Source organism: Hordeum vulgare, chromosome 5H (genome assembly GCF_904849725.1).
Source record: "Hordeum vulgare subsp. vulgare chromosome 5H, MorexV3_pseudomolecules_assembly, whole genome shotgun sequence".
Taxonomy (NCBI): Eukaryota; Viridiplantae; Streptophyta; class Magnoliopsida; order Poales; family Poaceae; genus Hordeum; species Hordeum vulgare.
Window position 1 is genome coordinate 188,685,005 of NC_058522.1, and position 144,179 is coordinate 188,829,183.

The window sequence follows — 144,179 nt, forward strand, 5'->3', positions numbered from 1 at the left end:
TGATATGGCCAATGACGTGATGTGATATATTGGATGTGTGAGATGATCATGTTGTAATAGTTAATATCGACTTGCACGTTGATGGTACAAAAACCGGCAGGAGCCATAGGGTTGTCTTTAAACTAATGTTTGTGTTTGCAGATGCGTTTACTATATTGCTAGGACGTAGCTTTAGTAGTAATAGCATAATTAGCCCGACAACCCCGATGGCGACACGTTGATGGAAATCATGATGATGGAGATCATGGTGTGGCGCCAGTGACAAGAAGATCGTGCCGGTGCTTTGGTGATGGAGATCAAGAAGCACAAGATGATGGCCATATCATGTCACTTATGAATTGCATGTGATGTTAAATCCTTTTATGCACCTTATTTTTCTTAGAATGATGGTAGCATTATAAGGTGATCTCTCACTAAAATTTCAAGACGAAATTGTGTTCTCCCCGATCGTGCACCGTTGGTACAGTTCGTCATTTTGAGTCACCACGTGATGATCGGGTGTGATAGACTCAACGTTCACATACAACAGGTGCAAAACAGTTGCACATGTAGACCACTCAGGTAAAGCTTGACGAGCCTAGTATGTGCAAACATGGCCTTGGAACACATGAGACCGAAAGGTCGATCATGAATCGTATAGTTGATATGATTAGCCTAGAGATGCTTACCACTGAAACTATTCTCAACTCACGTGATGATCGGACTTGAGTTAGTGAATTTGGATCATGAACCACTCAAATGACTAGAGAGATGTACTTTTTGAGTGGGAGTTTAGGAAATAATTTGATTAGTTAAACTCTAATTATCTTGAACATAGTCTAAGTCCACTTTGAAAATATTTGTGTTGTAGATCAATGGCTCACGCGAAAGTCACCCTGAATTTTATTACGTTCCTAGAGAACACTAAGTTGAAAGATGATGGAAGCAACTTTGTAGACTGGGCTCGTAATCTTAAGTTGCTCCTACAAGCTGGGAAGAAGGTTAATGTCCTTAATGATGCGCTAGGAGATGAACCACCCGCCGCGGCTGACCTAGATGTTAAGAACGCGTGGTTAGCATGCAAGGAGGACTACCCAGTAGTTGAATGTGCAATTTTGTATGGCTTAGAACCGGGACTTCAACGTTGCTTTTAGCGTCATGGAGCATTTGAGATGTTCCAGGAGTTGAAGTTTATCTTTCAGAAGAACGCCCGGATCGAGAGGTATGAGACCTCCGATAAATTCTATGCTTGCAAGATGGAGGAGAATTCGTCTGTCAATGAACATGTGCTCAAAATGTCTGGGTACTCAAACCGTCTAGCTAGAGGCTATCACTGACAGAATTCTTCCATCACTGACACCAAGCTACAAGAGCTTTGTGTTGAACTATAACATGCAAGGGATGAACAAGTCACCCAGCAAGTTATTCGCGATGCTGAAAGTTGCAGAGTTAGAACTCCGTAAAGAGCATCAAGTGTTGATGGTGAATAAGACCACTAGTTTCAAGAGAAACAACAAAGGAAAGAAGGGTAATTCCAAGAAGAGCGGCAAGTCTGTTTCCAATCTGACGAAGAAACCCAAAGTTGCACCTAAGCCTGAAATGGAGTGTTATTATTGCAAGGGTCTGGGTCACTGGAAGCGCAACTGCCCCAAGTATCTGGCTTGATAAGAAGGCGGCCAAGGAAAAATCAGGTATATTGGATAAACATGTTATTGATGTGTACTTAACCAGCTCTCGCAGTAGTGTCTGGGTATTCGATACCGGTTCTATTGCTCATATTTGCAACTCGAAACAGGAACTGCGGAATAAACGAAGACTGGCGAAAGATGAAGTGACGATGCGCGTGGGAGATGGTTCCAAGGTTGATGCAATCGCCGTCAGCATAGTTTCACTTTAGTTACCATCAGGATTAGTTATGAACTTAAATAATTGTTATTTAGTGCCTGTGTTAAGCATGAACATTATATCTGGATCTTGTTTATTGCGAGACGGTTACTCGTTTAAGTCAGAGAATAATGGTTGTTCTATTTCTATGAGTAATATCTTTTATGGTCATGCACCCAATGTGAGAGGATTGTTCATATTGAATATTGATAGCGATGATACACATATACATAACATTGAGACCAAAAGAGTTAGAGTTAACAATGATAGCGCCATGTTTTTATGTCACTGCCGCTTAGGTCATATTGGTGTAAAGCGCATGAAGGAACTCCATACCGATGGACTTTTGGAGTCACTTGACTTTGATTCACTTGACACGTGCTAACCATGCCTCATGGGCAAGATGACTAAGTCTCTGTTCTCCGGAACAATGGAGCATGCAAGTGACTTGTTGGAAATCATACATACCGATGTGTGCGGTCCGATGAGTGTGGAGGCGCGCGGTGGATATCGTTATTTTCTCACCTTCACTGATGATTTGAGTAGATATGGTTATATCTACTTTATGAAGCACAAGTCTGAAACATTTGAGAAGTTCAAGCAATTTCAGAGTGAAGTTCGTAAAAAGAAGATCAAGTTCCTATGATCTGATCGTGGGGGTGAATATCTGATTTTCGAGTTTGGTGCTCACTTAAGAAAATGTGGAATTGTTTCACAGTTTACACTGCCTGGAACACCATAGCGTAATGGTGTGTCCGAATGTCGTAATCGTACTTTATTAGAGATGGTGCGATCTATGATGTCTCTTACCGAGTTGCCGTTATTGTTTTGGGGTTATGCATTAGAGACATGTACATTCACTTTAAATAGGGCACCACCAAAATCCGTAGTGAGGACACCATACGAACTGTGGTATGGCAAATGACCAAAGTTATCGTTTCTTAAAGTTTGGCGATGTGATGCTTATGTCAAAAAGCTTCAGCCTGAAAAGCAGGAACCCAAAGTGGAAAAGTGTGTTTTCATAGGTTACCCAAAAGAGACAGTTGGGGATACCTTCTATCTCAAATCCGAGGGAAAGTGTTTGTTGCTAAAAACGGAGCTTTTCTTGAGAAGGAGTTTCTCTGAAAAGAATTGAGTGGGAGGAAGATAGAACTTGATGAGGTTCTCGAACCTCTAATCCCTCTAGATGGTGGCGCAGGGCAAGGGGAAACCCCTGTTGCTGCGGCGCCGGTTGAGGAGGAAGTTGATGATGATGATCATGAAACTTCGGATCAAGTTCCTATCGGACCTCGCAGGTCGAAAACATCACGTACTGCTCCTGAGTGGTCCGATAATCTTGTCTTATCAATTATGTTGTTAGACAACAATGAGCCTGCGGATTATGAAGAAGGAATGGTGGGCCCGGATTCCAACAAATGGCTGGAGGCCATGAAGTCCGAGATAGAATCTATGTACGAGAACAAAGTGTGGAATTTGGAAGCACTACTTGAAGGCCGCAAGGCTATTCAGAACAAATGGATCTTTAAGAAGAAGATGTACGCAGACGGTAATGTGACCGTTTATAAAGCTCGACTTATGGCGAAGGGTTTTTCACAAGTTCAAGGAATTGACTACGATGAGACTTTCTCACCGGTAGCAATGCTTAAGTCTGTCCAAATCATGTTAGCAATAGGTGCCTTTTACGATTATGAAATCTGACAGATGGATGTCAAAACGGCGTTCCTTAATGGTTTTCTTAAGGAAGAGTTGTATATGATGCAACCCAAAGGTTTTGTCGATCCAAAGAATGCTAACAAAGTATGCAAGCTCCAGCGATCCATTTTTGGACTGGTGCAAGCATTTCGGAGTTGGAATAAACACTTTGATGAGGTGATCAGAACATTTGGGTTTATACAAGTCGTTGGAGAATCTTGTATTTACAAGAAGGTGAGTGGGAGCTCTGTGGCATTTCTAATATTATATGTGGATGACATATTGCTGATTGGAAACAACGTGGAGATTTTGGACAGCATAAAGGCTTACGTGAATAAAAGTTTCTCTATGAAGGACCTAGGAGAAGCTGCTTACATTCTAGGCATTAAGATCTATAGGGATAGATCGAAACGCCTGATAGGACTTTCACAAAGTACATACCTTGATAAAGTATTGAAGAAGTTCAAAATGGATCAGTCCAAGAAAGGGTTCTTGCAAGTATTACAAGGTATAAAATTGAGTAAGACTGAGTGCCCAACAACTACGGAAAATAGAGAACAAATGAGTTCCGTACCCTACGCTTCAGCCGTAGGTTCTATCATGTATGCAATGATGTTCACTAGACCAGACGTCAGCTTGGCCATAAGTATGGCACGCAGGTTTCAGAGTAATCTAGGAGTGAATCACTGGACGACAGTCAAGAATATTCTGAAGTACCTGAAAAGGCTTAAGGAAATGTTTCGCGTTTATGGAGGTGACAAAGAGCTCGTCATAAATGGTTACGTCGACGCAAGTTTTGACACCGATCCGGATGACTCTAAGTCGCAAACCGGATACATATTTATTCTTAATGGGGGTGCGGTAAGCTGGTGCATTTCCAAGCAGAGCGTCGTAGCAGATTCTACATGTGAAGCGGAGTACATGGCTTCCTTGGAGGCAACAAAGGAGGGTCTCTGGATGAAGCAGTTCATGACAGATCTCGGAGTTGTCCCGAGCACACTAGAACCATTAACTCTGTTATGTGACAACACTGGTGCCATTTCCTTAGCAAAGGAACCAAGGTTTGACAAGAAGACCACACACATCAAATGACGCTTCAACCTCATCTGCGACTACATCGAAGGAGAGGACGTGAATATTTGCAAAGTGCACACGTATCTAAATGTAGCAGACCCACTGACTAAACCTCTTCCACGGGCAAAACATGATCAACACCAGAACTGTATGGGTTTTCGATTTATTACAATGTAAATCGCATGGCGATGAGAGGACTAGATTATTGACTCTAGTGCAAGTGGGAGACTGTTGGAAATACGCCCTAGAGGCAATGATAAATAGTTATTATCATATTTCATGTTTAAATATAATTGTTTATTATCCATGCTATAATTGTATTGAATAAAAACATAGATACATGTGTGGATACATAGACCAAACAATGTCCCTAGGAAGCCTCTAGTTGGCAAGCCAGTTGATCAACGATAGTCAAGGTTTTCTGACTATGTGCAAGTGTTGTCACTTGATAACTGGATCACATCATTAGGAGAATCATGTGATGGACTAGACCCAAACTATGAACGTAGCATATTGATCGGGTCGTTTTATTGCTATTGTTTTCGGCGTGTCAAGTATTTCTTCCTATGACCATGAGATCATATAACTCACTGTCACCGGAGGAATACCTTGTGTGCATCAAATGTCACAACGTAACTGGGTGACTATAAAGGTGTTCTACAGGTATCTCCGAAGGTGTCCGTTGACTTAGTATAGATCAAGACTGGGATTTGTCACTTCGTGTGATGGAGAGGTATCTCGGGGCCCACTCGGTAATACAACATCACAGACAAGCCTTGCAAGCAATGTGACTAAGTCTAAGTCACGGGATCTTGTATTACGGAACGAGTAAAGAGACTTGCCGGTAACGAGATTGAAATAGGTATGCGGATACCGACGATCAAATCTCGGGCAAGTAACATACCGAAGGACAAAGGGAATGACATACATGATTATATGAATCCTTGACACTGAGGTTCAACCGATAAGATCTTCAGAGTATATGTAGGATCCAATATGGGCATCCAGGTCCCGCTATTGGATATTGACTGAGGATTGCCTCGGGGCATGTCTACATAGTTCTTGAACCCGCAGGGTCTGCACACTAAAGGTTTGATGATGTTTTAGTATAGTTGAGTTATATGTGTGGTTACTGAATGTTGTTCGGAGTCTCGTATGAGATCACATACGTCATGAGAGTTTTCGGAATGGTATGAAAACAAATATTGATATATAGGATGGGTTCATTTCGTTACAGGAAGTTTTTCAGGAATTACCGGGATTGTACCGGGAGTGACGAATGGGTTCTGGAAGTTCACGAGGAGGGGGGCAACCCACCCGGGGGAAGCCCAATGACCTTAGGGGTGGCGCACCAGCCCTTAGTGGGCTGGTGAGACAGCCCAAGAGGGCCTTGGCGCCAAGAGAAGAAAACCAAAGAAAGAGAAAAAGTGGAGATGGGAAGGAAGAGAAGGACTCCACTTTCCAATCCTAATTGGAGTAGGATCCCTCCTCCTCGTCCTAGCCGGCGCACCCTTGAGGTCTTGGCCCTCAAGGAAAGCCTCCTCCCCTCCCTCCTATATATAGTGGTGATTTAGGGCTGATTTGAGACAACTTTTGCCACGTGCAACTCAGATCTAGACACCATAGTTTTACCTCTAGATCGTATTTCTGCGGAGCTCGGGCGGAGCCCTCCAGGAGTAGATCGTCACCACCGTCGGAGCGCCGTCACACTGCCGGAGAACTCATCTACCTCTCCGTCTTTCTTGCTGGATCAAGAAGGCCGAGATCATCGTCGAGTTGTACTTGTGCTGAACACAGAGGTGCCGTCCGTTCGGCGCTAGATTGGAATGGATCGTGTGATGGATCGCGGGACGGTTCGTGGGGCTGAACTAGGGACATGAAGACATTCCACTACATCAACCGTGTTTCTTAACACTTCTTGTTGTGCGATCTACAAGGGTACGTAGATCCAAATCTACTCTCGTAGATGGACATTGAAAGGATCGATATGGTTGGCTAGAGGGGGGGGGGGTGAATAGACAACGACCACTTTTTAATTAATCTTAACAAGTTAAGGTAAACACTATACGGGTTCACAAATAATATGACAAAGAGGTGACCCCTATAGAGTCTATCAACAAGACCTATTAAGACAAGTAAGATATTGTCACAAGGAAAAGCAAATACAAAGTAAAGGTTAGAGATAACCACAAGTGGAACCGATGGAGACGAGGATGTGTTACCGAAGTTCCTTCCCTTTGACAGGAAGTACGTCTCCGTTGGAGCGCTGTGGAGGCACAATGCTCCCCAAAAAGCCACTAAGGCCACCGTATTCTCCTCACGCCCTCGCACGATGCAAGGTACCGTGATTCCACTATAGGTGCCCTTGAAGGCGGCGACCGAACCTTTACAAACAAGGTTGGGGCAACTCCACACAAAGCTTGGAGGCTCCCAACAAGACCACGAAGCTTCACCACAATGGAATATGGCTTCGAGGTGACCTCAACCGTCTAGGATGCTCAAACACCCAAGAGTAACAAGATCCGCAAGGGATAGGTGGGGGAATCAACTTTTCTCTTGGTGGAAGTGTGGATCTAGGCCTTCTCAACCAATCCCTAAAGAATCAACAAGTTTGATTGGCTAGGGAGAGAGATCGGGCACTTTTAAGCTTGTGGAGCAACAATGGAGCTTAGAGAGGTAAGAGATAGAGTTCCTCAGCTAGAAGAACCCTTTATATAGTGGGGGGAAAATTCAGACCATTTTCCCACTCTCTGCCCGAGATCCAGCGGTACTACCGCTGAGAAGGAGCGGTACTACCGCTGCGTGGCGGTACTACCGCTGCGTGCAGCGGTACTACTGCTGGGGCTTCCAGCGGTACTACCGCTGGCACCAGCGGTACTACCGTTGGGGCTTCCAGCGGTACTACCGCTGAAACCAGCGGTACTACCGCTGGCCCTTGGTAGTGCATAAACACTACTACCCCCGGGAAAGTCTTCGCACAAGGGTCCGTCCACGAACTACCGCTAGGTAGGTGGAACAGGGCACCTGGAGCGGTACTACCGCTGACTAGGGGCGGTACTACCGCTTGCCAGCGGTACTAACGCTGACCAGGGGCGGTACTACCGCTGGCTAGCGGTACTACCGCTGGGACCAGCGGTACTACCGCTGGGGACCATTTTGCCGAGACGCAGAGAACAAACCGGCGAGGGCCGCTCCAAGGATAAAGGAAAGGGAGAAAATGGAGGTGTGCGTGTGCAAAGATAGATTCCACCCAAACCTTTCCACTACGGATCCCCTCTTAATAGTACGGCTTTCCTATGACTCAAATGAGAGAATCTAGGATAGCGCCGTGCTTCCGTTCCCGAAGAGAGGAGTCGTGTTGTCTTGTGCCGTTGACGAATGTTGCCTGAAACCTTGACACACACGATTAGTCCTGTACGGTACTGTCATCAATCACCAAAATTACTTAGGCATAAATTATGCCTCAACAATCTCCCCCTTTTTGGTGGATTGATGAAAATACCGGATTTGCATGGTAATAATATGAGAATAAAAAAATAGAGATATATGACATATGACTCACAACATATGATGGAAATAAATCTAATCTCACATAGGAAAGATCATGTCTCACACACGATAGCAAACAAAGCAAACCAAGTTCAAAGCAAATCAGCAAAGCAATGCAAAGCTCGAATGAAATCAAATCCCTAGACTCTCTCCCCCTTTGGCACAAGACACCAAAAAGGGGGCACACCTAATGCCACAGGTAGCTACTCCTCGTCTTCAGGATCACCAGACTCGTCGGTCCCCTCCTGATCAGTCTCCTCCTCCTCTTGCGCCTCATCACCCGACCACTGGTACCCCTGAGCCTGCATCCAGGTGGCCTCAGGCGTGATGTCGTCCTCTGAGCCACTGGAGATGTCCACATCCAAGGTCCTGAGAACACGCTTATGCCTCTGGCGGCTCTGCTTCTCAGCCACGTGTGACTGATACTGACCCTTGGCCTGCATACAGAAGAGAGTCTTCATCTTGTCCTGCAACTTGATAGCCCAAGATGGCATGGCAGACGAGCGGGACTGAGAGGCAGGTCCTCTACCAGCAGCGGCCTCTGTATCTGTGTCCATGTGCTGAGAAGATGAAGATGGGTTGGCCCACTTGTCCTTGACGCGCAGCTTGATTGGGTCATGCACAATGTAGTCAAACTGTGCGTAGAGCACCTCATCCGGAAACGCCTGTTGCCACTTATGGCAGATGTATGCAAACAGGTAAGGCCCGTAGATAGGGACCTTACAGTTGATGATGCAGTTCCATAGTTCTGTGAACATCACATCTGCAATATCCAGTTGAGCAGACTCCATAGACATAGCCTCCTCACACAGTAACAACATCTCAGCCAAGGAGCCATGGACCTCATCGAAGTTACCACTCCGAGGGAAGAGGGTGTTCCGAAAGATGCGGTGCATGATGTCCAGGTGCTTGGGAAGCACCCCCTTCCTCAGATACAGTGTCTGCAGTCTGTCCTTTGCGAGGCCCTTATCAGTGGGGGCTGGAGCGTGAGGACGCAGCCCAAGAGGGGTGTCAGCACCCTGAAAATCAACGTGCAGGAACTGCATGAACTCTGTCCAGGAACCAGTCATCTTCTGTGGCCCAGTCATCCATATCATGGAGCGCTGTTCATCAGGGGAGAAGTGAACCGTGACATAGAACTGAGCAACTGCCGTGGGGTCAAAATCCGTCTTGAAGGAGATGATGTTTTTGAGGCCCATCTTGTCAATCAAAGCAAGGGCATCACCAAAGTACTCTGTGTGCCGCTGAAGGTGTGCCAGATCAATCCACTGGACAGAGACATAGTTCTTCTTGAAGTTTGCAATGATATCTCGATATATCCTGCAATGGTCCTTAACCCAGACATTTTCAACACCATCGATCTTCTCCCTCTCCTGCAGATAGTGGTTCTTGGTGCGAAATTGCAGAAAATCCTTGGGAGACATTGTGCGGATATTCACCCTCTTGTCCTTGTGAGCGACCTTCTTAAAGGACTTCTTCTTAGGGGGAGACCAGACGTGGCAGACCCCTCGGGCGCCTCTGTGTTGCGAAACTGTTTGGATGCCGTGTCCCGTGGGGGGTTCGAACGGCGAGCAGAGCCACCTGTGACACAGACCACAAAGCGAAAAAGAGGCGACACGAAAAGTCAAGGCAATGGATCTTGAAAGTGCAGAAAAACAAAGAAAACATGCATTGCTAAGCCCAAAGAGAAAAACACCGTGAATGCTCCTAGCGGTAGTACCGCCACACCTGGCGGTAGTACCGCCAGTCCTGGCGGTAGTACCGCTGGGAGTCCTGGTGGTAGTACCGCTGGGGGTCATAGCGGTAGTACCGCTACCCCCTGGCGGTAGTACCGCTGGGGGTCACAGCGGTAGTACCGCTACCCCCTGGCGGTAGTACCGCTGGGGGTTTGACTTTCAGATCTAGACATGTAAAACTCGTATTCTAGGGCATGGACTGAATATAAACATTAATACGTATACATCTGCCCTATTGTCAAGAGGAACACATCGTAACACGAGGTATAAACATGCATAGGCAAGAGAGAGCACGTTTTAGATCTAATCAAAAAGTTAAAATATTCGATCTAAGACGATGAAACCCTATACCATGGCAGTAATCATAACAACAAGTCATTGGATCAACAAGATGAATGCAATCCCCAATGCTCCTAACCCTAGAACACGAAGAACAACCAAATAGAAGAGGGGAGGAGTTTTTGTTACCGGGATTCATGGCTTTGGAGGAGGAAGAAGAGGTGAATCAGTCCTTCCACACCAACGGGAAGAAGGAGCTCCTCCAAGAAAGATCCAAACAGCGGATTTTCGGGGTAGGGGAGGGAGGAGCCGCCAGGAAGAAGAAACAGATTGAAAATCGGGCTCCCCCTCCCTTTATATAGCCCAAGGGGTACGGACAGCGGTAGTACCGCTGGGGTGCAGCGGTAGTACCGCTGACCTGGCGGTAGTACCGCTGGAGGGCAGCGGTAGTACCGCTGGGGTCCTGGCGGTAGTACCGCTCCCCCTCGAAACCCTAGAAATATTCCAGCCGCCCGAGTTAGATTTTGAGCTCTGGTAGTAGTACCGCTACCACTGGCGGTAGTACCGCTGTGGTCCTGGCGGTAGTACCGCTACCCCTGGCGGTAGTACCGCTGGGGTCCTGGCGGTAGTACCGCTGGGGTCCTGGCGGTAGTACCGCTACCCTGGCGGTAGTACCGCTGCAAATGTCGCAGCGCGGCTTTAAGAAAAGAGAGGGACTTGGGCATATGACAAGTGAGTAAGAAGGGATGACTTCCAAGAAAATGTACTGACTTGTCATTGTATATCCTCTCCTTTATACGCACGAGAGGATGGAGGGGCGGTGGCCGTGGCCACCTATTTTGAGACAATGGTATGACACCGCGAAGAATTATCCTTGGGTTCATGACCAATGCTCGTCTTTGAAGCACAAGTACCATTTGACAATGGCTAAAGTGAAAGACTAGATTGATTTACGCATAATAGGGGGAGGGAGAGTTTATTGAGAGAACAACACTCCCCCTATGTCCATGCCTACATCTAGACCAAGATGGAATGTGAAGTGAGGTGCAATATGCCTAGTTTCAATCCACATTACTTGAATCAATGATATTTAGCTCATGCCTTAACTCCCGGAACCTTGCTTCATCAAGTGGCTTGGTGAAAATATCTGCAAGTTGCTCTTCAGTGTGAATGAAGTGAACCTCAATATCACCTAGCTTGATATGTTCACGGATGAAGTGATGACGAATATCAATATGTTTGGTTTTGCTATGTTGCACTGGGTTGAGGGAAATCTTGATGGCGCTTTGATTGTCACATAGAAGAGGCACTTTGTCACAAGTGACACCATAATCCTTTAAAGTTTGCCTCATCCATAGCAATTGTGCACAACAACTTGCAGCTGCCACATACTCAGCTTCGGTGGATGATAAGGAGACACAGTTCTGCTTCTTTGAAGACCAACTTACCAAAGAGCGACCAAGGAATTGGCACCCTCCTGATGTTGACTTCCTCTCCACACAATCTCCAGCCCAATCTGAGTCAGAATAGCCAACTAGATTGAAGTTTGCTCCTTTGGGATACCAGAGGCCAAAGTTTGGGGTATGAGCCAAATATCGAAAGATTCGTTTGACAGCCATGTAATGACTTTCTTTTGGTGCGGATTGAAACCGTGCACATATCCCTACACTCAACATAATATCCGGTCTAGATGCACAAAGGTAAAGGAGGGATCCAATCATGGAGCGGTATACCTTTTGATCCACTGCTTTACCATTGGGATCACTGTCAAGCTTGCATCTGGTTGGCATGGGAAACTTGACCGGTTTGACATCTTCGAGCTCGAACCGTTTGAGCATGTCTTGAGTGTACTTGGCTTGTTTGATGAATGTCCCTTCTAGACCTTGTTTAATCTCGAATCCGAGGAAAAACTTCAACTCTCCCATCATGGACATCTCAAACTTCTCAGTCATTAGCACAGCAAATTCTTCATTGAATGAAATGTTAGGAGAGCCAAAGATAATATCATCAACATATAGTTGGCATATGAACAAATCCCCTTTAACCCTCTTAGTAAAAAGAGTGGGATCAATCTTCCCAATTTCAAACCCACGATCTTGTAACAACTCAGTAAGGTACTCATACCACGCGCGTGGGGCTTGTTTAAGACCATAGAGTGCCTTATTGAGTTTGTACACATGATTGGGGAGCTTGGGATGTTCGAATCCCGGGGGTTGTTTGACATATACCAACTCATTTAAAGGACCATTAAGAAATGCACTTTTCACATCCATTTGCTGTAATTTGAAGTTATGATGAGAAGCAAAAGCAAGTAGCATGCGAATAGATTCTAGACGAGCGACAGGGGCAAAGGTTTCACCGTAGTCGATACCCTCGACTTGGGAGTAGCCTTGAGCCACCAATCTTGCCTTGTTTCGAATCACAATTCCATTTGCATCTTGCTTGTTCTTGAATATCCATTTGGTCCCGATGACATTATGTTCCTTCGTTGGTCGTGGCACTAGATCCCATACTTGGTTGCGCTCGAAGTTGTTAAGTTCTTCGTGCATGGCCATAAGCCAATCCTCATCATCGAGCGCTTCGTGTACCTGTTGAGGTTCACAATACGAGACAAATGCGTGATGCTCACAATAATTCCAAAGATGTTGACGGGTAGATACTCCCCTTTTTAAACTACCAAGAACATTCTTCATAAGATGTGACTTGGCTTTCAGCTTGTTCGCATTCTTGGCTGCTCGACGCTCCAAGAGTTCTTCATTAGATAACAGGGGAGCATCGACTTGTATCTTTTGTTTGCCCTTGCGTATTGAGCCGGTTGTTGCATCTCCAGAAGGGAATTGTGAGACAGTCTCCTGATCACTTTGTCCTTCGACTTGAGCAGGTTCACTAGTTTGATCTTGTATTAGTGGTTGCTCTTGATCTTGATCTCGTGTTGGTTCAAGGTCTTGGTGTAGTGCTTGAGTGGGCATATCACCATTGTTAGGCAATTGATCTTGACCGAGAGCTTGATCAACTTGTTGAGAGTCTTCTCTTTGTTCATCGGAAGCGTGTGGGGCTTGTGGGGGTGATGGCTCCACTTGAGTAGAGCATTGTCCTTCTCCTTCGGCCATAAGGGGTTCCTCAATGGGGAGTATTTGACCAATCCCCATTCTTCTTATGGCTTCGGGAGGAATTTCATCACCTATATCACAAAGACCACTTTGCTCCACTTGGGAGCCATTATTTTCGTCAAACTCCATGTTACACGTCTCCTCAATTAGTCCGGTGGACTTGTTAAGGACACGGTAAGCATGAGAGTTTGTAGCATAACCAACAAAGATACCCTCATGTGCTCTAGAGTCAAATTTAGCTAACCGAGCTCCCTTTTTAAGAATGAAACACTTACAACCGAATACTCGGAAGTACTTGAGATTGGGTTTTTTTCCAGTTAGAATCTCATACGGAGTCTTGTTCAAGCCTTTGCGGATGTAGAGCCGATTGGACGCATGACATGCTGTGTTGATGGCCTCTGCCCAGAAGTTGTATGGAGATTTGAATTCTGCCATCATTGTTCTTGCAGCGTCTATCAAGGTCCGGTTCTTCCTTTCTGCCACGCCATTTTGCTGAGGGGTATATGGTGCAGAATATTGGTGCTTTATTCCCTCATCACCTAGAAACTCACCTAGGGTATAGTTCTTGAACTCGGTGCCGTTTTCACTCCTAATCATCAAGATTTTTGATTCATGTTGACGTTGCGCTTCATTGGCAAAGTTGATGACCGTTTGTTGAGTTTCACTCTTCCTTTTGAAGAAATATACCCAGGTATATCTTGAGTAATCGTCAACAATGACTAAGCAATACTTTCTGCCTCCAAGACTATCAAATGTTGGAGGACCAAACAGATCCATGTGAAGAAGTTCCAATGGCCTCTTAGTGTAGATAAGAGTTATTGGACGATGAGCAGTTTCATGAATCTTTCCTTCAATGCAAGCACTGCAAACACGATCTTTAGCAAAGCTCACATTTGTTAGTCCACGAACATGGTCCCCTGTCAGAAGACTTTGCAAAGACCTCATATTGACATGAGCTAAACGGCGATGCCAAAGCCAGCCCACGTCAACTTTAGCCATTAGACATGTCGCAGTCTTAGTGGGTCGCTTTGAAAAGTTTACCACATAGAGACCATTTTCGACATGTCCAACATAGGCTACTTTAAGAGTCTTGCTCCTTAGGAGGACCACAGTGTCAATATTAAAGAATGTGGAAAAACCCATGATTGCAAGTTGACGAACGGAAAGTAAATTGTAGGCAAGAGACTCAACAAGCATGACCTTCTCAATAGACAAATCTTGAGAGACGACCACCTTACCAAATCCCAATACCTTTGACGAGGATGCATCAGCGAATTGGACATGGGTGGGCATAGATGGAGAAGGGTGCACATCCACCACTAAGTCCTTGCTTCCGGTCATATGATTTGTTGCTCCACTATCGAGCAACCATGACACCCCACCGGAAGCAAACTCCTGCAATAGATCAAGGCTTGGTTTTAGGTACCCATTTTTAATGGGTCCTTTCATGTTAGAGACAAGGGTCTTAGGAACCCAGATAGCCCATTCAATATCTTCATCGTAGGAACCAATAAATCTGGCATAAACATGCCCATCACTAGCACAACATAACACATAAGAGGAATTGAGTTTGCCGGCTGTGTTAGTAGGAGCGACTTTGCCCTTCTTGAGGTTCCCATGGTCCACCTTGTTCCTGTTCACCTTCTGAGTCCCCTCACCCTCCTTGACAAAGATGTCCATGAGGGTGAGAGATCGTTTGCTCTTGTTCTTTCTTTTACCTTTTGACTTGGAGGTAAGTCCAATTCCTTCCTTTCCTACAACACCCTTTTGAGTGCTCAAGAGATCGTTCAGACTCTTCTCACCTTGTCTGCATGACACAAGGCCCTTCTCAAGTTTCTCCTTTAACTTGGCATTTTCTTCCACAAGATGAACATGCTCACAACAAGGGTTAGTTGCACAAGTATTACCAATTAGCACAAAGGGAGGACAAGTAGAGATCTCCTTGGTAAGCTTTGCTTGGAGTTGATCATGAGACTCTTTCAGAGCGAAATGAGCACCTTTCAAGGCTTTGTGGGCCTTGTCAAGTATGTCAAACTCTTCTTTGAGTCTGTCACGGCCAACCTCAAGAGCATACTTTTCAGATTTAAGCATGCGAGTAAGAACAACATCATGATCCAGTTTCTTTTGCATTTTAGTGCAGTCATCGTTATATGACTCCCCAAGAGCCAAATGAAGAGTGCGCTCTTCTTCTAGAGTACTAGATAATTCGGCAATTTCATCGGCATAGTCACGACTATGTCCATGAAGCTCGGAGATGGTCTCCTCATGAGACTCAATAAGGTCAATGGCCTCACCCAGTTGTTCCAAGAGAGCAACAAAATGCTTCTTGGTTTGTCCCTTAATAGTGCATAGAAACTTATCAAGATCATGCTCATTAAGTTCTCCAACATCACTATCTTCTACACAATTTAACAATGAAGGAGCAGAAGTAATGTTGGTCTTAATGATAGAAGTTACCTGATTGGTACCTTTTGCCATGAGGCACTTGGTGATGTGGTTCTCGTTGGGGGCGTTGAAGAGAGACACCTTCTGGGAAGGGGTAGTGGCTATAGCAACAGTTGCCGTTGCCACTGTATCATCATCATCATCATCATCAGAAGGATACTCCTCCAGGGCCACCATTCCTTTTGGGTGAGGTTTCTTCACAAAGTTGTTCTTGATTGGAAATGATTTGGTTTTGTCTTTGCGAATGAGCTTGCCTCCATTGTCTTCTCTCTTCTCATATGGACATTCTGCCACGAAGTGACTCACGTTGCCACAGTTATAACATGTCCTTACTCGCTGTTTGGGTTTGAAACCACTTGAGTTGTTCTTGTTGAAGGTTGGTCTTGAGTTCCTTTTATTTCCCCAGAATTGCCTTGATGCAAGAGCCATGTGCTCATGATAGGCATACTTTGTGTCTTCCGGGCAGCTCTCCTCTTCCTCATCTTCTTCTTCTTCTTCAAGCATTACTCTTGCTTTCAACGCAAGTTTGGGTGAAGTGGTTTTTGATCGGACACGAGCAAGTGCATTGTCGGCTGTTTCGTTCATGATTTACATTGCAATGAACTCATCCAACACTTCACTGGAAGACAAAGAGTGAAAGTCTGGCCGCTGACGAATGACAGATGACATGGCTTTGTTGAAAGGCATGATGGCTTTGAGAAACTTGCGTTTGACCCAAGTGTCATCCACATCCTTACTTCCATGATCCTTTAGTGCCACAGCAATAGTAGTCACCCTCCGATAGAGATCACGAGGGTCCTCTTCTTCCTTCATCACAAACTCATCGGCCTGATCAAGTATCACTTCATAGTTGGATCGTTGAATACTTGAGCTTCCCTTATACAACACCATAATATGCTCCCAACAATCCTTGGCCAATGTGAAGGGACGTAAGTGGGGAAGATCTTCAGGTGGCACAGCAGACTGAAGGATAAACAGCGCAGAGTGATTATATTGATTGTCTGCATCTTCTCTTGGAGTGAGGTTGCTTGGGTCATGGGGGTAATATCCTTGCTCGATAATTCTCCACAAGTTTGTTGAGCTGTGATTCAAATGAGACTTAATAGAGAATACCCAGTTAGCAAAGTCACCTTTCACAAGTTTAGGAGGAGGACCAACAGGATTAAGACGAGGTGCGAGAACGGGTCCTCCATACGTCTTGGGAGGTGGAACAGAGGCATGTGTTCCAGTCCCATCCTTTTCGTGAGGTGAAGCAGGTTGCATACCTTTAGCCGCTTCCTTAGAGGAGTTGGCCTCCGAATCGGAAATGGTGGGTTTAACCACTAAAGCCGGTTCGGGTGAAATTTTAAGACCATCAATTAATTCCTTAAGCATGGTTTTGACTTCGCTCGTCAAGGACGTCTTGAGGGCTGCCATAGCCGTATTCAAGTCGTCCCTTGTGACCGAAGTCAAGTCCATGCCCTCGGGTTGCCCATGGTTCACTTCCTCTTCGCCTTCCATACTCTTCGGGTGGTTAAACCCTTAATAAAGAGACCTGGCTCTGATACCAATTGAAAGGATCGATATGGTTGGCTAGAGGGGGGGGGGAATAGACAACGACCACTTTTTAATTAATCTTAACAAGTTAAGGTAAACACCATACAGGTTCACAAATAATATGACAAAGAGGTGACCCCTATAGAGTCTATCAACAAGACCTATTAAGACAAGTAAGATATTGTCACAAGGAAAAGCAAATACAAAGTAAAGGTTAGAGATAACCACAAGTGGAACCGATGGAGACGAGGATGTGTTACCGAAGTTCCTTCCCTTTGACAGGAAGTACGTCTCCGTTGGAGCGGTGTGGAGGCACAATGCTCCCCAAAAAGCCACTAAGGCCACCGTATTCTCCTCACGCCCTCGCACGATGCAAGGTACTGTGATTCCACTATAGGTGCCCTTGAAGGCGGCGACCGAACCTTTACAAACAAGGTTGGGGCAACTCCACACAAAGCTTGGAGGCTCCCAACAAGACCATGAAGCTTCACTACAATGGAATATGGCTTCGAGGTGACCTCAACCGTCTAGGATGCTCAAACACCCAAGAGTAACAAGATCCGCAAGGGATAGGTGGGGGAATCAACTTTTCTCTTGGTGGAAGTGTGGATCTAGGCCTTCTCAACCAATCCCTAAAGAATCAACAAGTTTGATTGGCTAGGGAGAGAGATCGGGCACTTTTAAGCTTGTGGAGCAACAATGGAGCTTAGAGAGGTAAGAGATAGTGTTCCGCAGCTAGAAGAACCCTTTATATAGTGGGGGGAAAATTCAGACCGTTTTCCCACTCTCTGCCCGAGATCCAGCGGTACTACCGCTGAGAAGGAGCGGTACTACCGCTGCGTGGCGGTACTACCGCTGCGTGCATCGGTACTACTGCTGGGGCTTCCAGCGGTACTACCGCTGGCACCAGCGGTACTACCGCTGGGGCTTCCAGCGGTACTACCGCTGAAACCAGCGGTACTACCGCTGGCCCTTGGTAGTGCATAAACACTACTACCCCCGGGAAAGTCTTCGCACAAGGGTCCGTCCACGAACTACCGCTAGGTAGGTGGAACAGGGCACCTGGAGCGGTACTACCGCTGACTAGGGGCCGTACTACCGCTGGCCAGCGGTACTAACGCTGGGGCCAGCGGTACTACCGCTGGGGACCATTTTGCCGAGACGCAGAGAACAAACCGGCGAGGGCCGCTCCAAGGATAAAGGAAAGGGAGAAAATAGAGGTGTGCGTGTGCAAAGATAGATTCCACCCAAACCTTTCCACTACGGATCCCCTCTTAATAGTACGGCTTTCCTATGACTCAAATGAGAGAATCTAGGATAGCGCCGTGCTTCCGTTCCCGAAGAGAGGAGTCGTGTTGTCTTGTGCCGTTGACGAATGTTGCCTGAAACCTTGACACACACGATTAGTCCTGTAAAGTACTGTCATCAATCACCAAAATTACTTAGGCATAAATTATGCCTCAACAGACATCACCATGATAGGTCTTCGTGTGCGTAGGAAATTTTTTGTTTCCCATGCAACGTTCCCCAACAGTTTCGTCAAAAATTTCCGAGGAACCTGCAAACGCTCGATGACCATCGTTGACCTACAACACTGCGTCCAACGCCCGGATGAGTCATCCCATCATTGGACGCGGCGGGTTGCAGAAGTCATCCATTCATCAGATGGCATCTCAGCGGCTCAAGCAGTGCTAATTCTGGAGAAAAGTTGTCATTACAAGCCTTTGGTGCTAAAGCTTGGGCGACTCAAGCGTAAGGTGCAGGACATGGGCGAGCTGATGGACACCTTGACCAGGTACGCCGAGTCAGACGACACTAAAGATCCCGGGGAAGATGACGACAAGGTTAGCACCTCCAGGTGAGGCGAGCCATCAACAGGCCACTCCCAATTCCAGGGGCGGGGCAACCAGAACCACACGGGACAAAGTAAATGGAGACATCAGTAAGGTGTCACAGACTTCGTCGCTAATACAAATGCTGGCAATGGGAACCAGCACCATAAGAAAAGGGGTTTCAGCGGGAAGAAACCACGCAACTATCACGAGATGCTCAAAGGCCCCTACCCACAGCAGGCCACCGCTGAAGGGCCGTCTACCCACTCTTGGGAGGATTGCTATGAGATGAAGGAATTCCGAGCTGAGGCGCTCAAGAAAGGTCAAGGAGGAGACCAAGGCGGGTGACAAGAATAGTTCGGCACGCCCGGGTCCCACCGAAGCCCGTTTGGTGGGTTCCCTAACCCGGGCACGCAGGGGGGTCACAGTCTAATCCCGGGCAGTACCAGGTTCACAATCAACAGCGGTACAACACGCAGGGCGTGTTTCAGCAACCGCCCCCGCAAGGTGATCCCCAGCGGTAGGATGACAATGGCGGCTGTCAGAATAATCGTAAGCAGTTGAACATCGGGAAATATCACGTGTTCACCACCAGCACTTGCAAACGGGACCAAAAGGTGAAACACAGAACTTTTAGCGTGGTTGAGCCGACAATCCCTAGGTACCTCAATTGGTCTGAAAACCCATTATCTGGAGTAGGGAAGATCACCCGCCCTGAGTTGATAATCCCAACGACTTGGCTTTGCTCGTGGCTCCCCAAGTCGGAGGTACACCCTTTCCAAAGTCCTTATGGATGGCGGTAGTAGCATTAACATCCTATATTTCGATACCTTTCGGCAGACGAATTTCTCAAAAAAAGACTTGATGCCATCTTCCACGGTCTTCCACGGTATTGTTCCGGGTAAGTCGTCATACCCTATAGGACGAATCAAACTGAACGTAGATTTTGGCACGGAGTCTAATTACAGGAGCGAGTCCCTCATGTTTGAGGTGGTCAAGATCAAGAGCCCTTACCACGCGTTGTTCGGCAGACCGGCTTACGCTCGGTTCATGGCCTGCCATTGTTACATTTACCTCAAGATCAAAATGCCTGGCCCTAAGGGGACTATTACAATCAATGGGGACATGAAAATAGCCCAAGAATGCGAGGAAGGAGACGCGGCTTATGCTGAGTAGGCTTGCGCGGCCGAGGAGCTCAAGTTTCACCAAGCCAATGTTGACCCGGCAGATATGACACCGCTCAAGAGACCCACAATCGACTCAAAGCCGCCCCTCAAGTTTAAACCAACAAATGACACGAAGGTGATAGACTTCATGCCTCGCGACTCAACCAACCAGTTTACCATTGGGACGGGTCTGGATCCCAAATAGGAAAGCGCGCTCATCGAATTCATCCGTGAGAATCAGGACATCTTCGCATGGAAACCTTCAGACATGCCAGGTGTGCTGAGAGAATTCACTGAGCACCATCTTAAAATCTCCCTAAAATAAAGCCGGTTCAGTACTATCTTCGCCAGTTTAACGAAGAATTGCGTAAGGCAATTGGAGAGGAAGTCGCCCGGCTTTTGGCCGCCGGGTTCATCATTGAGGTTTTCCATCCTGAATGGTTGGCTAACCCAGTCTTGGTGCTCAAGAAGAATGGCACCTTCCGCATGTGCATAGACTACAATGACCTCAACATGGCCTGCCCAACAGATCCCTTCGCCCTTCCCCGCATTGATCAAATCATTGAATCTACAGCGGGTTGCGAGCGGTTGTGTTTTTTGGATGCTTACTCAGGATACCGCCAGATCAAGATGGTTGTGGCGGACCAGGAGAAAACATCCTTCATAACCCCTTTGGAGCCTTTTGTTACGTGTCCATGTCGTTCGGGCTCAAGAGCTTGCGGGCGACTTATTAACGTTGAATCCAGAATTGCGTGCACAGCCAGATCGGACGCAATGTTCACGCCTACGTTGACGATATCGTAGTCAGGTCCCAGAAGAAGGAATCACTTTTGGAGGACCTCAGGGAGACTTTTAACAATTTGCGTGTGTACCAGATGAGACTTAACCCTACGAAGTGTGTTTTTGGTGTTCCCGCAGGGAAGTTATTGGGTTTTCTGGTGTCAGAGCGAGGCATTGAAGCTAACATAGACAAAATTGAAGCGATCACTTCGCTAGGCAAGCTGGCCAATATCAATCAAGTTCAGCGCATGACAGGTCGTATCGTGGCTCTAATCGTTTCATAAGTCGCCTCTAAGTGAAAGCCGTCCCTCTTTATCAGCTGCTCAAGAAAACTGACCGTTTTGTTTGGACGGATGAAGCCAACGAAGCCTTCGAAGCCCTGAAGCAACAACTAGCTAAGACACCTATATTGGCTGCTCCAATAGACAAGGAGCCTATGCTCTTGTATATCGCGGCCAATTCTAAAGCAGTAAGTGTGGGAGTGGTCGTCGAGCACAAAGAAGAAGAGAAGGAATACCCGGTTCAACGACGAGTATACTTTATCAGCGAAGTCCTAACCCTATCCAAACAACGCTACCCACATTGGCAGAAGCTGGTCTTTTGGGTGTTTATGGCGAGTCGGAAGTTGAAACACTACTTTCAAGATCATCATATCACGATGGTTAGTTCTGCTCCCCTCTATGATATTATACAGAATCGAGAAGCGACTGGACGGATTGCTAAGTCGGCCATTGAGTTAGGACATCACCATGTGCGATATACCCCTCGTACAGTCATTAAGTCTCAAGCACTAGTGGATTTCATCAACGATTGAACCGAGATGCAGATTCCAAAAGACATACGTGATCACACATACTGGACCATCCATTTTGACGGGTCTAGGCAGCTGGAAGGCTTGGGGGCTGGCGTGGTGTCGACTTCACCTCAAGGTGTCAAGTTTTGCTATGTCCTTCGACTCATGTTCCCATGTACCAACAATGCGGAGGAATATGAAGCTCTCCTCCATGGGTTGCGACTCGCTAAAGAGATGAATCTCAGCCGAGTCAGATGTTTGTGCGACTTAGATCTATTAGCACAACAAGTTTCTGGCACGTGGGATTCCAGAGATCCCTTAATGCCGGCTTATAGGAGAGCCGTGTCGGACGTGGCGGGTCATTTTCATGGCTATCAAGTGGATCACATTGATCGTCGACTCAATGAGGCGGAGGATGCTCTTTCACGCCTCGTTCACAGTGTAAGCCGGTTCCCCCTAATGTATTTTTGGATGTATTTCATAACGCAGCAGTAAGGCTGCCTTCAGAGGAAGACTTAACGGTTCCTGATCCCGAGTCTCAACTTGTGGCGGCTCTCCGTGCTACCCCGGATTGGGTAATCCCCTACGTGGCGTATCTGGCACGAGGCGAGTTACCTACTGATGAGTTGTTAGCCCGCCAGATCGTCCGTTGATGCAAGTCCATGGTCATACATAATGGCGAGTTGCACAAGTGAAGCAATTCCAGAGTATTTCAAAGGTGTGTCTCTTCTGAGGAAGGATGTGCGATTCTTAATGAGATTCATGCAGGCGACTTTGGTCATCATGCCGAGTCATGCTCCCTCATATCCAAAGCCTTTAGGCATGGGTTTTACTGGTTGACGACTCATGCGGATTTCGAGTATATAGTTCGACGATGTGATGGTTGCCAAAAATTTGGGCGTCACAAGCATGTGCCGACTTAGGAATTACGAATGATCCTGATCACATGGCCATTTGTGGTCTGGGGGATGGACATGGTTGGTCCTTTCAAAGTGTCTTCCAATAGAAAGACTCACCTGTTGGTGGCGGTTGATAAGTTTAGCAAGTGGGTTGAAGCAGAGCCGGTTAGTAGCTGTGATGCAGACACGGCCGTTAAGTTCCTGAAGAACTTGATTTTCCACTTCGGGTATCCTCATAGTATCATTACTGATAATGGTACTAACTTATCAAAAGGCGCTATGCAAGAGTTTTGTGCAAGGGAGCGCATCCGGCTCAACGTTTCTGCAGTTGCACATCCTTAGTCCAATGGACATGTAGAGAGGGCGAATCAAGAAATACTGCGAGGAATCAAGCCCCGGCTTATGGTACCTCTGGAACGTACCCCGGGATGTTGGGTTGACGAACTGCCTTCAGTTTTATGGAGCATTAGAACCACCCCAAATCGATCTACGGGGTTTACTCCCTTTTTCCTGGTCTACGGGGCAGAGGCAGTATTGCCAAGTGACATCACACACGATTCACCACGAGTCGCTTCTTATGTGGAACAAGACAACGAGTTAGCACGTCAAGATTCATTGGAAGCCTTGGAGGAGGAGCGTGATTTGGCCATGTTGCGATCGGCGATTTATCAACAAGACTTGCGACGCTATAATAGCTGCCAAGTCAAGAGCCGAGCTTTTCAAGAAGGCGACTTAGTGCTCCGGTTGATTCAAGATCATACTGGTATGCATAAGCTATCCCCTCCATGGGAAGGACCGTACGTCATCAGCAAGCATCTCCACAATGGTTCATATTACTTGCTGGATCTTCACCCGCATAGGCCAACGACAGAGGTTGAGACAACTTGCCCTTGGAACATCGCCCACTTGCGACCATACTATACTTAGAGCCACCGGCTCCTTATCTATGTTTACAATTTCGAATTTGTAATCCTTTATTTTATTTATAAATCAACAAAGCCGGCGCCCACGAACTTCGGGGTCCTTTGCCGATTCAGCTTCTTGAAAGCATGAGTCTTTATTGTTCTACAAGTCGTCCAAGCATGGACACTATCAGCATCAAAGAGCATAAGTCGCCACATCACGCTTATTTCAAACCTGGATGTTGATACGCCAAAGAGGTCCAAGTTGCCACGTTGCACGGTTCAAACATGGGCACCTTATATGGTTTTGAGAGTTAAGCTGGCTTACTTGGGGGCTACTAGCTCCCAAGTCGTTTTGTAGTAAGAGCGTATACGCTTTGGCAATCCTATATCTGGCTTTTCCCTAATCATAGGTCACTTGGGAGCTTCCACTCACTGAGTTCAGCCTGAATTCCATCTTGGCTAGGAAAAAATTAACACATTACAATGGTTATACTGGACTGTGCGTTTGACGACTCGCCCTATGGTCCCATGTACTCTTGGCGAGGCAATCCACTTCTTAGACCCTGAACTTGCCTTGGTTAAAACATGAAAGGTACCGGCGAAAGTTGACACATGGAAAATAGACAAACCATGGGTTCACTGAACCTGCTTCACTAAAGCTTGACTTGCGCGTGATCAGCCAGTCTAAAAAATTAATGGCTGTTGCAAAAGCCTTCTTGGGTAGCACTAGAGTTTTGCAAACTCGTCCTATCCCGTCGTAACTCATCGAGCTGACGAACTTTATGACTATCTTTGTGGCATCGCCCAAATGTTTCATAAAATCTCTATAACCCGCTGCGACTCACTGAGCCGGCTTATTGTTTATAACTCGCCGCGACTCACTGAGCCGGCTTATTTATTTCTCTGATAAACAGGGCAAAGGACATTTTGTAAAGATATGACAAAGCATTTCGAAAGGCGATTCATATTAATGAAAGCTGCAAATTCCAAACACAAATCGCAAGGTACGGTTATCATACTGTTTTCGTGAAGCCTAAGACTATTACATGGCTCACCAGGCCATACTAGGCATCATATCCCGGTCAGAAAGGGATCAAAATATTTTTGGAGAATCGATCTCATGATAAGTCAGTTCAAGCCGCCTCCGGTTCACCCTACCTTGAGCTTTCGCCGTCTTCGATCTGTAAGTCGCCCAGTTTCCAATTGCAATTGGTCAAGGCGACGAACTCGTCTTCTTCACTCAAGATGGCGTACAGATCAACGTCAAAGTCAAAGGGATTCTTACGGCGTCGTGGAGTCAGGCTGGTGATTTCATATGAAGGAGGAGTCACCTTTCTGTTGCTTTCAACATAAGCCGCCTGGTATTTGCCTAAGTCCAGGCTGGGTACTAGTTGAGTCACCACGGAGCGAGAATCTTTCACGCAACAATGGTAGTCCTCCTCGGTGAACTCCGACGCATCATCTTTTAACTCTGGAAAGCCAGAAGCCACTTCCTCCATGTTAAGTTCAGGAACATAGGCCAGACACCGGCTTAGGATGCTCATTGCTCCTTTACGGGCGGCTGACCTTTTTAATTCTTCTACCTGAGGCGGCAACATTGACAGACAACCCAACATGTGCTTAATGGATTTTATGGGCTCCCTGTTTCCCATCACGGCCTTCATATTCATCATACCTCCCATGTATAACTGCTCCGTGAAAGTATAAATCGCCTTTAGCTTTAGAATGCAGTCATTCTGCAGGGTGGCGGCTCGCGGACCTACGAAGGACAAAATGAGATAATTACCTTTTGGAATATGCTTTGCAGCTCTTTTCAGATGAAGGGAGTTGACCCTTACCAAAGATAGATTGAGTCATGTTAGAGATATGATGTTTTAAGCCCGCGAGTTCTTGAAGAGCGGCTTTTAGCTTTTCTTCGGCTTGTTCCGCTCACTTCATGATGGCGGCTTGCTCAGCATGGGCTTTCTCTTCAAACTTCTGGTGTTCAGCTTTCATCTTCTCCATATCAGCAAGGGCCTGGCGATATTTCTCTTCAGACTTAGCTCGAGCATCCTGCTGTTCGGCTAAGCTTTCTTTTAAACCAGCCAAGGTTGAGTCGGCCCGAGTCCGCGATTCCTGCAAAATAAAATTTGGGGAAGCAAGTTTCAGGACTATTGCAAGCAACATCCCTGACACTTGGTGGCTAATGTATGATTCTTTTCAAGTCATACCTTCATTCAAGACCCGGCTCATCATTCAAAAGATGACCCGGCCCTTTGGGGCTACTGGTTGAAGAAATTTTATATTCAAAAGATCCGACTCATCTTTCAAAAGATGACCCGGCCCTTGGGGGCTACATGTTGCAGAAATTTTATATTCAAAAAGACCCAGCTCAACTTTCAAAAGATGACCCGGCCCTTGGCGGCTACAGGTTGAAGAAATTTTATATTCAAAAGACCCGACTTATCTTTCAAAAGATGACCCGGCCCTTGGTGGCTACATGTTGAAGAAATTTTATATTCAAAAGACCCGGCTCATCTTTCAAAAGATGACCCGGCCCTTGATGGCTACAGGTTGAAGAAATTTTATATTCAAAGACCTGGCTCATCTTTCAAAAGATGACCGGACCCTTGGGGGCTAGAGGTTGCACAAAGTTTTATATTTAAAGTCCTGACTCATCTTTTGAAAGATGACACGACCCTTGGGGGCTGCACATTGCTGGAATGATGCAGAAGTATGATTCATCATGGATGACCCTCCCTTTTAAAGGTCTAATGGTAGGATACGTTCACCAAAATAAAAATGTCATACCTCATGTTTCACTCGCATCAACTTGGCCAGGCTTTTCTCCATCTCTCGGCTTGCTTCCAAGAGTCTCACAAAACCGGAGTATAATTCTTCAAACTCCAATTTTTCATAATGGGGAAGCTTTAGCTTGGTGATATCCTTCTCTTATGTTTGGGCATCTTTTGGCGTATGCCTGGTTAACACCATAGTTGCAGGCTTAGAGTAACCAGTACCAGTAACAATGACTGCATCTGGATCTTCAGGCGTCTTAGCTGGACTGGGCGGGTTAACATTTTCAATTTCATCCTTTTGAGAGCTTGGAGGTTCAACCCAGATATCAGGAATATCCTCAAAGGTATCGCCTTGGAGTTCGGCTGGATCTTTTGAAGCCTCTGGGATGGACATTTTAGCCACTTTGGGGGCTGAAGATGAGTCGCATGTCTTCCTTTTCTTTGCTTGTGCTTTGGGAAACAAAGGTACCAATGTTGAAACAAAGGACATTGATGATTGAAAGAATGTGTTAGTAAAGAAACTTACCCCTGAACACGAATCATCCGAGGGAGAGTCGACATTGCTGAGTCGCCAGACGAAGGAGGTGAAACCTAATGAATAAGAATTCAAGGATTGAATAAGTTGTGAAAACATCTTACACAAGAAGGAAAAGGTACTGATAAAGATATACCTCGCTTTGCCATTTTCGACTAGTTGCTCTTTCCGGTAAACCGAACACCAGGTCTCCCGAATGGCTTTGAGTATGGCATTTAGGTGTGTAACTCGCCTTCTTCAAAAGGAAATTGGGGTCCAGATGAGCATCCGAGTGAGACATGGGAACTTTATTACAAAATCGCCTGGACGGATTGGGGAGGGAAGATGTTGAGTCGGAAGAAATGGAAATTACCTCAACATCTTCATCCTGGCTCTCATAGTCATCATCCTATAAACAACATGCAGTAAAGCATATGTACAAGTCAAAATGGAGCAATAGAAACGAGGAATTTTACCTCCGACTGCTCTTCAACAGCACGAGACTCGCCAATGATAGATGACTCTTTGGCTGCAGCTTTGCCTTTTCTCTTCTTCTTCTTCTTCTTCGTCTTGGAGGGAGGTTTGGTTGTCTTCTTGACGATAGTCTTGGTTCTCCGTGTCCAGAACGCCGAACCCCTCTGATTAATTATGGTGGGAGGTTCTGGACTAGAAATATAAACGCGTATATGAAAGAATTACGTTTTGGAGCCGGGTTGTTTACCTCTGGAGCCGGGTTGGTGATGCAAAAAGGTTTGAGCGCAATTTGGGAGATATTTTCAATAGGCTCGCCACATAGAATTTGTATGATATTGACAATGTCTTCTTCTGAGAGCCTCACATTGAAATAACATTGGGGGTGGTTCAAGTCGCCATCATACTCACACATCAAACCATTCCGGCGGCTTAAGGGTAGAATCCTCCATTCTACCCAACAGCTGATCAAGTCGATGCCGGTAAGACCGTTGGTGGTAAGGCCCCTCAGCTTTCCAAATATAGGAACGAGTGTGGCTTCTTCTTCTTCAGTAAACTTCTCAGGCAACTCAAAGTCCATAGGTAGGCAATCCTCCCTGAAGCCCAGCAAAGGTTTCTCGTTGGGTGGAGAAGTGTCGCGTCAGTAAAACCAAGACTTTGCCCAGCCTTTGGGATGACTAGGCAAAGTGACTGTCGGAAACCCGCATTCACGGCGCCGCTGAATGTTGACTCCCCCCAGTTCTAAGCTAGGTCCATGGGCAAATTCTGTTTGGCGGTTCAGATAGAAAAATTTCCAGAACAATAGCACGGTGGGCTCGATTTGCAGACAAGCTTCACAGAAAACATGAAACTGGCAAAGATTACTCATGGAATTTGGTCCCAAGTCTTGAGGATGAAGTTGGAAGAAATGCAGGGCATCTCTAAAAAACTTTGAGCCACGCGGCTTGAAACCTCACTCCAAGTGATCAGCAAACACGACTACCTCTCCTTCGGCGGGTTGGGCAATTGTTTCTCCGAAGGCAGTTCGCCACCAAATAACTTCCTTGGGATCTATATTACCCGTTTTTACAAAATTGTCAAGATAGGCATCATTGAATTTTGTTGGCAGCCAGTTGCATTTCGAGATAGTACTCATAACTACATAAGGAAAAGAGTAGGGCGGGTTGTCAGGAACTGCGGAATGGCAACTTGCCGGCTAAATAATCTAAGGTTTATCTACAGGGGTATTACAACTCGCCAGCCAAAATGATCTACGGTGTATCTACAGGGATATTCTAATTCGCCATGGCAAAAGGAGGCGAGTTATGGTTCAAAAAATGGTTTTCCTTAGGGAAATTCCTGATCGGAAGACAAACATGTTTCTAATGATAATTGATAATTTACGGATCTATGGACGTTTTCCAAATGAGGGGAAATAAACGACGGCCGAAGGATTGAACACGCCATGGAACGCCCAACAACACTATGAAAAATGGCGTGTATATCTGTGAACTACAGACTGATAGGGAACACAACAGGAACTACTGTAACTAACATTTCGCATGTGGGTCTACAATACCGCATCCAAATGGACTAAAAAGTAAGGGGAACTGGTGTTCAGGGAGTTTTGATGCTGACCTAAGAAGTGCGAAGGTTTGGATCTACTCCTAATGGGGGAGGAGATTTACCTGAAAGAAGAAGGAGTTGCCGGGCGGGGATTGAAGAAGACCCGCGACGGTGGCCACGCCCTGGACTGGCTCGAGTAGCTGCTGGACGGCGACGACCTGTGACGGAGCTTCAGGGGTGACGGGATGGTCGAGGTTCGGCTGGAGAAGACGATGCGGTTGAAATAAAGGAGTGGGGGTAGGTGGCGTTGATTTCCCACTCCCCCGTGGCTATTTAAAAGCCCAAGGTAAGACAACAAATGGCAGGCGCGGGAATCGAGGTGACACATTAAAACCTGGAGATGATGGCGCCTAAATTTTCGGGATGATAAGATAAGGACGGGAAAAGATTTGTTGGGGATAATGTCATCGGAACTCCTAGAATATTGGAGAAGGTGACGTCGTCAACAAATGACCTGGCGACTTAAGGAAATTGAGTAAGCTGGCGGCTTATCATTCACTAAAGGAAAAATGGGAGTGAGATGAGTCACCAACAAGAGGAGAGAACATTTGTTGGCATGAATAAATTGAAGTCAAACTGGGGCCTAATGTTTGGGATATTACCTGCTGTATGACCCGCCCTAATGGGTCGGGTCAGGTAAGTGGCGACTCATACATACGTGATCAACATAAGCCTTGGTTTGGGCCTGGGGCGTGTTGGGAGATCTTGTAAGAAGGCCTCCAGGGCCCATGAGACGGATGGCGGTTCAAGAAGGACAAAGAAGATAAGCTGCCAAGGAGTCTTCCTTGGCTTGAGGTACACGGCGACATAGAGATAAGGAAGGCCACGATTTGTAACGTGGCCAGGACTTTGTAAATCCTGGGGCCTCGACCTGTATATAAAGGCGAGTCTCTGGGACAAATAGATCAAGTTAGATATCATCGAGAGCTAGGTCAGGCGAGTTACTCCCACCTTGTAATCGAATCCACCATCAATATACACAAGCAGGACGTAGGCTTTTACCTCCACACGAGGGGCCGAACCTGGGTAAATCTGAGTCTCGCTTCCGCTCACTCCCTTTGAGTCGCCACCAAGGTGTGATGGATCCTTCACTAAGTCCTTTCACGAGGACATCCGTCGTGACAAAACCATGACAATTGGTGACAGGGCAATATACTCCCTTGTTCTATGTGATTTTGGTTTAACCACCTGGAGTTTTAGTTATGTCGACCGCACGTATGATCAAGATTACTGCAGGATGTCCTACCTTCGAGGGAAAGGACTTCCTCTACTGGAAGACCAAGATGCAAATGCATCTTCAAGCAATTGACAATGATCTTTGGTATATTGTGGAAAATGGCATTCCAACCATCGTTGCTACTATCTCTGCCGGTGATGTGAAGAAGTTCCTGCAACTTGACTCGCAAGCGAAGAATATAATTTGTGGTCACCTGAGGAAAGGTCAGTATGGCAGAGTTAGTGCTTTGGGCATAGCTAAGCTTATCTCGGATAGGCCGCCCAAAGTCAATGAGGGAGTCTCAACACAGCGTGATGCTCGTGCCGTTGTTCTTCGCAATCTCTTTAATTGTTTCAAGAGGCTTGATAATGAAAGCTGACAAGATACCTTTGATCGCCTCACTGACATCTCAAATGAATTGCAAGCTCTGGGAGCTAGAGACATCACTGACCATGAAATTTTGAAGAAACTGCTACGATCTCTTGATCCATTATTTGACACACTAGTTTTGATGATCCAATAACAAAGAGACTACAAGATGCTTGATCCTGCTGATATAGTTGGGAGACTCAATACTCATGAATTCCAACAAGAAGAAAATAAAGATCTGTATGGAGCAAGCTATTCAAGACCTCGTGCACAGAAGGCTAAGGCTGTTTCCTCATCTGAAGAAGAAGATTCGGATTGCAGTCTTGGTGACCCTGAAGAACATGGACGCGAACTTGCAATGCTCGTGAGGAAATTCCAAAAGTTGACAAAGCGCGGCCAGTTCGGAAAATCTTCAAGAAAAGATATGAGGAAATTAGAATCTTCATCTGAAGACTACAAGAAAAGAACCTGCCACAAATGTAAGAAATCTGGTCTCTACATTACTGACTGTCCTCGCTCGGTGAAAGAATCAAAGAAGAAGAAATACAAGGATGAAAGTGTCGATGACTCGAAGAAAAATAAGAAATCTTCATAATCATCATCTTCAAAGTCCTCATCGCACAAGAAGACCAATTTCATAAAGGCTCGGGCACTCACTGGCAAGGAAATGGATTCTGAAGAAGAATCTAAGGAATGTGATGAAGAGGAAGGTTCCGAAGTGGAGTCAGAATGTGGTGTGGCAAGCCTTGCACTTGCTACCACATTCATCATGAAGTCGATCTTCAACCTTGAAGAAAATGACAACGCCAACTATACTGATGAATATGCTGATGACTTCGCTCCAACCTATTGCTTCATGGCAAAAGGTTCAAAGGTACCAAACCACACTTCCTCCTCTAATTCTAGTGACTGTGAACCTGATGATTCTCAAAAACCTAGTTACTATAAAGTTGCCAACATTGCCACTAAGCAACAAAGTGTTATTGAAAAGCTTCAGAAACTCCTAGACAAAAGCGATGATCTATTGAATGATGAAATGAATCGTACTCAAGTCCTCACTAAAGACGTTCAAAGTCTTCAGTCTAGATTTGATAGTCTTCAGGATCTCCTTTGGCACACTCTTGACTGATCATGAGAAACTTTCCTATGAATTTCTTCAAAGGAAGCTTGATCTTGAGAAGTTAAGAATGTCTCATGATGATCTTTGATTGGAAAATGATTCATTGCTTGCTCAACAGATGAGTACCGCTCAGGTAGAATTCATTCCATCGTGTCCGAAATGCATCGAGCGTGAAACTGCTAATTCTTCACCCGAATCATCAAATGCTTCTATTGCTACAAATTCTTCAACTGTTACCATGGTATCAAATTCTTCACTTGAGGAAACCACAAATGCTACTTACAAAAATGCAGGATTGAAGGAATTGTATGTGACATGCATATACAAAAGTCTCAAAGGGCATCGAACCCTTTGCGATGTGCTCAAAAAGAAGTTTCTGAACACGAACCCGAGGAAAGAGGGCATTGCCTTTGAGAGCAAATTGAATGTTGATGGATCATACTTCAAACCTCAGAAGTACCCCAAAACCTCATGGGTTGCTGCTAAAGGTCCTCCCATTGACCATCTACTCTAACAAGCTTTGCATGTGAAATGTCCTATTCCTTTGATGAGTCATTTGACTCCAACTACAAACTGTTCAAAAATCAATCTGGTGAAGTATTTGCTCGATATGTTGGAACTAGCTGCAGGAATGGACCTCCCATGAGGAAAATCTGGGTCCCCAAAAGTTGCGTGGAAAATATTCAGGTGAATGTCCTCATAACTTCACGAGTGAAGAACCAGAACCCAGATCAAATTCCTCAGGTGGACCAAAGTCTTCACGAGGATCAAATTCCCAAAATGGTCAAATTATGCTCGTACTCGCACTAATGCTTCTGATATGCGGGGAAACTACAAGGGACATGAATATGAGCATTATTCCTCAAATCATTATGTTCATAAGTCCTGAAAGAATTTCTCTGCCTATACATTTGAGTATTCTAACTTTCCTACTGTGAAAAGAAGTGCATTAGCTTCAATGCCTCCATTCTCATATGGTGCTCGCAGGATGACGAACTCTTAACCACCCCTTCATATGTGGCTGGTGAAGAAATCAAACTAATCACTTCTCTCGGTCAGGTCTCCAAATGAAAGTCATCATCTGGAGAATTTGCTAGAGACCTGAGTAAATTGCTTGATTGGACATTTCACACATCCTTAAATATACCGTTTATGATGAAATTCTTGTCTGATGAAATTGATATCATATTCTTCAAGTCTGGAGCATATGAGATGGTAGGCTATAATAATTCATGTACATGATGAAAAACCCAAGAATACAGAGTGGGTTCTTGATAGTGGTTGCACAAATCACATGACTGGTGATAAAAGCTTATTGATGCATATACCACGGACTCCATCACCACTAAAGCAAATCACTTATGCTCATAAAGGTAAAAGCAAGGTATTGGGACTTGGTAAAGTGGATATCTCTAAGGATCGGCACATGGACAGAGTCATGCTTGTCGAATCCTTTGGGTTTAATCTCATGTGAGTCTCAATGCTTTGTGATCTTGATATGATTGTCATCTTTGGAAAATATAGATTTGTAGTCATAATGGAATCTGACAAATCCAAAGTCTTCGAAGGCTTTAGGAGAGGAGACTTGTACAATGTTGATTTTTCCTCACGTCCTCAACCAGCCACATGTTTACTAGCAAGACTCAGAAGGCTGGTTATGGCATCGACGACTTGGTCATTGAGGCATAAGGAATTTGCAAACACTGGCCACGAAGAAGCATGTCATTGGCATCGAATCTGTCAAATTCCTCAAGGACCATCTCTGCAGTGCTTGTGAGTCTAGAAAAATGACCAGATCCAAACACCCCTCGAAGACTATCATGACTACTACTCGTCCATTTGAATTGCTTCACATGGATCTCTTTGGACCTACTCATTATGATACTCTAACCAATGCAGCATCCCTATATGGCTTTGTCAACGTTGTTGATTATTCACGATATACATGGGTGCATATCATTCTGTATAAAACTGAAGTGCAGGAAGTCATCAAACGATTTTCCTCGAGGGCCTCGACGAACTTGGCGTCAAGATCAAACACATCAGGAGTGATAATGAGACATAATTCAAAAATACTGGTCTTGATGATTATCTTGATGAACTTAGTATTACTCAGAAATTGTCTGTTACTTATACTCCTCAACAGAATGGCGTCGTTGAACGCAAGAACAGGACTCTGGATAAAATGACATGGACTATGCTTGAAGAATATCTGACTCCTCGTTGCTTTTGGCCTGAGGCAATCAACACTGCTTGCCAAATCATCAACAGGGTATATCTTCACAAATTCCTCAAGAAAACCTCATATGAACTCCTCACTGACAAGAAACTCAATGTAAGTTATTTCAAAGTCTTCTGTGCAAGATGCTGGATTAGAGATCCTCACCATAGCTCAAAGTTTGCACCTAAAGCACATGAGGGTTTTATGCGTGGTTACGGAAAGGACTAGCATACCTACATAGTCTTCAACACATATCACAACAAGGTTGTTGAATCTATAGATGTGCGGTTCGATGAAATTAATGGCTCGCAAAGAGAGCAACTGCCTCGTGTGCCAAATAAATTGACTCCTAAGGAAGCTATTAAGCACAAAGCTACTGAAGATATCATTCCTACTAAGGAACAACCCCTTGTTGAAGAAGCCGTCCCCAACACTGATGAAACTCAAGCAGTTGCACCTGAGGAAAATGCTACAGATCAAATTCCTCGGCCTAACCAAAGTCTTCAACCATCTCATCCAAGGATTGCAAATGAAGTGCTACTTGACAAAATCCTCGATGACATCAATGCGCCAGGTACTCTCAATCGCTCAAAAGCTTGACATTTAGTTAACTTTTGTGGGCATTCCTATTTTATGTCTATCACAGAACCCTGAAAAGTTGTTGAAGCCTTCATGGAACTTGAGTGGATTCAAACCATGCAAGATGAAATTCTCCAGTTCAAGCTAAATGATGTACGGGAACTCGTCAAAATACCAGTCCTCGCAAACACAATATCATCGTCACCAAGTGGATCTACCGAAACAAGCAAGATGAGGATGGTCAAGTTGTGAGGAACAAGGCACGACTTGTAGCCCAAGGCTACACATAGGTTGAAGGAATTGACTTCGATGAAACTTTTGCACCTATTGCTAGACTTGAAGCTATTTGAATATTACTTGCTTATGCTTACCATCAAAATATTACTCTATATCAAACGGATGTGAAAAGTGCATTCCTCAATGGTAAGCTTGAGGAAGAAGTATATGTTGCCCAGCCCCTAGGTTTTGAAGACCCGAAGCATCCTAACAAAGTCTTCAGACTCAAAAAGGCACTCTATGGCCTCAAGAAAGCCCCTCGTGCATGGTATGATACATTGAAGGAATTCCTCATGAAGAAAGGCTTCAAACCCGGTTCACTTGGTCCTACTCTTTTCATGAAATCCTATGACAATGAACTATTTGTGTGCCAAATATATGTCGACGACATTATTTTTGGTTGTACTGACAAACTTTACAGTGATTAATTTGCCTACATGATGGGTGAAGAATATCAAATGTCCATGATGGGGGAGCTGCAATTCTTCTTAGGTCTTCAAATTCGTCAACAATGCAATGGCATCTTGATATCTCAAGAGAAATACCTCAAGGATGTTCTGAGGAAATTCGACATGCATGAATGCAAAGGCATCAAGATACCTATGCCTACCAACGGCCACCTCTGCACTGATGAAAATGGTATAGATCTCGATCAACAAGTATATCATTCTATGATTGGCTCTTTGTTGTACCTATGTGCATCTAGGCTAGACATTATGCATAGTGTTTGCATGTGTGCACGTTTTCAAGCAAAACCAAAGGAATCACACCATAAGGCTGTGAAACATATTCTTAGGTATCTAGCTCACACACCAACACTAGGATTATGGAACCCCAAGGCCTCAAATCTTCACCTCGTTGGATATTTCGATTCTAATTATGCTAGTGACCGTGTGGATCGCAAGTCAACATCAGGCACATGTCATTTCCTTGGACGATCCTTAGTCTGCTGGTCCTCAAAGAAGCAAAACTTTGTATCACTCTCCACCGCTGAAGTTGAATACATTGCTGCTGGATCTTGTTGTGCTCAACTGCTATGCCTGAAGGAAACCCTCAGAGATTATGGCACCAACATGAAGAATGTGCCCCTTTACTCTACAATGAGAGTTTAATCAAGATCACCTACAACCTAGTACAACATTTGAAGACCAAGCACATCCAGATTCATCATCATTTTCTTCGTGATCGTGTACTCAAGGGCAATATAATCATTGACCATGTAAAGACTGATGGCTAGCTAACAGACATCTTCACAAAGGCCTTGGATGAGAGAAGGTTGTGCAGGTTGCGGTGTGAGCTAAATATCCTAGAGTCTTCAAATGTTTTGTAAACATGCACACATCCTAACACTTATGCAAAATTGATGACTTAGATGTGCAACACATGAAGTAACATTTCTTCAATCAATGAGAATATCACTCTAAGTGTGAAGAAATTAATGAAGAATTTGATTCTCAGGGCCCTACGACAATTGTACGCGGTGCCTGAAACCATCATTCTTATAATGTGGGTTAGGCCACCACCAAACTTTGAAATTCTTCAACCTGGAAATTCTTCAAAGTTGAAATTCTTCAAATCTCAGACTTTTCACAAATTCCTCAAAATTTTCAAAGTCTTCAAAATTTTGAAATTCTTCAAAACTTTCTGTGATGATCTTCTTTGACCATATATTATATATTTAGCCTTCAATGTCCTCAACGGCATTCACTTATTGATAAGTCTTCAATTTGGTATTTCTTCTAAGTGAATCTGATCGGACCCATCTCCCCTCTATGCTAAGCTCAACCCAGTCTATTCTCAATTCTTCATATGCGTTCTATTTGACACCCGTTCAAAGTCCTCACTGAATCCTTGTCAGCTGAAGACTTCAAAACAAACTCCTCAAAATTCAAAAAATATATATTTTAATGTTACCACTATAACTGCACCCACTACTCATGATAGGATAACCACGATCTCCACCACTTCAATCGTGGGTAGCACGTGTCATGCGGAGACGAAAGGGCAAGGGCAGTTTCGTCCAAAGTTTTTGCTTCAGATCGTTTGGACCTGAGCTATAAACAGTCCCTCACCCCCTTCAGTCAAAAACTCTTATCTCCCTCTCGAATCCTCCGCTCGAGCTCAAAACCTAGCGCCGCCGCTAGCATCCTCGTCGCGGGTGAGGAACAAGTTCACTGCCTCAACCTCGCCGTCGTCGGACTCACACCAACTACGGATTATCTTCCTCCACTGCTGTCATAGATGTCTTCGGTCGCCAATTTAGGATACTGAAGATCTGAACCGAAGAACTTCTATTTTTCACTTTCCTGGTTCATAGAGTTCTTCATACAAGGTATTAAAAAATCCTATTTTACTGTCCCTATTGATCCAATTATTTTATCTGGATTCGTCAAATCATTTTTCCTCAGAAAATCTCTGCTGTGCACACCCATGTCTAGAACACTAGATGAATTTTACTAAGCCCCTAAATTCTTCACTAGATTCCTCAATTGTGTAAATTTTTGAATCTGCACAACTCTGGAACCCAAGATCAGAATGCTTAGAGCATCTCCAACAACCTTTGTATATTTGCACTCACTTGGTATTTTACAAATCTTGTCCAAAAAACCTTCTCCAACAGCCTTTGTATAATTGGTCCCCCGCCAAATTCTTTTACAAAGCTTGCTTTATTTGCACCCACACTTTGCATATTTGCCAAGCCAAAGGCCACTTTGTAAAGTTTTAGCAAGCCTCACTTTGTCTCAATGACACGTGGGGTCCGTGTACTAGTGTGTGTGCTGCGCGTGTGCCGTGTGTGTGCACGTGTGTACGTGTACGTTTTTTGTGTGTGTACGTGTACGCGTGTGCGGCATGTGTACGTGTTTGTGTACGTGTGTGTACATGTGTGTACTGCATGTGTACATGTGTGTGTTGCATGTGAACGTGTGTGTGTGCTCCATGTGTGTAAGTGTACGTGTATGTGCATGTGTACATGGACGCGAGTTGTGCTAGTATACATATACATGTATGTATGCTTGTGTGCAATGTGTCTATGACAAACTGTCCCCACATGTCATTGTGTGTTCTGTGAAAATATAGCAATCCAATATACAAAGCCTATCAAAGAAAAAACATGTTGGCTTTGTAAACCTTCTCTCTCCTCTTGCCACAATAAATTTTAGCAATCCAATATACAAAGGCTGTTGGAGATGCTCTTAGTCAAATTCCTCAACACACTGGTCAAATTCCTCAACTTAAGTAATTTTTCAATTTCCTCAAATCTGAGAATGCATATGACCTCTCCAAATTCTTCACACCTATACTCTGTTCACAGGTACAAAATGTCAGCTCATGAATCACTAGGTTCTCATCAAGTTAACTCATTTGTAGCATTTGTCGAAGAAACATTACCCGTGTCCTCAGATTCCTCAAGAATACAAATTCCTCACCAAAAACCTCAGTTTAAGAAAATGGCGGAAGAGAGAAAACAGAAAGGTGGCAAGAAAGTTGAACAGAACACTGCTTTTGAAATCCCAAAGGAGATATATGCTGAATACTCCACGCCTGATGAAGAAATTCATGGAAAAGAGACCATGGCAAAATGCAAGACCAGGCTTCAAAAGTTTGAATACAGATGGGCATAGGAGTGGAAGGAATACAGGTATGTCACTCCAAAGTATGCCAAGAAGTTTGCCCTCAAACCTCCTTGCAAAAGATTGCCATTGGGAGACCAACAAACTGCACATCCCTCCAGTGTAGCCACAATTGAAGACTATCCTGATTAAAAATACAAGTATTTTTCTAAGCTCTAGAAAAAGGAAAAAGTTGTTGTAACACAGTTTAATGAGGATTCTGCTACTGCAGCTGCTGCTGCCACTTCTTCTGCTACTTAGGCTTCTGCTATAGAACAACCTCAGAAGAAGGTCCTGATGAAGAAACCAGGTCTCAAGACAAAACCCTCAACAACACTGTCAAAAGAGCAAACTCTTCAGAAAGAAGCAACAACGGCTGCCAATTCCTCAACTGCAGCAAAGTCTTCACCTCCTTTGCAGTCACAGCTCAGGCGACATCAAACAGAAAATCCAAATTCTTCAGTACCATCTGCCTTAGGTTCAGTTCTCAAATCTTCACCTGACATACTGAAGACAAAGATGACTGCTGGAAGAGGAACAAGACCAAGCCCCAGCAAGGTTGACAACATTCTTTCTCCATTATAAGGAAGTGATGAATATGATGATGAAACTATTCAAGACATCATCAGAAACAAGCAAGAAAGGGTTGCACAAGCTACTAGCAACACCATTCCTCTCGCACTGGATCCGAAACTGGTGCTGAATTTCATCGACCTTTGGTATGAGGATCCAAACACACCAATTGATGACTTGAAACTTACACCTGGACTCAATCACATGGTTACCTCATTCATCAATGAAGCAAAATGGAAGGATCAGCAAGCCAAACAAGCTCGTGCTGCAAAGGTTAAAAGGGAGAAGTACTTGAAGCAAAACATCCTTAACCTGACGCCTGAGAAACTAGTTTCTACCCGGGCTGAGCTGAAAACCCTCACTGACACAAACACAAGTCTTCATGCAGACCGAAAGGGTGTCAAAGCGAGGTTTGTCAAAGCTGCAACTGGTGCAATTGATGAATACTACAACAGGGTTGCAGCCCCAAAGCAACCAATAAATCCTCAGCCCAGCTATACTATACAATTGCCTCATTCTGATTAAGATGAAGAAGGAGCTGCTGATGAAATTACTAAGCATATTCCTGCTGAAGAATCTACCAGGCCAGACACTACTCATGAAAATGCTTCTTCACCAATCTCTTCAAAGGTGAATAAAGTGTCTCTTCCGTCTGCATCAGATGTGAAGAAAACAAAAGATGCTGAGAAGAAAGCAAAGAAGAGAAAGGCATCAACACCTTGAAAGTATTAAGAGGCAAAACGCTTGAAGACTGTGCCTACTACATCATCAGCTCTAGTGGATGCAAATCCCCTCGGTGTTGCACCATCATACACGATTGTACCATTTGGTGATGAGGAAATGGATGACAATCGCTCTGCTGCATCCACACCAATAGATGAGGAAACTGAAGTTGATCAAATTCCTCAAATCTCAACACCTCCTCCTCAAAACCCAGAAATTACTACTGAAGAAAAGGAGCCTCATGAAGACATTGGCAGTAGCACACCTGTTATACATGATAAGTTTTGGGAAAGGCTCACACAAAGTCGCCAATGACCACTCAAATACCTCAAACTCCCGCAGCTACTGAAATTCTGATTGGCTTTGAAGAAAAGAGCTCACATGTGAAATCAGCATCAGACCAGTAATTAGCTGCATCACCTGAAGAAACTGAAGAGGAAACTGATGTACCACAAACTGCATCTGCTCCTTTGGCACATCAAATTCCTCAGAGCCCCTGATGAAAATGCCACATCATAAGATAAAAATACTACTAATGAAACTGCAATTGTGGTTGCAAATCCCGAAACTGCAATTGTGCTTGCCAAAAATCCTCAAGATCATCAGCATTATAATCTTCAACCAAAGCCTCATTAGTCCTTCTCAAAGAGGCCAAAGTGTCTGAAGGAAGACTTCTATGATGAACATTACTTCTTCACTTGAGAAAATCCTTATGATACACTTCGTATTAGGCATTGAAAGTTCTGGACCAGAATCAACTTAATTACTATGCTTCTGTGCTTTGTGGGGAAAGGAAGACATTTCATCACACGCACATTCCTAAGTGTGATATGGAGGAAATTCCTTGCTTCATCCCAATACCGAGTGTTCTTCATGAAGTAGGGCTATTGCCATTCTGCACAGATATTGGTGACTGGAATACATACATTATTCTTCAGTTCTATGCCACACTACATATCTCTGGTGACCCCAAAACATCAACTCTTCTGTCTTGGACTGGATGACACAACACACTCACTACAGAGCTCCAGCCACAGAATTGCTTTGAGCTCTAACTATCTCAATTCCTTCAGATGAAGCAATCAACATGTATGATGAAAGAGAGTTGCGAAATCAGCTCATTGAGGTCATCATGAAGCCTGTGGCTCCGGGCCAACCTCCAAGGACTAGATTCCTTGTGAAGGAATTGAAATATATGCCCAGAACTGTCTACAAAGTATTGGCATATTTCATCGCACCTATCAAAGGGCATCATAAGGAAGAATATGTTGTTGGTATCATGAATAACATCCTGTTCAACGTCATTCATGGCATCAAAATGAACCTTCATGATTTCATCTTCAGGACTTTGGCTGAAAATGCATTGTCACCATTTGAGTTGAAGATTTATGTGTCGGCATTCTGGGAATGGGGGTACCCAGACCTGCCTGCCTACAGCCCAGGGCTGGCCCACTTCATCAATGCAAGATCGGCAAAGAACAACACCACCCTGAACAAGGCCCTCGCGAGGGGCCAAGCCTCGCGAGGAAGAGTGACGTCAAGACCCGCAGGGGTCCTCCTCAGGACCCCTCTGGAGCGGCGGATATTTCAAGGCAAGGCCGGGCCTCATGAATCAAGGGTGACACCATGGAAGGATAGGAAAGTAGCAGATGGCAGGACGGGGCAGTTTCCCCATTAGTGCAAAAGCGCAAGGAACTTATCAAGGTCCCAAAGGCATCTTCCAAAGGTTCCCTTCCGATGCAAAAAGACCACGACCGCCCGTCGGCACGACGAGCATCATCACTGCGCCCACCTCTACGGCGCTGGCAGCTTTTTGCAGTCGAAGACCACTTTTGGCACGGGAAGCATGTTCCCTAGTCCCCCACCGAAGCTGGTCGTTGCGGGATCCCTTCCCGCCTATGATGAGGGAAGAGGAGTATCGCGTCCACTATAAATAGAGAGGGTAGGATACTTTGCAATGGGATCGGATCATTGGAAACCCGAGGGCAACACGCCTAGCCACTTGGCCTCCGGCGGCTCGAGAGTACTGTACTAGTCCATCCACTTGTCACACCCTATTTTCTGTGTTACTTTTTCTGTAATTCAAAAATCTGAGTTATTAAAACTTTTTGAAAACTAATGTTATGAGTGCCATGATTGCCATTGTATGCTTGAGTGTGTGATATCAAAAACCACATTCTCACAACCTAAATATTTTTAAAACCATTTTTCTTATTTCTGGTGAATTCAAAACCCTTCTTTGGGTTGCACTACAAGTCCTTGATGGCAAGGAGTGCTCTTACCCAAAGTTGGTGATCTGGTTCTAGCACCATTTTGGTTCACCAAAACCTTAAAATAATTATTTTATGAATTATTTTCCTATTTTAATTGCATGTCCATTTCCGAGGCCACAAATGGTATTCCTATATGGAATTTTTTTTTCTCCCCTTAGAAAATCTGAGAAAATTTGGAGATACTCGGAAGGACATATATTTTCCATACATAAGATTTTAAACCCCTATTTATATTATTATTATTTTATTAAAACCCTAAAAACCTTTTCTGTCTGTTTTGTCCTTTTGAAATATTTTCAAAGGAAATATTCTCAATAAATCCCTAGAAAATTCCAGTGGTATCCCTAAGCCATATTTGGTGCCCATATAAAATTTCACCTTGATCCAAGGTGATTAAGGTTACCAAATAATTGCAAAACCCCTTTTGTCCATTATGAAGTTAGAGCAACTCTACATAGCAAAGTTTATCCAATGGAGCTGAAACTTTGCAGGAGTGCCTAATACCTCAAATGAGGACTCCATGCTAAAAATGGGATTTGTGGGACTTGATTTGCCACACTCTCTTTGATAGGAACAAATCTGGTCATTTGGTGATGTTTTCAAGTTTACAAAGCTAAAATTGTCTAGTGGAGCTCAAACTTGGTGAAAACCCTTGTTTTAGCTTCAAACCCAATCATGTTAAGTTGCATAGCCAGTGGTGGGGTGCAACCACCCCAAACCACTGTCGAGCACCATCTGACAGTTGGGTAAAACCCCTCCTAACCTTAGCTAAACCCAATCCCTTTCTACAAAACTCATAGATTAGGTGGCTGACATCAATGCCTAACTCCAGTCAAGTGGCCCCTGTGTGGTTCAAAGTAGATAAACCAAAATCTCGAATTTAAGCTTTACCCAAGGCTGACAGCGCGTGTTTCCTTGTTTCTCTTTGACCAGCCGAGGCTCCCACAGGACTCCAATGGTTAGGCATCTCCAAGCTAATGCCCAGGACATGCTAGACACGTCCAAGGCACCCTGAGCGTGCCAGCATGCCGTGGCATGCCAAAACCGCGCTCTGGGCGTGCTAGAGAGAGCAACCAAGGTGGGGGTGACTCCCTCGGCCAGTTCCAGCCTCCCCGTGGTGTCTCTCCTCTTGCCCGACAACCCCTCTGCATCAGGCAGCCCTCTGGGCCCCTCCTTTCCCCGTGCTAAGAGCCAGTGCGATGCGTGCCCCCCGCACACCAGAAGCGCCAGAGGAGCGCGACCACGATAGCTCGCCTCTCCTCTCTCCCTCTCTCTCGCAGTGAGTCCTGGAGGTCCAAAACCACGTCCTGAGACCATGATTTCGACCCCAGCCTCTCTCTGCAACCCCATGCACACCATGGTGGATCACCAGTGCTCCTGAGTCGGCTCACGGTCGCGAGCCTATAAATAGCCCCCCACTCCAGAACCCCTCGCTCCACCTCAACGAGACCTCAATCACCTCCCTAGACACCCCATTGAGCAAGCAGAGCCCCGGTGCTCGAGATCGTCCAAGGCCCCTCCGCCTCGGAGCTCTGGTCGATCTCCGGCTACACGTCGGCTCTCGCGTCCCTCTGCCCACCAAAACACTCTCCGTGATACCAAGAAGCTTTCCCCCCTCTTATCCGAGCAAATCTGTGCTCGTAGCTATCACCTCCACCTTCACCCGAAACCCCTCGGCCGCGGCTACCTCATCGCTGGTGAACCAGAGCCCCTCCTCCGTTGACTCGACCACCAACAGGTAGGCGGCGCTAAGTCGGACCCATTCCAGTCATCGAGACGTCGGTAGCCACGTCGGCGTGTTCCTCCTCCTCTCAGACCAGAGGTAGGAGACGAACCCGATAGGTGTGCCCCACCTGTCGGTGGCCCATCTCTCTGTCCTTCGCTTCCCACAGCCACTGACAGCAGGGGCGCGCGTCAGGTTCAAACCTGATGGCGCGCGCGCTTGGGCAGGCTAGTTGGCTGGCCAGTGGGCCGGCCCAGTCCAAGGCCAAGCCTGGCCAGGGGCTGTAGCCCTTTTTATTTTTGTTTTATACTTGATTCTAAATGATTTTTATGAAACGCTTTAACAAGTAAAATAATATGATTCTTCCACTGTTATTTCCCTAAAAATGTGTAGTATTTAACAAATCCATTGGATGAATTTTTGCAACAACTATTCCGTTTAATAAAATAAAAAGGGTTAAATTGGAATAGTTTTGCTTATGTTATATTGATTTTAAAAATATTCTGTCTCTAAAACCAGAGACAAATATTTTTAAAATAACAATATGGATTTATCAGTATTAAACAACATTTTTAAAGTGACTTTGTGATCTGTTTTGGAGTGAGCTACTTATCGCTTTTATTTGTTACGACGATAGAAAACCCGTGTGACAAAGGAGTTGGACTTGAAGACCTCGAAGACCCGAGATACCTAGCTGACCAAGGCAAGCAGCCCTTGGACCATGTCTAAGCAGAAGTTATGTTGCATGCTAGTGTAGCAAAGATTTCCGTTGCATGTGATCATAAGTATCGGTAAATCATCGGAGTGATGTTACCGATGGCTCCTTCGGGGAATTTACATTATTGAGCATGACCCTACCACCTATGAGGGTCACGCTAATACCATGTTGACAAGTAGAGCTAAGCATAGTAGCATGAGAAAGATATTGGTTTAAATCAAAGGTTCATGAAAACCCCGTCGGGTGCCACTAATGCCCGAGGGTGATGATGAGTTAGGTGGCCACTTTTGGTGAACTGGTGCACCGGGTATTTGTGTGAGTATGGTTTCGGAAATGGGAATAGATTTATGATGTGTCGACCATCCCAACCCTATATGTACGACCATGTTACCCCTATATGGGACGGGGCTTTGTTGATTACTCTGGTCGGTGCTAGCAAAGAGCCACATTACTAGTGGCGGGAGTGATGTGTGATCACTCTCGTGATGGGGTCAAGCCAGGTAGGGCGACTATGTCGTTTTTACGTTTTCCAGGCACACCATTGGTCCTTGCATGGTTGATCCTGTCCAGAATCGATGCTCGTAAGACGTACAACATGTGGGCTGGGTACCAATCGAGTGGACCTCTTTGTCTAGTATCGCCAGCGGAAAGGCATTGATCGGGTACTTACCTCGGGTATGTTATATACCTCGAGTCGTGGATGACATGGAAGTTTCCCGGATCTCGTGGGTCCAGCGTACTACCTCTGCAGAATGTAAAACTATTCAAATAGCCGTGTCCACGGTCAAGGACAGTTGGGAAAACCTGCTTAAACTACGTCCAGTCGTTTCCGCATAAACGAAGTGTATGTGTGAGTGTGTGGTAAAAAGGTGTTTATGTGAAACAGTTGATACGACGAAGTTTGGTGACTGGGAATATAGGGTTTACCCGGAGAGTTCAGCCCTTGTCAGATATGTTGATATCTGTAACCTATTCTTCAAATCAACATTTAACTTATGTTGCACATCCATGATCATGTTTATTTACAACCAAGATGTTATCCACCAAAGATGCATATTACTTGTTATCCTTCACTTGCATTGTTCATATCATGGGCTGTTTGCGAGTACATTCAAACATACTCATTGGCTTGCCATTGGTTATCTTATTGACCAAACATGGAAGGACCGGAGTTTGGAGAAGAGTACGTCTTCGAAGACGGCCCTGCGAACTAGGATGCTTCCGAGTTAGAATGCCTGTTGGTGTAGGCTGATGGCATGGGCACCCGCTTAGCCCTAAGATTTCCGCTACTAGCTGTATCCGTGTGATTTGGCCCTATAGGCCCTACCTTGTGAACTTGACCGTTCGGTCACATGATGTAATAATTTGGTACTTGGATGTAAAACTCTCAGTATTCAGTATTTGTGTGTTCGATGAGCATTGATCTCTGCGATCACTAGGCATGTTCATTCGGTGGTCTCGACTCGTAAGTCGGGATCCCCACACCACTAACCTCCGTGAGAGGCAACTCACCAAAAGCAGTAGTAGGATTTTACGCTTCGTAGCGGCCCGAACCTGGGTAAACTGTTGTGTTCTGTGTTCCCCTCATCATCGAGTGAGTTCTTCGCCATTTCCATCGAGTAGTGGGCTAGGGAGGACGAGCCGAGAGAGATCGCAGCACACGCCCCTGTGTTTGAATCCTTAGGGTTTTGCGGAGCCTGAAATCCGACATTTGGCGCGACAGGTAGGGGGCGTGTGAAGGCTTTCTCCTAGCTTCCTCCTTTCTAGGCTGCTGCACTGATGGCCGGCGACCGACCCGCCTCTCCGAGCATCGTCCAGCTGGTCTCCGACTGGCACGTCACGTCGGCTGGAAGCTTGCATGCCAGCGTCGCGGACTAGGCGGCTCGTACCAGGCCATCAACATCGTCTCCATCGTGACTGCAACCCGTGCCACCCAGGCGCATGGTGGCTGTGCAGCGGCCCAGGCACCCACATTGCGCCACATCAACTTTGGAGACCTCAGCGCACACGACGCGTTGCGGATGACAAGAGAGATGCTCCGCCAATGCCCGATGCCAGGGGGCTTCGACGCCTGGGCGGACCACATCATGGAGCTGGTCGCCGTCGCCCAGAAGACCATCCAACCCGGTGCATCCTCAAGGCCATAGGCGCCAGGCGCCGGGGGCTCGCACCGCGCGCCGGTTCCTGAACCTACAAGCTTCGGGGCCCTACCCACCCTCGGCGGGGCCGAAAGAGACTTGCTTCGCGCTACCCTCCACCTTCTCTAGAGCCCAGCAACCGGCCCCGAGGCGCACTACTCCGACAACCACCAGGGACGCCAGGAGAATGGCAGGATGACCAACGCACACGCTAGTGCACATCACCAAGACCAAGTTAGCCCTCGACAGCCAGGGGCAGCCGACAGTAGCGCTCCGTCCGGCGCAGCCATTAGAGGGCGGAGGCAATGACACGGACGAACTACGACAGTGGATACATGGCAGGACACCAAGGAGGGAGCCAGCACAGGGCGACGCTGATGACCCACAAGTATAGGGGATCAATCGTAGTCCTTTCGATAAGTAAGAGCGTTGAACCCAACGAGGAGCAGAAGGCTCTGATAAACGGTTTTCAGCAAGGTAATAACTGCAAGCACTGAAAGTAGCGGTAACAAGTGATGGTGTAGTGAGGTGAAACATAGCAGGTGAAAAGTAACAAGTAAGAAGTAATAGCAACGGTGCAGCAAAGTGGACCAATCCCTTTTGTAGCAAGGGACAAGCCTGACAAAGTCTTATAGGGGGAAAACACTCTCGAGGACACATAGGCATTTATGTCATGCTAGTTTCATCATGTTCATATGATGCTCGTTCGTTACTTTGATAGTTTGATATGTGGGTGGACCGGCGCTTGGATACTGCCCTTACTTGGACAAGCATCCCACTTATGATTAACCCCTCTCGCAAGCATCCGCAACTATGAAATAAGAATTAAGACAACGTCTAACCATGGCATTAAACTAGTGGATCCAAATCAGCCCCTTACGAATTAACACATAAACTAGGGTTTAAGCTTCTGTCACTCTAGCAACCCATCATCTACTTACTACTTCCCAATGCCTTCCTCTAGGCCCAAATATGGTGAAGTGTTATATAGTCGACGTTCACATAACACCACTAGAGGAAAAGACATCATAGAGCATATCAAAATACCGAACGAATACCGAATTCACATGACTATTAATAGCAAGACTTATCCCATGTCCTCAGGAACAAAAGTAACTACTCACAAAGCATAATCATAATCATGATCAGAGGTGTAATGAGTAGCATCAAGGATCTGAACATAAACTGTTCCACCAAGTAATCCAACTAGCATCAACTATAAAGAGTCGCGAGACGAAGATTGGTTACAAGTGCTGAACTACGGTTTGGAGATGAGATGGTGCTGATGAAGATGTTGATGGAGACGAGTCCCCTCCGATGAGAGGAGTGTTGGTGATGACGATGGCAACGATTTCCCCCTTCGGGAGGGAAGTTTTCGTGACAGGATCGTCCCGCCGGAGCTCAAGATTGGTTCTGCTCAAGTTCCGCCTCGTGGCGGCGGCGCCTCCTCGAAAAAAGCTCCGCCCTGATTTTTTTCCAGATGAAACCCTTCATATAGCAGAAGAGGGGGGCCAGTGGGCCACCAGGGTGCCCACAAGCCCTGAAGCCGCGGCCAGGGGGGTAGGCCGCGGACACCAGGCTTGTGGGCACCTGGCAGCTCCCCTCTGGCACTTCTTTCGCCCAGTATTTTTTATACATTCCGAAAAAAATCCACGTTGATTTTCAGGGCATTTGGAGTTGCACATAATAGAGGACTCAGACTTGCTCCTTTTCCAGTCCAGAATTCCAGCCGGTATTCTCCCGCTTCAAATAAACCTTGCAAAATAAGAGAGAAAAGGCATAAGTATGGTACCACAAAGTATAATAACAGTCCATGAAGCGATAAATATCAACATTAAAGCATGATGCAAAATGGACGTATCAACTCCCCCAAGCTTAGACCTCGCTTGTCCTCAAGCGAAAACCAAGATCCATAAACATGGCCACATGTTTAGGGAGGAAGGTGTTGATAAAACATAATATGGACATGAGGGCATCATGATCACCCATAGAACAACAACACATCATAAAGATTCTTATGGGAAATTAAGAATTCCTTCACAAAGCAAAGTATGAAACAAAAACCTTACCGAGAAGTAGCCAACAACAGTCCACAGTCATTGAAGCAATTGCAATTTATCATAACATCAGAAAGAGCCAAGTATGAGCTTGTAAAGTAAATCCACATACTCAATCATCTCTTTTGTTTTCCACAATTGTTACAACTCACGTGGTCCTCATGGTATCAAAGTTTAAGTTGGACACAGAGAAAGATATGGGCTTATAATTTTGCCTCCCAACCATTTACCTCAAGGGTAAAGTCAACAATAATAAAGCATAAGTACTCATCTGCAAGTTGATATATGAATATAGATCTTTCCCTAGCATATGACGTTCATCAAGATGAAGACGAAATAGGGAATTGGTGTTGATCACCATGAATTTCACAAGGACAAAAGTAAAGGTACAAGATAGGCCCTTCGCAGAGGGAAGCAGAGGTTGTCATGCGCTTTTGAGGTTTGGATGCGTGTCCTCTTAGTGCGGAGGAACGTCACTTTATATTGCCTCCTGTGATAAAGAACTTTATTATGCAGTCTGTCGCTTTTATGTCTTCCTCATCACAGGTTCGTATAAAGCTTATTTTCCACACACTAATAGATCATACATATTAGAGAGCAATTTTTATTGCTTGCACCGATGACAACTTACTTGAGGGATCTTATTCAATCCATATGTAGGTATGGTGGACACTCATGGCAAAACTGGGTTGAAGGTGTATGGATGCACAAGTAGTATCTCTACTTGGTGCGGGAGTTTTGGCTAATATGAGGTGGAAGCAATCGTCACATGCCAAGGGATCTCTAATCATATAACATTGTTTGGAATCAAGAAAACACAATTCATTATGTTGTCTTCCTTGTCCAACATCTACTTCTAAGCATGTAATAGTTTGGTGAGTGCTCACAATTATAGAAAGTGTCTAAGATGATATATTTGTATGTGAACCTCTCTTTCCTTATTACCTCTTATTAATTGCAACAATGACTAGGGTCTATGTTTGTCTATTCTCAACAAGTTTCAATCATCATACTTGTTATATGTGAAGCTATCACTTTCCATAAGATCATCTCATGATCTTTCATGCTATCGTTCTTTTCATACTTTTGATCACGGCACAAAACAAAGCCCTTGACTAAGATACTCTTTATTATATAGCTCGCAAGCTCGAATACATCGGGGGAGACACAAGGTAAAAGAATCAAACTAAACACTAAAGACTTATCCCACTAAGAGAAGAAAGTAAAAACTGAAAAAGAAAGAACTAAAACGAAGGTAAAAGCAAAAGATATAAAGGTGATATGATACCAGGGAAGCTCCCCCAAGCTTTGAATAAGCCAAGGGAGTTGCCCATACCAATGCTTTGTTGTCTTCCTTTGGTGGTGGTGGAGGAGTTGTTGCAGAGGTGTTGAGCTTGTCTAATTTCCACTTGAGCATAAAATTCTGCTCTCTCAGATCATCATTTTCCTCCTCAAGCTTCAACACCCTTTGAAAAAGTTCCTGCTTACTCTCCTGCAAGAAACAAGAAGGGATAAACAAGTTCTTAGGATTCTTCCTTGAGTCAGGGAGGCTCGACTTCTTGAACTCCACATGAGTGCGTCCAGGTTGAGGTAGAGGAGCCTCCAATTCATCGGAACTCGTTTGTTCCCTTCCCCTTGGGATCATAGTCCTCTTCCTCGTCAGTGGTCCAGCCATATCGTTCCAAGTCCCCATAGACCTTGGGGTTAGCAAGGTAGTCAGCCACATAGCTCTCCCCCTCTGAATCCTGAGGAGACATCTTGACCTAGATCTGCGATAGAAAACAGGCTCGAAACGAAAACAGAGGAAAACTGCGTGATACGGATATCAAAACCCTCGTGCGTATATATACTCATTTTTTCTGGACCAGAAGGAGTGCTCCGCAATAAAACGAAGTCCGGGAGGCACACGAGGTGCCCACAAGCCCTGTAGCCGCGGCCAGGGGGGAAGCCGCGGCTACCAAGATTGTGGCCGCCTCGTGCGCTCTCCGGACTGCTTTTTATTTTTCTATTTTTCCATAAATTCCAAAACGGAGAAAATTTCCTACTGGAAAAGTTTTGGAGTCCAATTGCTTACCGAAACGCATACCTCTTCGTTTTCAGAGTCTGAAACAGGCTGATAAACCTCCCTTATGTACTCCTCTGGAGTTATGATATTGATGATATTGCTCTCAACATTTATGGGAGTACCAGAGATATAATGCTTGATTCTTTGCACATTTACCACTCTAGGAAAATTACCTTCCGTGTTATTGATTTTGATGGCACCGGAATGATATACTTCCTCGACAACGTAGGGACCTTCTCATTTAGAGAGAAGCTTGCTTGCGAAGAATCTTAAGCGAGAATTGTATAGCAGGACATAATCACCTACATTGAACTCACATTTTTGTATTCTTTTATCATGCCATCTCTTAACCTTTCCTTGAACCACTTGGCATTCTCATATGCCTGGGCCCTCCATTCATCTAATGAGCTGATATCAAACAACCGATTCTCACCGACAAGTTTGAAAGCGAAGTTGAGCTCTTTGATTGCCCAATAAAGTTTGTGTTCTAGCTCAAGAGGTAAATGACAAGCCTTACCGTAAACCATTTTATACGGCGACATGCCCATGGGATTCTTATAAGCAGTCCTATAAGCCCATAGTGCATCATCAAGTTTGCTAGACCAATTCTTTCGAGATCTATTGACAGTCTTTTGTAAGATCGATTTGATCTCCCTATTACTCAACTCCACTTGAACACTAGACTGAGGATCATAAGGAGATGCAACTCTATGGTTGACATCATACTTAGGGAGCATCTTGCGGAAAACACCATGAATGAAGTGTGAACCGCCATCAGTCATCAGATATCTAGGGACTCCAAATCTTGGGAAAATGACTTCTTTAAGCATCTTAATAGAGGTGTGGTGATCAGCATTTCTAGTGGGGATAGCTTCTACCCACTTAGTGACGTAATCAACAACAACTAAGATGTGAGTATACCCATTGGAACTCGGGAAGGGTCCCATATAATCAAAGCCCCAAACATCAAATGGTTCAATGACAAGTGAATAGTTCATAGGCATTTCCTGATGTTTACTGATGTTCCCCATTCTTTAGCATTCGTCACAAGACAAGACAAACTTATGGGCATCCTTGAAGAGAGTGGGCCAATAGAAACCTGATTGCAATACCTTATGAGCAGTTCTATCTCCAGCATGGTGTCCTCCGTAGGCTTCGGAATGACAATTCTGCAGGATCTATCCCTGTTCATGTTCACGCACACAACATCTAGTAACACCATCTACTCCTTCCTTATAAAGGTGAGGATCATCCCGAAAGTAGTATCTCAAATCAAAGAAGAATTTCTTCTTTTGCTGGTAGGTGAAACTAGGTGGTATGTATTTGGCTACGATATAGTTTGCGTAATCAGCATACCACGATGCACTATGTGAAGTGCGGATGACATTCAATTGCTCATCGGGAAGCTGTCATCAATAGGTCGTGGGTCATCAAGGACATTCTCTAGCCTGGACAAGTTATCTGATACAGTGTTATGAGCAGCCTTTCGATCAACAACGTGCAAATCAAATTCCTATAGCAGGAGAACCCATCTGATTAGCCTAGGTTTAGCGTCCTTCTTCTCCATAAGGTACTTAATAGAAGCATGATCAGAGCGAATAATGACTTTGGAGTCAACTATATAAGATCTGAACTTTTCACATGCAAACACGACTGCTAAAAATTCCTTCTCCGTTGTGGCATAGTTTCTTTGGGCACTGTCTAGAGTTTTACTAGCGTAGTGAATAACATTCAACTTCTTCTCAACTCTTTGTCCTAGAGCAGCACCAACAGCATAATCACTAGCGTCGCGCATGATTTCAAAGGGAAAGTTCCAATCAGGTGGTTGAACAATAGGTGCGGTTATCAAGGCCCTCTTAAGTATTTCGAAAGCTTCCTCACAATCCTCATCAAAAACAAAAGGAACATCCTTCTGCAAGAGGTTGGTAAGAGGCCTAGAAATTTTAGAGAAGTCTTTAATTAACCTTCTATAGAAACCAGCATGACCTAGGAAACTTTGTATACCTCTGATATATGTCGGGCAAGGCATTTTCTCAATTGCATCAACCTTAGCCTTATCAACTTCAATGCCTTTCTCAGAGATTTTGTGTCCTAAGACGATCCCTTCATTAACCATGAAGTGGCACTTCTCCCAGTTCAAGACGAGGTTGGTATCTTTGCATCTCTGTAAGACTCGATCAAGGTTGCTGATGCAATCGTCAAAGGAAGAACCGTAAACGGAGAAATCATCCATGAAAACCTCAACAATCATTTCACAAAAGTCAGAGAATATAGCCATCATACATCTTTGAAAGGTGGCATGTGCATTGCATAAGCCAAAAGGCATACGTCTATAAGCAAAGGTACCGAAGGGGCAGGTGAAAGTGGTTTTCTCCTGATCAGATTGTGCAACAGGTATTTGCGAGAAACCTGAATAACCGTCTAAAAGCAGAAGTGTGTGTGTTTAGATAGCCTTTCTAGCATTTGGTCGATAAACGACAAAGGATAATGGTCTTTCCTGGTTTCCTTGTTCAGTTTCCAGAAGTCTATGACCATCCTATAGCCAGTAATAATCCTGTGTGGGATTAGTTCATTCTTATCATTAGGAACGACGATGATACCTCCCTTCTTGGGTACGCAATGTACTGGACTTATCCAATCACTATGGGCAACAGGATAAATGATTCCTGCTTCCAGAAGCTTTAATATTTCTTCTCTCATGACCTCTTTCATCCTAGGATTTAATCTCCGCTGATGATCAGCAACTGGCTTAGTATCAAGATCGGGAGTGGGCAACATGATAAATGATTCCTGCTTCCAGAAGCTTTAATATTTTAGGTTTTAATCTTGTGCTGACATAGAGTGGGACTAATACCCTTAAGATCAGCAAGAGTATATCCAATAGCAGCACGGTGCTTCCTCAAAGTTTTTAATAACTTGTTCTCTTCGCGATTCGAGAGGTGAGCACTAATAATAACAGGATATATCTCCTTCTCATCAAGATAGGCATACTTAAGTGTATCTGGTAACTGTTTTAGCTCGGACACAAGATCACCCTTTGGTGGGGGAGGATCCCCAAGCAATTCAACAGGCAGATTATTCTTAAGAATAGGATATTGTTCTAAAACAATTTTATCTATCTCATCTCTTTCATCCATATGCATATCATTTTCATGCTCAAGCAGATATTGCTCTAGAGAATCCGTAGGAGGTACGACAATAGAGGCAGGAGCAATGATTTCATCCCTACCAGACGACTCTTTTTCATGGGGTTGTCTTCCAAACTTGGAGAAGTTAAATTCATGAGACACACCCTCGAAACTAACAGTGATAGTTTGTTTAATGCAATCAATATGAGCATTAACAGTGTTGAGAAAGGGTCTACAAAATATGATGGGACAAAAGCTATCTTGTGCAGTAGCAAGGACGAGGAAATCAGTAGGATACTTCGTCTTACCACACAGGACTTCTACGTCTCTCACAATTCCCACATGGCAGATAGTGTCTCTATTAGCTAGCGTAATAGTGACATCAATAGGTTCTAACTCAGCAGGTGCAATCTCATCTTTGATTTCATGATAAAGGGACGGGGGTATTGCACTAACACTAGCACCCATATCACATAAACCATGATAACAGTGATCTCCTATCTTGACAGAAACAATGGGCAGGCCAACTACAGGTCCGCATTTGTCTTTCGCGTGAGGTTTAGCAATTCTAGCGGAGTCCTCATAGAATTTGATAACATGCCCGTCTATGTCTTCGGCTAAGAGATCTTTGATAATAGCAAAACTAGGTTCAACTCTAATTTCCTCAGGGGGTGCAAGTGGTCTAATGTAACCCCTACGTATCACAGTTGGAGCTTTAGAATAATCCTTTTTCCTAGCAGGGTAAGGTGGTTTCTCAGTGTAGGCACAAGGAACAATAGGATCATTATAGGCAATGACTTTCTCTTCAACTAGATTGGGTTTAACTATGTTGACTTCTACAGGAGGATGATACTTAAACCACTTCTCTTTGGGAAGATCAACATGAGCAGCAAAAGATTCACATAGAGAAGCTACTATCTCAGAGTCAAGTCCATACTTAGCGCTAAAATCTATAGAAGTGTTTGTTTCAACAAAAAATTTAACGCAATCAAACTGGAAATTCATACCTGACTCCTTACCTTCTTCAAGCTCCCAATCTTCAGAGTTACGTTTGATTCTTTCCTATAAATTCCACTTGTGGTCAATATCCTTATTCACAAAAGAACCGGTACAAGAAGTGTCAAGCATGGTACGATCTTCATGAGAAAGCCGAGCATAAAAAGTTTTGAGTGATAATTTCTCTCGAGAGCTCATGATTCGGACATGAATATAGCATTGATTTAAGCCTCCCCCAAGCTTGATCTATGCTTTCCCTATCACGAGGCCAAAAGTTATAAATATAATTCCGGTCACGATGTACTAAATGCATAGGATAAAACTTTTGATGAAATTTCAATTTCAACCGATTGTAGTCCCATGATCCAGTATCATCACATAGCCTATACCATGTCAATGCCTTATCCTTCAAAGATAAAGGAAAGACTTTCTTCTTTACCTCATCCTCGGGCAAACCCGCAAGCTTAAATAAACCACAAACTTCATGTACATAGATTAGATGCAAGTCTGGATGTGATGATCCATCTCCTATAAAAGGATTAGCCAGTAGTTTCTCAAGCATACCCGAAGGAATTTCATAAAAGATATTTTCAGTAGGTACCTTAGGTTGAGGAGCAACTCCTCGTGCTTCCGTTTGTGGTGAAGATGCCCCGAACAAATTCATCAAAGGAACAGTTTCCATAGTGAGAAGTGACAATAAATTTCAGCACAGTATATAAATGTTTCCTTACCAAATTCCACTTACCAAAGGCGCTTCACTCCTCGGCAACGGCGCCAGAAAAGAGTCTTGATGACCCACAAGTATAGGGGATCAATCGTAGTCCTTTTGATAAGTAAGAGTGTCGAACCCAACGAGTAGTAGAAGGCTCTGATAAACGGTTTTCAACAAGGTAATAACTGCAAGCACTGAAAGTAGCGGTAACAAGTGACGGTGTAGTAAGGTGTAACCTAGCAGGTGAAAAGTAACAAGTAACAAGTAACAAGTACTAGCAATGGTGCAGCAAAGTGGCCCAATCACTTTTGTAGCAAGGGACAAGCCTGAACAAAGTCATATAGGGGGAAAAACGCTCCCGAGGACACACGGGAATTTCTGTCATGCTAGTTTCATGATGTTCATATGATTCGCGTTCTTACTTTCATAGTTTGATATGTGGGTGGACCGGCGCTTGGGTACTGCCCTTACTTGGACAAGCATCCCACTTATGATTAACCCCTCTCGCCAGCATCCGCAACTAGGAAAGAAGCATTAAGACAACGTCTAACCATAGCATTAAACTAGTGGATCCAAATCAGCCCCTTACGAAGCATAGCATAAACTAGGGTTTAAGCTTCTGTCAGTCTAGCAACCCATCATCTACTTACTACTTCCCAATGTATTCCTCTAGGCCCAAATATGGTGAAGTGTTATGTAGTCGACGTTCACATAACACCACTAGAGGAAAAGAGAACATACAACATATCAAAATACTAAACAAATACCAAATTCGCATGACTATTAACAGCAAGACTTATCCCATGTCCTCAGGAACAAAAGTAACTACTCACAAAGCATAATCATAATCATGATCAGAGGTGTAATGAGCAGCATCAAGGATCTGAACATAAACTCTTCCACCAAGTAATCCAACTAGCATCAACTACAAAGAGTAATCAACACTACTAGCAACCTTACAAGTACCAATCAGAGTCACGAGACGGAGATTGGTTATAAGTGATGAACTAGGGTTTGGAGACGAGATGGTGCTAATGAAGATGGTGATGGAGACGAGTCCCCTCCGATGAGAGGAGTGTTCGTGATGTCGATGGCGACGATTTCCCCCTCCGGGAGGGAAGTTTTCCCGACAGGATTGTCCTGCCGGAGCTCTAGATTGGTTCTGCTCAAATTCCGCCTCGTGGCGGCGGCGCCTCCTTGAAAAAAGCTCCGCCCTGATTTTTTTCTGGACGAAACCCATCATATAGCAGAACAAGGGGGCTAGTGGGCCACCAGGGTGCCCACAAGACCTGTAGCCGCGGCCAGGGGGCAGGTCGCGGCCACCAGGCTTGTGGGCCCCTGGGAGCTCCCCTCTGGCACTTCTTTAGCCCAGTATTTTTTATATATTCCCGAAAAAGGCCATGTTGATTTTCAGGGTATTTGGAGTTATGCAGAATAGAGGACTCAGACTTGCTCCTTTTCCACTCCAGAATTCCAGCAGCCGGTATTCTCCCTCTTCAAATAAACCTTGCAAAATAAGAGAGAAAAGGCATAAATATGGTACCACAAAGTATAATAACAATCCATAAAGCGATAAATATCAACATGAAACCATGATGCAAAATGGACGTATCAAGCGCCGGGACCAACCAACTGCAGCAATAGGAACAAGCGACTTTGCGTGAAGGCTTACCACAGGAAGATCTTCGAGCAGCACGACCGAGGGGATCCCCCTCCGCCACCCAGAGGGGCAGCCACTGTTGTGCTGCTGAACGACCACGGGCGACGGTCAACCGACTACATGGAGGCATACGTGTTGGATTATGCGGCACTACCTGCTCCTCCCGATGAGGAAGAGCTTCGGGCGTCCCCCCGGCCGCCTATCCTCCTCAGCAGTGAGGAACGTTTGGGGGATCCTCCTGGAGCCGGGCCCAAGAGGCGCGGGCAAGGGTGTGCCCTCAAGATGCACGGTTCGGCGCTAGCCACCCTCCCTGTAGAAGGAGTATGGAAGGCCAAACCCACGTGCCTCAAGAGGACGAGTCGAATGCCGTGACGAGACGCAAGTGGCCAGGGTCACACGCGACAACCATGATGCAGGCGTGGGCATTGGGGGCCAGGCCTCGCGAGGCACTCGTCAGGCACTAGGGGGATTCAACTATTCGTCGAGGTAATTCTTTGGATTTACTGCCTTAAGGAGTGTCTGCTGACCGCGGGAACTTCAACCACTCAGGGCATATCTCTGCAAGTCGTATCCCATACAATTTCCATCGCATCCACTTGGTGATCTGACACACTGCCCTGCTTGCATGTGGGGACCCCGACTTATGAATTGAGACCGCCGAATGAACGTGCTCAGTGATCCTAGAGATCAATGCTCACTAAACACACGAACACTAAATAATAAGAGTCTTACATTCAAGTACTGAATTATTACATCACGTGACCGAATGGTCAAGTTCACAAGGTAGCCTAAAAGGCCAAATCACACTGATACAACTAGTAGCGTAATTCATAGGCTTAAAGGGTGCGCATGCCATCACCCTACAGCAACAGGCATTCTGACTGGGAAGCGTCCTAGTTCGCAGGGGCATCTCCGAAGACGTACCCATCTCCAAACTCCGGTCGTTCCATGTCTGGTCAATAATATAACCAATGGCAAGCCAATGAGTACTTTTGAATGTGCTCGCAAACAGCCCATGATATGAACAATGCAAGTAAAGGATAACAATAACATGCTTCTTTGGTGGATATCTCTTGGTAGTAATAAACATGATCACAGGTATGCATCGTAAGTTAAGAACTACTTTTGAAGAACAGGTTACAGATATCAATATATCTGCCCAGGGCTGAACCACCTGGGTTCATCCTATATGCCAAGTCACCAAACTTGATCATATCCTTACTTTCATAATAACTCCTTTTATTCACAATTCACACACACTTGGTTTATGCGGAAACAACTCGACGTAGTTAAAGCAGGATTACCCAATTGTCCTTGACCGTGGACACAACTATTTGAATAGTTTTATACTCTACAGAGGTAGTATGCTGGACCCACGAGATCTGGGAAACTTCCGTGTCATCCACGACTCGCGGTATATAACATACTCGAGGTAAGTACCCGTTCAATGCCTTTCCCCTGACGATACTACACAAGAGGTCCACTCGATTGGTACCCAGCCCACATGTTTTATGTCTTACGAGCACCGACTCTGGATAGTATCAACCATGCGGGGACGAACAGTGTGCTTGGAACACGTAAAAACGGCATAGTTGCCCTACCTGGCATGACCCCATCACGACAGTGACCACACATCACTCCCGCCACTAGTAATGTGGCTCTTTGCTAGCACCGACCAGAGTAATCGACACAGCCCCGTCCCATAAGGGGTAACGTGGTCATACATGTAAGGTTGGGACGGTCGACACATTATAAATCTATTCCCATTTCCGAAATCATACTTACACAAATACCCGGTGCACCACTTCACCGTAAGTGGCCACCTAACTGATCATCACCCTCGGGCATTTGTGGCACCCGACAGGGTTTTCATAAACCTTTGATTTATACCATCAACATGCTCATGCAAATATTATTCTAACTTTACTTGACAACATGATATTAGCATGACCCTCAAAGGTGGTAGGATCAAGCTCAATGCATGTGCTTCGGAGGAGCCATCGGTAACATCACTTCAATGATTTATCGGGACTTATGATCATATGCAACAGAAATACTTGCGATACTAACATTCAATATATCATATGCTCAGTCATGGTCAAAGGGCTGCTTGCCTTGGTCAGCTACGTATCCGGGGTCTTCAAGGTCTTCCGCTCCGATTCACTCGTTACACGGATTTTCTATCGTCGTCAAAAGATAAAATAATAAATAGCTCACTCCAAAACAGATCACGAAGTCATATTAAAAATGTTGGTTATTTGTGATAAATCTAGGTTGTTATTTTAAAAATATTTGCCTCTCATTCCAATGAAGGAATATTTTTAAAATCAACTAAAGAGAAGCAAAACTATTCCAATTTAATCCTTTTTATTATTATAAAACGGAATAGTTGCTACAAAAATTCAACAAATGGTTTTATTAAATAATACATATTTTTAGAAGAATAACAGTGAAAAAATTATATTTTTACACTGGTTAAATCTTTTCATAAAAATCTTTGAAATCCAGTTTTTAAATAAAGAAAAAGGGCTACAACCGGTGGCCTGGCTCGGCCTGGGTCTGGGCCAGCCCAAAGGCTAGCCAGCTAGCCTGCCTAGGCGCGCACACCGTCAGGTTTGAACCTGACGCGCGGGCCCCTGTAGTCAGCAGCTGCGGGCAGCGAGGGAGAGAGAGATGGGCCACCGACAGGTGGGGCACCCCAGTCGGGGTCGCCTCCTACCTTTGGCCAGAGAGGAGGAGGAGCACGCCTGCGTGGCTACCGACGTCCCCGGGCCCTAACAATGACGAAAATGGTTCTAGCTCGTCGCCGCCTACCTGCTGGTGGTCGGAACAACGACAAAAAGCCTCAGGTTTACCAGCGACGAGGAGGCTGGTGCGGAGGAGTTTCGGGCGAAGGTCGAGGGGGTAGCTAGGGGCACTAATTAGGTTGGGAAAGTTGGGGGAAAGCTCCCTGAGGTCAAGGGGAGTGGTTTTGTGGGCAGAGGGACACATGAGCCGTCGTGTAGCCAAAGATCGACCGGAGCTACGAGTCGGAGGGGCCTCGATTGATCTCGAGCACCGGGGCTCTGCTGGCTTGCTCAGGTGGCTAGGGAGGTGCTAGAGGTTGTTGCAATGTTGCTTGAAGGGTGCTGGAGCGAGGGGAATGGCTATTTATACGCCCGCGACGCTGAGCCGACTCGGGAGCGCCGGTGACTCACCGTGGCGCGCATGGGGGTGCAGAGAGGAGCTGTGGTCGAAACCACGATCTTAGGATGTGGTTTTGGACTGCCAGGGCTCACTGCAAGTAAGGGAGAGAGAGGAGAGATGAGAATTCGTGGCCGCGCAACCATGTCCAGTTCTGGTGTGTGCGGGCACGTGTCGCACCAGCTCTTAGTGCAGGAGAGGAGGGGCCCAGACGGTCGCTTGATGCAGAGAGGTTGTCGGGGAAGAAGGTGGACACCTCGGGGAGGCTGGAACTGGCCGAGGGCGTCGCCCCCACCTTGGAGCTCTTTGTAGCACGCCCAGAGCACAGTTTTGGCATGCCACGACATGCTGGTGCGCTCTGAGGTGCTTTCGACGTGTCTAGCATGTCCTGGGCACCGACCGGGAGATGCGTAGCCGTTGGAGACCCGTGGGAGCTTCGGCTGGTCAAGGGAGACAAGAGAAACAGGTGCTGTCAGCTTTGAGCTGAAGTTTAGAATGCAGATTTTGGCATTTCTACTTTGAACTAGAGAGGGTCCAGTTTACTAGGGCTGGGCATTGATAATGGCAACCTAATATGAGAGTTTGGGGCAAAGGGATTGGGTTTAGCTATGGTTAGAGGGGCTTTTACCCATCTGTCAGAAGGTGCTCGACAGTGGTTTGGGGTGGTTGCACCCCACCACTGGTTCCGCAACTTAACAGGATTGGATTTGGTGCTAAAACATGGGGTTTTACCAAGTTTGAGATCCATTGGACAAGTTTAGCTTTGTAAACTTGAAAACTTCACCATTTGACCAGATCTGTTCCTTCCAAAGAGAGTGTGGGCAACTAAGTCCCACAAATCCCATTTTTGGCATGGAACCCTCATTTGAGGTATTAGGCACTCCTGCAAAGTTTCAACATCATTGGACAAAGTTTGCTATGTAGAGTTTCTCTAACTTCAATTTGGACGGAAGGGGTTTTGAGTTATTTGGGCTCCTTAATCACCTTGGATCAAGGTGAACCTTTATGTGGACGCCAAATATGGCTTAGGGATACCACTGGAATTTTCTAGGAATTTATTAAGAATATTTCCTTTGGAAATATTTCAAAAGGTCAAAACAGACACAAATGGTTTTCAGGGTTTTACTCAAATAATAATAATAATATAATTAGAGGTTAAAAATCTTATGTATGGAAAATATATGTCCTTCTGATCATCTCCAAATTAATCAGATTTTTCTAAGGCAGAAAAGTATTTTTCCATATAGGAATACCATTTCCGGCCTCAGAAATGGACATGCAAATAAATTAGGAAAATAATTCATAAAATAATTGTTTTGTGGTTTTGGAGTACCAAAATAGTACTTGAATCAAATCACCAACTTTGGGTAAGAACACTCCTTGCCATCAAGGGCATGTAGTGCAACTCAAAGCAGGGTTTTAATTTAACCAGAAATAAGAAAAGGGTTTTGAAAATAATTTGATCTTGAGAAATGTGGTTTTTCATCACATGATAAATCATACAAGCATACAATGACAATCATGGCACTCACAATATTAGTTTTGAAAAAGTTTTAATAAACTCAAAATTTTGGCATTACACACAAAGATGGAAGAGCAAACAGGGTGTGACATTGCATGCTTTGGCGACCCACCTTCCTCGCTCGGGGCACCGGCTGCTACACATCGCCCCAACATGGGGATGGGGGAGCCCCACGGCTCCTCAAGACCACAACCGACAGGATAAAATCAGAGTCGCTTGAGCATCCAAGGGGGCTCGAGAGCATCGCTCCAGGGGTCTTACCAGTCACAAGGCCACCTGCCGCCCTTACTAGCGTCCCTGATCCGGTCAATGTTAGGGGAGGCAGGGCCTGATCCCATAGCTAAGATCGTTCATTCGGTCGGAAGCATCGGTGGTCGGGAAATGTGCGGGACCGGGTCATGGTGATGCAGAGCCACTTGAACGTCAAAAGGGGGCTTCGGAGCATGGCGCCTCAGGAGCCTTACCGGTCACAAGGCCACCTACCGCCCCCGACAGCGTCCTTGGTAACCGGGTCATTGCCGAGGGAGGCAGAGCCTGACCCCGTGGCTACATCCGTTCACTCGGTCCCACACAACGGCGATCGGGAAATGTGCGGGACTAGATCCTGGTGACGTAGAGCAGCTGGAACATTAGAGGGGGGGTCGTGAGCATCGCGCCTTAGGTACCTTAACAGTCACAAGGCCACATGTCGCCCTTAACAGCGTCCTTGATCCGGTCGATGTTAGGGGGAGGCAGGGCCCGACCCCGTATCTACGTCCGTTCACTCGGTCCCACGCAACGACGGTCGGGAAATGTGTAGGACTGGGGCATGTCAACATAGAGTCATAAAAAGCCATCAATTGGACTCCTGGGAGGGAGCACGCAAGACCTGCATCGACCCGTCGCACCTTTGCATCGTCTTTCAATCCTTCCGGAACCTACTTCATCCCGTGACAATCTCATGTAATAACGAGCCGAGGCTGTATATGCCCGGGCCCCCCGAGGACGCGAAACGGCTCCACCCATCCCTAGTGGAAGACCTATGCTCCGCGCTGGGTACAACACAGTCCACCAATGACTCTAGAAGCTCAGGCCCCAATGACTCGGGGGTAGGGACACTCGCGAGGCCAAAGCGTCCTCGCGACCTCCCATATACACCCCCACCATGACACTCTCACGTAATAACGAGCTGAGGCTGTATACGCCCAGGTCCCCCCGAGGACGCGGAAGGGGTCCACCCCATGCCTAGTGGAAGACCTGAGCTCCACGCTGGGTAAAAGACGAAGGCACAGCATGGTCCGCCAATGACCATGCTCGCTGCTGGCAAGGAAACCCATATAGTCCGCCAATGACTATGCCAGCTTTAATGCCGGACGCGGCGCTTGCTTGCTTTTTCTTGGATTCGAACTATCTTATGTTGAGTTTGAACTGGCCGATTTCAAAAGTTGGTTTTTTCTTGTCCCAATGCCCAACCTTTGAAAAATAAAAAGGGGAAAAAACTTTCTCTGGCATTTCTCATTTCATTGGCTTTGAAACCTCCCGTCTAGAGGATTTGTTTGGAGACAACCACTCCACGCCATCCCTAGGAGTCAAGGAGCACGAATGCAAGGACTTCCCACCTGAGGGGCAATGTTTTTCAGTGGTCAACCCCCGCTCGGGGGTCCGGACCGAAACTTGATACCACCACAAAGAGTCCCGGGAGGCTTCAGGCCCCCCTGGGGCGATGACCTAAGGAACGAAGTGCGGAATCCCTCGAGTGCCAGAAAGGGGGGGTTCCTAGGCGTGTCTCAGGAGCCTTACCTGCCGTCAAGGCCGGGGCTTGATGTCGCGGAGCGGCTTGAGTGTCAAAGGGGGCTCCTGAGCCGTGTGCCTTAGGAGCCTTACTTGTCGCAAAGCCACTCGGCCCCAGGGTGCCGGGGCTTTGCCCTATGAGGAGCAACCTTGGTAACGGGTTGAACCTCATGGCGGCAAGGAAATGTGCGGGACCGGGACCTGCAGACATAGAGTGCCAAAAGGGTCTTCACCTCGTCCCCCTCATGAAACAGGAGCTGCACCGGAGGAACTACAAAAGGGTCTGATAGAAACCCTCGAGCTAAGTGTCTCACAGGCCCCAACTGGAACCCTCTCGCTTTTCGACAAACTAACGGTGAATTAAGATCATGGCACTAATGAAGGGTTGCAGGGCCTAAGGATTCAACGGCAGGAGGAAGCGAGTCCAACACCCAAGCACACGGCGGCACGAGAGGTGCCTCAGTATGGCAGAACTTCCAGAAGGTCATGCCTCTCTTGCCACCCCCAAGCTACGGCACCTTCGGCGATGGGCCCTATGCAGCCCTGCTAAAACGACCACCGGCACACAAACCATCGCTTTAAGAGTAAAAGAAGAGAGGAGAGCAACAAGGTAATAACAACAAAAGCTTAACGCCCGGCAGTGCAGAGTTCTTGATTCACCATTACATGAGCAGGCAAACATGATCTTAGGGCACTAAGGGGAGGGGCTGCCGGCGTCACCCTTGGCGTCGGTCGGCCCAGCGTCGAGACCACCCTATTCGCTTGAGGCGGGCACCTGGACGTATCGCCCCACCACGGCATCCACGTGCGGGCGAACCTCATCCCGGAGAATACGGCGGGGCTCTTGCTACTCAAGGCGCCCGGTTGGAGCCAGGCCGCGACGATCAATTCCTAAGAGTCGCGTAGGCCATCATGTTGCTCATTGAATGTGACACACCAAACAGCCTTCGCGGATGTGACCGATCGGTGGACAGTTGAGGCGAGGTGGGCGGCAACACTTCCGTTGTCCCACTCCGCAGCCTTCATGGGGCGTGCGACGCCCATGCTCCCGCGACGGTTGGTGGCCAGTGTTCGCATATAAATTCGCCCGGCCCCCCTGCGGGGGGAGGGGGGCACCGCAACCTTGAGCTTCTTTGCTTCACCCGTCCGCCGAGAGAAAATCTCTTCTCTCCCTCGCCCTTCATCTTCATGGCGTCCACAAAGAAAATTCCAGACAGGGGAAGCATGTGGTGCCTCCTGCGCCTTTGTCCGACCCCGGGGCAGCGGCGGAGGGCCCTCACGGTCCTCGCATGTCCGCCACCGCTGGGCTATGGATAATGAGTAAGCCCTTCATTGCGTCTCTTTGCTTGTTGCTTCTTCTGTTGTCCTGCGATTGGTCTTTCTTCTTCTTCAGCGCGCCCTCCTCCATGAAGCCGAAGCTCGACGAGCTTCAAGTGGAGGTGGAATAACTTCGGGCTCGGCTTGAGCGCGCCTAGGCCGCCCTCTTCACCACCCGCCAAGGCGAGGCGAACGCCAAGGAGGAGCTAGCATCGCTGCAGCAGCAGGTCTGGGAGGCGGTGGACGCCGTGCAGGTCACTCAGGATGAGGCGTCGTACGCCTGGCTGATGGCGTTCCAGCGTGCCCTACAATTTGTGGGCATCGCCGACCGGGCGACCGCCGTAACGCGCCGGTTTGCGGGGAGGCCCCGGCGCTGCCTAACGTGAGGAGCGACGGGGGCTACCTCGTCTTCTTCTAGGAAGTCGTGGAGGCGCTGGAGGCTGGTGTCCAGCGCGTGGAGGAGGACAGCGTGTCCAGTGCGCGCGAGCGTCTTGGCCTTTCCTTGATGCTCGTCTTCTTAAACTTGTGCCGCTTCGCTAGGGAGCTCGACCTCCAGCGTGTCGTCGAACCGATTCCTGTTGAGTCCCGCCGTCTTCTCCGGGACGAGGTCCGCTCGCATGTGGATGCCCGTTGAGTCCCGCCGTCTTCTCCGGGATGAGGTCCGTCTGCACGTGGACGCCCTGGTGGGGCTGTACGTCGAGGTGACCGCCTCAAGCGAGGAGGGTGGTCCCGACGCTGGGCCGACCGATGCCATGGGTGACGCCGGCAGCCCCTCCCCTTAGTTCCCCAAGCTCTCGTTTGCCTGCTCCAGTAATGGTGAATCAAGAATTCTGCCCTGCTGGGCGTTAAGCTTTTGTTGCTATTACCTTGCCGCTCTCCTCTTTTCTTTTTCTCTTGAAGCTATGGTTTGCGTGCTGGTGGTTGTTGTAGCAGTGATTCAAAGCTTAGGGCCCGTCGGTGCAGTTGCCGTAGCTTGGGGGTGGCGAGGGAGGCACAACCTTCCGGGAGTTCTGACTTCGTGAGGGACCTCTCGTGACGCCGCGTGCTTGGGTGTTGGACTCTCTCCTCGCCAAATCCTTACGCCCTGCATCTTTCATTACTGTGCATATTTCGATTCATCATAAGTTTATCGTAAAGCGGGAGGGTCCAAATCATGGCCTATGAGGCGCTTAGCTTGTGGATTTGTGTCGGTCCCTCGCGTAGTTCCTCCGGTGCAGCTCCTGCTTCGCAAGCGGGACGAGGTGAGGACCTTTTTGGCACTCTATGTCTCCAGGTCCCGGTCCCACACATTTCCACGCCGCCATGAGGTTCAACCTGTTACCAAGGTTGTCCCTCACAGGGCAAGGCCCGACACCCTAGGGGAGCCGAGTGGCTTTGCGACCAGTAAAGCTCCTGAGGTCGCTGCTTTGGAGCCCCCCTTGACACTTGAGCTGCTCTGTGTCGTCAGGCCCCAGTCTTAATGGCGGGTAAGGCTCCCGAGGCCCACCCAGGAACCCCCTTTCGGGCGCCCGAGTGATTGCGCACCTTGTCCCTTTGGTCATTGCCCCGAGGAGCCCTCGGGCCTCATGAGACTCTTTATGGTGTACCAAGTTTTGGTCGGCACCCCCGAGTGGGGGTTGACCACTCAAAAACTTTGCCTGTCAGGTGGTCAGTCCTTGCATTCATGCTCCTTGACTCCTTGGGGTGGCGCAGAGTATTTGCCACCAAATACGTCCTCCAGACGGGTGGTTTCAAAGCCAGTGAAATAAGAAACGCTAAAGAAGGTCCCCCCTTTTTTTTATGTTTCAAACATCTGGCATTAAGACCAGAAAAAACCAACTTAAGAAATCAGCCAGTTCAAACTCGGAGGAAAATAGTTCGAATCCATGAGAACGCAAGCACGTGCGCGTCCGGCATTTAAAGCTGGCATAGTCATTGGCGGACTATATGGGTTTCCTTGCTAGCTGCTAGCATGGTCATTGGCAGGCCATGATGATTGCCTTCATCTTTGTACCCAGCGCGGAGCTAAGGTCTTCCACTAGGCGTGGGGTGGACCCCTTCCGCGTCCTCAGAGGGCCCTGGGCGTATACAGCCTCGGCTCTTTATTACGTGAGAGTGTCACGGTGGGGGTGTATGGGAGGTCGTGAGGACGCTTTGGCCTCGTGAGTGTCCCTACCCCCGAGGCATTGGGGCCTGAACTTCTAGAGTCATTGGGGACTGTGTTGTAACCATCGTAGACCTAAGGTATTCCACTAGGCATGGGGTGGACCCCTTCCGCATCCCCGGGGGGCCCTGGGCGTATATAGCCTCGGCTCGTTCTTACGTGAGAGAGTTACGGGATGAAGTAGGTTCCGGACGGATTGAAGGACGATACAGAGGTGCGATGGGTTGATGCAGGTCTTGCATGCTCGCGCTCCTTCCCGAGAAGCCTATTAAGGTATTTTCTAGACTCTACTTTGACAAGTCCCAGTCCCGCACATTTCCCTACCGTCATGAGGCGCCTCACGAAGCAAGGCCCCGACATCCCCTATACCGACCAAGCCTGGACGGCACCAGGATGGTCGAGTGGCATTGTGACCGGTAAGGCTCCTGCGGCATGATGCTGAGGAGCCCCCTTTAATGTTCGAGCGGCTCTACTTCGCTAAGACCCAGTCTCGCAAATTTCCCAACCGTCGTTGCGTGTGAACGATTGAATGGATGTAGCTACGGGGTCAAGCCCTGCCACCCCTCATAATGACTGAATGTCCGTGGACGATATCAAGGGCAGCAGGTGGCATTGTGACTGGTAAGGCCCCTGAGGCGCGATGCTCAGGAGCCCCTCTTTGATGTTCAAGCAACTCTACGTCGCCACGACCCGGTCCCAAACATTTCCCAAATGCTGTTGCGTGTGATCGATTGAACGGATGTAGCTACGGGATCAAGCCATGCCACCCCTGATAAAGACCGAATGTCCGTGGACGATATCAAGGATGACAGGTAGCCTTGTGACCGGTAAGGCTCCTAGAGCACCATGCTTTGGAGCCCCCTTGAACGCTCAAGCGACTCTGATTTTATCTTGTCGGCCGTGATACCGAGGGGCCGTGGGGCTCCCCAATTCCCGCGTTGGGGCGGTGCATTGTGACCGGTTCCCCCGAACGGGGAGGGTGGGTCGCTGAAGGAGGAGCCCCCAAACGTTCTTCACTCCTGAGGTGGGTAGGCGCTTGAAGCTCTTCCTCGTCGAGAGGATCACGCATTGCTGCATACTCTGGCACGTACGGCTCCATGTAGGCGCACTTCCGTCCCCAGTGGATGGTCATCAATGCGACGGTGGCGGTCCCTCTTGGTGGTGGAGGGGGATCACACTGCCGTACTACTCAGAGATCTTCCTGTAATAAGCCTCCGCAAGGAGTCGCTTGTTCCTCTTGCCGCCGTGGGTTGGTCCTAGCGCCGCCCAATGTTGATTCCCTCCTTAGTGTCCCATCGTGTCTCTGGTGTCATAATTCGTCTATGCCATCGTCTCCGCCTTCTGCTAGCTGCCCCGGAGGGAGCGTTCTTGTCAAACCGCCATGGGCTGTCGAGGGCCGACCTGGTCTCGGTGATGCGTGCCAGCATGCACGTCGGTCATCCCCCCGTTCTCCTCGCGTCCCTGGTGGTTGTCGGTGTGGTCCACTTCAGGGCCGGTCCCTCAGGTCTGGAGAAGGTGGAGGGCAGCACGGAGCACGTCTCTCACGGCCCCGCCGAGAGCAGGCAAGGCCCCGAAGCTTGTAGGCGCCCGGCGCTCGGCGCCTGCGGTTCTGAGGATGCACCAGGCTGGATGGCCTTCTGGGTGATGGCGATTAGCTCCATGACGTGGTCCTCCCAAGCGTCGAATCCCCTGGTGTCGGTCGTTGGCGGAGCATCTCTCTTTCCATCTACAACGCATCATGTGCGCTGAGGTCCCCCAAGTTGAGGCGGCGCACTACAAGTGCCCGGGCCGCCGCCCAGCCCCCATGCGCCTAGGCGGCACGGGTGGCCGTCACGGTGGAGATGATGTTGACCACCTGGAACGAGCCGCTTGGCCCCACGACGCTGGTACGCGAGCCTCTGTGATGCGGCGGTCGGAGACCAACTCGACGAGGCTCGGAGAAGCCGGTTGGTCGCCAGCCATCGTTGCAGCGGTCTAGGAAGGAGGAAGCTGGAAGAAATCCTTCACACGCGCCCTACCTGGCGCGCCAAATATCGACTGGCTCCACAAAACCCTAAGGATTCGAACACTGGGGTGTGTATGAAGGTCTCTCCTTGCATTGCCTCGCCTAGCCCGCTACTCGATGGTGAGGTGAACTCAGATACCAGTAGTTTAGCCAGGTTCGGGCCTCTGCGAAGCGTAAAACCCTACTCTTGCTTTTGGCGGATTGCCTCTCACGGAGATTGATGAACGAGATAGTACAGTGCTCTTGAGCCTTCGGACGCCAGGTGGCTTGGTGGGTTGCTCTAGGTTACGATGATCCGATCCCCCTCTCACATATCCTACCCCTTCTATTTATAGTGGAGGCCAGGGTCCACTTCCCTTATCATAGCCGGGAAGGGATTCCAACACGACTAGTTTCAGTGGGAGACAAGGGAGCATGTTTCCCCTGTCAAAAGTGGTCTTCTCCTACAAAGCCGCTGCCAGCGCCACAGAGGTGAGCACAGGGATGACGTCCGTCTTGCCGGCGGGCGACCATGGTCTTGTTACACCGGAAGTGAAACCTTTAGGAGATGCCTTTGGAGCCCTGATTCGCTCCCACCTCCTTTGCACTAAAGAGGGAACTGTCCTGTCCTACCATCTTGTGATCGCCTACCCTTCCATAGCGTCATCCTTGTCTCCTGATGCCCGATCTTGCCTTGAAATATCAACTGCTCCGGAGGGGTCCTTAGGAGGGCCCCTGTGGGTCTTGATGACGCTATTCCTCGCGAGGCTTGGCCCCTCGCGAGGGCCTTGTTCAGGATGGTGCTATTCCTTGCTGATCTTATGTTGAGGAAGTGGGCCAGTCATGGGCCGCTAGCAGGCAGGTTTGGGTACCCCGTTCCCAGAACGCCAACAAGCGTCGCCGTGCAGCTTCGAGACATGTGGGTCGCCTGACCCGTAGGCAAATGGGGCCCGCGACGTTTCGGGCCGTCTTCAAGGCTTCGCGAGAAGCCAACCCAGGCGCGCCTTGGGCCTAGGGGCTATTGTCGGCGTTCTGGGAATGGGGGTACCTAGACCTGCCTACCTGCAGCCCAGGGCTGGCCCACTTCATCAACGCAAGATCGACAAGGAACAACTCCACCCTGAACAAGGCCCTCGGGATGGGCCAAGCCTCGCGATGAAGAGCAACGTCAAGACCCGCATGGGGCCTCCTCAGGACCCCTCCGGAGCGACAGATATTTCAAGGCAAGGCCGGGCCTCAAGAGTCAAGGGTGACACCATGGAAGGACAGGAAAGCAGCAGATGGCAGGACGGGGCCGTCTCCCCTTTAGTGCACACGAGTAAGGAACATATCAGGGTCCCAAAGGCATATTCCAAAGGTTTCCGTTCCGGTGCAACAAGACCATGGCCGCCCGCCTCTGCGGCAGGACAAGCGTCATCCCTGCGCCCACCTCTACGGCGCTGGCAGCTAATTTGCAGGCGAAGACCACTTTTGGCAGGGGAAGCATGTTCCCTTGTCCCCCACCAAATCTAGCCATTGTGGGATCCCTTCCCGCCTACGATGAGGGAAGAGGACCCATGCCTCCACTAGAAAAGTAGTGTGATTGTAACGGTAGCAGCGATAACAGTAGCAGTAGTGACAGCAGTAGCGGTAACAATAGAAGAAGTGACAGAAGTAGCGGTAAAGTAACTTAGCAAGGACCAATAGGAAAAGACTCGTAGGCTTTGGATCGGTGATGGATAATTATGTCGGATGACATTCATCATGTAACAGTTATAACATGGGGAGATATGTAACTAGCTCCATCTCGTCAATGTAATGTAGGCATGTATTCCGGATTTAGTCATACGTGCTTATGGAAAAGAACTTGCATGACATCTATTGTCCATCCCTCCCGTGGCAGCGGGGTCCTAATGGAAACTAAGGGATATTAAGGTCTCCTTTTAATAGAGAACCGCAAAAAAGAATTAACACATAGAGAATACATGAACTCCTCATACTATGGTCATCTCCGGGATTGGTTCCGGTTATTGTCACTCCGGGGTTGCCGGGTCATAACACATAGTAGGTGACTACAACTTGCAAGATAGGATCAAGAACACACATATATTGATGAAAACATAATTGGTTTGGATCGGAAATCAAGGCACTCGGGCCCTAGTGACAAGCATTAAGCATAGCAAAGTAGTAGAAACATCAATCTTAGAACATAGTGCATACTAGGGATCAAACCCCATCAAAACTAACTCGATTACATGATAGATCTCATCCGACCCATCACCGTACAGCAAGCCTACGATGATATTACTCACGAACGGTGAAGAGCATCATGGAATTGGCGATGAAGCATGGTTGGTGATGACGACGACGTCGATTTCCCCTCTCCGGAGCCCAGAGGACTCCAGATCTGCCCTACACAGGAAGAACAGGTGGTGGCGGTGGCTTCGTGTCGTTAAACGCGATGAACTCTTCTCTCCTAATTTTTTCTGGGAGAGAGAGAATATATAGAGCTAGAGTTGGAGGTTGCGAAGCCACGAGGGCCTCACAAGCCTGCCAGGCGCGACCAGGGGGGCCCGCGCCTCCTGGGCTTGTGCGCTCCTGGCTCCGTGTCTCCAGGTAATTCTTGCGCTAGTATTTTTTATATATTCCACAAAAAATCCTCATAAATTGTCAGGTCATTCCGAGAAATTTTATTTCTGTGCAAAAACAACAACATGGCAATTCCGATGAAAACAGCGTCAGTCCGGGTTAGTTCCATTCAAATCATGCAAATTAGAGTCCAAAACAAGGGCAAAAGAGTTTGTAAAAGTAGATACGATGGAGACGTAACATGGAACCGCCAAGGAGTATTTGCAGAAGTTCAACCTCGTGTCAAGATATGCACCAGCGAACATCAACACTGAGGCCGCAAAAGTGGAACGTTTTATGGAAGGACTGCAAGAGTCACTCCAGTATCAACTGGTTGTATGTGAATGTCGAACCTTCTGCGATCTGGTAAATAAGGCCCTTATGTTGGAAGATAAGCGACGTGCGATGGACGACACCCGTAAGCGCAAGCTGATGGGAAGTGGAGGACCTAGTAATCCGAAGCCACACCCATGGCAGTCAGCCCCAACAAGACCCAGTTATCAGCAGGAGTAGTATAAGGCTCCAACGTTTTAGCAGAATTACCAGCCTCAGCAGCAATTCAACACCAAGCCAGCATTCAACCCATCGAACAACAGTGGAGTCAAGACCAACCTTCCAGGACAAGTAACCTGTTTTGGATGTGGATAGACTGGGCACTATTCGAGGCATTGTCCCAACAATAATCTCGATGCACCGTGCCCCAATGCGCCAAATCGAGCTCAAGGAGCCCGAGGCAGGAACCAAGCTCCCTACGATCAGCAGTCTCACAGCAGGGGACGTATTAATCACATCTCCGCAAAAGAGGCACAGGAAGACCCGGACTACATTGTGGGTACGTTCCTCGTCAACTCCACCCGAGCAACGTAACTATATATCAAGGAACGTACCAACATATAATCACTGTCATGATGCATTGCTCATTGTCATGGACTACAATACCAATAAAGTGATTAATACGTCCCCTACTGTGATAAGAATTATCACTTTAGCATGAGATATAATCACCCGAGCAATAAAGTGATAAGAATTATCACTTTAGCATGAGATATTATATGTTGGTATTGCTGTTCTGATCATGATCATGATGCATGCATGTTCGTATCTTGTTTTGTCGACACCTCTCCCTAAACATGTGGACATATTTATTGAGCTAGGCTTTCGCTTGAGGACAAGCGAAGTCTAAGCTTGGGGGAGTTGATACGTCCATTTTGCATCATGTTTTCATGTTGATATTTATCGCTTCTTGGGCTGTTATTTCACTTCACGGTACAATTCTTATGCCTTTTCTCTCTTATTTTGCAAGGTTTACATGAAGAGGGAGAATGCCGGCAGCTGGAATTCTGGCCTGAAAGTGGAGAAAAGTTGAGATACCTATCCTGCGCAACTCCAAACGCCGTAAAAATCAACGAGGATTTTTTTTCTGGATTTATAAAAAATACTCGGACGAAGAAGCGCCAGAGGTGCGCCAGGGGTTGGCCACAAGCCTGCACGGCGCGGCCACCCCCCAGGCCGCGCCATGAGGGATTGTGGGCAACCTGCTGCCCCACTTGCCCCCTCTTCTGCTATTAGAAGGGTTTCATCTTGAAAAAAATGAGGGAGGAGCTTTTTCGTGATTTCGCCGCCGCCACGAGACGGAACTTGAGCAGAAACAATCTAGAGCTCCGGCAGGACGATCCTACCGGGGTAACTTCCCTCCCGGAGGGGGAAATCGTCGTCATCGTCATCAACAACAATCCTCTCATCGGAGGGGACTTGTCACCATCAACATTTTCATCAGCGCCATCTCATCTCCAAACCCTAGTTCATCACTTGTAACCAATCTCCGTCTCGCGACTCCGATTGGTACTTGTAAGGTTGTTAGTAGTGTTGATTACTCTTTGTATTTGATGCTAGTTGGATTACTTGGTGGAATAGTTTATGTTCAGATCCTTGATGCTACTCATTACCTCTCTGGTCAGGAATATGATTATGCTTTGTGAGTAGTTACTTGTTTTTCCTGAGGACATGGGATAAGTCATGCTAATAGTAGTCATGTGAATTTGGTATTCGTTCGGTAATTTGATATGTTGTATGCTGTTTTTCCTCTAGTGGTTTTATGTGAACGTTGACTACATAACACTTCACCATTACTTTGGCCTAGAGGAAGGCATTGGGAAGTAGTAAGTAGATGATGGGTTGCTAGAGTGACAGAAGCTTAAACCCTAGTTTATGCGTTGCTTCGTAAGGGGCTGATTTTGACCCACTAGTTTAATGCTATGGTTAGACTTTGTCTTAATTCTTCTTTCGTAGTTGCGGATGCTTGCGAGAGGGGTTAATCATAAGTGGGATGCTTGTCCAAGTAAGGGCAGTACCCAAGCGCCGGTCCACACACATATCAAACTATCAAAGTAACGAACGTGAATCATATGAACATGATGAAAACTAGCATGACAGAAATTCCCGTGTGTCCTCGCGAGCCTTTTTCCTCATGTAAGACTTTATCCAGGCTTGTCCATTGCTACCAAAGGGATTGGGCCATTTTGCTGCAACGTTGCTACTTTTGTTACTTTTTGCTTGCTACGAATCATCTCACCACACAATCACTTGTTACCAACAATTTCAGTGCCTGCAGATTTTACCTTGCTGAAAACAACTTTTCAGATCCTTCTGCTCCTCGTTGGGTTCTCACTCTTACTTATCGAAAGGACTACGATTGATCCCCTATACTTGTGGGTCATCAAGACTCTTTTCTAGCGCCGTTGCCGGGGAGTGAAGCGCCTTTGGTAAGTGGAACTTGGTAAGGAAACATTCATATAGTGTGCTGAAATTTTTTGTCACTTGTCACTATGGATACTAATCCTTTGAGGGGCTTGTTCGGGGTATCTTCACCTCGAACGGAAGTACAAATAGTTTCTCCTCAACCTGATGCACCTACTGAAAATATTTGCTTTGAATTTCCTTCAGGTATGCTTGAAAAACTGCTAGCTAATCCTTTTATAGGAGATGGAACATCACATCCAGACTTGCATCTGATCTATGTAGATGAAGTTTGTGGTTTATTTAAGCTTCCAGGTGTGCCCGAGGATGAGGTCAAGAAGAAGGTCTTTCCTTTATCTTTGACATGGTATAGGCTATGTGATGATACTAGATCATGGGACTACAATCAGTTGAAATTTGAATTTCATCCGAAGTTTTATCCTATGCATTTAGTACATCGTGATCAGAAATATATTTATAGTTTTTGGCCTCGTGACAGAGAAAGAATTGGTCAAGCTTGGGGGAGGCTTAAATAAATGCTATATTCATGCCCCAATCTTGAGCTCTCTAGAGAAATTATCATTCAGAACTTCCATGCTCGGCTTTCTCATGATGATCGCACCATGCTTCACACTTCTTGTACCGGTTCTTTTCTGAAGAATGATATTGACTTCAAATGGAATTTATTGGAGAGAATTAAACGCAACTCCGAAGATTGGGAGCTGGAAGAAGGTAAGGTGTCAGGTATGAATTTCACGTTTGATTGCGTTAAATCCTTTGTTGAGACAAATACTATTTGTGACTTTGGCGCTAAGTATGGACTTGACTCTGAGATAGTAGCTTCATTGTGTGAATCCTTTGCTGCTCATATTGATCTCCCCAAAGAGAAGTGGTTTATATATCATCCTCCTGTAGAAGTCAACGTAGTTAAACCCAATCCAGTTGAAGAGAGAGTCATTGCCTATAATGATCCTGTTGTTCCCAGTGCTTACATTGAGAAACCAACTTTCCCTGTTAGGATAAAGGGTCATTCTAAAGCTTCAACTATGATATGTAGAGGCCATATTAGAACACCTACACCCCCTGAACAAATTAGAGTTGAACCTAGCGTTGCTATTATCAAAGATCTTCTGTCCGACGATGTTGAGGGACAAAATATTCATTTCTGTGAAGATGCTGCTAGAATTTCTAAACCTCACGTTAGAGACAAACATATGCCTGTTGTTGGCATGCCTGTGGTTTCTGTTAAGATAGGAGATCATTGTTATCATGGTTTATGTGACGTGGGTGCTAGTGTGAGTGCAATACCTCAATCCTTATACGATGAAATGAAATATGAGATTGCACCTGTTGAGATAGAACCTATAGATGTCACTATTCAGCTTGCCAATAGAGATACTATCTACCTTGTGGGAATTGTTAGGGATGTTGAAGTCTTGTGTGGTAAAACGTAGTATCCTCCTGATTTCCTCGTTCTTGCTACCTCACAAGATAGCTTTTGTCCAATCATATTTGGCAGACCTTTTCTCAATATCGTAAATGCTCATATTGATTGTGAGAAGCAAACTGTCACTGTTGGCTTTGAAGGTGTGTCACATGAGTTTAGTTTCTCCAAGTTTGGTAGACAACCTCATGAAAAAGAGTCGCCTAGTAGGGATGAAACTATTGCTTTAGCTTCTATTGCCGTGCCGCCTACTGATCCCTTAGAGCAATACTTGCTTGAGCATGAAAATGATATTGCATATGGATGTAAGGGATGAAATAGATAGAGTTGTCTTAGAACAATATCCTATCATTAAGAATAATCTGCCTGTTGAACTGCTTGGAGATCCACCCCCACCAAAGGGTGGTCCTGTGTTCGAGCTTAAACAGTTTCCTGATAGTCTTAAGTATGCCTATCTTGATGAAAAGGAGATATGTCCTGTTATTATTAGTGCTAGGCTCTCAGAGCATGAAGAAAAGAAGTTATTAAAAACTCTGAGGAAGCACCATGCTGCTATAGGATATACTCTTGATGATCTTAAGGGCATTAGTCCCACTCTATGCCAGCGCAAGATCAAAACTGATCCTGATTTCAAACCAGTTACTGATCATCAAAGGAGATTAAATCCTAATATGAAAGAAGTAGTGAGAAAAGAAATACTAAAGCTCCTGGAAGCGGGTATTATCTATCATGTTGCTCATAGCGATTGGGTGAGTCCGGTGCATTACGCCCTAAGAAGGGAGGCATTACCGTTGTCCCTAATGATAAGGATGAATTGATCCCGCAGAGGATTATTATTGGCTATAGGATGGTGATCAATTTTAGGAAATTGAATAAGGCCACTAGGAAAGATCATTACACTCTGCCTTTTATCGCCCTAATGCTAGGAAGGCTGTCCAAACACAAACACTTTTGCTTTCTAGATGGTTATTCTGGTTTCTCCCAAATACCAGTTGCACAATCTGATCAGGAGAAAACCACTTTCACCTGTCCTTTCACTACCTTTGCTTATAGACGTATGCCTTTTGGCTTATGTAATGCACCTGTCACCTTTCAAAGATGTATGATGGCTATATTCTCTGACTTTTGTGAAAAGATTATCGAGGTTTTCATGGATGAATTTTCCGTTTACGGGTCTTCCTTTGATGATTGCCTCAGCAACCTTGATCGAGTCTTACAGAGATGTAAAGACACCAATCTTGTCTTGAATAGGGAGAAGTGCCACTTTATGGTTAATGAAGGCAACGTATTAGGACATAAAATTTCTGAAAGAGGTATTGAAGTCGAGAAGGCTAAGGTTGATGCAATCGAGAAAATGCCATACCCCACAGATATCAAAGGTATAAGAAGTTTTCTTGGTCATGCTGGTTTCTATAGATGGTTCATTAAAGACTTCTCTAAGATTTCAAGGCCTCTTACCAATCTCTTAAAAAAGGATATTCCTTTTGTTTTTGACGATGATTGTGAGGAAGCCTTCGAAATACTTAAGAGGGCTTTGATAGCTGCACCTATTGTTCAACCACCTGATTGGAACTTACCTTTTGAGATCATGTGTGACGCTAGTGATTATGCTGTTGGTGTTGTTCTAGGGCAAAGAGTTGTTAAGAAGTTGAATGTTATTCACTACACTAGTTAAACTCTAGACAGTGCCCAGAGAAACTATGCTACTACGGAGAAGGAGTCTTTAGTAGTTGTGTTTGCATGTGAAAAGTTCAGGTCTTACATAGTTGATTCCAAAGTCACTATTCCCACTGATCATGCTGCTATTAAGTACCTCATGGAGAAGAAAGACGCTAAACCTAGACTTATCAGATGGGTTCTCTTGCTACAAGAATTGGATTTGCACGTTGTCGACAGAAAGGGTGCTGATAACCCCTTAGCAGATAACTTGTCTAGGTTGGAGAGCGTTCTTGATGACCCACAACCTATTAATGATAGCTTTCCCAATGAGCAATTGAATGTCATCAATGCTTCACGTAGTGCACCATGGTATGTTGATTATGCAAACTATATCGTTGCCAAATATATACAACCTAGTTTCACGTACCAGCAAAAGAAGAAATTCTTCTTTGACTTGAGACACTACTTTTGGGATGATCCTCACCTTTATAAGGAAGGAGTAGATAGTGTTATTAGACGTTGTGTACCTGAACACGAACAGGGACAGATCCTACAGAAGTGTCACTCCGAGGCCTACAGAGGACACCATGCGGGAGATAGAACTGCACACAAGGTATTGCAATCAAGTTTCTATTGGCCCACTCTCTTCAAGGATGCCCGTAAGTTTGTCTTGTCTTGTGACGAATGTCAAAGAATAGGTAATATTAGCAAACGTCAGGAAATGCCTATGAACTGTTCACTTGTCATTGAACCATTTGATGACTGGGGCTTTGATTATATGGGACCTTTTCCAAAATCCAACGGGTATACTCCTATCCTAGTTGCTGTTGATTACGTCACTAAGTGGGTAGAAGCTATCCCCACTAGTAGTGCTGATCACAACACCTCTATGAGGATGCTGAAAGAAGTTATCTTCCCTAGATTTGGAGTCCCTAGATATCTAATGACCGACGGTGGTTCACACTTCATTCGTGGTGCTTTCCGTAAAACACTTGCTAAGTACGATGTCAACCATAGAATTGCGTCTCCCTATCACCCTCAGTCCAGTGGTCAAGTAGAGCTAAGTAATAGAGAGATTAAACTGATTCTGCAAAAGACTATCAACAGGTCTAGAAAGAATTGGTCTAAGAAGCTCGATGATGCACTGTGGGCTTAGAGAACTGCCTATAAGAATCCCATGGGCATGTCTCCGTACAAAATGGTGTACGGTAAAGCATGTCATTTACCTCTTGAGCTAGAGCATAAAGCTTATTCGGCAATCAAAGAGCTCAACTTTGATTTCAAACTTGCCGATGAGAAGAGGTTATGTGACATTAGCTCGCTTGATGAGTGGAGAACTCAGGCATATGAGAATGCCAAGCTGTTCAAAGAGAAGGTTAAGAGGTGGCATGATAAGAGGATACAAAAGCGTGAGTTCAATGTAGGTGATTATGTCTTGCTATATAACTCTAGTTTAAGATTCTTTGCAGGCAAGCTTCTCTCCAAATGGGAAGGTCCCTATGTTGTTGAGGAAGTATATCATTCCGGTGATATCAAGATCAACAACACGGAAGGTAATTGTCCGAGAGTGGTAAATGGGCAGAGAATCAAGCATTATATCTCAGGTACTCCCATAAATGTTGAAAGCAATATCATCATTAACATAACTCCGGAAGAATACCTAAGGGATATTTATCAGCCTGTTTCAGACTCCGCAAACGAAGAGGGATCTGATTCGGTAAGAAAACAGAGTCCAAAACTTTTCCAGTAGGAAATTTTCTCCGTTTTGGAATATTTGAAAAAATACAAAAATTGGAAGTATTCCGGAAAGTGCGGAGGAGGCGACAAGCCTACACGGCGCGGGCCCACCCCCTGGCCGCGCCGTGAGGGCTTGTGGCCACCTCGTTCGCCTCCTGGACTCCGTTTTCATGCGGGGTACTCCTTCTGGTCTGAAAAAAGTCATTATATATACTTACGTTTGGTCTGACCCCTGCATCACGCAAATTTCCTCTGTTTTCGTTTCAGGCATGTCTTCTGCCGCAGATCTAGGTCAAGATGTATTCTCAGGACTCAGAGGGGGAGAGCTATGTGGTTGATTACCTTGCTAACCCCAAGGTCTATGGGGACTTTGATCCATATGGTTGGACCACTGATGAGGAAGAAGACTATGATCCCAAGGGGAAGGAACAAACAAGTTCCGATGAAGAGGAGGCTCCTCTACCTCAACCTGGACACACGCATGTGGAGTTCAAGAAGTCGAGCCTCCCTGACTCAAGGAAGAAGCCTAGGGCTTTGTTTATCCCTTCTCGTTTCTTGCAGGAGAGTAAGCAGGAATTATGCAAAAGGGTGTTGAAGCTTGAAGAGGAAAACGATGATCCGAGGGAGCAGAATTTTATGCTCAAGTGGAAATTAAACAAGCTCAAGACCTCTTCAACAACTCCACCACCATCACCACCAAAGGAAGACAACTTAGCATGGGTATGGGCAATCACCTTGGCTTGTGCCAAGCTTGGGGGAGCTGCGCCGGTATCGTATCACCATCACATCTTTTGCCTTTACCTTTGTTTTAGTTTTCCTTTTCAGTTTTCTCTTTTCTCTAGTAGATTAAAAGTCTTAGTGTTTTCGTCTTGAGTTTTGCTTTGTGTCACCCCCGATGTATTCGAGCTCGTGAGCCATTTAATAAAAAGTGTCTTAGTTGAAGGGCTTTGACGTTTGCCATGATCAAAAGAGTGAGAATAGAACAAAAGCATGAAAGATCATATAATGATCTTATGGGAAGTGATGGCTTCACCTATAAAAAGAATTAGGATTGAAACTTGTTGAGGGTAGGCAAACGTAGACCTTGGTCATTGTTGCAATTAATAGGAAGTGATAAAGAAGGAGAGGTTCACATATAAATATATCATCCCTGACACCATCTATGATTGTGAACACTCACTAAACTATTGCGTGCCTAGAAGTAGATGTTGGACAAGGAAGACAACATAATGAATTGTGCTTGCTTGGCTCCGAACAATGTTATATGATTAGAGATCCCTTAGCATGTGACGATTGCTTCCACCTCATATTAGCCAAAACCTCCCGCACCAAGTAGAGATACTACTTGTGCATCCATAAACCTTCAACCCAGTTTTGCCATGAGTGTCCACCATACCTACCTATGGATTGAATAAGATCCCTCAAGTAAGTTGTCATCGGTGCAAGCAATAAAAATTTCCCTCTAATATGTATGATCTATTAGTGTGTGGAAAATAAGCTTTGTACGAACCTGTGATGAGGAAGAAATAAAAGTGACAGACTGCATAATAAAGTTCTTTATCACAGGGGGCAATATAAAGTGGCGTTCCTCCGCACTAAGAGGACACGCATCCAAACCTCAAAAGCGCATGACAACCTCTGCTTCCCTGTGCGAAGGGCCTATCTTGTACCTTTACTTCTTGCCCTTGAAAGAGTCATGGTGATCTTCACCAATTAACTATTTCGACTTTGTCTTGGCTAACGTCATATGCTTGGGAAAGATCTATATTCATATGTCAACTTGGAGGTAAGCATTCATGAATTATTATTGTTGACATTACCCTTGAGGTAAGCAGTTGGGAGGAAAAACTATAAGCCCCTATCTTTCTCTGTGTCCAGCTGAAACTTTGATTTCACGAGTACCACGTGAGTTGTAGCAATTGTAGAGAACGAAAGAATGATTGAGTATGTGGATTTGCTTTACAAGCTCTTATTTGACTCTTTCTGATGTTGTGATAAATTGCATTTGCTTCGATGACTAAAGGCTATTGGTTGTTACATCTCGGTAAGGTTCATGATCCATGCTTTACTTTCTGAAGGAATTATCACTTTAGCATGAGATATTATATGTTGGTATTGCAGTTCTGATCATGATCATGATGCATGCATGTTCGTATCTTGTTTTGTCGACACCTCTCCCTAAACATGTGGACATATTTATTGAGCTAGGCTTTCGCTTGAGGACAAGCGAGGTCTAAGCTTGGGGGAGTTGATACGTCCATTTTGCATCATGTTTTCATGTTCATATTTATCGCTTCTTGGGCTGTTATTTCACTTCACGGTACAATTCTTATGCCTTTTCTCTCTTATTTTGCAAGGTTTACATGAAGAGGGAGAATGCCGACAGCTGGAATTCTGGCCTCAAAGTGGAGCAAAGTTGAGATACCTATCATGCGCAACTCCAAACGCCGTAAAAATCAACGAGGATTTTTTTCCGGATTTATAAAAAATACTGGGCCGAAGAAGCGTCAGAGGGGCGCCACGGGTTGGCCACAAGCCTGCACGGCGCGGCCACCACCCAGGCCGCGCCATGAGGGCTTGTGGGCAACCTGCTGGCCCACTTGCCCCCCTCTTCTGCTATATGAAGGGTTTCGTCTGGAAAAAAATGAGGGAGGAGCTTTTTTGTGGTTTCGCCGCCGCCACGGGGCGGAACTTGAGCAGAACCAATCTAGAGCTCCGGCAGGACGATCCTGCCGGGGAAACTTCCCTCCCGGAGGGGGAAATCGTCACCATCGTCATCACCAACACTCCTCTCATCGGAGGGGACTCGTCACCATAAACATATTCATTAGCACCATCTCATATGCAAACCCAAGTTCATCACTTGTAACCAATCTTCGTCTCGCGAGTCCGATTGGTACTCGTAAGGTTGCTAGTAGTGTTAATTACTCTTTGTAGTTGATGCTACTTGGATTACTTGGTGGAAGAGTTTATGTTCAGATCCTTGATGCTACTCATTACCTCTCTGGTCATGAATATGATTATGCTTTGTGAGTAGTTACTTTTGTTCCTAAGGACATGGGATAAGTCATGCTAATAGTAGTCATGTGAATTTGGTATTCGTTCGATAATTTGATATGTTGTATGTTGTTGTTCCTCTAGTGGTGTTATGTGAACGTCGACTACATAACACTTCACCATTATTTGGGCCTAGAGGAAGGCATTGGGAAGTAGTAAGTAGATGATGGGTTGCTAGAGTGACAGAAGCTTAAACTCTAGTTTATGCGTTGCTTCATAAGGGGCTGATTTGGATCCACTAGTTTAATGCTATGGTTAGACTTTGTCTTAATTCTTCTTTAGTAGTTGCGGATGCTTGCGAGAGGGGTTAATCATAAGTGGGATGCTTGTCCAAGTAAGGGCAGTGCCCAAGCGCCGGTCCACCAACATATCAAACTATCAAAGTAACGAACGCAAATCATATGAACATGATGAAAACTAGCATGACAGAAATTCCTGTGTGTCCTTGGGAGCGTTTTTCCTCCTATAAGACTTTGTCCAGGCTTGTCCCTTGCTACAAAAGGGATTAGGCCACTTTGCTGCACCGTTGCTACTTTTGTTACTTGTTGCTTGCTACAAATCATCTCACCACACAATCAGTTGTTACCGACAATTTCAGTGCGTGCAGGTTTTACCTTGCTGAAAACCACTTGTCAGATCCTTGTGCTCGTCGTTGGGTTCGACACTCTTACTTATCGAAAGGACTACGATTGATCCCATATACTTGTGGGTCATCAGTTTCCACGGAGTACCCAAGGAGATTGTATCTGACCGAGGCACGCAGATCACCTCAAGATTCTGGAAGAAGTTCCAAGAAGCCCTCGGAACTGAGCTCTCTTTCAGTACTGCCTTCCACCCGCAGACGGGCGGACAGACGGATAGAGTAAACCAAATACTATAAGATATGCTCTGCGCTTGTGTCTTGGCGAATGGTGCCAAATGGGAAGACTGTCTGCCGTTCGCTGAGTTCTCATACAACAACAGCTACTAGTCCAGTCTCCAGATGGCCCCATTTGAAGTGTCTCACAGACAAAAGTGCCGCACCCCGCTCAACTGGTCCGAAACTAGTGAAGGATTGATTTTTGGGCCGGAAGTTCTGCAAGAGGCAGAAGATAAGGTGCAGCTTGTCCGAGAAAACTTGAAAGCAGCCAAGTCCCGTCAGAAGAGCTATGTGGATTCTCACCACAGAGAATCAGAGTTCATTCCCGGAGACCAAGTGTACCTCCGCGTCACACCTCTCAACGGAACCAAGCGTTTACACATCAAGGGGAAACTTGCTCCAAGGTTCATTGGACATTTTAAGATCACGACAAGGCGTGGAGAAGTTGCTTACCAGTTGGAGCTACCTCAAGAACTTTTGGGTGTGCACAACGTTTTCCACGTGTCACAACTTCAAAAGTGTCTTCAAGCGCCAAACCGTCCTGATCTTTATAAGGACATTGACCATTAGGCCATCGACCTTCAGCCAGATCTCACTTATCGCGAGAGGCCGATCCGCATCCTGGATGAAGCAGAGAGTTGCACCGGAAGCCGCACCATCAAGTATTTTGAGGTTCAGTGGAGCAACCACACCAAAGCAGAAGCAACATGGGAGCAGGAAGACTACCTCCGATCTGAGTTTCCATACCTTTTTAGCGCCTAGCTTAGGAATCTCGGGGACGAGATTCTTGTAAGGGGGATAGGTCTGTCACACCCTGTTTTCACTACCACATTTTCTGTAATTCAAAAATCTGAGTTTATAATTTTTTTCAAAACTAATGTTGTGAATGCCATGATTTTCATTGTATGCTTGTATGCTTGACTATGTGATATCAAAAACCACATTTCTCATAACCTAACTTTTTTCAAAACCCTTTTTCTTATTTTTGGATAATTCAAAACCCTGCTTTGGGTTGCACTACAAGTCCTTGATGGCAAGGAGTGCTCTTACCCAAAGTTGGTAATCTCGTTCTAGCACCATTTTAGTTCACCAAAACCATAAAATAATTATTTTATGAATTTTTTTCCTTTTTATTTGCATGTCCATTTCTGAGGCCAGAAATGATATTCCTATATGGAAAAATACTTTTCTGCATTAGAGAAGTCTGAGAAAATTTGGAGATACTCAGAAGGACATATATTTTCCATACATAATGTTTTCAACCCCTATTTATATTATAATTATTAGAGTAAAACCGTAAAAACCTTTTCTGTCTATTTTGACCTTTTGAAATGTTTACAAAGGAAATATTGTCAATAAATTCCTAGAAAATTCCAGTGGTATCCCTAAGCCATATTTGGTGCCCATATAAAATTTCACCTTGATCCTAGGTGGTTAAGGTCACAAAATAATTGCAAAACCCCTTCTGTCCAGTATGAAGTTAGAGGAACTCTACATAGCAAAGTTTTTCCAATGGAGCTGAAACTTTGCAGGAGTGCCTAATACCTCAAATGAAGACTCCATGCAAAAATGTGATTTGTGGAAGTTGATTTGCCCACACTCCCTTTGGAAGGAACATATCTGGTCATTTAGGGATGTTTTCAAGTTTCCAATTGCTAAACTTGTCCAATGGAGCTCAAACTTGCTGAAGCCCCTTGTTTTAGCACCAAACCCAATCCTGTTAAGTTGCATAGCCAGTGGTGGGGTGCAACCACCCCAAACCATTGTCGAGCACGTTCTGACAGTTGGGTAAAACCACTCCTAACCTTAGCTAAACCCAATCCCTTTGTCCCAAACTTATAGATAAGGTGGCTGACATCAATGCCTAACTCCAGTCAAGTGGCCCTCTCTCGTTCAAAGTAGATAAACCCAAAATCTCCAATTTAAGCATCAGCCCACGGATGACTACACCTGTTTACTTGTCTCTCTTTTACCAGTCGAAGCTCCCACGGGACTCCAACGGCTAGGCATCTCCAAGCCAGTGCCCAGGACACGCTAGACATATCCAAGGCACCCCAGAGTACGCCAGCATGCCGTGGCATGTAAAAGTTGCGCTTTGGGCGCGCTACAGAGAGAAACCGAGGTGGGGCGACTCCCTCGGCCAGTTCCAGCCTCCCCGTGGTGTCTCTCCTCTCCCTCGACAGTCCTTCTGCATCAGGCATCCCTCGGGACCCCTCCTTTCCCGCCCTAAGAGCCGGTGCGACGCGTGCCCGCGCGCACCAGCAGCGTCAGAGGAGCGCGGCCACGATAGCTCGCCTCTCCTCTCTCCCTCTCTCTCAGAGTGAGTCCCGGAGGTCCAAAACCACATCCTGAGACCGTGGTTTCGACCCCAGCCTCTCTCTGCACCCCCATGCACGCCACGGTGGATCATCGGCGCTCCCGAGTCGGCTCTTTGTCGCGGGCCTATAAATAGACCCTCCCCTCGCTCCAGAACCCCTCACTCAAGCTCACCGAGACCTCAATCACCTCCCTAGCCACCCCATTGAGCAAGAAGAGCCCCGGTGCTAGAAATCGATCGAGGCCCCACCGCCTCGGGGCTCCGGTCCATCTCCGGCTACACGTTGGCTCTCGCGTTCCTCTGCCCACCAAAACACTTCCCATGACACCAAGAAGCTTTTCCCCTCTTCCCCGAGAAAATCCGTGCCCGTAGCTGCCACCTCCACCTTTACCCGAAACTCCTCCGCCGCGGCTACCTCGTCGCCGATGAACCAGAGCCCCTCTGTTGTTGAGTCGACCACCAGCAGGTAGGCGGCGATGAGCCGGACCCATTCCTGTCGTCGTTAGGGCCCGAGGACGTCGGTAGCCACGCCGGCGTGCTCCTCCTCCTCCCAGGCCAGAGGTAGGAGACGACCCCGACAGGTGTGCCCCACCTGTCGGTGCCCCATCTCTCTCTCCATCGCTACGCGCAGCCACTGACGGCAGGGGCCCGCGCGTCAGGTTCAAACTGACGGCTCGCGCGCCTGGGCAGGCTAGTTGGCTGGCCAGTGGGCCGGCCCAGTCCGAGGCCAAGCCAGGCCAGGGGATGTAGCCCTTTTTCTTTTTGTGTTAAATTTGATTCTAAATATTTTTTGTAAAAATATTTAACAAGTGAAATAATATGATTCTTCCACTGCTATTTTTTAAATGTGTAGTATTTAACAAAACCATTGGATGAATTTTTGCAACAACTATTCAATTTTGTAATAAAAAAAGGGTTAAATTGGAATAGTTTTGCTTCTGTTAAATTGATTTTGAAAATATTCTTTCACTAAAACCAGAGACAAATATTTTTAAAATAACAATATGGATTTATCAGAATTAAACAACATTTTTAAAGTGACTTTGTGATCTGTTTTGGAGTGAGCTACTTATTGCCTTTTATTTTATTACGAAGATAGAAAACCTATGTGACGAAGGAGTTGGACTTGAAGACCTCGAAGACCCCCGATACCTAGCTGACCAAGGCAAGAAGCCCTTTGACCATGACTGAGCATATGTTATATTGCATGCTAGTGTAGCAAATATTTCCGTTGAATGTGAAAATAAGTACCTTTAAATCATTGAAGTGATGTTGTCGATGGCTCCCCCGGAGCACCTGCATGTTCAGCATGATCCTACCACCTATGAGGGTCACGCTAATATCATATTGACAAGTATGGCTAAGCATAGTAGCACGAGCATGATGTTGGTATAAATCAAAGGTTTATGAGAACCCCGTCGGGTGCCACTAATGCCCAAGGGTGATGATAAGTTAGGTGGCCAGTTTCGGTGAAGTGATGCACCGGGTATATTGAGTGTGTATGGTTTCGGAAATGGGATTAGGTTTATGATATGTCGACCGTCCCAACCTTACATGTACGACCACGTTACCCCCTTTATGAGACGGGGCTTTGTTGATTACTCTGGTCGGTGCTAGCAAAGAGCCACATTACTAGTGGCGGGAGTGATGTGTGGTCACTCTCGTGATGGGGTCGTGCCAGGTAGGGTGACTATGCCGTTTTTACGTGTTCCATGCACACCATTGGTCCCCGCATGGATGATACTGTCCAGAGTCGGTGCTCATAAGACGTGCATCATGTGGGCTGGGTACCAATCGAGTGGACCTCTTTGTCTAGTATCCTCAGGGGAAAGCAATTGATCGGGTACTTACCTCGGGTATGATATATACCACGAGTCGTTGATGACATGGAAGTGTCCTCGATCTCGTGGGTCCAACGTACTACCTCTGCAGTGTGTAAAACTATTCGAATAGCCATGTCCAAGGTAAAGGACAGTTGGGTGGTGCTGCATAAACTACGTCCAGTCGTTTCCGCATAAACCAAGAGTGTGTGTTTGTGAGAGTATGGCAACTGGTGTTTCATGAAACAGATGATATGACCAAGTTTGGTGACTTGGTATATAGGGTGAACCCGGAGTGTTCATCCCTCGACAGATATATTGATATCTGTAACCTGTTCTTCAAATCAACATTTAGCTTATGTTGCACATCCATGATCATGTTTATTTACAAGCAAGTTGTTAACCACCAAAGATGCATATTACTTGTTATCCTTCCAATTGCATTGTTCATATCATGGGCTGTCTGCGAGTATATTCAAAAGTACTCATTGGCTTGCCACTGGTTATATTATTGACCAAACATGGAAGGACCGGAGTTTGGAGAATAGTATGTCTTCGGAGACGACCCTGCGAACTAGGACGCCTCCCTGTCAGAATGCCTGTTGGTGTAGGCTGATGGCATGGGCACCCGCTTAGCCCTAAGATTTCCGCTACTAGTTGTATCCGAGTGATTTGGCCTATAGGCCCTACCTTTTGAACTAGAACATTCGGTCACATGATGTAATAATTCGGTACTTGGATGTAAGACTCTCAATATTCAGTAGCTGTGTGTTCGGTGAGCATTGATCTCTAGGATCATTGAGAACGTTCATTCGGTGATCTCGACTCATAAGTCGGTGTCCCCACATTGTTAGTAACATTTATGGTTTCATGTTCGATGCATTTCAGACATGGTGGAATGAAATCTTCGTGAGCGGTACCGATTTGTTGAGCAAGCAATGAATCATTTTCCATGCAAAAATCATCATGGGACATTTTCAGCTTCTCAAGATCTAGCTTCCTTTGATGAAATTCATAGGAAAGCTTCTCATGATAAGCCAATAGTGTACCATAACGTTCTTGAAGACGATCAAATCTAGACTGAAGACTTTGAACATCTTTAGTGAGGATTTGAGTACGATTCATTTCATCGTTCAACAGGTCATCGCTTTTTTCTAGCAGTTTTTGAAGCTTTTCAATAGCACTTTGTTGCTTAGTGGCAATGTTGGCAAGTTTATACTATTCTGCATCAGATGAATGTGGCAACCATATGACTGAGACCTGGGGGAAGCTTCAAATCATCAATGGGGGTGCTTGGATCTTCATACCATACATTGATTAAGTCCAGCAGAACCTTGGGGTCCATGGCAAGAGGAATAGAGCTGCTTGAGGCTTGTGCAACTCGTTCCTGCTTTTTTCTGATGATGGCTTGAAGAGTTTCATCATCGAGTTCCTCACTCCCTTCTGATGCAGAAGGGATGTTGATGACTTTGCTTGGGCTTCGTCTTGATTCCGCTTCTAGCAGTAATTTTAGTCTTCAAGGGTGTTGGTGAAGACTTTGTTGCTGAGCTCATGGCAGATGGTACAGAGGAGCTGGAATGAGCATGCTGAGACTTGACAAATCTGCTTTAGTTCAGGCTTTGAGGCTTGTGTTGCTGATGAAGGTTTTGGCGCAGGTGCAGCCTTCTAAGGCAATTGCTCTTTAGGCTTTGAGCCCTTTGGTTTCTTTGCCACAATATTCACTTGAGGAATAGCTATACCACAAGATTCAGTAGCAGAAGTGGTGGCTGCAGTGGCAGCAGCAGATTCCTCATTGTATTTCTTCATTACAGCTTCAGATTTATTTTGAAGTTTAGACAAGTGTTTGTCTTTCTCCTCAGGGTAATCCTCATTTGTTTTGACGCTTGAGGGATGTGCAACCTGTTGATCACCAAGAGTAGGCCTTTTTTAAGGTGGCTTGAGAGAGAACTTCTTCGCATACTTTGAAGTGACGAAGCGATGTTCGTTCCACTCCTTAGTCCACCTGCGTTCTATTTTCTGAAGCCTAATTTTCTGCTTCGCCATAGGTTCCTTTCCATGTGTTTCCTCATCTGAACTGTAGTAATCAGTGTATATATCCTCAGGGATATCAACTGCAGTGTTCTGTTCAAGTTTCTTTCCACCCTTTTGCTTTTTTCTCATCTTGCATTTTCTTCAACTGATGCTTTTGCTAAGGAATTTGCACTCTTGAAGATTCTGATGACACTCGCAAAGTTTCTTCGAGGAATGCTGCAAATGAGTTAAGATGATGAGAACCTAGAGATTCATCAATCGACATTTTGTACCTGTGAATAGAGTATATGTGCAAGGAATTTGGAGGGGTCATATGCGTTCTCAAATTTGAAGAAATTGAAATTTTAAAAGTTGAGGAATTTGACTAGTGGGTTGAGGAATTTGGCTAGTGGGTTGAGGAAGTTGACTAAGCATTCTGATCTTGGGTTCCAGATTTGTGCAGATTCAAAAATTTGCACAATTGAGGAATCACACAAAGAATTTTAGTGGCTTTGTGAAATTCATCAAGTGTCTGAGGAATTGAGTGTGCGAAGGTGATAGACACTGAGGAAAAACAGATTTTTCGAATCTAAGATGAAATAGTAGATCAAAAGGGGCAGTAAAATAAGATTTTAATTACCCTGTGAGACGAACACGAAGAACAGACGCAGTAACAGTAAGAAGCTCTTCGGTTCGAGTCTGTTGCGCCCTAACTTGGCGGCAGAAGACAGCTATGGCGATGGCGGATGTAGATGTTCTTCTTCCAGCGCGAGTTCGACGACGGAGAGGTCGAGGCAGTGAAGTTGTTCCTCACCGGGGATGAGATTGCTAGCAGTTGCGCTAGGTTTGAGCTCCAGCGGAGAGAAGGACGAGGGGTTGAAGAATTTTTACAGAGTGGGGTAAGGACCTATTTATAGTTCAGGTGAAAACGGTCCGGCCGAAACTTTCGGACCGAACATCCCTTGCCCATCCGTCTCCGCACGACACGTGTAGCCCATGATAGAAGTGGTGGAGATCGTGCTTATCCTAGCATGGGAAGTGAGTTCAATTACTGTGTAACGTTATAAAATTCATTTGTGAAGATTTGAGGATTTCATTGCAAAATCCTCAATTGACAAGGAAACAGGGAGGATTTTGAAGTAGAAAGCATATGAAGAATTGAATAGACTCGGTTGAGTATAGCATAGAGGGGAGTTGGTCCGATCACATTCACTTAGATGAAATATCAAATTGAAGAAATAGCTATCAGCGAATGATGTTGAGGACTTTGAAATCTAAGTCTATATATATATATATATATATATATATATATATATATATATATCTAGACAAATGAAAATCACCAAGTGTTTTGAAGACTTTGAAGATTTTGAAAAAACTTGAAGATTTTGTGACAAAGCGTCAGGTCGATTAATTTCAACTTTGAAGAAAAAGGTAGCTTGAAGGTTTTCAAAGTTGGGTGGTGGCATGACCCACCGTATAACAATGGTGATTTCAGGCACCACGTACAATTGTCGTAGGGCCCTGAGAACGAATTTTTTCATTAATTTCCTCACACTAACAGTGATATCGCAAGCAGTGTTGATTGCTTCAGGCCCGAAACGACGAGGAGTCTGATATTCTTCAAGCATGGTTCATGCCATCTCAACCAGAGTCCTGCTCTTTCTTTTGATGACGCCATTCTATTGAGGAGTATAAGGAGCAGGCAATTCATGAGTAAGACCAAGTTCATCAAGATAATCATCAAGACCCGTGATTTTGAATTATGTCCCATTACCACTCCTGATGTGTTTGATCTTGACGCCGAAGTTCGTCGAGGCCCTTGAGGAAAATCGTTTGAAGACTTCTTGCACTTATGTTTTATACAGAATAGTATGCACCCAGGTATATCTAGAGTAATCATCAACTGTGACAACGCCGTATAAAGATGTTGCATTTGTTAGAGTGGCATAATGAGTAGGTCCAAATAGATCCATGTGAAGCAATTCAAATGGACGAGTAGTAGTCATGATAGTCTTCGAGGGGTGTTTGGATCTGGTCATTTGTCCAGACTCACAAGCACCGCAGAGGTGGTCCTTGAGGAATTTGAGTGATTCGATGCCAATGACATGCTTCTTCTTTGCCAGCGTGTGCAAATTCCTCATGCCTGCATGACCAAGTCTTCGATGCCATAGCCAACCTTCTGATATTTTTCTAGTAGCCTTGTGGCTGGTTGAGGACCTGTGGAAAAATAAACAATGTGAAAATCTCCTCTTCTTACACCTTCGAAGACTTTGGATCTGTCAGATTCCATGATGACAACACATCTATATTTTCCAAAGATAACAACCATATAAGGATCACAAATCATTGAGACTAACATGAGGTTAAACCCAAGGGATTCAACAAGGATTACTTTGTCCATGTGCCTATCCTTAGAGATAGCCACTTTGCCAAGACCCAATACCTTGCTTTTACCTTTGTCAGCATAAGTGATTTGCTTCAGTGGTGATAGAGTCAGTGGCATATTCATCTGCAAGCTTTTATCACCAGTCATGTGGTGTGTGCAGCCACTATCAAGAACCCACTCGGTACTCTTGGGTTTGTCATCCTGCAGATGAATTAGTACAGCTTACCATCTCATATGCTTCAGACGTGAAGAATATGATATCAAATTCATCAGATAGGAATTTAATTATAAATAGTAAATTTGAGGATGTGTGAAATGTTATCATTTCATCAATGTTAGCTTGCATCCGATCAAGCAATTTCCTCAGGTCTCCATCAAATTCTTCAGTTGATGATTCTATTCTGGAGACCTGACCTACAGAAGTGATTAGTTCAATTTCTTCACCACCCACATTTGAAGGGGTGGTAAAGAATTCATCATCCTGGGAGCATCATATGAGAAAGGGGGCATTGAAGCTAATGCAGTTCTCTTCACAGTAGGGGTGTTAGAGTACTCAAATGAATAGGCACAGAAGTTCTTCGAGGATTTATGAACGTAATGATTTGAGGACTAATGCTCATATTCATATCCCTTGTAATTTCCATGCATATCATAAGCATTAGCACGAGTACGAGCATAGTTTTGACAAGTTGTGGATTTTGATCCTCTTGAAGACTTTGGTCCACCTGAAGAATTTGATGTGGGGTTCAGATTCTTCACGGGTGGTGTCATGAGGACATTCACCTGAAGATTTTCCAAATAGCTTTTGGGGACCCAGATTTTCCTCAGTGTGGTCCGTTCCTGCAGTTAGTCCCAACATATCGAGCAAATACTTCACCAGATTAATTTTTGAACAATTTATAGTTGGAGTCAAATGACTCATCCGAGGAATAGGATAATTCACATGCAAAGCCTCTTAGATTGGATGGATCAACAGGAGGTCCTTTAGCAGCAACCCATGAGGTTTTGGGATACTACTAAGGTTTCCAGTATGATCCATCAGCATTCAATTTCCTTTCACAAGCTATTCCTTCTTTCCTCGGGTTCCTATTCAAAATCTTCTTTTTGAGCACATCGCAAAGGGTTTGATGCCCTTTGAGACTTTTGTACATGCCTGTCACATACAATTGCTTCAGCCCTGCATTTTCATCAGTAACATTTGTGGTTTCCTCAAGTGAGGAATTTGATACCACATGAGTAGTTCAAGAATTTGTAGTAATATAAGCATTTGATGATTGTGGTGAAGAATTGGCAGTTTCACGTTCGATGCATTTGAGACATGGTGGAATGAATTCAACCTGAGCGGCACTGATTTGTTGAGCAAGTAATGAATCATTTTCCATTCTAAGATCATCATGAGACATCCTCAGCTTCTTCAGATCAAGTTTCCTTTGAAGAAATGCATAGCAAAGTTTCTGATGATCAGCCAAGAGTGTGCCATGACGATCTTGAAGATTATCAAATCTGGACTGAACACTTTTCATATCTTCTGTGAGGATTTGGGTAAGATTCATTTCATAATTTAACAGGTCATCGCTTGTGTCTAGCAATTTTTGAAGCTTTTCAAGGGCAGTTTGTTGTTTAGTTGCAATGTTGGCAAGTTTACTATAACTGGGTTTTTTATAATCATCAGATTCACAGTCACTTGAATCACAGGAGGAAGTGTCATTCGGTACCTTTGAATCTTTTGCCATGAAGCAATAGGTTGGAGCGAAATCATCAGCATTGTCATAAGTGTAGATGGCGTTGTCGTTTTCTTCAAGGTTGAAGATTGACTTGCTGACGAATGTGGTAGCCAGTGCAAGACTTGCCATACCAGACTCCGAGTCTTCTTGTGAAGCTTCCTCTTCATCACATTCCTCAGATTCTTCTATATAATCCATTTCCTTGCCAATAAGTTCCCGAGCCTTTCTGAAACTAGTCTTCTTTGAGGACTTTGAGGATGAGGATTTTGAAGATTTCTTCTTTTTCTTCGAGTCATCAAAACTTTCATCCTTGTATTTCTTCTTCTTTGATTCCTTCACCCAACGAGGACAATCAGCAATATAGTGACCTGATTTCTTGCATTTGTGGCAGGTTGTTTTCTTGTAGTCCTCAGATGAAGATTCTCATTTCCTCATATCTCTTCTTGAAGATTTACCAAACTGGCCACCTCTTGTAAACTTCTGGAATTTCGTCACGAGCATTGCAAGCTCCTGTCCAAGTTCTTCAGGATCAACAATGCTGCAATCTGAGTCTTCTTCTTTAGATGAGGAAATTGCTTTGCCTTCAGTTCACGAGGTCTAGAGAAGCTTGGTCCATACAGATCTCTCTTTTCTTCCTGTTGGAATTCGTGAGTATTGAGTCTTTCGAGTATATCAGTAGGATCAAGCATCTTGTAGTCTGGTCATTCTTGAATCATCAGAACCAGTGTATCAAATGATGAACCCAAAGATCTTAGCAGTTTCTTCACAACTTCATGGTCAGTAATGTCTCGAGCTCCCAGTGCTTGCAGTTCATTTGAGATGTCAGTGAGGCGATCAAAGGTATCTTGGCAGCTTTCATTGTCAAGCCTCTTGAAGCGATTAAAGAGATTGCGAAGAACATCAACACAAGAATCACGCCGAATTGATATTCCTTCATTGAGTTTGGACAGCCTATCCCAGATTTGTTTTGCTGAGCCCAAAGCACTCACTCTGCCATACCGACCTTTGCTCAGATGGCCACAGATGATATTCTTTGCTTGAGAATCAAGTTGCTTGAATTTCTTCACATCAGCGGCAGAGACAGTAGCAGCGATGGAGGGAACGCCATGTTCCACAATATACCAGAGATCATCGTCAATAGCTTGAAGATGCATCTGCATCTTCGTCTTCAAGTAGGGAAAGTCCTGTCCTTCGAAGGTAGGACATCCTGCAGTAACCTTGAGCATGCCTGCAGTCGACATAACTAAAACTCCAGGTGGTTAAACCAAAATCACACAGAACAAGGGAGTACCTTGCTCTGATACCAATTGAAAGTGCATTATATCGACTAGAGGGGGGTGAATAGGAGATTTTTAGAATTTCATCACTGAGGAAATTCCTGTTGAGGAAATTCCTCATAGATGAATAACTTGCAGCGGAAACAAGAAAGGATCAGGAGTGCAAAGTATTGCAACCACAATTTTCTTGATGAGGATTATGAAAAACAGTTTGCATAGTACGCAGGCACGGAGTAAGCAGGTGAGGATTAACTAGTGTGAAGAAGTTGAGGTTGAGGAAATTCAGAGAATGTCTTCAACAAATTCTTCAACTAGAGACAATGAAAATCTTCAACATACAATATTGAGGAATTAAAAGAGTAGAAGAAATATAACCCGTATCACAGTGAAGACAGTTGTTGATGATCGAGTTCCAACTGTTGTGACAGTCGTACATCTGGTTTGGAGCGTCTTTGTGTTGAAACCAAAGGACACATAGTCCCGGGATATACAGTCCCTACCGTATTCTCCTTGAGCTAAGCACACACAGTTCTCGCCCAACACTCGTGATATGTCTTCAGGACAGACTTCCAAACCCTCACAAACTCGGTCAGCCGGCGATCGATAATTGAATGCTGGATTGCACTCGACCATGACGCCTAACCGTTTGGAGGATGCACAGTCCTCAAAGGTAAAAGGATTCAGTTCCAGATAGTAACACATTCTTCAGTGATGCTCAATCACTTTGTTTTTTGTTTGTGGTTTGGTGTTTGGGGTATTTCCTAACTGATGATTCACTCTCGAAATCTCTAAGGAATTTGGGTTGCTCTAAATGACAAGTGTTAGTTTCTAGGAGAGCAGCCAACCAGCTAATGGTTGTGGGGGGCGGCTATTTTATAGCCTGGGAGCATCCTGACATGATCTGACATTAATGCCCTTAAATATTATGAACGTTGGTGTGGATAAGATCGGTGAGGTGGCACGAATCGCGGCAGCGGTCGGGACTCTCAACTGTGATAGTCCCCATGTCTCTCATATTCCTCACTTGAGGCTTTTGTTGGTTTAGGCTTGGGTTGAGCATCATGAGGAAATTCATTTCGTAGTGTTACCTTGACCACCTTTAACACTACGGTGTTCCTATGAATCAAGAGTGAAGAAAATGAAACAGAAAGAATAAATCTTCACGCTTCAAAGTCTTCGGACTGATTTTCTTTAGGACACACCGAGTTCCTCATCTTCAGTATCTTCATGAGGAATATCAATTTCATCGCAATTTCATCGCGATTTAAATCTTCAGCATAAGACCAATTTCTTCAGCCGAAGACATACATTTTTAGGGGTCAATATTCATCGTATAACTCAAAATCCTCAGTGACTTATAGATCCTGTGTACACTCATGAACACATTAGATAATTAACCTTTAAGTCTTCAAACGACCAAAATCACTAAGGGCACTAGATGCACTTACAGGTTGCCTTGCCGGGGGATCTTCTTGTACCTCTCAGCACGGAGGTGATGGCCTGCCAAGGCCTTGTCAATCTTCCCGGCAAGCATTGCTTGCCGGGGCTCAGTCCTTCTTCCTTGGCGGGAGGGTCCCGCCTTGGCAGTGTCTACCTTTCCGATGGGGAGCTCCCTGCCGGGGGGTCTTCTTCATTCCCCGCAAGCGGGCGCTTGCCGGGGGCTTGCGGTCTGCGCTTGGTGTGCTTCTGAGCCTTGCTTCCGCTATGCTCCAGCGATGCGCCTTGTCGCTGTGGAGGGGACTGCCGGAGTCTGTGCACAAGTCTGGGGCACTTGGGACCCCAGTCTTTAGTGTACCGACATACCTCGACACCATTTAACAGTACAGTGTTCCTATGATTCAAGAAAGAAGAAAATGAAATAGAAAGCGTAAATCTTCATGCTTCAAAGTCTTCACAACATTTTCTTTGGGATACACCGAATTCCTCATCTTCAATGTCTTCATGAGGAAAAACAACTTCTTCGCTATGAAAGTCTTCAAGGAATGACCAAAGTCCTCAACCGAAGACATACATTTTTAGGGGTCGATATTCTTCAAATAACTCAAACTCCTCAGGGATTTATAGAGCATGTGTACACTCACAAAAATATCAGTCTCTTAACCTATAACTCTTCAATCCACCAAAATCACTAAGGGGCACTACATGCACTTACAAGTTGACAACCACTTTAATCAGTTGAAGCATGAAATTTATGTAGTGCACACTCCTAGCTCCAGCAATGGTAGTGATGATGATGATACGTCTCTCCCGACTACCACTCAGTCCAGGAGATAGAGGAGATCTTCAGCTATGAGAGTTCTAGAGTCCAGACTGTCTTCATCAGCCCAACCATGAGCTCCATCAGTTCCATCAACTCCTGCACTTTGAGTGTCTACACCACGACCTTAGAGGGCATTTGTTGAAGCCTTCGCCAATGTTGTACTGTCGACTCCATCAATTACTAATGGAGGAGATCGAGCCCAGAGCAATTCTTAGTTCTAGACCTTTGATATTTTTGGTGACTTGTTGCCAAAGGGAGAGAAGTGTATGGATGAATATCGCTCCGAGATAGAGAGAGAGAGAGTGTGTTGTTTTTATCGCTCTCTTTGGTTTTTTGGATATCTTAAACTCTATTGAGTTTGATCATACACTTTGATTGTTGATGCTATTGTTTCTCACCTTTGAGCTATCTACATGATGATCATTCACTCATTTGATTGGCGTAATGCACTTTAGTATTCATTCATATCTTTCATGCGGACCACAAAGATGTATGTGACATGGAAGAGTGACCCATGCTACTAATCAAATGTGCATTTGCATTCAAATGAAAATTTAAAATAATGCACAAATTTAGGGGGATCTCTTTCTTATCACATAGTTCTCAATGCGATGATGTTATTCATTGATTATACGTTATGTCAAAGCTTTGATCTATATGTTGTCATCAATTACCAAAAAGGTGGAGATTGAAAGCTCAACTTCTCCCTAAGGTGGTTTTGGTAATTATTAACAACATATGTGTCATTGATCAAATGATTCTATCTAGTATATTTTCGCAAAAGTTTAATGACCAAGTGGCTGAGGATTGTGAGGAGAACCCCTAGATGCAAGGAACATCTATTGACAACAAGCTTGAAAACTCTACATTTTACATTTTGTTAGAAATCACATGTGAGTCCATATTAAAGCCAATACTATTTAAATGAGATGAGGTGACTATGATGACCTGGTTTCTCAAGTGCTTAGAGATAGCCACAAAATATACTGATGAAATTGTTCCACAAATATTGTGTCAAAATCTACAAAGTCCAAAATTCGGTGTCACCAACTTTCCATTCGTCCCTACCGAGTTTTCCACCACACATATACTATGCCAAACCCTAGCATCTCGGTGCCACCAACATTCCATTCGGTGCAACCGAAATGAGTGACCAACGTTTTGGTTAGCATTTCAAGAATCTGAATTTCCAAGTTTTGGAAATGGATCTCACTGAGATTTCGAAACTGCCTAGGACACCCATGTCGGTATCACTGAGATTTATATACGAGTCTCACCAGAAGACAAAATTTGCCACATTTTGCACTAGTCGGTGCCAGTGAGTTTCAATTTGGTTTCATCGAGTTGGACAATAATGTTGTAACGGTTGCATTTTCTGAGATGCCTATATATACCCCTCCACCACCTCTCATTCGTAGAAGAAGCACTTAGAACACACACACACTTGCCATCTCCATTTTTCTAAGAGAGAGCTACCTACTCATGTGTTGAGATCAATGTATTCCAATCCTACCATTTGAATCTTGATTTCTGATCTCCCAAATTGATTTCCACCCAATCAATCTCTTCTACCCAAGACAATTCCGTGCGAGAGTGATTGCATGTTGAGGAGACTATATTTTCAAGCACAAGAGCAAGGAGTTCATCGTAGTACCGCATATACTACGTTTTAGAGAGTGGTGTCTGCTAGATTGGTTAGGTGTAGCTTGGGAGCCTCCTACTTCGTGTTGTGGACTTGAACCAAGAAGTTTGTAAGCGAAACGAGATCACTTACTTCATGAAAATCTACCCCCAGTGAGGCTAGTCCTTCGTGAACGTAAGCCGTGATGGAATAGACAAGGTTGCTTCTCCGCGGACACTTCATGGGTTGAGCCATCCATGGAGTATCGCGGCCATTACCCTCCGTGGGTTGAAGTCTCCATCAATGTTGATTTACGATAACACCACCTATCAGAACCATGCCAAAAATCGCCATGTCAATCTTTGCGTTTGATCTTTCTATCCCTACCCTCTATTTACATGTGCATGTCTTTACTTTCCACCGCTATACTCTTACACTTGCATCTGTAGGGTGTGCTTAACTTGTGACACTTGCTAAAACATGCCCACAACTAAAATTGGGAAAATGCTAAGTTATTATTTAGTCAAGTAGTCTAATCACCCCCAGAAGACATACTTCAGATCCTACAGCTTGCCGAGAGCTCATGTTCAGAGATAAAGAGAGAAAGATCATGAGAGGGAGGTAAAAGAAGAGGAAGAAGTCAGGGTGTCGGGTCGGCCTTGGTGTTCGCCGACAACAACATCATGCAACAAGGCGAAGAGGTTTGGCAGATGTTGGTTGAGAAAGACCAGGGGCAGAGGACGCGCGGGCAGACCTCGGGTAGGGGGGCCGAGGTGTGTGATAGGAAAGATGGTAACAGGAAACAAAAAAAGGATTGTATCCAGGTTCGGGCCCTCTTGATGGAGGTAAACCACTACGTCCTGCTCTTGTTGTATTGTTAGTTTAAAGTTTAGAGAGTTGATCTACCTGGAGATCATGGATTTGTGGGCTTAATCCTAGTGGCTATGAAATTGGTACAGATATCGTCTACGGCCTAAACCTTACGATTTATATAGGAACTGGGGTATATAGGGTTACATCAATGTCGGTTATCGCCTTTGCACTATACACTGACCAGAATCCTTCTCCCTTGGAGCGTACATGAAGTCTTTAGTAGAATCCTGGATGCTCATGCCTTGTTACAAGGCCTCCAAACTCATTCCTCCAGGGTGGGCCCCTAGCATGGCCCGTTGATTAACCGACCTCGGCAGGGACCCCTTAGTCTAGGCATCCCTCAGTTGCCCCCGAACTAGTCTTCGACGCCAATCATAGAAATTTTCATTGGAGAAATCTTTGGATATGTGACTTCATATAGTGATGTCCTCGGCTCGACAGAAAAGTTCCTACCATATTCCAAGTCATAATGATAGGTCTCCAACGTATCGATAATTTATGAAGTATTCATGCCATATTCACCTATGTTTACAATACTTTTATATGGCTTTGATGCACTTTTTGTAAAGAAAATGGAAGTTCTTGGAATCACCCCAAACTTTTTGGTTATTTTTTCTAGAACATATGAGCAACATTGGAGCGAAGAACCGCCGAAGGGGTTCACTAGGCTCTCATAAGCTGAAGGGTCACACCCGGGGCGGGGGGGGGTCAAATGGCCATGTTAGCTTCTTTGCCCCTTGTAACGCCGTTTTGCGTGATTCCAACACCATCCTATAAATGGAGTAAGCATTAGAAATTTTGAGAGGCTCTCCACCTCACCGATGCAACTCTGTGTATCAAAGAAAAACCAATCTGGAAAGAAGACAACTAGGCAAACTGAGACAGAGAGATCCAATCTCAAAGGGGCTAAACCCCTGTGGAAGCCACAGAGGCCGAGGACCAGAGGGAAGAGCCTCTTCCTTTCTAGGGAGAGGCCATGGATTAGGAAGTCTAACGGGGGAAACTGTGTCCCCCTATATCCTGGTGGATCCGGAGTGTCGTCGGGGGAACCACCGTTGTGGTGACCGTCTTTATGAACTTCACCGTCTTCATCGCCTTCCTCATGTATTTTCATTGCCCACTCTCTTGCATCCTGCTGTAATCCCCTACTTGAACATGGTGTTTCATGCCACATATTATCATTCAATGATGTGTTGTCATCCTATGATGCTTCAGTAGATTTATGTTGTCCTTTGGTTTGATTGATGACATTGATTGGTTTGATTTGTGTGTTTTATTTTGGTGTTGTCGAATGGTGCCCTCCGTGCTACACACACGTGGGGGATTCTTGTTGTATGTGTTGCAATACATTCATGATTCACTTATAGTGGGGGAGAAAATCTTACAGCTGAGTAATGGTATTGTTGCGCATGGGAGTAAACGGGACTTGATGTTTAATGCTATGATTGGGTTTACCTTATTGATTTCTAGTAGTTGCATATGCTTGCTAGAGGTCCAATCATAAGTTCATATGATCCAAGTATGTAAAGTATGTTAGCTCATGCCTCTCCCTCATATAAAATTGCAATACTGATTACCTATATTGCTATCGATTGACTGGGACAATTACGCACACTATACCATCATTATTTCACACTCTCTATTTGAAATACATTCGAAATTTATTTAGGCAGCAACTATTTTCATATTTTAGTTCTCCAATATCATTCTAAGCTATCCTATTTATACCCACAACGCAGTTTTATTTCTATTTAATAGATAGAACAAAAATTTGGTGTATGTAGAGTCATATCAGTAGCATATAGGACTTGAGAGAACATTTATCTAACCATTGGTTCCTTGTGGGTTCGAAACTCCGTACTTATGACTTCCATCTTTGGAAAGTGCTATGATGATTCCTTGCATGGGGTTAATATTTTTGTGTATGCTTGTTTGCATTTATCACTATGTAGATTTTTTTCTTGTGTTTCTTATTTCTTGTTTTATTTATTAAGTTGTGTATGAAACAAACAAAAAACATTGAAATTTTAAAAACACAAAAAATTACTTACCTCTTAAAATAGAAGCGATTGGAAAGTTATGCATTCAAGAAGTGATGCTCAACGTTGAACACTTGTCTTCATGCTCAGGGAAACAATATAGATTTTTTCATGGAAGTTTCTCATAAAATTAATTATCCCGTTTTATATACCAGTGTACAATAAAAATAGCGTTCTTTTCATAATACTCATGATGCTTCTTTGCATGTTTCATCTACTATTCTTATGTTAGCATCCTTGAAATCATCATGCCTAGCTACAAGGATTTAAAGAAAAGTGCTTGTTAGGAGACAATCCAACACTTATCCTTTCTGTTTTTGAGTGTTCACATTATTAAGCTACTGTAATAATCATGTTTTGTGTCTTTTATTTCAATAATGTGCTAAGTAAAGCCTTTGGTGTGATTTGGATGATAGTAGATTTGATGCAAAAACAGAAACTTATGCGTCATGAATAAAATTTCTTTGGTTTTACTAGAATGTATTTTTGATTTGAACTTTTACACATTTTTGACATACAAAGTCCCCAGGTTTTTCTAATGTTTCTGAATTTTTGGAGTTATATAAGTATGGTGTTTGTGCTGACATTAGACACTGTTATGTTTTACATAGATTATGTTTTTGCTTACATAGTTTGCTTGTTTTGATGATGCTATGGATTGCATCGGGGTTATAAGCCATGATAAGTTAGAGTAAAGTACCTTATGCAATAATTAAATATGAACTAATTAATAACAGTAGCTAAAGTTTATCATTCTCCTATCATACTAACATATCTCATGATGTTTCTATTAAGTTTTGTGTGATTGAAGTTTTCAAGTTTTGGGTGGGACACCGATGCGAGAAGAATAAGGAGCATCAAGACCCTAAGCTTGGGGATGATAGAGGCCCCTCCAAGGTAATATCCAAGTAATACTCTAGTGTCTAAGCTTGGCGATGCCCCACAAGGTATCCCCTATTTTGTCTTCAAATCTATCGGTATACCTTACTTGGAGCTATATTTTTATTCATAACATAATATGCGTTTTGCTTGGAGCATCATTTTATTTTGTTATTCTGTGTTAGATGTTATTCATAATCATGTTTTTCAATAAAAGGTTCCAAGAATTTCTTTTAGATGTCTCAGTTGCATGTTTGATGTATGACTGTGTAAAAAGAGAAACTTTTGCTGTAGTGTTTTGAATTTTCATATTTTACTGAAACATGGAATGTTTCTAACGTTTTTACACAATACTGTCATACAAATTAGTTATGTTGTCCTAAATTTTTAGCATTTTGTTTAGTTAGAGAAGTACACTTTTATATGAATTGTTATAGACTTTTCTGTTTGGATAGCTGGATGTCATAGTTTTGTTATCCACTTATCCTAGAGTTTTCATGGCCTATATTGGTAGATATAATTTTTTAAAATTATAGTATACAATACCTAATTTTTGAAAATATTATCAAATTTTCTTGGAAGTACATGAAGTGTTGATTTCTACTTATATGTACTAACATATCTCACGGGTTCTTTTCAAGTTTTATGTGGATGAAGTTTTGAGACTTAGGTGAAATCAGGATATGAGATGATTGAACAAGATACAAAATTTCAAGATTGGGAATTCCGAAGGCTTCCTAAGTAAATATTAGAAGAAGTATCAAGCATCTAAGCTTGGGGATGCTACGCATCCCACCTCTCTTCGTCAACAATTATCAGTTAGTTAATGTCGATCCTAAGTTTTTTCATTCGTTCACATGTGCTATTCTTGGAGCATATCTTGTATTTTTTATTACCTTATATTTTATTCGCCATTCTAGTATGCGATAATCATTGGCTTATTTATAGAATGATTCCCGTGCTTCACTTAAATCCTTTGAGTATGGCTTTAGAGAATGCTTCGTGTGCTTCATTTATATATTTTGAGCTTGGATATTGGTCTCTCTATATTCATTGAAGAATGCTCGATGAACTTCACTTATATTTCCTTGAGAGTAGTTTTATGATCACTCGTGTGCTTAACTTTTTATATATCCTAAGAGAAAATCTTGTATGAATCGAATATCATAAAACGTGAAATTATATATGCTTCATATGCTTCTCCTATGGGGAGTAGTGACTTCACATACTAAGAGTATAAGCAATAAATTTATTGGAGGTTAGCAAACATAGCATTGGCCACTTAAACAATTCATGAAAAATTATTGAAGGAAGAGGGATTTCACATATCAATATACTATCTTGGACATATTCTATGATTGTGAGCCCCCATTAGTTATTTTCAAACTTGATCAAATAGTTGACGTTGGCAAGGAAGACAACGTAATGGTTATGTTTGCTTATATTCACACAGAAGTTATATTGTCATGTATCCTGTAACATGTGGTGCTTTCTTAGGATCTTTTGCTAGCCAAAAATTCATACTAAGTTGAGATACTACTTGTGCATCCGAAAACCCCTGAACCGAGTTTCTTGCCATGAGAGTCCACCATATCTACCTATGGATTGAATAAGATCCTTCGAGTAAGTTGTCATCGGTGCAAAAAGAAATAAAAATTGCTCCTAATATGTATGATATTTTATTGGAAGGGGAAATAAACTTTGTACGAACTTTTGATGGTGAAGAAATAAAAGCGACAAGCTGAATAATAAAGTTTGCCATCACAAGGGGTAATAGAAAGTGACGTTCCTTTTCATTGAGAGATTGCACATCCAGAAATAAAAAGTGCATGACAACAGATGCTTCCTTTTGTGAAGGTCCTATATCTTACTTTTATGTATATACTTTTCTATATTTACTTTTATGCAAGTTTCAATCATGTTCATCCCTATTCCAATCTATTAATTCTTTAGTTGTCAAGCATCATGTGGTGGGGAAAGATCCACGCACATATATCCAATTGGATATAGATGATCATGATTCATTACTTTTGACATTATCCCTATGATAAATAAGTTGGGAGGAAAAACATTAAGCCCCTATCTTCCAATGTGTTTGATTGAAACTGCTTGTTCTAAAATATGCTTTGAGTGTCAGCAATCATGGAAGACTTGATGTTAGATGAATATGTGGAATCTCCTAAATAAAATCTCTTGAATAGAAAATAAGATGACTTGTAATTGTTTGATGACTGATAACATAGTTTGTTGGCTTACAAGAAAGTTTATGGTCCATACATTAACATGTGAATAGCTTGCTACTTGATCATGAGAAGTTTTATGAGAAATACTTGTTGGTTATGATGCTACAAAAATGGATGAAATTTTAGTTGATCAAACTTATATACTATGCTAGTATTCACACTTCATAAATGATTTCTTTTATCATTTACCTACTCGAGGACGAGCATGAATAAAGCGTTGGGATGCTGATACGTCTCGAACAAATAGATAATTTATGAAGTATTCATGTCATATTAACCTATGTTTATAATAATTTTATATGGCTTTGACACACTTTTTATGATTTAATTAGAACTAACCCGGACTGACGCTATTTTTAGCAGAATTGTTGTGGTTTCGTTTTTGTGTGCAGGAAATGAAAGTTCTCGAAATCGCCCAAAACTTAATGGTGATTTTTTCTGGAACGTATGAGCAACATTGGAGCAAAGAACGACCGAAGGGACGTCACCACGCTCTCGCAAGCTAAAGAGGCATGCCCAGGGGGTCAAAGGACCCTGTTAGCTCATGGGCCCCTCGTAACCCCATTTTACGTGCTTCCAACGCCAAATAATCCTATAAATGGATAAACCATCAAGAATTAGAAGTGAATGTGTGCCTCATCGCTGCAACTATCAATATTGAAGAAAAAACCAATCTAGAGAGAAAATAGAGAGAGGGAGATCTAATCTTAGAGGGGCTCTCGCAACTCCGAGAAGACATGGAGGAGTAAGCTCAAGGGGGATACTCTCTCCCCATCTAGGGAGAGGCCATGGAGGAGGAATCCCAAGGGGGAATACTCTCCCCATCTAGGGAGAGGCCATGGAGGAGGAATCCCAAGGGGAACCATCATCATGGTGATCATTTCACCAACATCATCGTCTTGATCGCCTTCCTCGTGTATTTTCAACGGTCCACTCTCCCGCACTCAGTTGTAATCCCCTACATGAACATGGTGTTTCATGCCACCTATTATTATTCAGTCATGTGTTGACATCCTACAATGTTATATATATTTTTGTTGTCGTTTGGGTTGATTGATGATCTTGGTTGGTTTGATTTGTATGTTTTATTTTGGCGCTGTCCTATGGTGCCCTATGTGACATGCAAATATGGGGGATTCTCACTGTAGGGTGTTGAAATATGTTCATGATTCACTTATATCATGGGCTAGAGTGACAGACGCGTACAATCGAGTAGGGGGATTGTTGCGTATGGGAGTTAAGGGGACTTGATGTATAATGCTATGGTTGGGCTTACCTTAATGATTTCTAGTAGTTGCAGATGCTTTCTAGAGGTCCAATCATAAGTTCATATGATCCAAATACATAAAGTATGTTAGCTCATGCCTCCGCCTCATATAAAATTGCAATAATGATTACTTCTCTGATATACATTGCATAGGACAATTCTGCACACCATACCATCATTATTCCACACTCACTATTTGTATAATATTGTAATATGTTCTAACTTTGTTTAGGAAGAAACTATTTTCATATTTTAGTTCTCCAGTATCACGCTAAGATATCCTCTTTATAGCCACAACACATTTTTTCTCTCGTTACTGGATAGAAGCAATTTTTTGGTGTATGTAGAGTCATATCAGTGGCAGATAGTACTTGAGACAATATTGATCTTACATTTAGCTCCTTGTGTGTTCGACACTCCATACTTATCACTTCCATCTTTGGAAAGTCCTATGATGATTCCTTGCACTTGGGGATTATCAGTCACTTCATACCTAAGTTCTGAATTTCATGTCGGCGCTAGTCCCATCACGTGTCATCTTGGTAGTTGTGCCACATCGGAAGTTATGTCGTTTTATGACCATCACTCGAAGCGTCGGTTTCCCCTTACTTTATTTAACCATTTTCGGCATATCAAAAGCATATCCCATTGAATCTTGGTATCCTCTTCTACCTCCAGCGACATCCTTTCGGAGCTCGTGTCTTCAGATCCTTGTCTTCCATGGCCACCAATGCATGGTCTTCCAAGCACCCCATGACCCCCTGAAAGGTGACTGGTGAAGTTGTGTCGTCTCGCGTCCTCCATTAGCATGTCTTGCTACTCAGGGATATATTTCAGACCCAAATCTGGCCCCAACCAGAGTTGGTCTCATGTCCGTCAAAGTCAAAACCCACGCAGACAAGCATCCCGATCCCCACGGAGATGACGGGGTATGTTTCATTCCCATCCTCCTTCATGTCGTGGGGTTTCCCATCCACCCATTCCTGCGGGGAATGCTCTAGTTTTATAGGATCCTACTCCACCATTTTACTCGCAAAATTCTACACACTGCGGGATTTTTGGCTCTTTGTGAGATGTATCTTGGCTACGAGGCACACTTCGGATTGTGGATAAAGTATTTTTGCATAATGTTATGTTCCCGAGGTAGGAAATTTCTCGAGGTGGGTGTTGCCGAGGCATGCAAAATAGTATAGACCGTATATTCCATCAGGATCCCATGAGAAGATGATACGTGGACATCCGAATGGTTCTATATTCCAGACATCCCTTTACATGACCCAGTTCGGCTAGGTCTTCCGGCCTTGTCCTCGGATATTCCGAAGAAGTGCTTTAGCTGGAGGTCCCGCAGCTCAGATTAGAGAGACGATCCCGATGTGTCCTGACTTGCACACAAGGTAAAGTTCCTGACCCACACTAGCCTCACAATCGTAGATGTGATGGCCACGATTATCATCTGAAGGGTCCAACCACTTCGGCAGCAGCAACACCTCCGATTTTCATACGATGGTTTTGACAATTCCACCTGGTTAAATAATTCATATATGACGCGGCCTTCGGAATGGCTTTAGCTGACATATACAAGGGAGAGCCTGTCGATTTTGCCAAAACAATATACGTCGATCTTCTATCCAATTTAAACCTAGGAGATATCGTAAGCATTATTCCCAACTCTTTTATTAACCAATCACTTCATTCCTGCTTAATCTGAAACTTATGTTCCATCCATCCAGTAATGGAGGTTCTCCATCAAGACGCTCAAGTGCTCGGCTCCCGAACGAGGAGTGTATCATCACGAGGATGACATCCTTTTTCACGAGGATGAGGAGGTGTCCATAATATTTGAAGGAGCGACATTCTTTCAAGAGAGTCTTCATGGTTCCAAATTAGCCATCATCTCGGACCTACCGAGGCTTCTTCCATCCTCTTCGGTAAATCCTCCTCCATCCAAATCTTGAAAAAGACCTTCAACCGAAGGAGACCCGAGCATCCTGACCTGTCCTCCTAAGGGTCGATGTTCAACGCGCTCACGCAACAATGTTCCACCATCTAGGGGTCGTCCATTGCTGGGGAATCTAAGCAACAAGGGGTACCTACCAGGGCGGGGGAAGAGGTTCAATCTTCACACAAGTAACCTTTGTCATTCCTACACCTATGCCTTAACGACATAGGGCCAAACGTCTAAGCTTATAGTTTTGAATAGTCCTACGGCTACGGTTAATAATAATGTACCTCCGAAGGCTCTCCCAAGGCGGATGCACACCTCGGATAAAACAGTCGGGGAACACCACCCAATTAACTTCTCGGGAGAGTGCTCGACCACTATGTCCGAGCTAGACAGTACAATGAGACATCGACTTCTCCAGGATGCTCTAAAGAGCCCTATCTTTACCAATGAAGAGTTTAACGCTCTTAGCTCGGTGATGCCTACCTCGAAACCGCTTGCTCCACCTTTTCTGCACATGTAGACGTCCTCGCCAAGGGTTTGAAGGTACTTCGGTATTCAAAATTTTACTTGTAAAAAACAAAGTACTATTAGTGCTGAGGTCAATAACAGCTAACACGAAGTATGGATATATGGATCCGTAGTGAGGCTTAACAAACATTCACACTCCTGTTTTCACAGTCCTCTCGAGAGATGAACAATAAGTTGTCCATGGAATTTGCTGAAACCAAGAAGCTTCTAAGTGCTTTGTAGGAGGAGGTGAAAGAAGTGAAATTATTTACCACGGAAGCAAGGGTAAGTGCAGCTGGTGATCTTAATATTTTCAATTGGAATTTTTATTAATTTGACATATTCCTTAGCAGCAGCAACCATTGGTCAACTAGAAAGCGACTTGAAGCGAGTTCATGAAGATAATTTGTACATTGAATCACAGAGACAAGTCGACCAACAAGTGCTGACCGAACGGAAAGATGAGGCGAACACCCTATGGGTGAGAAACGACCGCCAGCTGAAAGAGATTGATCGACTAAGGGCTCAAAATTTCGCTGCCCAATGGAAAGAATCGCAGCCTAACAAGACTTCGTGTGGTAAGGGAATTTTATAATCAATTTTGAAAGGCTTTTACCACCAGGTCCTATAGGCGTATGCTAACATACTTGCCTTTGCCGAACCAACGATCTGCAGGTTGTCCTGAGGAAACTGCACCACGCTTGTCCGAGGTCATCTTCCTGCCTCTTAACAACGAGCAATAAAGATAGCACAAACCATGGCCCGAGGAGAATAATGTTCCTGAATGCTTGTCCAAGCTTGTCGAGCGTCTAGAAGGTGATCGGCGTTGCATAAAGGCGTGGAAGATTTCCGCCTACTGACAGGGTGCCAAAGAAGCTTGGGCCATGGTCAAAACACATTATACCAATATAAAGCCAAAAGAGTTGGCTGAAGTTGGACGAGCTCATGTGGATGGGAAGAAAATCCCTTCTTTTGTTTTATACAAAAGCTTAATGCATGCTGCTCGTTTTTACCAGAAATATTGTAGCCTAAAGTCATTGATAGACGACCTCGACAAGTATTAGTCTGTACTGCAGTAATTATGTGTATCGATGTACACTTCTCTTATGTATCCGTAAGGTCAAACTATGTTGGCCAGCCCTCGACTTCTCTATCCCTAGTGTGTGACCCAGGAGTGCTCCTTAATATGGTTCGGGCAATCAAACCAGTTACTTCAAAGATCTAGGCAATCATGTTATGTGGCTAGAATGACAAGGTGACACAGAGCTTATATTATATCACTTTGAGGCATAGGAAACATCTTCCATTGAAAATAGTTCGACTATCGGTTCCTTTCCTCGGAGATCATGTATGATTATGATATTCGGATTGATCAGGGCGGGAGATATCAATCCGAGGTGGGTGTGAAGTCCCCACATATAATCTCGGGGTAAGCGATAAGCCTCGCGTCATGTTTTTGTAACACTTACACTGCACCGACCAACTATGTTATTAAGAGTGCTAGCTTTCGGCTTCACCCATGTGAATTTCCAATTATGCTTACCCGACAACAACAACCGCAGAGGTGCTCCCTCTGCCCTTGAGCCAAACAACCGAGAATGTAGGGGGTAAGCACAGGAGCCACACAACCTAGCTCGGAAAAACTTAATTCAACTTGGTGCATATGTTAGGCAAAAGATCGAGAAAATAACACGGAATTTTAACAGAACCTTGAAATAAAATGGATGATGGGGCATAGGTAATATACATGTCGTACATTGAATGTGTGTTTGAAGTTTGTGAAACACTTCAGATTGACTGTGTCGGCGTTCTGGGAATGGGGGTACCCAGACCTGCCTGCCTACGGCCCAGGGCTAGCCCACTTCATCGACCACAAACTAGCGGGCCCAACACCGCTCAAGACAAGGCCCTCGCGAGGGGCCAAGCCTCGTGAGGAGGAACAACATCGAGAATCATAGGGGGCCCCGTGAGGACCCCTCCGGAGCGGTGGAGATATCGAGGAAAGGCCCAGCCTGAGGAGCCAAGGACGACGAGGAGAAAGGATAGACGAGCAGCAGACTACAAGACGGAGTAGTTTCCCCTTACGTGCAAAGGAGGGAAGGACGTACGCGGGTTCTAAGGGCATCCCTCAAAGGTTTCCATTCTAGTGCAACAAGGCCATCGCCCCCCGTCGGCAGGACGGGCATCACCCGTGGCCCCGTCCCTGCAGCGCCGGCAGTCACTTTGCAGACGAAGACCATCTATGGGCAGTGGGAGCATGTTCCCGTGTTCCCCTTCAAAATTGGCCATTGTGGGATCCCTTCTCGCCGAAACAATAAGGGAAGAGGACCCGGGCCACCACTATATATAGAGGATATGATACTTCGTAGAGGGGGGCGATCCAATCATTCATCCACTAGCATCACACACCGCTACCTAGCCTCCAGAGGCGCACGAGCATTGTACTATTCCATACACCATCCTCCAAGAGAGGCAATCCACCAAAGCTGGAGTAGGGTATTACGTTTCACAGCGGCCCAAACCTGGGTGGACTGTTGTGTTTTGTATCTTCCTCACCATCGAATTAGTTCTTTTCCTTGTCCGTCGAGTCCCGAGTCAGGTGAACTGAAGCTGCCAAGGTGGTCTCTGTGCGCACCCCTGGTTACGAATCTTTAGGGTTTTGAGAAGCCCGAAATCCAACATTTGGTGCCCCAGATAGGGGGTGCGTGTCAGAGCCTCCACGCCAATAGCAGGATGATACGTCTCCATCGTATCTACTTTTCCAAACTCTTTTTCCCTTGTTTTGGACTCTAATTTGCATGATTTGAATGGAACTAACCCGGACTAACGTTGTTTTGAGCAGAATTGCCATGGTGTTGTTTTTGCGCACAAATAAAAGTTCTCGGAATGACCTGGAAATTTTCGAGGATTTTTTGTGGAATATATAAAAAATACCGGCGCAAGAATCAGCTGGAGACATGGAGCGAGGAGCCCACAAGCCCAGGAGGCGCGGCCGCCCCCTGGCCGCGCCTAGCAGGCTTGTGGGGCCCTCGGGGCTCCGCCGCCTCCAACTCCAGCTCTATTTAATCCCTTTCGTCCGGCAAAAAATCAGGGAGGAGAGTTCATCGCGTTTTACGATACGGAGGCGCCGCCACCACCTGTTCTTCCTCTGGAGGGCACATCTGGAGTCCGTTCTAGGCTCCGGAGCGGGGAGATCGTCGCCATCGTCATCACCAACCTTCCTTCATCGCCAATTCCATGATGCTCTTCATCGTTCGTGAGTAATATCATCGTAGGCTTGCTGGACAGTGATGGGTTGGATGAGATCTATCATGTAATCGAGTTAGTTTTGATGGGGATTGATCCCTAGTATCCACTATGTTCTGAGATTGATGTTGCTACTACTTTGCCATGCTTAATGCTTGTCACTAGGGCCCGAGTGCCACGATTTCAGATCTGAACCTATTATGTTGTCATCAATATATGTGTGTTCTTGATCCTATCTTGCAAGTTGTAGTCACCTACTATGTGTTATGACCCGGCAACTCCGGAGTGACAATAGCCGGAACCACTCCCGGAGATGACCATAGTATGACGAGTTCATGTATTCACGAAGTGCTAATGCTTTGTTACGGTTCTCTATTAAAAGGAGAACCTTAATATCCCATAGTTTCCATTAGGACCCCGCAGCCACGGGAGGGATGGACAATAGATGTCATGCAAGTTCTTTTCCCTAAGCACATATGACTATATACGGAATGCATGGCTACATTACATTGACGAACTGGAGCTAGTTACATATCTCCCCATGTTATAATTGTTGCATGATGAATGTCATCCAGCATAATTATCCATCACCGATCCAATGCGTACAAGCTTTTCCTACTGGTCATTGCTACGTTACTTTGCTGCTACTACTGTCACTGCTACTACTATTACTACTACTGCTGTCACTTCTGCTACTGTTACCGCTACTGCTGTCACTTCTGCTACTGTTACCATTGCTACTATTGCTATCACACTACTTTGCTACTAATACTTTGCTGCAGATACTAAGTCTTTCAGGTGTGGTAGAATTGACAACTCAACTGCTAATACTCGAGAATATTCTTTGGCTTCCCCTTGTGTCGAATCAACAAATTTGGGTTGAATACTCTACCCTCGAAAACTGTTGTGATCCCCTGTACTTGGGGGTTATCAAGACTATTTTCTGGCACCGTTGCCGGGGAGGCATAGCTCTCTTCTCTGAGTCACTTGGGATTTACGTCTGTTGATCACTATGAGGAATCCGAGAGATCCAAAAACTAAAGTCTTGCCCTCAACTACGAGGACATATAAGGAACTTCCATCTAGCTCTGCACTTGATTCACCTTAAGTTATGAGTTAGTTTGCGACATCACCTCCTGCTAGAAATTTTGATATGTCGCATGTGCTTGATGATGCTACTTCTGCTATCCATGATGCTTGTGATGATGCTTCGCTTGATACTGCTTTGCCACTAGGTGCATTCCTTGTTGCACAAATTGCTAGAGTTGCTGCTGAATGTGATGATACTTTTGAGACTGCTGAAATTATTGAAGTAGAGCCTGCTATTTCACCTGTTAGAACTAGCTCTCCTAGATATGAATTTCCTGATATACCTAAGGGTTATGTTATGGAGGGAGAGATAGCTGAGGACTTTCTTTCTTGAAAGGATAGCTATGATGTTGAGAATTTACTGATCAAGTGGAAAGAAAAATCTTTGGACGCTAGGATGAAATACGACCGGAAGTTTGCTAGTTCGCCTATCTTTGTGACCGATAAGGATTATGAATTCTCTGTCGATCCTGAGTTAATCACTCTAGTCAAATCTGATCCTTTTCATGGTTATGAGTCTCAAACGGTTGTAGCACATCTTACTAAGCCGCACGATATAGCCACCCTATTCACTAGTGAGGAAAAGATCCGCCACTACTGTATCCTTAAGATGTTTCCTTTCTCGCTAAAGGATGATGCTAAGACTTGGTTCACTTCTCTTGCTCCTGGTTGTGTGTATAGTCCCCAGGATATGATCTACTACTTCTCTGAGAAATATTTTCCTGCCCATAAGAAGCAAGTTGCCTTGCAGGAAATATATAACTTTGTGCAAGTTGAAGAAGAGAGTCTCCCACAAGCTTACGGGAGACTTTTCCAGTTGCTGAATGCTTTTCCTGATCACCCTCTTGAGAAGAATGAAATACTTGATATCTTCTATAATGGACTAACCGATGCTTCTAGGGACCACCTAGATAGTTGTGCTGGTTGTGTTTTCAGGGAACAAACTATGGAACAAGCTGAGCTCCTATTGAATAATATCTTGTGCAATGAGAATGCTTGGACTATTCCCGAACCACCTCCGAAGCCAACTCCGAAGAAATAGGTATCCTATTCCTCAGTCCTGAAGATAGGCAAGAAGCTAAGAAATCTAGGCAAGAGAAAGGCATTAAATCTGAAGATGTCAAAAGTCTACCACCTATCGAGGAAATCCATGGTCTTGATAACCCGACATAGGTAGTAGAGGTAAATTCTCTTCGTAGATTCAATGAGAGTGATATTCCTTTTGATAAAACTGCTAGCTTATGATGAATTTGATAACTTTGTTGCCAAACAACAAAATTTCAATGATTATGTTAGCAGACAATTGGAACAACATGCTCGTATGCTTAGTCATTTAAGTGCTTGTGTGGATAGAAATGTCAATGATCTTAAGCTCCTCAGTAAACATGCCTCTATGGTTACTACTCAGGTAGAACAAGTACTTAAGGCTCAGAATGACTTGGTCAATGAGTTGAATGACAATTCTGTTAGAGCCGTGACTAGAGGTGGTAGAATGACCAAGGAACCTTTGTATCCTGAGGGTCATCCTAAGAGAATTGAACAAGATTCTCTAGGAGTTAGCACCAAGGTACCTAGTCATCCTGGAAGAAAAAGAAAGATCATAGGAACTTGCATGCTAGCAAACCTGCTGCTGTTACACGTGAGAATCCAAATGATATCTCTGTTTCTGATGCCGAAACACAATATGGTGATGAACATGAGCCTATTGATAATATCGATAGTGGTGTTCATGATGATGCTCAACCTAGCAATGATAAGGATGTGGAGATTGAACCTGTTGATCTTGATAACCCACAACCTAAGAACAAGAGATACGATAAGAATGACTTCATTGCTAGGAAGCATGGTAAAGAATGGAACCATGGGTTCCGAAACCCATGCCCTTTCCTCCCAAACCATCCAAGAAAAAGGATGATGAGGATTTTGAGCGATTTGTTGAAATGATTAGACCTGCCTTTCTGCAAATGCTTTTGACAGATATGCTCAAAATGTCTCCTTATGCTAAGTACATGAAGGATATTGTGACTAATAAGAGGAGGATACCTGAGGTTGAGATTTCCACCATGCTCGCCAATTACACCTTCAAGGGTGGAACTCCTAAGAAACTAGGTGATCCCAGAGTGCCTACTATACCTTGCTCCATTAAAGGCAACTACGTTAGAACTGCTTTATGCGATCTTGGAGCCGGTGTTAGTGTTATGCCTCTCTCTCTTTATCGTAGACTTGTATTGGAGAAGTTTACACCCACTAAAATCTCCTTGCAAATGCCCGAAAAATCAACTGCTTTCCCTACCAGCATTTGCGATCATGTGCCTGTTGTGGTTGCTAACGTTACTATCTTAACAAACTTTGTTATTATGGATATTCCCGAGGATGATGCCATGGTGGTCATCCTTGGAAGACCCTTTTTAAATACTGCAGGGGCTGTTATAGATTGCAACAAAGGCTATGTCAATTTCCATGTTAACGATAATGAGCATACGGTGCATTTTCTGAAGAAACAATATCGAGTGCATTGCATCAATGCTATTGAAAAAACTTCATCGATTCTTATTGGGAGCTTTGAATGCCCTATACCTACTATTAAGATGAAGTATGATTTGCTTGTTCGGGATATGCACATCCCCATTGAGGTAACCTAGTGACTATTCGAAAATTCTCCGTTTTTTATGCGATTTGAAAAAGTTTGTCAAGGAGACTTGATCAACCTCAGTGACATATTTCATTTGATGACCATGAGATGGATGAATCTATGAGTCACAACCCTCTGTTCCATACCTTTACCTTCAGTTGCTTAGAAGAAAAATGATAGATTTAGCATTAGTTTTCCCTGTTTTCTGCTTTTTGCGTCCCGTAGAAAAGTGTCCCGAAAATAAAAGTTCTTCAATTGCCCTGAAAATAAAGTATGATTTTTTCTGGAATTTTTGAAAAATTCTGAGACGGAGAGCTAGTCAGGGGGATGCACGAGTGGGCCACAAGCCCAGGAGGCGCGGGCACCCCCCTGGCCGCGCCTACCAGGCTTGTGGGGCCCACGTGCCCCCCCTCCACTTATTCTAGCTCCCATTTCCTTCTCCTACCTCCAGAAAAATTCATTCTACAGCTCAAACCCGTGTTCTTGCTCTTCTTGCTGCGATTTTCGATCTCCTTGTGCAAAGCCCCATTCACCAAACTGTTTTGGGGGAATTGTTCCTTGGTATGTGACTCCTTCATTGGTCCAATTAGTTTTTGCTCTACTCCCTTATTCGTTGCGTATTATTGCTGCCTTGGTGACCCTGTTCTTGAGCTTTGCATGCTAATTTTAGTTGGTCCCAAGTAGTTTTGATGCATGATATGCCCTCTAGGCACTTGTTGGAGTAGTTGCTATGAGTTTCGTTGAGCCTTGTTCACTTTTCCTTTGAGTCACTAAAAATTTCAGAAATTTTCAGAGAAAGAAAAAGGAAAAGATGAGGAGGTTCTTAAGAGGCTCTTCAAGCTGTGAACCCAAGGATGATGAAAATGAGAAGAAGAAACCCAAGTATCCGGTCGCCCTAGTTACAGAAGTTCGAGCGTGCGAGTGGCCAAGCGATGTGTTCTTACGTGCCGCCGGACTTTATGAGGATTTTTATTACTTGGTGGAGAATGCAGATCTCACCGCATTTGTTGAAGATAAGTGCCCACAATACCTCCTCCTCACTAATATTTCGTGCAAATCTTTAATTTCTATCCAAGGAAGAACCCTCCTATGGTTGGGTTCAAGTTATATGATATCCCCAGCGCATGTCACATCAGATTTTTTGCAATGTCTGGAAATTACCTTCTGTTGGGGGTATTCATGAACCTCGTCCATGGGACATGGAGGCTTTCACTGATACTATTGCTGTAGGAGAGGAGAGAGGAGTATCTTGCGCTGGAGTTGCTAGCATACATTTTCCGTGCTTCGGTACTTCTCATTATTCGTGGGAAAATGTTTCATAGGCCGTGGGAAAGCTGGAGCTCTCATGTCCCTAGATCTTGCGGTCTTGCCCGAAGCTCTTTACAATGATAAAATTTATAGCTTGGGCGCTATAGTGGCTCAACCGTTGAACACAAACCGTACTAAAGGCGTTGTTTATGGAGGTATCTATGCTACCCGTCTTGCTAGACATTTTGAGATACCTATTAGACTTCACGAGGAAGAAGAGATGCTTCTTCCTGAGAGATATCTAGATTATGATAGCGTGGTTCGCCATCACTTTCTTGATAAAGATATAAATAAGAGGATGATTTATAACCTGGTATTCAGTCAGGGTACTCGTGAACTATTACTTTACCTGCTCCTTCTTTGTTCAATCTTCATCTAGGCAGGTACATTATTATGCCCTTGGACATCTACGCATATTGGGGCATAGCACCACCACAAGCGCCCGTGCCCGAGCTACCAGTCGAGTACCAGACGCACGTTTATCAGTGGGAGCCAGAGGAGCTCACCCAGCAGTGGCACCCTCAGTACACTCCGGAGTACCCCGGAGACGATTACTTCGCACCATGGGAGTAGACCAACTTAGGCCAAAAGCCTAAGCTTGGGGGAGTACGTGTTTCTCACCGACTTTATATTCTTGCTCACGCTTTCACTTTGTTAGTCGGTGTTCACACCTTGCCACTGTATCATCCATGCTAGTTTATTTCTTTTTCTCGCTTTCTTCTCGTGTGTTTGTCTAGTTTGAGAAAACCGAAAAGGATTTCCTGTTCTTATTTTGCTTGTTGGGAGCTCTCCCGTGTAAATAGTTTTCTTTTTCTTTTGGTCAAGGTAGAAGACCATGGTTACAATGTTTAGTGACTCTCGCATGCATACCTGTTTATCTGTCAAAGAGCCATATTACTTTGTCTTCTCCTTTGTGTTTGCTAGCAGATTCCAGCTTAGTCCAATGCACGAACACTCTTATTATTGTTCACATCATTTGGTCGTCCAAGTGAAAGGCAATAATGACGATATATGATGAAGTGACTGAGCCTCGAAAAGCTCGTACGAACTCGACCTATTTTGTTTTTTTAAATATGACTAGCTCATCGTTCCTAATTCAGCTTTGTTGTGAGAGAAACATGTTTGCAATGACAACTTAGAGATCATAGTTTCTGATGCCATGCTTAATTAGCTAGGAGCTTATAATGGTTTGTCTTGGATGCCAACATGAATTGCAAGATGATTATGATGTAGTATGATAGGATGGTATCCTCCTTTGAATGATTCAAGTGGCTTGACTTGGCACATGTTTACGCATGTAGTTGAAACAAAATCAACATAGCCTCTATGATATTCATATTTATGGTGATTTATGTCCTACTCATGCTTGCACTCAATGTTGGTTAATTTCAATGCGTATTGACAACTTTGTCGCTCTCTAGTTGGTCGCTTCCTAGTCTTTTGCTAGCCTTCACTTGTAGTAAGCGGGAATATTGCTTTTGCATCCACTTCCATAAACCCAAAGTTGTTCCATATGAGTGCACCATACCTACCTATACGCGGTATCTACCTCCCATTCCAAGTAAATTTGCATGTGCCACTCTCTAAACCTTCAAGAAATAAACTGTTTTGCATGCCCGAACAACTCATGTGGTGACAAGGGCGATCAGTATCTTCCATGCTAGGCGTGTTATCCTCGATATGTGTTTATTCACTATCACTCACGACAAGGGGCCGGTAATTGGAATTCCCAGTTCCATGCTCAAATCAAAAAGATAATTGCAAACAAAACTCCCCCTGGATTGTTGTTTGTATGGACGGCACCCGAGTATTCGGCTAGTCGTGGAGTGAGATTGATCAGTTGTGGGGGAGTCAAAACTTTACTTTTCTGTTTGGGAACCGCCTATAGTATGTGTAGCATGGAAGATGGTCAAAACTCTTGGTCATCGTGTTGACAATGAAAGCATGCCACCCAAAATTATTTATCTCTGTTTTAAAATCTTGAGCTCTGGCGCCTTTGCAAATCAATGCTTCCCTCTGCGAAGGGCCTATCTATTTATGTTTCTGTTGAGTCATGCTCTTCTTTCACAAAGCACCAATTAGAGAGCAGCTCCGCAATTTTTATGCTTTGCTTTTAATTGATATTGAGTATGACTATGACTGGATCTTCTTTGCCATGATTTACAATGTTCAGTCAGCCCTTGGTCTTTGAAGGTGCTCTGCATTTATGTTTTGTGGTCTCACAAAGAGCTAGCGAGATACCACCTGCTCATATTGCTCCATGATTGTTTTGATTGAAGTGTTGACGTTTGGAACTTATTATTATTGCTCGCTAGTTGATTATGCCATTGATATGAGTTCACCATGAGACCTAAATGTCATTGCTTATTTGGTTAGCTTATGATCTTGCTAAAAATCTGAATATGAGTTAGACATAATTGCAACAACAAGATCAAACAGAGTTCGTAAAAGTTTTTCTTTTGTCTCTTTCAGTTTTTCAACTGAATTGCTTGAGGACAAGCGAGGTTTTAAGCTTGGGGGAGTAGATACGTCTCCATCGTATCTACTTTTCCAAACTCTTTTGCCATTGTTTTGGACTCTAATTTGCATGATTTGAATGGAACTAACCCGGACTAACGTTGTTTTCAGCAGAATTGCTATGGTGTTGTTTTTGCGCAGAAATAGAAGTTCTCGGAATGACCTGGAAATTTACAAGGATTTTTTGTGGAATATATAAAAATACTGGCGCAAGAATCAACAGGAGACGTGGAGCGAGGAGCCCACAAGCCCAGGAGGCGCGGGCCCCCCTGGCCTCGCCTAGCAGGCTTGTGGGACCCTTGGAGCTCCGTCGCCTCAAACTCCAGCTCTATTTAGTCCCTTCGTCCGGAAAAAAATCAGGGAGGAGAGTTCATCGCGTTTTACGATACGGAGGCGCCGCCACCACCTGTTCTTCCTCTCGAGGGCACATCTGGAGTCCGTTCTAGGCTCCGGAGAGGGGAGATTGTCGCCATCGTCATCACCAACCTTCCTTCATCGCCAATTCCATGATGCTCTTCATCATCCGTGAGTAATCTCATCATAGGCTTGCTGGACGGTGATGGGTTGGATGAGATCTATCATGTAATCGAGTTAGTTTTGATGGGGATTGATCCCTAGTATCCACTATGTTCTGAGATTGATGTTGCTACTACTTTGCCATGCTTAATGCTTGTCACTAGGGCCCGAGTGCCATGATTTCAGATATGAACCTATTATGTTGTGATCAATATATGTGTGTTCTTGATCCTATCTTGTAAGTTGTAGTCACCTACTATGTGTTATGACCCGACAACCCCGGAGTGACAATAGCAGGAACCACTCCCGGAGATGACCATAGTATGAGGAGTTCATGTATTCACTAAGTGCTAATGCTTTGTTCCGATTGTGTATTAAAAGGAGAACCTTAATATCCCGTAGTTTCCATTAGGACCCCGCTGCCACGGGTGGGATGGACAATAGATGTCATGCAAGTTCTTTTCCCTAAGCACGTATGACTATATACGGAATGCACGCCTACATTACATTGACGAACTGGAGCTAGTTACATATCTCCCCATGTTATAACTGTTGCATGATGAATTTCATCCGGCATAATTATCCATCACCGATCCAATGCCTACGAGTTTTTCCTACTGGTCCTTGCTACGTTACTTTGCTGCTACTATTGTCACTTCTGCTACTGTTACCGCTACTACTGTCACTACTGCTACTGTTACCATTGCTACTCTTACTATCACACTACTTTGCTACTGATACTTTGCTGCAGATACTAAGTCTTTCAGGTGTGGTTGAATTGACAACTCAACTGCTAATACTCGAGAATATTCTTTAGCTTCCCCTTGTGTCGAATCAACAAATTTTGGTTTAATACTCTACCCTCGAAAACTGTTGCGATCCCCTATTCTTGTGGGTTATCACAGGACGCAGATCTTGACTCGGCAACTCCATGGCAAGCGTGACCACCATCAACCGCCGGTCCTCGGCGGTGGGCGGCGCCCGGGAGAGAAGGGTCGCCCCCGCTATCGCCTGCATCCTCAGTGGATCACATTTGCCACCTTCTGGCCGTAATGTCAAGGATTTCCCGCAACGTGTGGGGGGGGGCTCATCCAAGGCCAGAGCCTATAGAACACGACGTATGGCCGGAGGTTAACATCACCTTCTGCCCCGACGATCACCCCAACTCCATGAAGGCCGCCGAGACACTTCCCATGTTGTGCAGGCCGACCATATCCGGCGTGGCCGTCTCCAAGACCCTCATCGACAGTGGCGCGGTCCTCAACGTCATCTCAGTGGAGGCCTTCGACGCGCTACTGTAGCCCAGGAGCGGCCTGCGCCCTCAAAGCCCTTCTCCGGTGTGGTGGCAGGATATATCGCCCCTGTGGGACGAATTGGCCTCCCCGTCACCTTTGGCACCCGCTCCAACTTCCGTACCGAGCAGATCGACTTTGACGTCGCCCACATCAACCTACCATACAACACAATACTCGCCTACCCCGCCCTCGCGCAGTTCATGGCGGCGACGCACCCAGGCTACAACGTCATCAAGATGCTCGGGAGCGGCGGCGTACTCACATTCGTGGGGATATCAAGGACGCCTCACGGGTGCTCGAGCTCTGCTAGAAGGTCGCGGCCGTGGCGCATACCAACCTCAGGGGTAAGGCACACGCCGCGGACGACCCAGATGATGCCCGCGACATCGCGCCCGTGAAGAAGCAGCAGTTTTTCTCCCAGGACCGGGCGGAGACGAAGCTAGTTCCGGTGAATGAAGGAAGCTCGGCTCCCACCTTCACCATCGGCGCAAACCTCCCTCAAGACCAAGAGACGACATTGGTGGGTTTCCTCAGGGTGAACAAGGGCGCGTTCTCCTGGAGCACCTCCGACCTGGTGGGGGTCCCGAGAGACATCATTGAGCACCACCTCATGGTGTGCCCGAACGCGTGCCTAGTCAAATCAGAAGGCAAGGAGGCAAGCCCCAAAAAAGCAGGCGTTCATCGCTTAGGAGGTGCGCAAACTGAAAGAGGCAGGGGTTATTCGAGACGTGCGCTACCCATACTGGGTGGCCAACCCGGTGGTTGTCCCGAAGAAGTGCCGGAAGGAGTGCATGTGCGTTGACTTCACAAAGCACAACAAGGCTTGCCCTCAAGACCCATTCCCGCTACCACGCATCGACCAAATCATGGACTCCACCGTGAAGTGTGATCTCCTGTGCTTCCTGGATGCATTACCGAGCTACCACCATATCAAGATGGCGGTGGATAATATCGAGAAGACAACTTTCCTCTCTTCGTCTGGGGTGTCCTGCTATGAGTGCATGCCCTTCGGGCTGCGGAACACCGGGTCAACCTTCCAGCGGCTAATGGATATCGCCCTGGGACTGCAGCTCGGGAGGAATAGAGAGGCCTACGTTGACGACATGGTGGAGGACCTGGAGGAGACCTTTGCCAGCCTTTGAGAGGTGAACCTAAAGGTCAACCCGAAGAAGTGCATCTTCGGGGTCCCATCTCGCAAGCTGCTCGGTTTCCTGGTGTCACACCCAGGGATCGAGGAGAACATAGTGAAGGTCAGTACCATAAATAAGATGAGCGCGCCCACAACCCTGAAGGAGATGCAGAAGTTGGCGGGGTGTGTTACCACCTTGGTGCGTTTCATCTCCAAGCTTGTCGAGCGGGCCCTGCCTTTGTGGACCCCGGAGGCCGACGCCGCCTTTGATGAACTGAACCAATACCTCACGAGCCCGCCAATCATGGTGGTGCCTCGCCCTCGGGAGCCCCTGCTTCTGTACCTTGCTACAACCCCCACTCCGCGAGCGTCGCATTGGTGGTAGTAAGGGAGGAGCGAACCAGCAAGGGCGCAACTTCCGGGGGGCCCGACGGTCCCCCACCCGCAGAGTCTAGGGGCTCACGCGACTCACGAGCTCCAACTCCCACGGACATAGAGGGACCCGGGGTCCTGACTACAGGATCGCATCCTGAGAGGCCTAGCCCTCCTAAGGCCCCAGTACTGCCTCGAGACGACGAGACGCGCCAACCTCCTGAAGCCGCCGAGGAGCATGACGCCACGGGTGGGTGCACCCTCGTCGAGCACCTAGTGTACTTCGTCAGCACGGTACTGCGGGACGCACAATCGCGCTACCCCATGCAACAGAAACTCCTTCTAGCGCTCCTCGTTGCCTCGCGCAAGCTTCGTCACTACTTTCAAGGACACATGATCAAGCTGGTCTCCTCCTACCCCTTAGAGAAGATCCTGCACAACCCAAACACGGCGGGAAGGATCGCTGAATGGAACATTGAGCTTCACGCCTTCAACATCGAATTCAGCACGACCAGGGTCATCAAGGGAGCGGCCTTAGCTGACTTCGTGGCGGAGTGGATGGACGCACTAGACCAGGGGCTGGAAGGGAGCCAATCCCATGCCCCCGGTGTGGAGGCACGCGAGGGATCGGTCATGCACTTCAAAGAGGAGCACGGGCTGGTGTCTTGCTCACTTCCCCGATTGGAGACAAGCTCCGCTATGCCATACAACTCTGCTTCCAGCACGGGTAGAAGGTCTCCAACAACATAGCGGAGTACGAGGGCCTCATCGTCGGCCTCAAGGCTGCGACGGCCTTGGTGGTCCGGCGCCTCACCGTGATGGGCGAGTTCCAGCTAATCGTCAACTTCTCCAACAAAGAGTACACGCCCAAGGACGAGCACATGGATGCATATCTGCAAAGAGGTAAGTAAGATTGACAAACGTTTTCAGGGCCTGGAGCTGCAATATGTCCCGCGTGGTGAAAACAAGGAGGCAGACAACATTGCCAAAAGAGCTTCGCATCACGAGGCTCAAGAGCTAGGCGTCTTCGAGGAGCGACTATTCAAACCTTCCGCAATGCCGTCACCTGAGGACTCAACGCCACACGGAGAGGAGCTCCCCCCAGCACCGCCCTCGGGGGCTCCGGTTTGCGGACAGGCCTCGGGGCTCGGCTGCTCCTGGCCCTGGAGGTTCAGGCCGATGATTGGATGCAACAACTTGGGGTGTACCTGCTCCACGGCACATTGCCGGAGAAGGAGGAAGACGCGGAGCGCGTAGCACGAAAAGCCTCAACCTACTGCATAAGGGATAGTGCCCTATATCGCAGGTGCCCGAATGACGTCACGCTACGGTGCATTTCCAGGGAGCAAGGGCGCGAATTACTGGCCGATATCCACGGAGGGGACTTCGAGCATCACTCCTCTTCGCGCACGCTCGCAGGTAAGGCATTCAGGTCAGGCTTCTACTGGCCTGCAGCGTTGGATGACGTCATCGAGATGGTTCGGTCTTGCGAGGCCTGCTAGTTCCACGCCAAGAAGATTCACCAGCCCGCGCAGGGCCTCCACACCATTCTGCTCTCCTGGCCCTTTGCGGACTCGGGACTGGACATACTAGGGCCCTTCCCGTGGGCGGCGGCCTACTTCTGCTACCTCTAGGTCGCCATCGACAAATTCACCAAGTGGATGGAGGTGGATCCCATGCGCACCATCCCCGTCAGGTTGGCCGTCAAATTCATAAAGGGCCTCGTGAGCCGCTTCGGCGTCCCCAACCTCGTCATCACAGACAACGGTTCGCAGTTCACCAGTCAACTCTTCAAGATTTACTGTGCTAACCTGGGAACGCAGATAGGCTATGCATTGGTGGCCCATCCGTGGAGCAATGGCCAGGCGAACCGCACAAATGCAGAGGTCCTTCGAGGCCTCAAGGTGAGGAGCTTCAAGAGGAAGATCGAAGTAGGGTATTATACTCATCCTCCAGAGGCGCACGAGCATTTTACTATTCTAACCACCATCCTCCAAGAGAGGCAATCCACCAAAACAGGAGTAGGGTGTTACGCTTCACAGCGCCTGGAACCTGGGTAAACTGCTGTGTTTTGTGTCTTCCTCACCATCGGGTGAGTTCTTTGCTTTGTCCGTCGAGTCCCGAGTCGGTTGAACCGAAGCTACCAAGTGGTCTCCATGCGCACCCCTGGTTACGAATCTTTAGTGTTTTGCACAACCCGAAATCCGAAAGACCAGACACGTAATAGAAAAACAAATTTAAGATAGTCTAAGGCTCAAAAATGCTAAAACTAACTTGGAAGACGTGGTGCAAGGTGGGGCATGTTTAACCGTAAAATTGTCGTAGCAAGGCAACATTCCACAGAATTGGCCCCAATCTATTGTCCGCGGGATCCGAGATACAATACGCCCCTCTAGTGAGTACTCGGTTAATGATGAATATCCCATCCCATTGTGGGTGAAGTTTATGTTTTTGCTTTTCCGAGTTGAATCTCACTACCAAGTCTACTTTGTTGAAGCCCTTTGTATGAACTTCTCTGCTCTAGTAGTGATTCACCTGTTGTTGACAAATTCTAGAGCGTGCACTGATGACCCACAAGCGTAGGGAATCGCAATAATCTTCGCGAGTAGTATTACACCCGGATTTATTAATTAAACACAAAGGGAGACAAATAATATTTATTGGTCTTAATAGTTGAGTTATCAATTTAACCACACTTGGGATATCTCTGTGCAGTAAAAGTTTCAGTAGCACATCAAAATAGTAGTAGTAACGGTAACGGTAACTGTAGCAGTTTTGTAGTGATTATAACAGTAGAAACAACAATTGTAACTTAGTAAGATTTAGTATATGAAAAGCATAGGCACATGGACCGTCGATGGATAATGATTTAGATGACATCCATAATGTAAGAGTTACAAATTAGAGAGACACGCGACTGGCTCCAATTCATTAATGTAATATAGGCATGTATTCCTTATATAGTCATACATGCTTGTGATAAGAACTTGTATGAAATCTTTTATCCTACCCTCCCGTGGCAGTGGGGTCCATAAGGAGATATTATGGCCTCCTTTTAATAGAGATCCGGAACAAAGCATTAACACATGGTGAATACATAAACTCCTCAAACTATGACAATCACCGGAAATAATCCCAATTATTATCACCTTGGGGTATGTGAATCATGACACGTAATAGGTGCATACAACTTGCAAGATAAAACCTAAGCACTTTCATATTCAGAGAAAGCATAATAGGTTCAGATCTGAAATCATGGCACTCGGGCACTAGTGACAAGCATTAAGCATAGCAAAGTCACAACAACATTAATATTAGGACATAGTGGATAATAGGGATCAAGCCCTATCTACATAACTCAATTACATGATCAATTGCATCTAATACAATCACCTCCGAAAAGATTAGAAAGGAATTACTCACCACCAGTGATCTGTGTAGGGTTTTCTGTGAAGAGGAACGGGGGATGCAACACAATATAGGTAAGTATTTACCTCAGTAGAGAACCAAGATTTATCGAACAATTAGGAGTAACAACTAGCCCCCATCTTCGGTGACTCCACACAAAGAAGTAAACACTTGCACTAAACATGGGCAAAAGGGTTGTCAATCCCTTTGGACTCGTTATTTGCAAGCAAGTAAAGTGTGTAGATGAAAGTTGATAAATGCAAAGGGAATAAAAATTATATTACGGCAACAAGGTAATTGTAGCGTGTGTAAACTTATAAGTGAACAAACCCTGGGGGCATAGATTTCAGTGATGACATCTCTCATGTAGTAGGCATACGGTGGGCAAACAAATTATTGTTGGACAATTGATAGAAAAGCACACAGTTATATGATATTCACGACAATGATCATGTATATATAGGCATCACATCCATAAGAAAATAGGCCGAATCCTTCCTGCACCTATTACTATTACTGCACCCATCGAGCGCTATCGAGCATGCTTCTAGAGTATTAAGTAAAATAGAGGAATGCTTGGAGAAGAATGACATGATGTAGAGAAAGAGAACTCAATCAATATGAATTAACACCATCATTTTATCCTTAGTGGCAACAGTGCAAAGATGTGTTGTTGTCCCTTTCTGTCACTGGGATATAGAACTCCGCCAGATTGAACCCACTACGACGCACCCCTCTCACCAAAGAAACATCAATCTAGTTGGACAAACTACTTCAATAGACCAGAGAGATTTACGAAGCTATAATAATCATGCAAATCAGAATCAGAATAAAATTTGGAGAAGACTGAAATCTTTATCATGAATAATGTGAACATAAACCTATAGTTCATTGGATCCCAAAAAATGCACCGCACAAAAGAATTACATCAGATAGATCAAAGCGAAGATGTGATGATCATTGTATTGAAGATTAAGAGAGAGAGAGAGAGATAATCATCTAGGTACTAACTACGGACATGTAGGTCCGTGGTAAACTACTCATAAATCACCATGGGAGCAGCAAGGTTGATGTATAGGCCCTCCATGATCGATCCCCCTCTCGAAGGGCACCGGATCAGGACCCCATATGTTCAGACGGCAGAACAGAGACTTGCGCATGCGAAAAACATGTTTATGTTGGCTCTCTTAGGGTTTTGGGATATTTGAGGATTTATAGAACGAAGAGGGACATCAGGAGGCGCCTTGGGGGGGGCCACCACACATTAGGGCGCACCCACACACCTAGGTGCGCCCTATTATGTGGTTCCTCCTTCATGTGGCCTCTGGTATCCTCCCTAAGCTTCTAGGTCTTCTTTTGGTCCAAAAATATCATCAAAAAGTTTTGGGGCAATTGGACTTCCTTTGGTACTGTAAGGTGAAAAGCCAAAAACATGCAGGAAACTGAAACTAGCATTGGGCACTCAGTTAATAGGTTAGTGCTAAAAATAATATTAATTGGTATATAAATACCCTAAAAGCATCATAGAATGATAGTATTATAGCATGGAACAATAAAAATTTATAGATATGTTGGAGATATACCAGCATCCCCAAGCTTAATACTTCTCGTTCTCGAGTAGGTAAATGATAAAAACATAATTTTGGATGTGACATGCTACCCAACATGTCACCTACTACAGGTTTGATCATTGAGAAAGGATGAATTAATAAACGTTAAAATAGTAATATTCATAAACATAAGCAACATAATCATCAAGTTTCAAAATATACGACCCTTAACGAATGGTCATCCATGTTCATTTTAGCATATAATGATAGCGTGGCTCCATCATCACCACATAAATACAAATGTTAAGCACCTCGATGTCAAGTCACACAACTGGATAGTACCCTTTAATGTGCTTCAAATTTTTATTATGAATTCAATATATGTGTGTGAACCATCGATATAGCATAAAGGTAGAACAGAATATGGTTGTATGTTCCAAAGGGGTGAAAGTGGGGAAGAAGGTTTCGCATCAACTAGGCATATCAACGGGTATGGATATGCCCACCAATAGATATCAATGCGAGGAGTAAGGATTGCCATGCAACAAATGCACTTGAGCTATAAGTGTATGACAGCTCAGCTGAAGCTAAGTGGGTGTGCATCCAATTTGCTTGCTCATGAAGACCTCGGGCGTTTGAGGAACCCTTTCATTGCAATATACAAGCTAAGTTCTATGATAAAGTAATTCCACTAGCATACGGAAGTGATAAAACACGAGACTCTCTATATAAAGAACATGGTGCCACTTTGAGGCACAAGTGTGGCAAAAGAAGTAGTATCACTCTCTCTTCTCCTTTTTCTCTCATTTTTTCTTTCTTTTATTTTTCTTTTTTTTCTTTCGCTTTTTTTCGTCCGGAGTCTCATCCCGACTTGTGGGGAATCATTGTATCCATTATCCTTTCCTCACTAAGAAAGTGCCCTAATAATGATGATCATCACACTTTTATTTACTTACAACTCAACATGAAAAACTATGGTATGAATCTATACAATGCCTATGGCAGTGTACTAGGATGTGCAATGATCAAGCATAACATGTACAAAAATGATGAACTTATATGATCAGGCGAAGCCATATGACAATTGAAGTACAAGTCATATGATGTCATAATGGAAGTTGCATGTGAAAATATCTCGCAATGGCTATGGAAATGCCATGATAGGTAGGTATGGTGGCTTTTTTGAGGAAGCTATATTGAGGTTTATGTGCAACAAAGTGTATGATGTCTCGGGTTTCGGATGCACCAATGAAGGAAGCAGTGATCCTCGAGGTGAGAATGGGCAAATCACATTACCGAAGAGGCTAGAAAATATGTGTAGGTGAGAGTGATTATATCCATGGGTTCACACTAGTCATAAAAAACTCTCATACTTATTTCAAGATTTTATTAGCTCTCTTGAAGCAAACCACTACTCGCATGCCCCTAGGGAGGAGGTGGGTAGGTGTTAACCATCACACGCCCGGACTTAAACAACACTAGGATTTCAACGATGAATAAGTATGCTCACACAACATCACCATGCCACAAAAATATTTGGATGAACAACAAGTTAACAACCTCTAATTAACTCATGCCCTTTCACATTACCACATTAATGTCATTAACCATGATTTCTCTTTTACGTGCTACATGTGGTTTTGATTATGCAGTCATCAAATACCTATTATTTTTGGACTAGTCTTATAACCCAATTAAATTACCGTCTCTCTTTATTAACTCTCAAACATATATAAGTGAAGAACTAGAGTGCAATTATTTCTTTAAAATCTATACGCCACCGTCCTCTAAAAGATATAACTGAAGCACTAGAGCAACTGCTACGCTCAAAAGATATAAGTGAAGCACATAGAGTATTCTAATAAATCATGGTGATCTTTTGTCCATATCAAGTGGTTGTATTCTTAGAACAACGATTGTGAAAACTAAAACAAAATCAAACTAAAGCAAATGATGCTCCAAAGAAAAACTCATATCATGTGATGAATAAAAATATAGCACCTAGTAACATATCGATGCATGGTGATGCCTTCCGGGGGCATCCCCAAGCTTAGATGCATGATTCATCGTAGAATATTACCTTGTGTTGCCTTGGTAATCCCTAGCCTTAGGATCTTGTCGGTTCTTATTCCTTCATCCATCATGATAACACCAAAAACTTGAAAACTTCAGCAGACAAAACTCAAGAGAAATTTCATGAGATTCGCTAGTATAATAAACATATCAAATACTTTAGATACTGTTATAAATTAATTTATATTTTCTTATTGCATAAGGTATTGTATTCTAACTTCTCCAAGACTAATACCCCTAGATACAATCCATGACATCATCAAAACAAGCAAACTATGCAAGCAAAAAAATAGAATCTGTCTAAGACATAACAGTGTGTAATGATATTATTTAGTACAATACTTTTGTAACTCCAAACATTCTGAAAATATAGGAAGAACTGAGGAGTTTGTATAAAAATAATGTGTAAAACATTTAGATCAAAAATACGTTCTAGTAATATCACAAAAATTCTGCACTGGACGTCAAAGTTTCTGTTTTTGCTCCGTATCAATTCTATTATCGTTCATATTATCCCAAAGTCTTTACTTGGCACAAACACTAATTAAAACAAAAAAACACAATCATTACTAAGGCAACATTCATATTTTCACACACAAATATTAAGTAAAAACAAAAAATTAAGATAACTATTGGTTTGCCTCCCAACTAGCGATATTGTTTTACACACCTAGCTAGGCATAATGCATATGATCCAAGTGGTGTCATCTTTGAAACTCCACCCATAGTAGCCCCCGTGATAGATTCATAAGGTGGGCTGATTCTCTTTCTAGGGAAGTGTTCCATCGATTTCTTTAATGGTAATTGGAACCATATGTTTCCCTCTTTCATATCAATTAATGCATTTATAGTTCGTAAAAATGTCTCCAAGGTATTATTGGACAAGATGGATTGCATTCAATACCAAGAACTAAAAAATATACAGGAACATAATTTCTATTAACAATTATGAGAACATCATTCAATATTCCCATAGGTTTCTTGATATTTGAGTGTGCAAGATGTAAATTAAGGGAACACTCATGAATATTAGTGGGACAAAGTACATCACATAAAGATATAGGTATAGTTGAAATAATAGCATCTAGGTCACACACAACATGTCATTCATATTCTGTTATTTTAATTTTAATAGTTGATTCCCACTCATCATACAACTTTCTAGGAATAGAGACTTCTAACTCAAGTTTTTCATCATAGTCTTTTACCATAGCTTCGACTATATGTTAGGTAAAAGCTTTATTTTGTTCATAAGCATTGGGTGAACTAAAGATGGATTGCAGAAAGGAAATACACTATACTAATAAATAATTATGATAATTAAAGTCCTTGTGATCCAAGATAGTGGGCACATCACTAATTCAAGTTTTAACCTCTCCAAACCCACTTTTTCAGTTTTATCACTATAGTCGTCACCCTCCAAGCAATTGGGATGCTCTCTAGCTAGAGTTAACTCATCTCCAGTCCCTTTAACATTCATTTTAAGATTATTAAACAAAGATTTAGTAGAATAAGTACCAAGCATTTTACGATCTTCATCATGATTCCAGTAAAAACTGGGTGGAAGAGATTTTTTCTTGGAATTCCCGCTTAGGTTTGAACTTAGCGGTCCTCTGCTTACTTACAGTGAAAGATATTTGGATATATTAAGTAGTCTCATTAAAGTCATGCTTTGGTGGCGAAGTTTCATTGTTAAGAGTTTCCACATCAAGAGCAATCATATCCATGTTCCTAGCCAAATCATCAATTTTATGCAACTTTTCCTCTGCCATAATATTGAATTTTTTTTTAGAACTAACGAATTCCCTAATGGTGTTCTCAAGATAAAAGGATAAATTATTATTATTGGTAGATGGATTTCCATAAGAATTTCCATAATAGTTGCCATAGGTATTAGAGGAGATACCGGGATTTGGCCTAGCATTGAAATTACCCCTATATGCATTGCTATTAAAATTGTTTTGCGAGATAAAATTCACATCAATGGCATTATCATTTTTCTCAATCCAAGTAGACAAGGTAATGTAATTAGGATCAACGTGAGCATTTTTACTAGCAACCAAATACATAAGAGCATCAACTTTTTCACTCAAAGTAGCAATTTCGTCAAGAAAGTTTACCTTCTTACCAGTTGGACTTCTTTCGGTATGCCATTGAGAGTAGTTTGTCATTATCGTGTCCAGAAGTTCGGTGGACTCTCCTAAGTTTAGCTCCATGAAGGTACCCCCTCCAACAAAATCTAGAAGGTTTCTAGACACGAAATTTAGTCCAGCATAGAAATTTTGAATAATCATCCACAAGTTTAAACCATGAGTAGGCAATTTATAATCATTGATTTCATCCTCTACCAATGTGGTGCAACATGTTCTTGTTCATGTTGTTTAAAATTCATAATTTGATATCTAAGGGAGATTATTTTAGCAGGAGGACAATACTTGGTAATACAAGCATCTTTACACTTATCCCATGTTCCAATACTATTACGTGGTAAATATGAGGACCAAGATTTAGCATTATCTCGCATGGAAAAAGAAAATAATTTTAATTTCACAATATTATTATCCATGTCCTTTTTCTTTTGCATATCACAAACTTCAACAACAGTATTAAGATGAGCAATGGGATCCTGATTAGGACTTCCCGAAAATTGTTCTGTCATCACAAGATTCCGCAATGCAAGATTTATATCATAAGACTCCGCACTTGGGGCAGCTGTTATAGGTGTACTAATAAAATCATTTTTATTAGTATTGGAGAAGTCACACAACTTAGTACTATCTTGAGACATGGTGACCAAGCAATCAAAATAACTATCTTGACAAGTAAACTAGCAAGCAAAGAAATAAACTAGTGACCAACAAAGTTAAATATTTTTGTTTTTCATGAAGCAAGCTAAATATAATAGAAAATAAAAAGAAGAACAAGTTGTAGGATCGAAAGTATGTCTAGAGGGGGGGGGTGATTAGACTACTTTACAAGATAATTTTTTTGCCTTTTCCCAAATTTACTTGAGAGGCAACTACGACAGTTTTGACAAGTCTAGTACACCCTACACATGCAATTATAATAGTATAGGAGCGGAAAGTAAACATGCAAGTGTAAATACATGAATAAGGAAGGGAGATCAAACACGTAAGGTTGACACGGCGATATTTAGCATGGTTCCGATAGGTGGCGCTATCGTACGTCCATGTTACTGGAGACTTCAACCCACAGAGGGTAACGGCTGCGAGAGTCCACGGAGGGCTCCACCCATGGAGGGTCCACAAAGAAGAGGCATTGTCTATCCCACCACTTCTTCCATCCATGGAGGACTAGCCTTACTTACGATAGATCTTCACGAAGTAGACGATCTCCTTGCCCTTACAAACATCTTGGTTCAACTCCATAACACGAAGTAGGAGGCTCCCAAGCGACACCTAACCAATCTAGGAGGCCCCAACCTGCAAAAGCTAATAGATGGGGTAGATCAATGAGCTCCTTGCTCTTGTGCTTCTAAAGATAGTCTCCTCAACACAAATCTCTCTCACACAGAATATGCATAGGTAGGAGAGGTTGATTTGGTGGAAAGCAGTTTGGGAGGCTAGATATCAAGATTCAAATGATTGGATTGGGATATCTTGGTTCCAACACATGAGTAGGTGGTTCTCTCTCAGAAAATGTATATGGAAATGAAGTGTGTGTTCTGAGTGCTTCTCCCACGAATGAGAGGTAGGTGAAGGGGTATATATAGGCAGCAGCCAAAATCTAACACTCACACACAAAAGAGCAAACTCGGTGACACCGAAGTGGACAACTCGGTGGTACCGATTAGCACTAAAGTGGTGAACTTTTGAATCTCGGTGAGACCGATATATAGAACTCGATGGCACCGAAAAGGTGACTAACGGTCAGATGGACAAACTCGGTGGCACAGATACTCAAACTCGGAAATTCCGATTTTGTGTATCTGGGCAACAAAATGTTGGTCGCACTGAACTCGGTAGCACCGATGCAATTTTGGTTGCACTGATTTGGTGGGAATGGCTAGGGTTCTATCTTAGGTTTAAACTTAGTGGGTCTGATGTGGCAATGTTGGTGACACCGAATTTATGTATGTGGAAATTAACAGAGTGGATATGTGGGAAAAATGAGTGAGCATTTTTGTGGCTAACTTTGAGCATTTGAGCAATCAGTTCATTTTACTACCTCACCCCCTTTTAATAGTATTGGCTTTCCTATGAACTCAAAAGTGATTTCTCACAAATATAAAATGAAGAGTCTTCTAGCTTGAAGCTTGAGCCAATATTATTCCTTTCTTGCATCCAGGGGCATCTCCACATAAACCTTAAGCCATAGCATCTTTTGAACTTTTCTGAAATAAGCTTGGAAAACATATTAGTCCAATGATGCATATGTTGTGATTAATTATCAAAACCACCCTAGGGAGAAATTATGCTTTCAATCTCCACCTTTTTGGTAATTGATGACAACATATAGATCAAAGCTTCGACAAAAGATATAATCAATGATTAGCATGGACGCTTTGAGAAGTATGTGAAAAGCAAGAGCTCCACCTAAATTTGTGCATTATTTAATATTTGTGTTTGAATGTATATGCACAATCTATTAGGATCATGGGTTACTCTTCCCTATCACATACATCTTGGTGGTGCGTAAAAAGAATAGCAATGCACATGACACCAACAAGATAAGTGAGTGATCATCACAAGGATAGCTAAAAGATGATATAGTAGCATCACACAGGATAAAGTGTATGGTCACACATAGATAGGATAAAGTCATCCATCAAACAAAGTTTTCTTAAACCAAACAAGAGAAAATATAGTTAAAAGCTCTCTCACACGAAGTCTATGATCTATACATTTCTCCCCCTTTGGCAACAAGTGACCAAAAAGTTCAAAAGTATAGAACCACTCATCTCTCTGGGTAGCTGATGATGGAGTCGATAGAACGACGTCTGCAAAGACTTTTGTTGACGTCCTTGGCGCTGGAGGAGTTAATACTGGAGGAGCTTGAGCTAGTGCTGGTGTTGAAGGTGCTGAAGCTTGTGCTGATGATGCCTATCTGGTGTCTGGAGCAGGAACAACAACTGACCGGGGCCTGGTGCTGAACTGTGTAGTAGTGGGAGGAGGAGACTCATCCTCGTCATCATCATCTTCGTCTTCATCCTCTCAGCATGGAATCTCCAAAGAGTCAACTTCATGTTGAAGCTGTCTGACAATGGTGGTCAACTCAGTTACCTTCAAATCGATGTTGTGGGATTTTGTCTCCACAACTCTCTCAAGGCTCTTCTGATTTTGCATGATCTCCTGAAAGTTCTTCTCCATGCCTTGGACAGTGCTTACTAGAAATGCCATTTTCTCAGCTTGAGTTCTGAGCTGCAGAATTAGAGGTGGCTTGCTTCTAGCAGCTTCAGCCTCTGCTGACTCTGCTGCCATTCTAGTTGCAGCTGAGTTGGGATCATTGTTATCCATCACAACCTCATTATCTTTAAATTCTGGCTGAAGAGGTAGATGGGGACAATCAAGTTGATATGCAGTCTTTCCTAGCTTGGCATTGATGAGCATCTAAATATAAGGTGCATATCCACATGATCTCTTTTGAACCGCAGCAGTCCTTCAAATAGTTTCAACTATCAAGTCCATCACTCCAAATCTGGTATGGGTATCAAGTAGGTGCAGTAGGTTGATTCAATACCCTCTAATCATCTTCTCATCGCCTAACTTAGGCATGAGAGTGTATCATAGTATAGTGTTTGTCGTGGGAATACTAGCTTGAAGAAAATATACTGATCCAAACTTGTGATTGGCCAAGTACTAATGTGGAATGGTCTTGTACATGTTGGTCATGGAGTTGTGATTCTGCTTAGCATCTGCATACACATCTACATCTTCTTCTTCCTACTTGGGAACACCAATGATAGCAGCCCATTCAGCATTTGTAGCGTCATACATGTGTCCATCGGTCATCGAAACTAAAGAGTCATCATAGAAATGAACTATTGCATAGGATTGCATGATCATCTCGTCATTCCATGGGGTCATCTCCTTCCCACTGAAATCTCTTATGTTAACTACCTTGAAGTTCTCTTCACCATGTGGAAAGAAATTCTCATTCTCCTTGATGTAAACCCAGTCGACATAGCTCATATCACTGACAGAAGGACTCTAATCATACAAGATAGTCTCATAAAAATCTTGTTGTTACTTGGTGTGAAACCTTGGATCAACAACAATTCTTCTTGTGACAACATATGGACCAGTAGCTCTCCACTTTCTTAATCCGGCATCCTTCGTCTTCTTCATGTCTTCTGCTACATGATGAGCATCATTGTGGAGTGGTACGTATGGTCCGAGTTTCCTGAGAACTGGAGCATTCTCATGTTCTTCCTCTTCTGCAGCATGGGCACTGGATGCACGGCCTTTGCTCTTAGCAGTTGCAGGTATATCTTTAGTGGTATTCCTGAATACTACATCCTTCTTTGCTTTAGCAGCAGTCTTTGGAGAAGACTTCATTGCATAACCCATAAACTTCTTCTTCTTGCGATGAACTAGGATCTCCTGAGGAGCTTCTTCCTCAGCTCCTTCTGGGTCTTGAAACATAGAAGTCTTTCTGCCAACAAGATGGATAGTTCTCTTCCCGGGCCTCTTCACACCAACCTTCTTTTTAGTTGCATCCTTGGAAATTGCTTTGCCCTGCTTGGCATAATCAGGTGCTCTCTATTTAGCAGCACTGGAAGATATCTTCTTGACAACTTTCCTTGGAGGAGCCTTAGGGGGGCTGAAGTTTCTTGTGGCAAAAACTCTGAGTCTTCCTCATCAGAAACTATGTTCGTTCTTTGCCTGGTAGCTTCCTTGGGCAAGCCATGGGAACTGGGAGAACTAGGGTCTGAAGCAGTCCTCTCTGGACTAGTGCCTGAGTCCATCTCGACATTCTCCTCTCTGAAATCATTCTGGCTATCACCTGAACCTGACATGCTGACAAACACACACAACAGCAAATACCAGAACCTGTGAAGTGGATATAGGAAAGACAGAATGGATGAGCATCACAAAATTCGGATGTTTTTGAAAATTTGAATTCTGAAACTCAGGGTATGATCTTTTGTAGGATGTAAATCGGTGGCACCGAGTTGGCATTTTCGGAGTCACCGAGAAAACAAAATTGCTTAACAAAAACCTATCAGTCATTTTTGGTGGCACCGAAAATAGCTGCTCGGTCTCACCGAGTTGCTTCTCACGAACCCTAAAACAGGAATCGGTGGAACCGATTTTACAAACTCAGTCTCACCGAGTTGCATTCTGTGGCTGATCAGATCCAAAGTTTCCTACTTCTTCTAATCTACTGATTTTATCTGGTGGACAAGAGGTTTGCAAAAAGTGGAAAGAAGAATTAAAAAATCCAATGCGTGAAAAATAGACGGGGAACACAAAGGGTATCAAAACGTACCCTAGCTCGGTGGCGGTTCAGCTATGGTGACGATGAAGGAGTAGATTTTGTCGACGACAGTGAGTCCCAGCGGAGGTGTCGCTCGGGAAGTCAAGACGATGACCTGGGGTCTCGGGGGGCAACGTGGGTTTGGCGAACGAACCGTTTTGATGAAGTGAAATCAAAAGGTCCGGTCCATAGGTATATATACACGTGCGCTTTTGTTGTCACCGTGATGGCAAAATCGGTGTCACCGAGTTCCTCAACTGTTAGTAGATAGGGAAAATCGGTGTAACCAAGTTAGCGATTCCGGTGATACCGAGATTACAAAACCTGATCAACTTTGGAAAATTGGTGGCTCAGAGTTTGTGTAGTTGGTTACACCGAGTTTTTCAAAGAGGTTTTGGAAGGCAGCCTTTGACGATACGGAACTCCGAGTGCAACTTCACAAAGAGGGATCGACAAGTGCTTGTTCAAGTTTTGTGATGAAGCATGAATAAAACTTGAGATGAGATAACATAGATAGCTAGAGAAGGGTCCTAGGCATTCTTGTCCATCCAACTGGCAAAAGATAAAACAAAAGCCATATAACAACAATTGGATGTCCTCGAATGATTAAATTCATGCAGACCAACATGCTCACACAATAAGAATGATGATACAAAGATGGTGAACATGCACATACATCCTAGCAGCTATCAAGCACTTGGGCGATGACAAGGTCATTTATATATGAGTATATTGACATAGGAGCCAAGCAAGAATACTTGATCATAGGTCATACTCATCGTTAAGAACAAGTGGGGTTACCACTTTTACATAAGCATTAATGTGTTCATATCCTTAGGAGATGCTTATTCTCAAGTATTATAGTAAAGCTCCACCTTGATATGGTATCCCCACAAAGAGGGATCAACTAACCTTGGGTTTGGTCGTGGAAGACTTCAAGTAGGTGAAGTAGTGGTGGATGCTCAAAGTTTATGAAGATCATCTTGAGTTGGGAGCAATCCTTGTTGTTTTCATACTCTTCTCACCTACATGGGTTAGTCCCAAAGAAAAAAAAGGAACATATGCAAGTATATCTATGGACATGGAGTGAAGCACAAATGGGATGATGTCCAAAGATGCATTGATTACCTAGTTCCGTACTTAACTTTGAGGGAATGTGTGACTCCTTGAACTAATGCATAAGGTTGAGGTTGATTGCATATAGTTCTTGCCAAAATGAATAAGAGTGAATTTCATTGACAGAGTCACCCCTCAAGAACTTCTAGTTCTTCCTCTTGGGAATCGACATCAAATTGATGGGAATACTTGGAGTTATTGTAGCACTTGTTGAGGTAGAGCTAGTAGCATCCTTGGGAACCCACTCGACCTTGGCTTGGGGTTCTTCTTCAAATAGGTCAATGTCATCGTGAAGCTTTCCCTTGCCTTTGTGGTCTTGTGGTGAAAGGTCATCTTGTGAGCTTGTTCCTTCGGAAGGAGTGGACTTCTCCTCTTGGGGAACAAACTTGGGAGTCGGATACGGACCTTCTTGCCAAACATCTTCGCTGACGTTGAAATAGCCAACACCTTGTTTGTTCCGATGTCCTCCTTGCTTGCGCACAGTTTCCTCCAATTGCTTAATTCCAGAAAGACTCTTGAAGACACCTCTCTCTATAATTTCTTTCAATAAATCATTTTGTTGCTCAAGTATAACTTGGCTAAGAGAATCGTTAGTGGAATCAGTAGAGTTGCTAGCAATAAAATTATTGGATTTAGCTTTAGCATTGTTGTTACTAGATGAAGAAACCTTCTTCCTTTGTTACTAGTGTTCTTGGGCTTAACATGTGCAATGAAATTAGACAAGAGTAATTGTTTACCTAGATAACAAGAACTCTTCTTTGGAAGGTCATCATTGATTGGTTTTAAGAACTCACGCTCTTGCTACAAGTTGAGCTTCTCGAAGGGTAGCTTCTCATGGGTTCTTGCAAGCTCTCTTTGATCTTCTAGAGTAGTCTCATGAGTTAACTTAAGAGTTTTTAATTCTTAAGTTACTCGATCAATATCTTTCTTATCATCATCATTCGACTTCTCTTGACTTGCATGAGAATTAGCAAGTTCATTTTCAGTGCAATCACTAGTATTATCTACAAGCAAGTCATCTTCTCCTAACAATTCATCCTCATCACCATTGAAATCAACATACTCTGGTTGTGATGCCTTGGGGCCTTTAGCCATGAAGTAGTTTCTGACTCCCTCATTTGGTGAATCAAATAAGTCGTAGGAGTTGGAGGAAAAAAGTGCAATGCCGACAGCAACTTCAGCTTGACTATAGTCGGAGTGGGAGTGATAGCTTCTCTCGGAGTGGTAATCAGATTCGGAACCACAAACCCATTCACCAACATGATCTTGATGTCTTCTTCTTGAACTACTCTTGGTGTATTTGTCCTTCTTCTCCGATTCCTTGCCTCTTCGTGAGTGCCTTCGTTCATAGTGATGTTCTCTACTCCTTCTCTCTCTGTGAGGTGACTCATCTCTTGAGCTTCATCTTCGAGGTGACTCTTCTCTTCTTTTGTAGGGATTCGAGCACTCATTTGAGTAGTGTGCATGTTTCCCACAATTGTAGTAGTTTCGGTCACGACTGGACGAACGCTTCTCATCATGTCTTGAACTTGAGCTTCTATCTTTGCCTCTACTCTTGTAGTACTTGTTGAATTTTCTAACCATGAGGCTTATCTATTCATCAGTGACAAGATTGTCTTTTGAAGTAGTGGGAGCATCGCATGAAACTTTATAAGCACCGCTTGACTTGTTGTGCAGCTCATCTTTGTCTTTGAGTGACATCTCATGAGCAACAATCCTACCAATGACTTTAGTTGGCTTGAGATCTTTGTAATTTGGCATAATTTGGATCAATGTGCACACTGTGTCATACTTGCCATCAAGAGCTATAAGTATCTTCTTGATGATGAATTTGTCGGTCATCTCTTCGCTTCCTAAGTCGGCAATCTCATTGCTGATGAGAGCTAGCCTAGAGAACATTTCAGTGAATCCTTCACCATCCTTCATATTGAACTTGTCAAGTTGACTTTGAATCACATCCAACCTAGATTCTCTGACAGAATTAGTACCTTTGTGCAAATCAACCAAAGTATCCCAAATATCTTTTGCATTCTCAAGATAACTGATTTTGTTGAATTCTTCAGGGCAAAGGCAGTTGAAGATGTTATCGCAGGCTTGAGCATTAAGTTGCAACATATTTAGTTCATCAGCTGTCGCATCACGATTAGGTTCATGCCCTTCCCCAAATAAGTTACCTTGCACACCAACACGAATAACAGCCCAAACATGAGGATTAAAGTCAAGAATGTGCATCTTCATTTTATGCTCCAAACTAGCAAAATTAGTGCCATCAAAGTAAGGACCTCTACTCTAATAATTTCCCTCACTAGAGGCATACTCTCCTAGGTTGCTAAACCAATGAAATGGAGACGATAGCTCTGATACCACTTGTAGGATCGAAAGTATGTCTAGAGGGGGGTGATTAGACTACTTGACAAGATAATTTTTTTTCCTTTTCCCAATTTTACTTGAGAGGAAACTACGCTAGTTTTGACAAGTGAAATACACCCTACACATGTAGTTCTAATAGTATAGCAGCGGAAAGTAAACATGCAAGTGTAAATAGAGGAGTAAGGAAGGGAGATCAAACGCATGTGGTTGACACGGCGATTTTTGGCATGGTTCCGATAGGTTGCGCTATTGTACGTCCATCTTAGTGGAGACTTCAACACATGGATGGTAACGGCTGCGAGAATCGACGGAGGCCTCCACCCATGGAGGGTCCACAAAGAAGCAGCCTCGTCTATCCCACCATGGCTTCCGTCCAGGGAGGACAAGCCTTACTCATGGTAGATCTTCACGAAGTACGTGGTCTCCTTGCCCTTACAAACATCTTGGTTCAACTCCACAACACGAAGTAGGAGGCTCCCAAGCGACACCTAACCAATCTAGGAGGCACCACCCTCCAAAAGGTAATAGATGGGTTAGATCAATGAACTCCTTGCTATTGTGCTTCTAAAGATAGTCTCCTCAACACAAATATCTCTCTCACAGAATATTCATGGGTAGGAGAGGTTGATTTGGTGGCAAGCAGTTTGGGGAGGCTAGAGATCAAGATTCAAATGATTGAATTTGAATATCTTGTCTCAACACATGAGTAGGTGGTTCTCTCTCAAGAAATGGATCTGGAAATGAAGTGTGTGTTCCGAGTGCTTCTCCCATGAATGAGACATGGGTGAAGGGGTATATATAGGCAACAACCAAAATCCAACCGTTACACACAAAATTGCAAACTCGGTGACATCGAAGTGGACAACTCGGTGGTGCCGATTAGTAGTAAAGTGGTGAACTTTTGAATCTCAGTGAGACCGATTTATAGAACTCGGTGGCACCAAAAAGGTGACTAACGGTCAGATGGTCAAACTCGGTGACACCGATACTCAAACTCGGAAATTCCGATTTTGTGTATCTTGGCAAAAAAATGTTGGTCACACTGAACTCGGTAGCACCAATGCAGTTTCGGTTGCACTGATTTGGTGGGAATGGCTAGGACTCTGTCTTAGGTTCAAACTGGATGGGTCCGATGTGGTAATGTTGGTGACACCGAATTTGGGTATGTGCAACTTGAAAGAGTGGATATCTGGGAAAAATGGCCGAGTGTTTTGGTGGCTAAATTTGAGCATTTCAGCAATTAGCTCATTTTATTACCTCGTCCCTTTTGAATAGTATTGGCTTTCCTATGGACTCAAAAGTGATTTCCTACAAATATAAAATGAACAGTCTTCTAGCTTGATGCTTGAGCTAATATTATTCCTTTCTTGCATCCAGGGGCATCTCGACATTAACCTTAAGCCATAGCATCTTTTGAACTTTTCTGAAATATACTTGGAAAACACATTAGTCCAATGATGCATATGTCGTGATCAATTATCAAAACCACCCTAGGGAGCAATTGTGCTTTCACGAGTGAATGATACTTTGTGTGAAGTTACTTGAGAGTAGGTTGGTGATACACCCTAGCAACGGCGCAAGAAATTCTTGCTGATACTTGTGAACTGCGTTGGTTTTCTGTGAAGAGGAACGGGTGATGCAACACAGTATTGGTAAGTATTTCTTGTATTAGAGAACCAAGTTTTATCGAACCAATAGGAGTAACAACAAGCCCCTATTTTCAGCGACTGCATACAAAGAAGCAAACACTTGCAACCAACGCGGCCAAGAGGGTTGTCAATCCCATTGGACTCGTTATTTGTAAGCAAGTAATGTGTGTATATGAAAATTGATAAATGCCCAAGAAATAGAAACTAAATAAAGGCAGTGAGGTAATTGTGGCGTTTGTAAACTTATAAATGAATAGACCCGGGGGCCATAGTTTTCCCTAATGGCATGTCTCATGTAGTAGGCATACGGTGGGTAAACAAATTACTGTTAGGCAATTGATAGAAAAGCGGATAGTTATGTGATATTCACGACAATGATCATGTAACTATAGGCATCACGTCCACATAATCAAATAGGTCGACTCCTGCCTGCTCCTATTAAGATTACTTCACCCATCGGCCGCTATCTAGCATGCATCTAGAGTATTAAGTAAAACAGAGTAATGCTTGGTGAACGGTGACATGATGTAGACAAAGAGAACTCAATCAATATGAATTAACCCCATCATTTTTTCCTTTGGTGAAAGAATAGAAAGACGTGTCCTTGTCCTTTTCTGACACTAGGACAACACACCCCTCTCACTTAAGAAACATCAATCTAGTTGGCCGAACTATTTCAATAGATCAGAGAGATTTATGAAGCTATATTAATCATGCAAATAAGAATCATAATAGAATTCAGATTAGACTCAAATCATTGTCATTAATATCCTGAACATAAACCCACAATTCATAAGATCCCAACAAACTTGCCGCATAAAAGAATTACATCAGATAGATGAAAGAGAAGATGTGATGATCATTGTATTGCAGATCGCGTGAGATAGAAAGATATATCCGTCTAGGTACTAACTATGGATCCGTAGGTCTATGCTAAACTACTCACGCACCACCACGGGAGCAGCAAAGTTTATGTAGAGGCCCTTCATGATCTATCCCCCTCTGACAGGGCACCACAACAGGGCTCCATATGGGTACACGGCGGAACAGAAGCTTGCGTTGGCAGAAAAAGTGTTTCTCGTATTTCTCTTAAGGTTTTCGTATATTTGAGGACTTATAGAACGAAGAGGACATCAGGAGGCATATGGAGGGCCCACCACACATTAGGGCGTGGCCACACCACCACCCCGGGCACACCCTGTTATGTGGTGGATCCCTCATGTGTCCTTCGGTCTCCTCCCGAAGGATCCAAGTATTCTTTTTGTCCAGAAATAATTATCAAAAAGCTTCGAGGAAATTGGACTTTGTTTGGTACTGTAACCTGAAAAGCCAAAAACATGCAGAACCCAACAACTCGCATTGGGTACCGGGTTAATAGGTTAGTGCTCAAAAGTAATATTAATTGGTATATAAACACCCTAAAAGCATACTCGAATGATAATATTATAGCATGGAACATTCAAAAATGATAGATAGGTTGGAGAAGTATCAGTGAGCATCATGGTATTGTTGATGGAGAAGGGTTGGTGATGACGACAACGACAAATTCCACTCTCCTGAGCCCCAAACAGACTCCAGATCATCTCCCCCCCCCCGAGGAAGAAAATGAGGTGGCGGCTGCTCCATCTTGTAAAAGCAACCTGAAAACTTCTCTCTTCTTTTTCTCTCCATAATTGTGAATTTATAGGACTGGAATTAGGGGCAGAGGAGCCCCGAGGTGGCCCCAGGCCATCATGCGCACCCACTACTGTAATTAGGGTTGGTGGAGCCATGAGGTGGCCCCAAGCCATTAGGGTGTGCCTAGGGGAGTGGGCGCGCCCTATTGGCTAGGCACCAACAGGTGGCCCGCTCTGGTGGGTCTTCACTCCAATAAAACTTATATTTCCAAGAAAAATTCCAAAAAAAGTTTCCTCTGATTCTGAGAACTTTAATTTCTACACAAAAACACATACCATGGCAGTTGTGCTGAAAAAAAGTTAGTCCTAGGTTAGTGTCATTCAAATCATGCAAATTATAGTCCAAAACAAGAGCAACACATGTGTGGAAAAGTATATATGTTTGGGACGTATGAACTCCCACAAGCTTAACTCATTTCT